Source organism: Cyprinodon tularosa, unplaced genomic scaffold, assembly GCF_016077235.1.
Source record: "Cyprinodon tularosa strain WSP-4 unplaced genomic scaffold, ASM1607723v1 ctg327, whole genome shotgun sequence".
NCBI classification, from domain to species: domain Eukaryota; kingdom Metazoa; phylum Chordata; class Actinopteri; order Cyprinodontiformes; family Cyprinodontidae; genus Cyprinodon; species Cyprinodon tularosa.
In genome coordinates this window covers 1-144179 of record NW_024039038.1, presented here as the reverse complement: position 1 = coordinate 144179, position 144179 = coordinate 1, and the positions used below count along the sequence as shown (strand labels likewise).

General features: G+C 37.6%; 3 protein-coding genes across 3 annotated transcripts; 2 read left to right on the top strand and 1 right to left on the bottom strand.

Moving 5' to 3' along the window:
• Nucleotides 1–33927: 33927 nt before the first annotated feature.
• Nucleotides 33928–69331, top strand: LOC119788818 (probable G-protein coupled receptor 149). Its single transcript, XM_038293464.1, has 5 exons — nt 33928–35149; nt 43007–43187; nt 46114–46613; nt 64751–64894; nt 66715–69331. The coding sequence occupies exons 1-5, from the start codon at nt 34178–34180 to the stop codon at nt 67219–67221; spliced, it is 2304 nt and encodes a 767-aa protein (XP_038149392.1). The 5' UTR covers nt 33928–34177; the 3' UTR covers nt 67222–69331.
• Nucleotides 69332–82476: 13145 nt separating this feature from the next.
• On the top strand, nt 82477–129485 carry dhx36 (DEAH (Asp-Glu-Ala-His) box polypeptide 36). Its single transcript, XM_038293505.1, has 26 exons — nt 82477–83039; nt 86551–86708; nt 86836–86937; nt 88615–88834; nt 89292–89330; nt 89492–89662; nt 89846–89925; nt 95686–95760; nt 96317–96483; nt 96560–96641; nt 100334–100474; nt 104921–105026; nt 112402–112489; nt 112650–112705; nt 112804–112868; nt 113264–113407; nt 113795–113912; nt 115932–116030; nt 116855–117028; nt 117176–117262; nt 117358–117441; nt 119629–119728; nt 119817–119907; nt 124782–124902; nt 128640–128792; nt 128871–129485. Exons 1-26 carry the CDS (start codon nt 82782–82784, stop codon nt 129111–129113), a joined length of 3222 nt encoding a protein of 1073 aa, XP_038149433.1. The 5' UTR covers nt 82477–82781; the 3' UTR covers nt 129114–129485.
• A 1446-nt stretch (nt 129486–130931) lies between these two features.
• Nucleotides 130932–144039, bottom strand: LOC119788826 (rho guanine nucleotide exchange factor 26-like; the record flags this gene model as incomplete). The annotated part of the gene is made up of 4 exons (XM_038293480.1): nt 130932–132423; nt 133700–133801; nt 133931–134001; nt 143789–144039. Coding segments are annotated over 4 exons (567 nt in total), but the record flags the coding sequence as incomplete, so codon positions are not given.
• Nucleotides 144040–144179: the final 140 nt, after the last annotated feature.

Sequence of the window (144179 nt, the reverse complement as noted above, 5' to 3'; positions counted from 1 at the left end):
ACAGCTATGTAACAGATCTGAGATGCCAAACAAAACATGTAACTTTTGGAAAATGGGTTGTTAAGTCTGTGGGCAGACTTAACAACATGGCTATGAGGGATGGGCTGCTGAAAGAGAAATCATGTAGCAAAAATATGTATTCAGTAGTGAATACATAGCTGTGTTGTGAAATAGGCCTAGGCATTTCAGCAGCTACTGTGGGAGAAATGCATGTGGTATCAGGAGCAGTGTGCTGGTGAGAGACAAACAGCACAGTGAAATGTCAGTTTAGGAAACAAATTTATTTGCAGGCTTGCTAATGGACAAGGTTTGTTGTAAAATTACAAGACTGTTGTGCTGGTTGGGTAATAAGGTCAATCCAGTTGCTTTGTCTAGGGCAAAGCTTGGGGAAACAAATAACACTAATACTGTCAGAAAACTGCTGAAAGAAATGTAAGTTGAGATACAAAACCAAAGAAATCAGAAACTTTTCAAACTAAAATTCCAAGTGGTGGATAAAGAGCATGCACTCTTCCTCTAGCTTGGAATTAAGCAATTGAAGCCATAAAACATATTAAAGTCCACTATGGGAACATCAAAACAATAGATACCCAAAAATGTTGAGTCTGTTGGATGAGTTATTTTTTCTTGAAATATTTTTACCTTCTATCTGGCCACAAGGATGTCCCAGCACAGAAAAACCAAATCATCAAGCAAAAATAATGTTTTACACTCATCTGCAGACCAATGACTACTCATTTAGGGGTTAAGATAATTTTGTTTTAGATAGGGAGGAATGCTGGTTTGCAAGAGAAGAGAAGGAAACATTTCACTAAAGATAAATAATTTCTCTTTAAACAGGATTGCAGGCCTTCTCGTCCATCTGCCCCCCTCTTAGTATTCTGCTATTGTGAGCCCGATTTAGCCTTTTGGAATCAAGCTGTCTAAGACTAATGCAGGGATTAAAGAAAAAAAAAGTCCTGAGCCTGAACTTTTTGACACAGGCAAGAAACTCACACACACATACATATATATATATATATACACTCACCGGCCACTTTATTAGGTACACCTGTCCAACTGCTCGTTAACACTTAATTTCTAAGCAGCCAATCACATGGCGGCAACTCAGTGCATTTAGGCACGTAGACATGGTCAAGACAATCTCCTGCAGTTCAAACCGAGCATCAGTATGGGGAAGAAAGGTGATTTGAGTGACTTTGAACGTGTCATGATTGTTGGTGCCAGAAGGGCTGGTCTGAGTATTTCAGAAACTGCTGATCTACCGGGATTTTCACGCACAACTATCTCTAGGGTTTACAGAGAATGGTCCGAAAAAGAAAAAACATCCAGCGAGTGGCAGTTCTGTAGGCGGAAATGCCTTGTTGATGCCAGAGGTCAGAGGAGAATGGCCAGACTGGTTCGAGCTGATAGAAGGGCAACAATGACTCAAATAACCACCCGTTCCAACCAAGGTGGGCAGAAGAGCATCTCTGAACGCACAGTACATCGAACTTTGAGGCAAATGGGCTACAGCAGCAGAAGACCACACCGGGTGCCACTCCTTTCAGCTAAGAACAGGAAACTGAGGCTACAATTTGCACAAGCTCATCGAAATTGGACAATAGAAGATTGGAAAAACGTTGCCTGGTCTGATGAGTCTCGATTTCTGCTGCGACATTCGGATGGTAGGGTCAAAATTTGGCGTCTACAACATGAAAGCATGGATCCATCCTGCCTTGTATCAACGGTTCAGGCTGGTGGTGGTGGTGTCATGGTGTGGGGAATATTTTCTTGGCACTCTTTGGGCCCCTTGGTACCAATTGAGCATTGTTGCAACACCACAGCCTACCTGAGTATTGTTGCTGACCATGTCCATCCCTTTATGACCACAATGTACCCAACTTCTGATGGCTACTTTCAGCAGGATAATGCGCCATGTCATAAAGCTGGAATCATCTCAGACTGGTTTCTTGAACATGACAATGAGTTCACTGTACTCAAATGGCCTCCACAGTCACCAGATCTCAATCCAATAGAGCATCTTTGGGATGTGGTGGAAGGGGAGATTCGCATCATGGATGTGCAGCCGACAAATTTGCGGCAACTGTGTGATGCCATCATGTCAATATGGACCAAACTCCCTGAGGAATGCTTCCAGCACCTTGTTGAATCTATGCCACAAAGAATTGAGGCAGTTCTGGAGGCAAAAGTGGGTCCAACCCGTTACTAGCAAGGGGTACCTAATAAAGTGGCCGGTGAGTGTATATATATATATATATATATATATATATATATATATATATATATATATATATATATATATATATATACACATACTAAATTTGACTTTTGAAAATCCAGTACCAAAAAAAAATGACCAGCAGATGGCAAATGTGCATCAATAACTACCACATGCATGTACCACATTTCATGTGATATCCAGTTTTGCTGCTAAGCGTCTAGAACTTCAGCACTGTACCACAATCTATCTGGTGACTTCAGCAAGAAACAAGACAAGGAGGTAAACACTTTCCTAAGACCCGTCCCCTTCTCCTTCTGATTGGCTAATACAGTTCATTTCAGAGCACTCCTATGCTACCATTGGCTGAAAAACGCAAGAGGGATTTGTATTGTCTTTTTTTTTTTTTTATTTACAGTCAATTTATTTTCGAGAGATTTTTTTTACCCACGGGCAATCGCTATAAGCCGGAAATCCGGCCTGGGGCTGCAATACTTTGATCACTAATAATGACCATTAGTGCATATACAAATTCGGCACAATTTGGAGAGGTTTGGAGATGCTGGTGACACCAAAAGTTCAAAGCCCTACGGCTGAGTCATGTTTGAACTGATGCAGCTTGTGTTGTGTTTTACTTAACACTTTTTTCATTTATATTGTTAATATTCAGCTAGAAGATGTTAGCTTTCAAATGATGTATCACACATGTAATTTGGGCTTACAGTTTCTCAGTTATTTTCTTTTCAAATTGAGTTGGTGTTAAGAGGATTTATATTCAGGTCGAGAAAATGATGGCGCATTCACATAGTGATCTGTTCTAAGGACCTAACCAGCAGTCTGATGGGTTCATAGTCAGCTGATGGTATTGGGATATAAAGCTGCTTGTTTTCTGCTTAATTAAGTTAACTGATCTTATTGTTTGCTATAATCTGAGCTAAGGAGATCATGTAGATATTGAATAGGAGGGGCTCTAGAATGGAGCCTTGAGGAACCACATGTTTTTTCTGATCTCTGATTTAAAGTTTTCTACCGACACATAAGTCCCTGTGCTCCAGGTAGGATCTAGACCAGTCAGGTGTGGGACCAGAATTGCCGATCCAGTTTTCCAGATGCTCTCTCATTAAATCAATAGATCAACAGTATAAAATGTTGCACTGCGGTCCAATAACACTAGCAACATGGTGCTTCCAATCTGAATTTGTATGGTTGACACTGAGCTTGAAAGTCTAGGCAATTGGACGTGAAGTTTTCTAAAAGACTTTTCACCTCTTATCCAAGAGGCCCCTTCAGTTCTAACTAGTGGTGGAGAGCACTGAGATTAATATACTGCAGGTCCAACAAAGTACACTGCATGAAAAGTGAGATTTTCGTCCCCGTAAACTCCCGCAGATCTCCCTGATTTTCGTCAGTTTCCGACAATTTGCAACCCGCGCTTGTCAGTGCCACAAATTGTCGGAAACGGGCTCTGACGTATGTGGAGAGCGATCAGCTGTACTAATGGCCCTAATTAGCATATGAATGCAGCGAACCCGCGCGGCTGGCCAGGTCTGGCTTGAATACCCTACTCAGTATTGGCTGAAACCACTATTCTCAAACAAGTAAAATTGCTCGTGATTGGCAGCAAAACCACACGTGGCCACGCCAGGCTTTAATTTTCGTACTGAGTATTGGACGGAACCACTTCTTTTTAAAAAAGTAAAATCGCTTGTGATTGGTTGGCATATATATATATTTACATATATATTTACATTAATATATATGTAAATATATATATTTATATATATATATATATATAAATATATATTTATTTATTCATATATTTATTCATTCATATGCTGTGTATTTATTTTATCCTACACTACTACACAATTATTAGGCTACCATCAAGGACATGAATGAATTTATACAGGAAATGAACATTTGCCAGGAAGCTGTTTATGCAAAGAAAGAGCTTTATCAAAACAAACACAACTATATACAACGCGAGGATCTGCCCACACATGCGTATCCAAAAATTACAACTCCGTGAACTGTGCCTCCTCGGGGTTGGAGGTAACTGGCAGCATTCCCTCCGAGGCAGGTCCGATGTGCAGACGCCTACTGTGCGTGGCCCTGTACTTCGGCATCGCTTCTAACCGGAACTGCAGCTTAACACAGAGTTCAGAGAGATCCGGCCTACGAAATGGCGGCGGCCATTCCAGAGTTTCCCTTCCTCATCAGCTAGCACACTCTGCCTCGACTCCAGCAGTTGTAAAAAAAAAAAAAAAACAATGAATCAGCACTATGCGATGGGATGCACTGCGTATGGACACAACACATCTATCAATGCACCTGAAAAATAGTCACCAAATAAAGTCTTACTCTCTTTCTTTTCTGAATGCTTGGCAGCTTCCGCGCGCAACGAGTTCTCTGGCTGCGTATATATGAAGCTCCTGCGTACCGTCTCATAATACGTCTTACAGACAGCTGGAAAACAATTAAATGAGAGTGGTATGAATAATAGGAGGTCACCGCCTCATTATGAGGCGAGATTAGTCTGTGAAAACAAAATGTACAGTTATGATCGGTATCCATCCGTATCTATTTCCTTTTACCGCAGAATGAAAGCATATTCTTTAACTCTCACCCTTGCTCCGGTTCATAGCGCCTGCAATTTGTTTCCAAGTTGTGAAGACGGCGTACTGCTTCCTGTGAATCACAAAGAATACACTTTAATAAAGCTTGTTCTTGCAAGGCTACTATTAGCCGTAGCTTTAGTCTAGGCTACTATTAGCTATTAGCTTTTAGCTTAGCTAGCAGTAATCAAACATATATTTACCTCTAGCTTCTCTTCTTTGAGTTCGTCTCTCCCGCACAGTTGTTCGACTGCAGAGTCGCCATCCCGTCCAAGAGGAGTTGAAGGCGAGTTGAACGGGGGACGTCGTCCAGCCATTGATCACGTACCAGCAAAATCCAAACAAAGGAACTGGAGATAAAGTTCTTCTGAGTATAGCTCCTCCAATCACATACGAGGTCATTGTTATACGGAAGGACTCGCGAGAACATCATGTTTTTTTTTTGCTTTATTGGCAATTCCCTGTAACAATACAGAGTAATTCAAACATCAAACAAAGATACACAGCAGTTGGTGACATTATAACTTAAAAAAAAATGAGACATAGAATGTAAAAAATAAATAAAAATAAAACAAGGGAAACAAACATATAAATAAATAAACAAATAAATAAAATAAACATAAAATAATAATAGCTAGGGGTTTACATTGAGTTTATGGTCATTTTACTTTTTGTAGCTTCCTGTCCTAAACAGTCTTTAAGGAAACATATTAGAAGATGCAATAATGTATATGTGAGAGAGGAGTTGCTGTAAAACAATGGTTTACCACAGATTTAAAACTAGTAATAGCATTCTAAAACAGTCTTTAGACTTTTTATCAGCAATTACTGTAACACAACTTGTGTTACAGAAAATAGCAGGCTTTGGAGATATGTTCAGGAGAATCTTGATTTATAGCATACTACAGAACATTTCAAAAGGCTGCTGACTTTTTCTATGTTTATAGGTGAAAATAATAAAAACTACAAAAGAGCAACTTTGCTGTTCTCCATAAACGTTGGGAAAATTGTTTAAAAGTTTGTTGCATAAGGGCGTGCTTTGGTTGCCCAGTGTTAAGCGCACAAAACCCATGTACAGAAAGATTCCTTAGTCCTCGACATGGATGACCTGGGTTCAAATCCTTGGCCGCATGTCTCTCCCTCTATCAGCCCAGTAACAGTTTGCCCTGCAAAAATAATCTGCTCTCTTGAAAATCTCAAACTCTTGCCACATTTCAGGCATCGAACATAAACATTTTTTAGTGAAGAATCAACAACTATTGTAGTTTTACCCAATCATGAAGTGTAATTAAATATATTGGATATTTTTAACTTTTTTAACAAATAAAAACTGAAGAGTGGGGTGTGCAAAATGAATCGGCCCCTTTTACTTTCAGTGCAGCAAACTCTCCCCAGAAGTTCAGTGAGGATCTCTGAATGATCCAATGTCGAATGTGTAATCAAGTCTCCCAATAAATGCGCCTGCTCTGTGATCGCCTCAGAGGTCTGTTTAAAGTGCAGAGAGCATCATGAAGAACAAGGAACACATCAGACAGGTCCGAGACACTGTTGTGGAGAAGTTTAAAGCTGGATTTGGAAACAAAAAGATTTCCCAAGCTTTAAAAATCCCAAGGAGCACTGTGCAAGGAATGCACATTTTACCTTGCTGATTCTGATTCACATTTTACCAACTGATTCTGATTAAAACTAATTTTTGAAATAAATTATTTTGTGTATTTTTATACATAACATTTGCCATTGCTAATGGCATACACAGTAATCTAGTGTACTTTAATTAAATAAATCAATTCAAGCTAAAATGTAAGAGTCTGTAATTAGGTCATACTGAGCCTGATCTATTTGTACCATCTATTTGGGGGATATTTATTGCCACACTTTGGGCCACTTAATACCAATTTAGCATCAAATAAATGAGGCAGCCTACCTCAGCATTGTTGCTGACCTTATGTCCTTATGACCACAGTGTACCAATCTTCTGATGGCTACTTCCAGCAGGATAATGCGCCATGTTATAAAGTGAATCATCTCAGACTCATTTCTTGAAACTTTCCCACTTAAGTAATTGTGAATTGAGCATATTGAAAGACAACATTTTATGTTTTATCTTAAATGCAATTTTTTTTTTTTTATAATTACTGCTCTAAATGTATTGCTCTGTCAGCTAAAGATCTGTTTTGGTCTCTATACTTTAATTAAATAAATCAATTCAAGCTAAAATGTAAGAGTCTATACTGAGCCTGATCTCTTTGTATCAGAGATTTTCTTACCTTTTAGAAAAATGTCACTTGGGGTAAAACTCCCCCTGCAACCCTGATTTGCATTTGTATAGCTCACAGCATTTTCATTTACATGTTAAAGCCTCCCCTAGAATTCCATGGGGGGGAGGCATGGGGGGAACACTGCCTAAGAAAGTCCACGTCAATTTCTGACAATTTATGGGAGTTTTCGGCGAAGCCTGCAAATTACCGTAAACTGCCGTTAACCTGAACTTCCACGACAATCTACAGTGCCGCATATTGACGAAAATCCCACTTTTCATGCAGTGGTATTTGGGGGGAGAAAAGGTGACTTTGATCCCTCCCACTGGATTGGCCAAAGAGGTCATAATTAGGGACGTTAATAGTCGTTAGGGGGTTCTGATGGGTCGTTAACTCACAGTAGTTTCTGTCATATGCCTCATTGAAGTGTGAGTCAGGTGGCGGCGAGTGGGAGATGAATCTTCTAGGTAATGTTCCTAAAAGTGCCTTGTAGGTGGGTGAAAGTATATGTCTAAGGCCATCTCCTCTGTTAAGAGATGGTTCTTCCAGGTTAACAAATATGGCTTCCTTAAACTCTCTCTCAAACCATCTTTCTTCTTTTGCAAGAATATGGATGTTGTTGTCCTCAAAGGAGTGTCCTTTAGCCTCTAGGTTTAGGTGAACAGCTGAGTCCTGCCCTGAGGAGTTGGCCCTCCTGTGTTGAGCCATGTGCCTGTGTAGTGGTTGCTTGGTCTCTCCAATGTAAAATTCTGTGCACTCTTCACCACACTGAATGGGGTAAACCACATTGTAGGTCTTGTTTCTGATTGTCATGTCTTTGGGTGAACCAGTTTTTGTCTCAGGGTGTTGCCAGGTTTGAAGTGTGCAGGGATCACGTGCTCATTGAAAATCCTCTTGAGCTTTTCAGAGACCCCAGCAACATAGAGAATGATGATGTTCCGTCTTCTGTTTTCTTCCATCTCAGCAGAACTCTGAGTCTGGGATAACCATGGTTCCATAACCACAGATGGGCTTTTTTTAAAAGCTTTTTTTTTTTTTTTTAACTTTCACTGTTTTGAGACACCAGTAAGGTTGACACTGGTAGGGTTGCATCGTCTCCATAAAAAGCATTTACTTCCACCTTCACTTCCAGTTGGTCAGTCTTCATTTCCATGAGATTTATTTTGCAGACAGGTTAAGTAAGTACAAAAGGTATAGCTCCCAACTGGCATCTTTAAATTGTTTTCCAATAAGAACATTAGTTGCCTCCTTCGAGTTAACAGAAGGAAAATAATTTCCCCCACACCTTATTAAAAATAAGTACTGTAGTTTATGCTGAATTGCATAACTCACCTCACCCTAACCTGGGGCAATTTTCCCTGTCTTAGCCAAGACCCTATTTAACTATCCAACTGTGAGTGATACGGCATATTACCAGACCTTCTGGTAAGTGCTTAGAAATGTTCAACTGTACTCTGCTGTAGTCTGTACAGTCAGAAAATCTGAGGTACAGTATGGCCAACCACAAAGCTCCCTTAAAAAGGAGTTCAGGATTTCCTTTGTCTTTGTTAGCCAATATATCACAAGAAATTATGAGTTACTCCATACCTTCCATTGCTAATTCTCTTAATCATTCCCTAGAGGTTTTCCCTCATTTACTAACAAAACCCCCTTAAATAGATTGTCTTTGCCTGTCTAATGTGTTTCCTAATTACTGTCTGATCCTGTTTATACTAAACATTCAAAGTTATCTATTTACCATACCAATCTAAAAACTTTAATCCTAAATAACTGCATATTGGCACAACACCCATACTCTTTCACTGAAGACAACTGTATTTAAAGCTTAAACATTAGGCTACCCACTTTGCTTTATTAAAGATCCATCACCCTCCCATCTTCTGATTGTACTGTTCGGAATTTCCTCTCTTAAAAATATGACACAACGTCTATTCAACCCATCCTCCCTTTGTAGCCTAACTGCAACATAACTCTTTACAATCCAAACTTGGCTTCAGACATCTGTATAAATGTGTATGTGTATGCACATGTATACTCCTGTATACACAAAATATTAGGAAAAAAGCTCTTGACAGTAAATGGTGTAGGATTCTTAACCTTACAATTAAAATTTTAACTTCCAGCATTCCACTGTACAGTTATAATATCAATGTTATCCTTCACATTGTGTGTTACATTTGCACTGCCACCTCAATGATCCCCATTATGTAAAAATTTGCCCTATGCTGCAGAGCATTTCAGTTAAACAGGAGGACATTTTCCATAATCATAATTACCATGTCACGCTAATCTTTGTTTCCATTTACTTACAAATCCCAAATATTTTCATTTCTAACAGTTTAAGGTACTGTATTTTCATGACCATAAGGCGCACCATACTAAAATGCACAGTCTCAATTATGTGTGCCATTACTGTATTTAACACACACATAAGGCGCACCGGACTATAGGGCGCGGGTTTTATATACCGGTACATGTCCTCTACTACATTTAAATACCTCTACTGCGTATTTAAAAATAGAGTGGGAGCAAAACTGAGTATGTTTGTGCTTTATTCATGCATTTATTACAAAGTATTAATCAAACCTGGGATCTGGCCGTGAGACAGACACATCGCTGATGACACAGAGCGCTGTGATCACTCCTCTGAAACAGTTTATTGACGCATAAATTAACTTAAAATGCAGAAATCTGCCGACAGAATATGTTCGCTTTTATTATCCTGGTGCCTGCAGTTTAGATTATTTAGATGAAAAACACCTATCGGCTGCCGCGGTGAACCGCGAGGATGCGACCCGGCCAGAGGCTGATGTTGAATGGGATTCCTACTGACAGTGCACCGCTGGTATGGGCAGTGTTGGGAAAGTTCTCTTTCTACGTGAACTAGTTCAAAGTTCAGTTCACACATTTTAAAATGAACTAGTTCAGTTCATAGTTCATAATTCAAAATTTTGAACTAAGTTCACAGTTCCAAAAAATGATATAGTTCATAGTTCCTTTTTTTTTTTATATATTGCTCAATTACACCACAACCTACTGTAGGACCACAGACAGCAATTATTTTATCAGTTGTAACACTGAAACTGTGCGTCAGATTTCATCTTCATATCTAGTTTTTAATTCCTAATCCAACCAGGGTTTACATTAGCATTGAGGGGACAGCATTTCCCCATTGTTGCTGTCCATTCACTTCACACTAGTAGCAGCTGCAGCTTTCACCCCTACAGTATATTCTCAAAAACATCAGGAAAATGGTCTTTTTTATGAGGAATTATTAAAAGAAAAACAGGAAAGTAGTCTTTAAGGTGCAAATGTTTTTTTTTTTTTTTTTTATAATTTTTTCCTTTTTAAATTTCATTTCAGTACATACTAAAAAGGAATACTGGAATCCTGGAAAATTATACCAGAGAGTTTTAAGTGCAGATTTTTTTTACTGAAAGCCGGCGGGCAAAGTTTACAGAAAAATGTAAGATTGTTGCCATCATCCTCACCGACCACCTGGTCATAAACCTGTTTTAAGTGATCATACTGCTGCTTTGTCGCCTCCACGGTGGCCTCCATGCTGCTGTGGCTTCCACGCTGCATTTTGTTTTGATGACGCACGCGGCTGTAGGCTACGACACTGGTAGCTGGTGTTGCCATATTGGGTGTTTTCCCCCGCTACATATTAAGGCTTGTTTACGGTGTGATTTAGCCAGGGTTTTGCATGGAGAGCTCTATAGAAATCTGGCAACCTATTGAACGAAGTTGAACTGAGAGGGCGTGCCGTTCACAGACACAATAACGTTCATCAGACAATAATGCAGTACGTTCAGTTCACGTTCGCCCAAAATATGAACGAGTTCATGAACTTTCATTCAATGAACGCGTTCAGGCACAACACTGGGTATGGGGGGTCTGAGCAACTCCGACAGAACTAATATTAGAAGGCAGGATGGTAATCTTGATGAACTATCTGCAATGATTAAGTTTTCAGGTGGACTTTCTCACTTAAAAACATATTAAAACAACTTTATTCCCACTGATCACAGCAAATATAGCTGCAAGGTAAAGAAAGGATAGAGTAGCTCCGCCCAACGCGTGTCAGACACACTTTTGCACTGCGGAGCCACCGCGCGTCAGAACTAACTGGTACAAGCAGCAAAAATGAAGCAGCAGACGTGATTTTGCTGCTCTTGCTGCGTCCGATGTGAACGTAGCATTACTTTGAACGCCCGGTTCACACCAGACATGGGCAATGTGGAGTCAACAAGTCATCTCCATGTCATGTATTTAATCTACCCAGCCAATTAACCAGGTGAGTCCAATCTGCACAGGTTAATTCACGGTGAAGATTGGACTCACCTCCTTCAGTGGCTGGGTAGAACAAATACATGACATGGAGATGACTTGTTGACTCCACATTGCCCATGTCTGGTTCACACCGATGTCGAGCAGTTGAAGTTCCTTTGTCAGACCTCCCGGAATAACAGCAAGCACAGCGTTCATTTGTTTCACTATGTTTTTCAAATCGGCTGTGAGATGGGCACGCATGGAGTCACAGATTAACAGCGATGGTGATGCGTGGAAATACCACCTGGTCTCCTTACATACACCTCCCTCAGCTACTCTTTCATCATCTCCTCAATGAGAAGATGATGGAGGAGTTCTGCATAAAGCAAATACCTGTTCTTTTATACACAATCCACGGCCACACTTCCCCCTTTAACGTTCTCATGGTGGTCTCAACAACGTCTGCAGTAACAACACACATAGGGCGCACCGCACTATAGGGCGCGCCGCACATTTTGAGGGAAAAAAAAGACTTTTATATGCACCTTATAGTCGTGAAAATACAGTAATGTTGAGGATTTTTGAGAGTTTTTTAAAAGAACTGCCACAGCGTTAAAAAAACGCACATGCACAACCTTGTACCTGCTCTTTAGACTGAGCGTCTATTAAACGAGTGTGAGACTATGCATGAACTAATTTCTCCTCGTGCACACTCTGTTTAAAAGTTGATGTTCTCATAGCTCATACAAGCTTACTGTGCCCAAACGTCCACCCTAACCCATAAATCCTTCAATCACTATATAGAGTGGGGACTATATAGTGGACTTTGTTAACTTAGTTAACTTACCAATCGGACAGATTATTTTTTTTCTCCCCGTTGGTCATATAGCTCCTTCTCCACTGCGCAGTGCCTGCGCCATCTTTGTTACTAGTCACCACTGTCGTGTAGCGACAGCCTATGGTGACAGGGTGCCGCTGTAACAGCAATCCCATAATGCTTTTCACAAAGCATTATGGGATATATCTGCCTCTTTTGAGGCCTTTCTTTTCTTCTCACACACTTCGTAGACACTTTTCCTTTTACAACCATCAGTCATTTTCAAAGAACCGCGGTGAGAAAGTTGAGCTTCAATGACTGCCTGAAACCGTAGCTAACCACACATATACACAGGAAAGTGCCCTCATAAGAGCACGTAGGAGGAGCTTACGTAAACATATCACCAGAATGATCGACAATTAGGAGGACAACTTATTTTGATGATCCACCTGGAAATAAAAGATCGTCCTCCATACCTCTAAGTCATCTTAGGGTTTTGGGGACAAACTTCTATACTTTATAGCTTACAAACCCAAAAATGATGAACTTTTAACTCCACTGAACATCCACTCTATACAAACTGTCTGGGTTGATTTTCTCAATTCATCTAGCTTCCCTTATAGAGTTATATCTGTGTTTTTACGAGTGCTTTAATTGATACACTAACCTAATTTCCTGTTGACTTTCCATTTCTTCTACACTGTATCTCGTCTTTTTTCACCAACTCTTTGAGTCCTAACAACCTTAAACTTTTCCAGCCTTGCTCACTTGTTCCTTGTCATCCAACCAAGTAAAGGTTTCTGTCATCCGATGCTGTTACATATTAAATTCCCCGAACCAGTTCTCCAAGTACCTTTGTAATTTAAATGGTCTATGGATCTACTTTCTTTACTGAAGCATATCCCTCATACTTCACACAAAGCCTAATTTCTTTCACCATATACCCTAAGTTTCTGTACCTCCTGATCCACTTAACTCATCCTGTTTCCCTTTAAATATTAGGTCAGCCACCACCCTACATCTTAGTACTGTTTTTTTATTTTTCAGATTTCTCTTTATTTTCCGATATGATCAAAATAAATCCCATTCTCATCCACTCTACTTAATCTAAACTATTAAGAATGCTGCAGCATTGGCATGCCAACCCCAAAAAGGGATAGAAGTAGCATAACAGCTGTAACCAGGTCCATAAAGGCCACTGACAAGCCACCACAGAGTTTGTCTGACTTAAGCAGACGTTTTTTTCTTATACAACAGAATGGGAGCATGAATGAAAGCTGACAGCCTGGCGTCTCTTCCTTGGCTTCCTGCCCCCTTTAACCTCCTCCTGATTAGTTCTCATGAAAAACAGCTGCTGAACCACACCTGCCAGTCACACCCTGTAGAGAGGAGGGGAGAGAGGCACACAAAAGAACATGCACAAACCTGCACACAACCCTGTGTATATGACACTTGCATCTACACTGTCTATTATCTGGAAGGTTCATCACAATGCTCAAATAGAGACTGTTCAAATAGTGCAGCATTTACCAGTGTCTACCAGCAGACTTATAATGATAAGAACTATAAAAAGAAGTTAAACATTGCAGATTCTTACTGAAACGATGTTTTAAGTATGCAGGATAGATAAAAGAGAGGTCCACAAGAAGTCAAACTATATTTTGCATTCTAAGAAGAACTATTAAGATAATGTATAGGGAGGTTCCTGTTTGGGGCAGGAATGTGCTTTAATCCTTGATGCTCCTAAAAGGGACATTGTTCATCATCAGCATTCTTCTCCACAAGCCTTGAAAAGAAATTGTCTATTATCATGAGAAGAACAAGCAAATTAAGACTTATGTAAAAAAAAAAAAAAGACATATTTAGGTCAACGAATAGCATATTACAGCATTGCCTTCTTTTAATCGTAGAGCAATGAGCATGTCTACATATTTTTTCTTTCTTTATTGTATCCGGTTGTGGCATCTTAGGCAAAACCATATAGACCAGATTGTTTCTACATATGTCAGGTGAGTTTTCTCTACTAAGAGGATATCTGAAGACAGTATCTCAAGTATAAATATATGATTGAGTGTATTTAATCCAGATTCAATCTAGCTCCAGACCAGGCAGGCCATGTGTATGTGGTAGGGATCTGTGTTTGTATAACCTTTAACCTTTTGACACATCCATGTGTTGGTGTTTCAGTTTTTGTGTGTAAGTAAGTGGTTGAACATTACTAGGTATGTTAGCGAGAGTTTGTCACCTGGAGATGTACATTTTTAAGTGATGCAAGATAGGTAAAAGAGACCACAGAACCTAAGAGCAGCAAAGGAGAGTTAAACCCAGGCCTTGAACAACTACAGCAGACCGGTACAGCCAGCATGTATACTGCTGACATATGACAGTGGTCCACCCTTTGTAGCTAATGCAGCTTCCTCTTATAGGAGGGCTGTCCACAAGGTTTAGGACTGTATTGATGGGAATTTTTAACCATACTTGCAGAGTGTGTGAGGTCACACATTGTTATTGAATAAGAAGGCTAGGGTTTCTCTGCTCTAATTCATCCCAATATGTCTGGTTTAGGTCAGGGCTCTCTGACCTAATCCCCCCCATTCATTTGTATAACTTCACAAATAGTTTCATTGAATTTGTTCTGCTTGCGCAGGCTGTATGTGTAGGGTTGCCAGATAAGACATATCCAGGGGTGTGACTGATTTATCAGTCTTTTGCATATTTGCAATTTTACCTTTCCTAGAAAATATCTGAGAAAACCATGTCCTACAGTAATACCTGCCTGGTTTCTACCTGCAATAGATATTCTCAGGAAGTTGTAATCTCTCCTTCCCTATAAAGACCCTACATCATTCTCCCTACTGCTGGCCTCCTTATGTTATGGCAATAAACATAAAAAATTGTAGAAAGCAAATTTTGAGATGGAATTGGGAAGAAAAGCAAGTAAAACGTGTTGTGGCTGTTAACTTTAAAGTCACATTTATGTCATAGATATAATATTCTTTATCTCTTCCCTAACTCTCCCCTCTTTATTGTGTTCAAAAGGCTTATTTTAAATATGTGAAGAGCAAGTGAGCAAAAAGGCTGCCACAAAGTTAAAAATACTTGTGTTTATTCCAAGAACAAGAAATGTAATAGAAGTAGCAACCTTTTAAATTGTTAACTAGCTTAACATATACATTTCATATATTGGCATGTTTACCTGGCCATCATTTAAGTTATGAGTCTAATTTGCATACAATGTTACACAGCCTTTACACTGTCTGGAAAAAAACATTTTTTTCAGTGAAAAATCAGAAGATTAGCTTTGAAAATTACTGATCTAAAGCTCAGCGGGAGATAACATTAATAATCAGGAGTTTCTCGCTTAAATCGGGAGGGTTTCCAAGTATGCTTATTAAAAGTAAAAAAGTCACAAAAAATGTCCTCCTATCTGTGTATGTGACTGTTTTATGTTCAGGAATATATGCATTCTGTAGGCATGGAACCAAGAAGATTCCCCCCTAATCTTGACGGATTAGAATTTTAAGGCAAGTACAGACTGATTCTGAAACAACTGTTGTGCTGTCAGAATCATATGTCCTTCAGTTAATGTTGTGGTTTCTCGTCAGCCAGATGAGTAACAGCTTTCTGACAATAGTCTGAGTTGAATGACAGCCCATGGATATTGCGGTCACTTTTGTGTGTTGTTCTGGTTTCTGTATTGGGAAATTGTATTGTTGCAAGCACTGTTTGTGGGAACATGCCAACATGATCTGTCAACCACCTCTGACATTCCTACGCTTCTCTTTGGGTTCAAACACTTTTTTTCCTCTCCTGTGTTGCCTGCTAGACTGAATAATCTGACCGGAAATATTTTAAGTGATTCAACTTTAAACTTTGGGCACAGAAATTTTCATGGTCCCAGTTCCTTTTCTTTCGTTCTTTTAAACAGCCAGTGAGTATGAGCATATAGTATAATGAGCAGAATTAGAAAAAAAAGGCAGCCTTAGGCTAAGATGCACAGTAAATGACACAAAAAGATAATTATCTAGTTCTGCTTGACTATCTCTACATAGTACTTGAAAAACTTCTGGTTGATTAGGAATCCTCCTTAGAATTGAAGCTACCGCTATCTAATTCCATGCTAACAATGATATTCATTCATAGCTGTAACCCCCTTAGGCAAAGCACACTCATTACTTTAAAGATTTTGTTTTAAGTTTTCCCTGCAATAAGTTTCAGGGCAACAAAAAAAAAACTTTGGCAAAGGTCTTTACCCCTGGTCCTCAAGGCCTGCTGTCCACCTACTCTATACACCTTACTTAAATAAATGAGTGATTAGCAGATCTCTCCAGCCAATTGAGGATGAAATGTAGAGAATGAAATGTAGTCATTTGTTACAGGTTTGATAAAGCAGAAACACATTTAAAATGTTCAGGACATTTTACCCCAGAGAACCAGGGTTAAGGATCTTTGCTCTAGTGTTCGGAAATAAAATTAGACAACATTCTGAGTAAGGTTTATTCAATATTAATTGCCAGTTTTGTACAATTGTGATCTTTGTGCTAATCTTAGTTATCCCTTTTAAAGAATGAGCATTCTTATTCAAGTATTCCATAGATAGATAGATGACACAGAACCAAAACTGGGGCTAGATGTCAATGTAGTTGTATTTTTCCACATAATATCCATTGCATCTAAGGAATAAATGAGTGGTTAGGACCCACAGGGGAAAAGAGGTACTAATGGGGTCTTTAATGAAACACTACATTCTGCTCATTAATATAAAAACATAGATGCATCAGGGACATGAACAAGAAAGGAGAGCAACACTTTAGATCTTGTACAAATACACACTTGCAAATGTAAAAGCAGATTTGCAAAGAAAAAACAGGGTTGTCACATTATGTCACTCTAATGCTCTCCTTAAAGCTCTGCTCTCTCCCACCACTTTTTTGAGATCTTTCAATGTGATGCGAGAGAAAACAAATGATAGCTGATCATCAGTTTCGCTACATAAATGGGAAAAGAAGCTGCACAGATCTCCCCCTCCTGTTTCTCAGTATCCATCCAGGTAAATTAATCTCTGCTGGTTGTTTTCTTGACATTTCTATGCTTTCTCTACTAGTAATTACTTCTATTAAGCCTGGCACGCTGGAGGAATTCATTATGCTGATAAGAGCCAGGCAGGTTTTGGGTAAAAAGCTTGACGATTTCTGAGCAAGGTAGCCAATAAAAAAATAAAATTAAAAATTCACATTAACAATTGCTGTCCCTGTGGAAATGTAACTGCAGCATGTCTAAAACTCCACTGGATATTTTATAGTTAGGGCCAGAAATGCCTCAGATTGAAAAAAGGCACCCAGAAAGGGTAAATTAGTAAAAAAGGGAAATCCTGATATTTCTGCTTGTATTAACATATTAGCTTCAGGCTAGTTTTAGATATCCTGAGTGATCAATTATGGGTTACATTTTAGTCAGGGTACAGCTGATTTATAGCGCAAACCTTTCTGTTCATAGTGCAACAGATCCATCTGGTGGTCATGCTGAAAACTAAATATCATCATCCATGTTATTGTGATTCATTAGCCATAAAATGCTTGTAAAATATGTTTCCAGTATAAAGCAAAGTCTTGAAAATTTCTAGTGAAAATACAATGATATCCAGTCATGTACATTTTCTTTCATCATTAAGTGTACATTGATCACATAAACTGAACTGGTTAAATACATGTGGATTTGACATTGTAGGATTTCATGCTAAAGTGATAATTAAAAAGATCCCTAATTCCATTTTGGTTTTACTTAGATAAATTAAATAACAGTAGGTAAAAGTATCTCGCAAATCAATGTCTGGTTTCACATGATGATATTAACATTGCTCCTTCTGGACTTTATAAATTGATTAAAACACTGTGTCTGTTAACTTTTTGGTACCAAGATGCAAGATTGTGGTGTTATGTACATTAATCTATTCCACGCCATGCTCCTGTCTGGCTTTGGAATGCCACTGGAATCCCCAGTGGAGCTGGAGAAGGTCCATACCCCATGATACCGTCCTGAATAAGCAAAAGACAATGAATATGAGTAAAATTAGATGCATTAAACATTATGTCAGACAAATCATGTAAAAAGTGGCACCTATGTTAAGAAGAACAGATTTAATCTTTATTGGGGTACTGGTTTTGCACAATTACTACAAAAATATTCTGAATTGTACAAAATAGTTCTTACCTTTTTTTTTCCCTTTTTGAGTTCTGCGTAAGTATTGCAGAAACGTGACAGTGAATACAGCAAACCAATCAAATGCACAGCAGACATTCACAAATTGACCCCCAAATAGAGTGAGAGCGTGCATACAACATAGTTATTCAGAGAAGGACAGTAAACACATAACACCAGCAAAGACATGGAGCAGGTGGGCTTAGGAAACACACACTACATATTGATTTTTAAAGGCTTTTAACAAGTGCGAGTTATTCAAAGAAAAGTCTTTCTTCTGTAAAATGCTAATTCAATTCAGTTGAGCTCAGTTTCCTTTTACAGCACCAATTCACAACAAATGTCCTCTTAAGGCACTTTAGGGTCCAATTAAATTTTAATTATACAGAGAAAATTTATAATATACAAAACCAATACAACCCAGTCTTCCAAATAGATTGGCTTAATAAACACACACTTTGGTTGATTTTGAAGGTAATGTAGTCTATACTTGTTTATACGACTTCAATAAGGTACAAACCTATTCATCAAAGTAACGAAAAAAACTGACAGATTTATAGTAGAAGCTGATGTATAACTAAATGGCCTGCATTAAATAACACAAAAACCCAGGGATTTTAAGACCGTGTTTTTTTTCTTCAAAATAGAAATGTTCTAACTTTTGGAACAATATGGTCTGATAAAGAGTACATTCATATACATGTTTAAGCCTGAATGATTTGAAATTAAATATGACCTCACTACGACAGGGCAGCTCAGTAGTCAGAAACGTGGCATTAGAGACACCAAGGACCACAGTCAAGAACGGGCGACATAAAATCTTGCCTGGAACTGCTGGCTACGGATAAGTTGACATAGAGTAAGATTGTTATTCATCCTGGCGGTGATGACACCCGGTTACACTGATCGGAGGTCACTAAAATTAGTGTTGCTTCAGTGTGTAAGTTTGCCAAAACAATGTCGGACTCAGTAATTTTCTCTGGTCCTCTCCCTGATCTGACCTGTTTAGTCACATGTCATCATTCAACCGCTGGTTGTCTAGCTGGTGTCCTGAAAACAATGTTGGCTACCTTAAAAATTGGCAATCCTTTTGGTTGGCAATCCGCTTTGGTTGGTGCAACTCTTCTTTCTAGCAATATGGCCAAATATATTAGTCCTCTATAACACTGACAACACAGGGTGCAGACCAGGAAGCAGAGTTGTAGTTTAACACACCTCTCTGCAGCTTCCCTACGGTTACCCACTGATTACTCCATCCAGAAAGTGTCTTGCCCACGACCAAAATCAAATAAATTAGCAAAGATTCCCAAATGAGTAAATAATAAATAATCTAATAAAATAAAAATAACTCCAATTGGGGGAAAAGTTAAAACAATTAAATGAGTTTTATTTAACATACAATCTCTTTCTTCAAAGAGTCTCCTAGTTAACGACTAACGGAGATTTGTGATAATCACATTGATTCATGTTGCCTTACGGAGTCTTGGTTGCAGCATAAATGAGGCAACTCCTTCGAGTTATTTAAATGTTTACGTACCGAAAAATTCTGGGAGAGGAGGAGGAATAGCAGCAATCTTTCAGTCTGACTTACTGATTACTCCAAAGGCAGTTAATAATTACAATTCTTTTGAACATTTAACTCTTAGTTTTCCTCATCCAAATTGCAAAGACAGAAAACCTCTTCTTTTGGTAACTTTGTATTGGGGAGATGATTTACAGTTGCCCTTTTTTAACTCTGCTTCTTTCTGTATGTCTGCTTCTGTCTCCTTGAACCCCAGTCGGCCTCAGCAGATGGCCGCTCACACTACAGTAAGCCTGGTTCTGCTGGAGGTTTCTTCCTGTTAAAAGGGAGTTTTTCATTTCCACTGTCACTACAAGCATGCTTAGTGTGATGGATTGCCTTTAAGTCAATGAGTCGATGTAATCAACTGGTTTTCCTTAGATAGAAGACTTTGAATCAATTTGACTGTATGTTCTGGTGAATGGTAAAGTGCCTTGAGATGACATGTGTTGTGAATTGACAGTACATGAATAAACTGTAATGAATTCATTTGAATTCATACTACAGTAGGACCTTCATCTGGGTCAGAATCTTGTCCAGGGCCCTGTTTGGCATTTGCATTTTCCCTAATCAAAAACTTCTCCATCTCCATCCAGCAAAACTGATGATAAATCAAAGAAACGGACAATATGAAGCGTAAAAAAAGACCCCAAGGAACAATGAAATGAGATGGAAGGTGAACCTCAAGCTCAAGGAGCATCAATGTCAGATCACAACATCTGCTTTTGTTTTAACGAAAGTGGACTAGATTGAAAAGGATCAAGGAGCACAACATTGTTTAAAACAAATTATAAAGCCAGAGTGGAATTTTAAAAACCACATTTTGACTATAGCCACACAGCTTCTAGGAGAATTTCCTATAGACAGAAGAGACAAAATAGATTTTTTATGCAAAGGCTCTATGTTAAAAGAGGGAAAAAATAATCATGTCAAGAAAAGAACACTGTCGCTATTTTAAAACATGGAGGAGGCTCAGGTATGTTTGGGGACTGCTTTGCTTAATCTGGCACAGTGCGCCTCTAACCTCTGCAGGGTACAATAAAATCTTGTCTATGAAGTGATTCTAGAGAGAAGTTCACTTCCCAGTGGCAGAAAGTTTGGACCTTTTCACAGGCCATGGGTCTTGCAACAGGATAATGACACACAGCTAAAAACACCCAGGAATACATAAGAGGAATGCATAAGACTATTCTTAAGTGGCCCTCTATGAGGCCTGACCTGAATCCTTTTGACAGGAATGGAAACACATCGTTTGGAAAATACACTCTTTAAACCTGAGACAACTGGAGTGGTTCTCCTCTGAGTAGAGAGCCAAAATACCTTCAGAGAAGAGCAGAAGTCTCACTGACAGTCACATGAATCCTTTAATTGCAGTGACTGCATCAAAAGGTTGTGCAACAAAATATACAAGTTAGGGGTATCACCATTTTGTCCAGGCTTGTTTCATGAGTCACATTTTTATAAATCATTCTGTTGAAGCATGGTTGTAAAGCAATAACAGATTTTCATTTGTTCATTTTCATACATGTATTATTCATGATTACTTTAGTCAGATTTAAGGTATTTATTTGACCATTGTGGGTTTTTCTTTCATTGAGTCAGGTGTACTGACAATTTTGTCTGTGGTAGACTGTTACACTGAAGATCCCCTCAGCAGTAAATTAAGGGCAAGCCATTAAAAATGCATGGCACTAACTATTCATTTTCCTTTACTCATTCAGTTTTAATTCCCTCTTTTATGCAAATATAATCTTCCCTCCTATTAGTGTTTCTGGGGCTCTCTGTCAAGTGCTGCTTCATTAATACTTGATGTAACTTGGGATAATGACGCACAATATGACACAGATTGTACAGTTTTTAATGTGTTAGCCTTGTGATGGTGGTAGTGTGTGTGTGTCTTTGTATTAGTCTGCAAAGCTGGTGTGGGTAGATTTAGGTTTGATAAAACACTAAATGTACTGCTGCAATTCTACCGAGTTAATTTGAGACACACCACCAGGGGCCAGTAAATTACAGACTAACAGCAGTACAATTTGTGCAGAGTTATTTCAAACATATTACCATAGAGTATGCACACACTATAATGAAAATTCACACCTTAACTCCTCTTACTTCAGGTTCTGGATGAAATGTAGGGTTTTGCCTCATAACATCCCAATGGATTCATTTAATAACCAGTATTACCAACAGCCAGTTTATTAGATGCTGTAAGATAACTGTAATTCTCAAATCAAAAGCTTGGCCAGAACATCTTGATGTAGGTTTTGACCTAATAAAACAATCACAGTTAATTTAATGAGACTAAGTAAATAATTAAAAAGCAGTTTCCTCTGTCATGGAGCCTGCCTGTTTCTTTATTGAGCCAACTGGCGGTTTGCCATTCTCTTCTTTGCTCCAATCTGTTTATTACTATAAGCAGGTGCACCTACCTTTCTCATAGCCCCCCTCATTCTTCTCAGCTTTGATCAAACCTTTTAATATCTGTCTCTTTATGTCAGTCTCTTCCAGATTGTCTCCTCGTTGCCTGCATGAGTTTCGTTCAAGTGGTTGTGTGCACTGCCAACATTCCCGTTGCCCTGTACTCACCCTGCCCTCACTGCTCTACCTGCCTGTTCAGCTCATCATCAGTGTGTTTTACAATAATCTGCCTGCTTAAAACCTGCTACCAATCTGTTCAGTCATCCACTGCGTTCTCAATGGCTGTTGCCGGTGTTCTGTCAGATCGGCATATCCTGTCAGACCAGCATACCCATAGTCAAAACGCATGCGCAAGATGTCAGATTTGCATACATCTGACACAATATGTGGAAGGAAGTCTACTAGGCTACTTTATTTATGCATGATATGATAAACAACAAGTTGTAGTTTACGGTAAACATACAAACTTACCGGAAAAGTATACCGAAAGTCAAGTAGGGTAGTTTATTTATGCGTGATGTAATAAACAAAACGTTTTAGTCTGAGGTAAACAGAATTTAAAGCTAAAACGCTTTAAACAAATACAGCCTCGCTTTCTTTGTTTGCTACTTTACACCCTGACATAGCTAACCTGCCAGATTATCATACAATGGTTAAGTGTATGCTGGTCTTGACAGGCTGATCTGCAAATGCAACAGAAATTGTTTAAATGTTCCTGTCTGCATGCGCGTGCATGTGTATTATTATGGGTATGCTGGTCTGACGGGGTATGCTCATCTGACAGAACAGAAGCCTTTAAATGCAACACGGTTTTTAACACAACACCTGCAAATACATTTCTAAAAACCTTTAACTAATAACATTAAAATCAACTACAGTACCTCTGGTAAAGATGTGTAATAGAACCTCTAAACAAATTCACCAGCATTATTTAACACAGATATCATTTTGTCTGAGTACATTTATTCAGTGGTGAAAAAAACAAAAAAACAAAGGTCCCGTGTAAAAAATATTTCTTTTTAAAGAAATCCCCAAATTAACATGAGGTAATTTGACAATTAAAAGGTACAATTCTCTTGTTTTAATATTTTTAACCACAATACAGTGCGTAATATGTACTCTAGAAATACATCTGCTCTGAAATCCCCGATTGTAGCTCCATTAAAAACCAAAACAAACATGCAAAGAGCTGTAAAGGTGTTTGTGGGCAATGCAGTCAAGTCAGGTTTCTTGATTTCCTTGACAAACTTTTATTTAGAAAAAATTATATAAAGCAAAAGTTTCCGCTCACACCAGATTATTTCTTAAAATCATTTACTGGGTGGATGTATTTATGGAAATGGACATAACTGACCTAACTGTCCCAGTTAAGTCAGTTGTATGCCAGTCAAACTTCTAGTTTGGACTGGCATACAAACCCACAACCCGTGGGTTTGTATGCCAGTCTTGGGGTCTATTTTGACACAAAAAGTTAAAAGTTTCTGGTGTACAAAAGAAAGCGTCTGGTATGCATATAAAAAGTATCTAGTGTGTACATAAAAGTATTTTTTGTCAGTTTTTTAACCACTATAGTCTTGGTAAAAAAAAAAAGCAAATAAATATTCAAGAAAGTATAAATCAGAAATCTACTGCATTATCTTATTCACTGGTCTGTCATATTTCAAGTAGCTATTAGTTTGGTCTTCCTAACTAAACACCTGTAGATCTTAATATAAAGTAGGGCTAGGGGCTGTATTAGGATTGGCCTAAAATATATAGTGTGGCGGACCACTAGGGGGCTCCACTCTCACTCAGTGGAGAGGTTTGTAGTTATGTTGGTTCGGATGTGTATATATATGTGTTTTCTGTACAGTTGCTCTCAGTTGGAGTAGAGTAAAGAACTGTTTGAACCTGCCTGCTTTGTGTCGTCATCTTCACTCCTCCACAATAGCACTATTAAAACATTTCTTTGACGGTTTAAGTTCTACAGCAAGACTGTTTATATACTTACCTTTGCTGCTGCACACACCTGATCCATGTAGCTCAGAGAATAGACTTTAAAATCCTTCTGTTAGTCTGTAAATCACTGAATGGATCGGCACCTCAATACATTACAGATTTGTTGTCACTGTATCAACCTCCCAGACCACTCAGGTCTTCTAGTTCAAGCCTACTCCATACACCCAGAACTAGAAGCAAAGATGGAGAAGCATCTTTTAGTTCCATTGCCCCTCTGATCTGGAACAAACTTCCAGAAGAAGTTAAAAAGTTAAAAACCCATTTGTTTAGAGCTGCCTTTGACTGTTGAAGTTAAACTAACTCAGGTATTAGCAGCTGTGATCCAACTGTTTTTATTTTCTTCTCTACATGCTATTATCATTTTTGTTTTGCTTGCTTTAATTCTACTTAATTGACTTTACTTTACTTTAATTCTAATTGACTTTACTTTAATTCTCCAAATTGTTTTTCTTGTTTTACAAATATTTTTGCTTTCATTTTGCTTTTATTTTTCTACATTTATTTTCTAATTCATGTAAAGCACTTTGAATTGTCCATGTACTCAGTTGTGCTATACAAATAACGCTGCCTTTCCTTGCCTTGATCCTGATGTTGGAGCACTGAACACTACAGGTAGTCACCTCAGTCTTATGCAAATTAGTAACATGACAACCTATGTATCGTCCAAGGATCCAAACCAGATGATTTGTTAGCCCCATTAGAGTTCTAACAAACCATGATGACCAAACAAGACTACAAGAGCAGCAGAGTGCCTGTTCATGAACTGAAGTCCCGTAGCATCTGATTTAGTAAATCTTTTGTTAACATCATACCCCACTGTTGGATCTTTTACCTATAACAAGGATGACCTTTTTATATTTTAGTTTAAATCAATTGTTTTGTGCCATGTTTGTCATACATACGTATTCTTTTAATATTGTGTTTCTTGTTACTACTTATATATTTTACTTCTACATATATGTAAAATAATACTTGCAGAATGTTTCATTAATTTAATAAGAGTATGCAATATGACAGATGTTCACATGCTTATATGCTTACAAACACTTGCCATAAAAACAGAATTTTCTTTAAATTTAAAATTAGGAAATGTGGTATGTGCTTTTAATGTTTACCCTTTTTTTTTTTTTTTTTCTTTTTCTTTTTTTTTTTAGGAACTATGTCCTATAACTGGGTTTCCTGCGTTGTGCCACATGCCATGAATGTTTTTTGGACATTGAGAACCAGTTTCCATGTTTCACCTTGACATGATGACCGGAGAAGAAAATAAAATTTTAAATTTTCTACTGATGGGTAAAGACAAAGCTAACAGGATGGACTGCATGCTACACTATATTGCCAAAAGTATTTGCTCACCCATCCAAATTATTGGAATCAGGTGTTCCAATCACTTCCATGGCCACAGGTGTATAAATTCAAGCACCTAGGCATGCAGACTGTTTTTACAAACATTTGTGAAAGAATGGGTCGCTCTCAGGAGCTCAGTGAATTCCAGCGTGGAACTGTGATAGGATGCCACCTGTGCAACAAATCCAGTCGTGAAATTTCCTCGCTCCTAAATATTCCACAGTCAACTGTCAGCTGTATTATAAGAAAATGGAAGTGTTTGGGAACGACAGCAACTCAGCCACGAAGTGGTAGGCCACGTAAACTGACGGAGCGGGGTCAGCGGATGCTGACGCGCATAGTGCGAAGAGGTCGCCAACTTTCTGCAGAGTCAATCACTACAGACCTCCAAACTTCATGTGGCCTTCAGATTAGCTCAAGAACAGTGCGCAGAGAGCTTCATGGAATGGGTTTCCATGGTCGAGCAGCTGCATCCAAGCCATACATCACCAAGTGCAATGCAAAGCGTCGGATGCGGTGGTGTAAAGCACGCCGCCACTGGACTCTAGAGCAGTGGAGACGCGTTCTCTGGAGTGACGAATCGCGCTTCTCCATCTGGCAATCTGATGGACGGGTCTGGGTTTGGCGGTTGCCAGGAGAACGGTACTTGTCTGACTGCATTGTGCCAAGTGTAAAGTTTGGTGGAGGGGGGATTATGGTGTGAGGTTGTTTTTCAGGAGCTGGGCTTGGCCCCTTAGTTCTAGTGAAAGGAACTCTGAATGCTTCAGCATACCAAGACATTTTGGACAATTCCATGCTCCCAACTTTGTGGGAACAGTTTGGAGCTGGCCCCTTCCTCTTCCAACATGACTGTGCACCAGTGCACAAAGCAAGGTCCATAAAGACATGGATGACAGAGTCTGGTGTGGATGAACTTGACTGGCCTGCACAGAGTCCTGACCTCAACCCGATAGAACACCTTTGGGATGAATTAGAGCGGAGACTGAGAGCCAGGCCTTCTCGTCCAACATCAGTGTGCGACCTCACAAATGCGCTTCTGGAAGAATGGTCAAAAATTCCCATAAACACACTCCTAAACCTTGTGGACAGCCTTCCCAGAAGAGTTGAAGCTGTTCTAGCTGCAAAGGGTGGACCGACGTCATATTGAACCCTATGGATTAGGAACGGGATGTCACTTAAGCTCATATGTGAGTCAAGGCAGGTGAGCAAATACTTTTGGCAATATAGTGTATGTTATGCTACAGTAATATGTTTTGAGCTGTTGTTGAAGCTTGGACAAGCTTTATTTCACTGAGGGTTTAAACACTAATATAAAATTACCAAGTATGACCAAGAGTAATTTAATGGAACTCTCATGTGTACTCGCTGCTAGCTATTTCAAAGGGGTAAAGAATCATTTAACTAAAGCTTATTGTTCCTGATTAAGCAAATCATTTAATAAACCATTATTTGGCCAATGGTGTTTTATTCACCTCATGGATTTGCATTGTCAATTGGTTTGAAAACATTCCAATTTCTCTAAATTATTGAAAAGCTAACTTGATTATGTCCCAAATTCTTCCAGATAAACTTTGGTTTTCAAACACAAAATCCATCTTAAACTGTAATATGGTTTTCAACCATGTTCCCCCTTCCTCTTTGTACATAGCAGTTTAGTTTGGTTGAGTTTCACTAGTTTTAGTTAAGAGTTTAAACTGAAATATGTTTGACTTGGAACTGAATGATTTTTGTTAATAAACTTATATTTTGAACAGAAGTGGGGAATTTATTCCATTGTATGTGCAGAATTAACTGTTTGATTATGATTTGAGCTCGAATCACTCTTTCTTTTAATGTTCTAACACACAGCTAGAAGCGCGTGTGTTCATAAACAATATATTACAGATGACATAATATCTGATTAAATAAGATATTTACCACCCCTACCAGGGAGGGCAATAAACATTTTAAAGTATCAGAAAATATGAATTCCCAGCTGGCTGGGAGATGAATATAAGATTTATTCACAACATTAATATGGCATTAAACCTGGATGGGCATTGAATATATTATGCTGATTAGCCTGTCTAGGTTCAGTCTCCCAATATATACACCAACTCTGCAGTCACTCAGTGCTGGTTTGTTGTTCCCTTGTCACTGGCTTCACACTTGAGTTTTCCCTGATGCTTTCTTGTTTTTTTTTTTGGTTCTTAGTGTTTTGGATTTTTGGTCTGCCTCAGTTTTTTCATTGAATCTAAAAGATTCACCTCTCCCTCCTGGTCTCTGCATTTGGGTCCACAACCAACCTCCAACCACCGCTGACCATTAGATTTTTATATATTCGAGGCTTTGTTTTTCTTCTATTTGCAGTATCTGCTAATGGTCTTTTAAGAAAATGTAGTGAAAAAACAAAGCCAGGCAGATTGTAGTTGTCAGTGCAGAACTTCATTGATTTTATTTTTGACTCTTAACATAAACTGTTGTTTTGCAGTCTCAGTTTTTGTCTTTTCTCTACACTTATAACTCATTAATACCTATACAATATACTTTTTAATTCTGGCTTTAGTGGTGGTTCTGAGAGGAATGGTGCCATGGGAGTGCCCAGTTAGCAAAATATGGGAAATACAATCATTTTCAATCCCCAAACATATCACAAATATCATAGTTGTATATATAAAGTTAGTATAAATTATCTATTGATTTTTTTCTTTTACAAATAAGCGAATAAAAGATTCTTTATCAACCATGTCACAGTCATTCCAAAAAAAAGGATTTTTCACATTTTGAATTGAAAAAGCTTCTTGGATGGGAAGCGAAACGTCTTCAAACTTAGAAATAAAGTCCAATGGATTGTTTTTTCTTTTCGTTTCTTGGAAAACCTTTAATTTAGCATAAATCCTATAGTAACATCAGATATGTTCATTGAACTAAATTTATACTGAGATCAAAATACTTTATACTATAGGTACATGCTGCCAGTCACAGTGTGTGCACATTCATGTAATACATATTGGTAGACTACTTGGGGTTAAGTCCCTTGCCCAGGGATACATGAACATGTGATAGAATAGGCAGAATCTATATGTTCGGATTAAAGAACAAATACTCTTCCCCCTCAGCCTCAGCCACACCAAATTACCAACCAGTAGTCTACATTTTATACTGTAGGCATTGGTGCAATTTCTTTAAATGGCGAATGAGGCTTATAAAACCAATTTGAGGCAAAACTGTCATTGATTATTGTTATTCTAGCATGCTTCTACCACTCCCCCAGACCTTACCTCACTGTTTTATTCAATTCAGTTTATTTATATAGCGCCAATTCACAACACATGTCACCTCAAGGCACTTTACAGTTTAACCAGATCATACGGTCAAATTGATTCAAAGTTTTCTTTCTAAGGAAAACCAGTTGATTGCGTCGACTCATTGACTCAAATGCAATCCCTCACATTAAGCATGCTTGTAACGACAGTGGAGAGGAAAATCTCCCTTTTAACAGGAAGAAACCTCCAGCAGAACCAGGCTCAGTGTGAGCGGCCATCTGCCGAGGCCAACTGGGGTTAAAGGAGACAGAAGCAGAGATACAAAAAGCAGCTATAAAAGGCGGTCCTGTCCAGGAAACACACAGCCAGGCAGACGAGCTCCAAGCCAGTTCCCATGTCAGAGGATGAAGAGAGCGCATTCGGCCAGTCACAGTCAGAGAAACAGGACTACACTGGAAAACAGGTCGATCTCCAACATCTATAAACGAGGCTGTTGATGGCAGCAACACAGCTGATATTTATCTCCAGGATGGTGTCACAGCCAAAAAGGAACAGACGAGGCAAAGCTACTATAAGAAAAAGCAGAGACAGCATAACGTTAGAGATTGAACTAACAGATTCTGTTCTGTTTAGAAGCTATACTGGTTGTAACAAATATTGTTACTGTTTGTTGCTTTCGGTAATTATTGTTCCTTATTTGATAACTTCAATTCAAATCAAATAATGATGCTCATAACCATTTGCATTCATTAATTTCCCTGGCATGCCACAATTGTGTCTTTATTTTTAATGTTGAGGGTAAATCCATATAGATGACTAGTTGCGACTTGTCAGGGTATTAGCTTTTCACATAGCTTTTTCAAATTACGTAACAGGTCCACTTTCATCATATTTACCCACTCTCTCTCCAGTTTACTTGTCTGTAAAATCCTGCTCTTACCTTCTTCCCCACATGAAGGAACTATGCATGCAACACACGTTGATGCATAAACACACAATCACACAAAGTAGGTCACACTGATGTGTGAAACAGCTCTCAGTCTGTAGGGGTGTGGTTGTGTATTTTAGGTGTTTATGTATGCTTGTAGATTATGTGTTTGTCCTGTTCTCTCCCTATGTGTGTCCGCATGGCCCCTAAAAGAACTGAATTATTAGGCTGGCTGCAAGTCACTTAGCTCAACTCAAATGTAATTTTACTTTAGGTCAGGTGCATTCAAAATCATGTTTTGCAATCAAATCATGTCTGGAACTGGAATAGATAAGAATAATTTAATAAAAGAGGTTTTAACAATAAATAACCTTTATATGTCCTGATCTAAGGGCACATCTTCCTGTAATAATAAACACAGCACACCAAGCATTGCTATTTTTGAACCAGAAGGGAATGAATGAACACCCATGAACTGTTCGGGCATAGTGAGGAGTCCTTCAGCCTAAACATCCTTGAACACCACAGGGAGAGATGAGACAAGGATTTACACGCAGATGCAGACACTCTCAAGCTCTCACAGTCAAGCTTTTTTACAGGGGGATTTATTTAGCTGGCTTAATCTATTAATGTTGTCCCCCTTCAACCTTTAGCTCACTAAACATCAGCCTTATTAATCACCACTTGAACTCCTATGTCTCTGTGACAAACAGGATAATGATTAACTTTGTGGGACAGCTTTCATTAGGGTGTGTGAAGCAAGGTTAATTTTCTCTTTTAATTTCATTATTATATAGTGCTACCTTTGTCATCTTGCTTTGTAAATGCCTCTACTCTCTAATGACAAATTCAAAGGGAGGGAAATGCAATCCTAACCTCTTTGTCAGAGAGTATCAATTTCCACGTATTGGCGGTTTACTGTTGAAACCCATTTAAATAAAATTTTCTTTTTACTAATTCTGTTAAACTTCACATTTTGGTCTAGATTTGCAGCCAAAACTCTACAGAATGCAGCAGCAAACCTTCAAATTGGTACTACGGAGTGTAAAGAACCAACTCCAATCTGGAAAGCTCTACAATTGTTTCCAATCCAAAACTGCAGTGAATTTAATACTGTACATGTTTTTGTTATTCTGTGGTCTGCTCACCATCTGAATCTGGAAAAAAGAGTGAAGGCTTTATAAATATTTTTTTTTTATACAGACTCTATACAAGTTTTGCTGATTTGCTATTAGCCTCCTTTACTCTGGGACCACCGAAATCAAGACTGGTGAAATTATTGCTTATATTATTATTGCTTAATAAGTCACAAAATATTGGAAAAGAATAACTTTGTGTGTAATTTCCTCTTGGTAGAAATCAAGCTGTTGTGTGAAGGGCTCAATGAGTTGTTGGACTTTTAAGAAAAAGAAACAGAGCAGACAGGTCAAGCATAAAAAAAACAGAAATTTAAAGCTTAGTAAGTTGATAAAACAATATTCCAAGCTTTAAATATCCAAATGAGCACTGTTTCTGTCTATTATCTTTAAACACCAATTAATTGCTAAACCAATTGGTTGAGCAAGGAGAGCAACAGTATGCTAAAAACATCCATAGTTCAGGTAGGAGTATCAGTCAACATAACTATTAGCTTTGCACTCTGAAAGTTTTATGAAAGGATTGCAAAAATTAAACTAATCTTGAAAGAAACACAGACAAGAAGTTTTGCACTGTCAAAGTGAATGCACCATGATTGCAGTCAGGCTCTTTAGTACTCGTGTACCTCTTTTATCCCCAGAAGTGATCACACATAATGCATCCTCTAAGGGTGACTTTGAAAAAATGCAAACCTGAGTAAGTTAACTGAAATCAAAATGTATATGGAAACTGATTACCTCAAATTGGAGTCAATTAGACAAATTTTTTTTTATGTAAGGAAGTAGTATGAAAATATCATTGTTGTGAGCCTAAAGGCTTGTAAGTACGGTAATATTTATTTCAAATAAGTCAATTTTACTTAAAAATTGTCAATTTCTATTTAATGTTATGTTGTTGTTTTTTTAAGTCCAGGTCACTCCAAACAATGCTTAAATGCAATTACAGAAGTTATGCTTATTACACCTTTTACTTACCTTTATAAAAAAAAAAAAAAAAGATCTGGTTGGTTGATTGAGTCCAGTGCATGCTTGTTCAAACCCAGTTAACTTAAAAGTCCCTTTCTTTTATATTATACTGAGTAATAGCTAGCAATGCTGCAACATTGAGGCTACAGTGTGTGATAACTACAGGGATTTCTTGACAGATATGTAATATATTATGCATAAGAATGTTATCTATTATCATCTACAAACTGAAGGTCTCAATCTTTGTCTGTGTTGCTTTAGACATTGCTATTTATAATTAAATCAACTACAGTTTGTCAGCTCTGCTTTGACGCAATGCAAAGATGACTGCCTCCATAAATGCAAGACCTACTGCATTGTATTTACAAATAGCAATCTATAAGGCAACAAAAACATAAAGATTGAGACTTTCAATTTGCAAATCTAGGTAATTATTAAACACTTTAGCTATAAGACTGCAATGTAGATAAGGCACTCAAATGGCTAGAGACCAATCAACTGCCTTACGCATTATTAGCAAGAATATGTCATTGCTTGGGTGCTATCTGTTTTATTATGTTATTTTATTTTTTACAAATCTATGCTAACAGAGCTGCAAAAGTAGAGATCACAAGCTGGTGAGCAAGTGGGGGGGTCATTCAATTTCTGAGCGGACTCCGCTGTCTACAACTTATACTGATATAAATATAAGCTTATAATTACAAAGTCAAGATAATCAGTCCTTGTATGTGTAGACTAAATTTAATAAATAACGCTTTGACTAAAAATGTTCACTGTTTGTGCTGTAGATGTCTGAGATTTACCATGCTGTTATAATGAAAATAACTGTGTTATTTAATTAATAGTGGCTAGTCTAAATGAATCTTTGACCCTGTTGATATAACACCTTCTATTATGTTTCCTATGGAAAGAGGTTAACACAAAAAAAGAGAAAAACAACAAGTTTATATCTAGCTTATCTAAACACTCATTATCTAAACACTCATTTAAAGGCCCTGCCCATAACTCTAAAAACAAACAAAATACAATTATCTTAACAAGGAAATTCACTAGGCAATTAACAAGGAAGACAGTTCTCTGACCAAATCAGAAAAAAATGAACTTCTTGACTTATGATACTAAGCCACCTCCCGATATCAATGAATAAACATGATGGCAATGGCGAGAAATACAGATGACAGCAAAATTAATGTGGGGAGGCTATTTACTAGCAGAGACTGGAGAAGAGATAAAGTGTCAGTTACATGGTAAATACATACTGTCCAGCTAAACATGCAACAGAACATTTTAGTTCAAAATATATGTGCACGTTGGTCAAGTCTAATTCCAGATTTAAACCTAAATGAGAATATATTGCAGGAATTAAAAAAAGGGTTTACAGTTCTCTATCTTATCTAAATTAGGTTGTTTTTGCAGATGCGAATGCACCAGACCTCCATTAGGCGACATAGATTTGAGAGAAAAATATCAATATTTGCAGCTCTGTTGTTTCGTAAAGCGTTAATTCAGTGGGCATAACACAAAGGAGCTTGAAAAAAAATATATATTTTTGAAAACATTTATCTTTTGTATGGTACCTTCTTTCAAATAAGATCACCATAAACATACTTCCTCAGCTTAGAAAAACACAAAGTGTTTGTCTCTTTTTAAACAACACCAAACCTTTACATTTATTCATGTTGAGGAAAATGCCTGTACTTCTCTTTCATTAGTATGCAGATGTAGCAAAATGAGTCTCATCCAGCTTGGAGTAGCACTATTGGACTGACCCCTAAAATGACTCCAGCCAGGGGGCATAAATGAAACAGCTGTCCAATGCACCGTTTCCACGCTGGTAGTGGGCTGCGTTAGGCTCAACCCCCCCTAATGACTGCCGTGAGAGGAAACGGTGATGACGACAGCGCGTAAACCGGCCGCTGGAAACCAGAGATGCTACGGTTACGCTGTGTGAGCGGTGAACACAAGTGCCTGCCTCCCAGTCAGCCGTCAGGGTAACCAGCAGAACACACTGAGAGGAGCAGGGAAGGGTTTGGATAGGCGCGCAGTCCCAGATAGCAAACAGAGGGATGGTGCGCTCTCTAACCTTCCTTCCACTGTGATTTTTATCATGTATATTTTTTAAACAAAGTGCACGTTTTGCAGCTTGTCAAACTTTAATGCTCATCTATTTCTAAGAGTCCAAACTAAATCAACTAAAATGTCAACGACGCACGAAAGCTCCCCTGCGCCCAACCAGAGCCATCTCTTCACGCCCAGCTCTGGCACAGCGGACCGCTCCGGGATGGAGACGCGGATCAAGCTCCTGCTTTTCGGCTTGTGCGTAACCATAGCTGCCGCCACCTTAGTTGGAGGCGTGTACTCGCTCCTTTCGCTCCTTCGGATGAGGAGGAAAACCTCGCTGTGTGTCATAGTGGCTTCCATGTCGGTGGATGACCTGCTGAGCGTCATTCCTCTTTCCCTTTTCATGCTCCTGCAGTGGGAGACCCGGTGGGGTGAAGGGTCGGGCAGCCTGTGCACTCTGTCCGGACTCCTCTATGTATTCCAGGGGGTTTCCAGCAACATGAAGGCTTGCTTAATAGCAGCTTACACTTTTTATGTCACTAAGAGATTCGGGGTGCTTCAGTCTTCACGCCGGCCGCTGAGAGTCCTGTGGGCTATCGGCGGTGTGTGGGCGGTGAGCCTGGCCGTCAGCATGCTGCCTTTGTGCGGATGGGGCAGCTTCACCCCAGCCTCTCTGGGCTGTTTCCCGGAAAGCGACAGCTTTTACACCGTGCTGCTCTTCTCGCTGTATCTCATGTGTTTTTGCGGCTTTTTGGTTTTCTTTATTCCCCTCACGTATCAGTTGCTGTGCTCCAGAGAGCCTCAGAGGACGTTACTCTACTCGAGCTATCTGGACATGGCCAGGGGGCTGAGCGGCTCTGCTGCGCTCTGTGAGCTGCCGTCCTTCTCTCGGGACAGCATGGACAGAAGTTTCAGTGCCTACAACGAAATGAGCCCGAGTTCTTCTGGGACAGGAGTTAGGCAGAAAGAAGACGGCCGTCTTTCCCCCGTGTCTGGCAGTGGGCGGGGGGAAGAAGCTTCAGTTGGGGATACACCTGTTGTGTTCGCGCAGAAGCGCTTCTCCATGATTCTGGCTGTTCTTCGAGTCATTTTATGGATGCCCATGATGGTAAGCAGAATAAAAAATAAAATAGTATTAAAAATAAATTGAACCAGGCATATCTTGTGCACCAAGAAGTCCAAAAAGAACTTTTTTCACATGTTTCACATTAACCACAAACTTAAATAGTTTTGCATGGGATATGTTCTTAAGACATCCGGGCCCTAACCCTAATCTCTTTTGGGCACTTCATATAATCATTATCGATAATGAACACCCACCCAGACCCTTGTTTTGCATGGGATATTGTATCAATTTAAAATAATGGTATGGTTTTAAAAATACATTTTTACCAGATAAAAATTCTGAAAAGTGTGGAGTTCACTTTGCTGGTCCAATTGAAAAACTCAAAGCCCTAGAGAATGGATGTTGTATAATGGCAGATGTGTCAAGTAGTGAAGTACAAATACTTTGTTACTGTGCTTAAGTACACTTTTTAAGTATCTATACTTTACTTCATTACTTATTTTTCTTCCTACTTTTGACTTCTACTCATTACATTTTCACAAAACTATCTGTACTTTCTATTCATTACATTTTTAAAACAAATGTTACTTGTTACTCTTGGCTTCGGTTTAATGTTTATAAATATTTATTTCACGTCATGTGCACCATCCAATGCAGATCAATGGCACCATCCACATCTAGTGAAAACTATTGGAATTGGATGAGTCATATAACAAAAACACTCATTCATCAAATTTGTGCTGCCGCTAAGGGTTAAGGTTTGCTAAATCATCAGAAGCAAGAAGGTGTTCTTCAAACTGCAAACGTGAATTGTCTATGCCATGCTACAATGTCGGATTTAGAAAAAGATGTTGAAATGTCTGAAAGGTCGGACACAGGAGAGAGCTTATCGGGAGATGGAGACCAACAAGACCTCCCTCATCCTTGGCCCTGTCTCAAGGAATTTTTCGAAATAGTCAAAAAATTGAGCTTTCAATTCATATAGTGCTGTTTATTTGAAAATGTACTTTATACTTCTATACTTTAAGTAATTTTTGGAGCACATACCTTTTCACTTTTACTTGAGTAAAGAGGTCAAGTTGATACTTCAACTTTTACCAGAGTATTTTTAAACTGCAGTGTCTATACTTCTACTTAAATAACAAATGTGTGTACTTTTGACACCACTGTATAGAGGTATCTTATTATTATTTTTTATTCTTCATAATTAACGTAAAAAGATCCAGTATTTGATAGTTATGAAGACCCGTAATTTGTTGTGACAAGTTGATGTGCTGATTGTGGTTGCATTCACTCTACAATAGGAACACTTTGTATGAAGGTCATATTAAATTGGAGTTTCTTCTGACCAAAAGAACCTTCTTTCACATGTTTGCTGTGCTTACAGCCTGGTTTGGAACAAAATGCAGAGAGTGCATGGTATTTGACATCATCAAGGATTTTTCGGCTTGTATGTAATGGCCACATTTGATAACCATGACCCTCTTGGCTGCTTTTCTGATTGACTATCTTTGTGCTCTAGCAGTTAAGTTGGACACCCATATCTTAGTAGGTTTTCAGTTGTGACATATTCATTTCATTTTCTGCATGATAGATTGAACAGTATGAAGGGTTATTCTTTAAAAGTTTAGGTACGGGTAGTTATTAATTAGTTTTAACCATGCTTTATATCAATTAACAACTTTAAACCTGTCCTCTCGGAATTGTTCCTTGGTCATTATGATGCTGTTTCCCCATGATTTTTTTCTTTAATTCAGTTCAACTTGATCTGGTCTAATTTACAAAAAACCTAAAGCATAGACACAAAACATGATCTACATAATGTATTAACACAATACTTATAAAACATTAATTTTAGGGATTTAGAACTAGCCTAGTTTACAAAATAAAATAAAGATTTCCAGACCTGAAATAATGACCTTCCATTTTCTTTGAAAATTTTTCTTAAAATGTTCCAGACCCAGAGTGATCAAACTAGACCATTTCAATTTAACCTGCAGGGTAATCCAGAAAAATGTACAGTAGCAGAAAAGTTAAAAGGCCGGTTTCATAAACACGGTCTGGGGGATAAGTGAAAGAGAAACTCGTGTGGCTGCACTGGCATGCATCATTAAATGCAGGCAGAACAGAAACAGGCTAAGAAAAAGGCTAAGGATGACTTGTAAATAAATGTTTACCACTATAGAAGTGTGTAGGTATATATAGATGGTCAGTTTTCATATGAGTATATACTGTGAGCAGTTTAAATTTTTTTAATAAATATTATTGTCTTTATAAATATATATATTTTATAAAGGTTCCATGATAAGCAGCATGCAACATGTGAAAAATCATGCAATATACCGTATTTTCCAGACTATAGAGCTTACCTAACTATAACTATTACAGATGTTGAACGACCTCATTCTCCTCAGGAAGTACATCCTGCTCTGTGTCTTCCTGTGCAGGTGGTTGTTGTGTGTTGACCAGCCCAGCTTATTATCCAGCCACACCCCAAGGTATTTTTATAAATCCAAAGGCTCCACTTCACCCCCCTCCAGTAGTACTGGCTTACTCTCTGGTCCATTCTTCCCAAAGTTTATGACCAGCTACTTCATCTTGGAGATCTTGAGCTCCAGGTGGTTGGTGCGGCACCAGGTGGCAAAGTCCCCCACCAAACTCCTGTACTCCTCCTCTCTGTTGTCCCTGACATACCGCACAATGGGTTTGTCATCTGAGTACTTCTGTATGTGACACAGCTCTGAGTTGTAACAGAAGTCCAAGGTGTATAAGGTGAAGAGGACAGGGGCCAGCACTGCGCCCTAGGGGGTTCCAGTGCTGCTGACCTGTGGGGCTATACGACCATTTTACACTTAAAGTACGCTAACATTCAACACGAATTTCACAGCAGGAGGATTTTAATGTTATCCCTATATAGAGGACAACTTTGAAGCAAAGCAGAGAGAGGCAAATAGCTTGATTTTGGCAAATTAATAAAAATTAGATTGCTTCTGTGCCTGCGAAGTGCAGAAAGAGAGTCCTGGGTTTAATTCCTAGTCCAGGGTCTGTCTGCATGGAATTTGCATGTTCTTCTCATACATATATTGGTTCTCTTCGGGTACGTCAACATCTTCCCACAGTCCAAAAACATGACTATTTGGTAACTAGCATCTCTAGAAGTTTTCCCTTAGGCATAAGTGTGTGAGTGCATGGTTGAATGTCTCTGCCAATACACTGGTGACTAGAGCTAGACTGATTAATCGACAGGCTGATTTATCGGACCGGATTTTAGAATCTGGCTCATTAATCGACATCGGCTAAATAGTAGTGTTGCACAGATACCGATACCAGTATCGGACGGGGCCCCGATACTGCCCTAAAATGGTGGTATCGGTATGGGCGAGTACTAGGGGTGTAAATAATAATCGTTTTGTATTGATGCATCGATCCAAAAGCCGACGATCCGATGCATCGACACGTCCGCAAGATAATCGATGTTTTTTTTCCCCTCTGGTCTATTTTTATCCATTTGCTCCTGGGCGTAATTCTCCCTCCCATGCTGCGGTGCCGCTAAACCTATTTTGCCCTCCTACCGCGCTTCCTGGTTATACTATTACAGCAGTTTGTTGCAGCAAGCTTCACACAGACATTTTTAAATTATGCTCAGTATTGAAGCGTGGTCTGGGCTACACGCTGTGGGTCTAGATACGGCCGAGGCGATGAGGAAGTGGGGGCGAGTTTAGTCCGACGACGGAGGGACAATGGGGCAAAAAGAGCGGAGATTCAACTGGAAAAAGGCTCCCAGCGTTCTCGCGCACCTCGCTCTTCTAGCGGGTCAAACTTCACGAGTTGTTTTCCGCAATTTCGGTCATAAAAACAAAACAAGCCGGCCTCCTGTCTGGTGCACTGTTTGCGGTCAGCTACAATCTGGGAGAGGAGCAGAGGAGCGTCTCTCAAGGGGGCGGTGACGCAAAACTCTGGAGCCTTCTTCTTCTTCTTTTTTTTAATGGCGGTTGGCAAACAACTTATAGGTGCATTACCGCCACCTTCCAGAATGGAGTATGGACCAGACAAACTATTATATTCTCCCTAAAATACCCGTTCTTCTTAGAAAATTAAAAATACTACCAAAAACTACATCCCCAGATGACCTTTGAAACAATTCCCTTATATCTAGTTTATTTTTATTCCTGTCTAACTCTCTACACAACATCTCTCTTTCCTGAATATATTTATTACATTCTGAAAAAATATGTTGGACAGTTTCTCTGGAGCCGAGGTATTGCATTGAACTCATTACACTGATATTGTGCAGTATTTTTGCAGTATTTTTTGATGCAACTTTTCTACTTCTGTTATTTGCTGTTGTTTCTAAAGAAAATGCATAATGATATTACAGCTTTCATTGATTTATTTCAAACTTGAAACTTTGTTTAGCCTGTAAGGTGTAAAAAAAAAAAAAATAATAATAAAAAAAAAAATGAACCGATTAATCGATTAATCGAATCGAATCGTGGTGTATTCTTAAGTATCGAAAATAATCGAATCGTTGGGTCAGGAAATCGATACTGAATCGAATCGCCATGATGGATGTGATTTACACCCCTAGCGAGTACCAACAAATAGGGCACCGATACCATTTTGAGAGCCATAAGTTTATTCAACTATTGTCACCCACTCCTGGTAGGCAATAAAAAGTTCTACTGGTTTCACTTTGTATTAGATTTTTTCCTGCTTCACAAAGGTAGGCAGCAGCTTGAAAAAGCCATGATGGCAATTATTTTACATTGTTATGGTATCGGTATCGGCCGATACTGCACAGCCAGGTATCGATATCGGGGCCAAAAAATGGCATCGGCGCAACACTACTAAATAGCAAAAAAAAACTTCTGCTGCACACTAATTCTGCTCCTCCCTTCCTCAGCACTGAGCTGCTCCATGCCTTCCCTCCACTAACAGAGAGCAGTGAACTCTTTGCACTGCCCCTCCCTGCAAACATACATGCTCACAGCTGCTGCTAGCATAAGCATGGAGTTGAACGAAGAGGTAGCAGTTTACTCCAGGGTAAACTGTGATTTTGTAAAACTATTCTTAAGTGTGAATATGAGAATTAGAGTTGGACTATAGTTGGACAGTGCATATCCTGGGCATGTCCATGTTAATTTTTTAAAAATATTCTGGCCGATATATATATCAGTTATCGACCAATATTGGATACATTTTTTTAAAGCTCCAAAATCCCATATCGATTGTGCTCTATTTCGGACATATCCAGTATATACCCTACCTTTCAAATATAGACTGCTGAATATAGGTACCAGTCCCGCTGTGACCCTCTTTCAAAGATGTACAGTAATAGGACATTCTGGCAACACAGTCATGATAGCAGCTGCTATGCATGTGTCCTCATTCGTTTCCATGATTATGTTGGCGCTGCTGTAGATTCAGCAGCTCTTGCTTTCATTCGGGGTTAACCCTTCCACTTTAAAGAACAGAAAACAGAACTGCAGACCTAGTCTACACTTTCTTTTTTCACCTTACCATTGGTGTTTGAGTTAGGCTGTGCGCCGGTTCCATCTGAGTCATCTTGAATATAAAGCTATGAATGTTTGATAAGTCAAGCCCATTTAACATGGATGCATTACAACTCATGTGCTGAACATAATAGGAACTTCTTGTATTGATCTTGGTTCTGTTGGTTTTCTCTAAGTTTCACATTTATCCATGTTTTTCTTTGTTTTCTAGCTTTGTTGGTGTGTTCTGGATTTATTTAAGTTTCTTAGGTTTTTCTTTGTCTGTCCTCTGTTGCCCCCTTGTGTTTTCTTTTCACTTGGCTTCCTCTTCAGCTCTACTCACACCTGCTTCTTATCAGCTTGTTAGTCCTGCCTTTGTTCAGTCAGCCATAAATACACTCCCTCTGCCGTCCATCAGCGCTGGTTTCCTGTTTTGCTTTGTCTCACCCTGGCTCCTTGTGATAGTTTTCCCCTGATATCTCCATGGTTCTGGTTAGTGTTCAATTTTTATGTTGGATTTTTGGATACCTGTTTTTTTTTTTACATTTTTAAGTTGGATTTTTGGATTCCTGTTTTTGCTACCTCTGTTATCCCATTAAATCTTCTAAGAACTCACCCTTGCCTCTCAGCCTCTGCATTTGGGTCCTCACAAAAACCTCCAAACAATCTGTAAACACTTCTAACCCGAAGTATATTCAGGAAAATAGGTGGCAGGCTTATAGATGTATTGACGCTAAACTACTGAGGTGTTGTCGGTCAAATAAAAAGGCTATTTTGAACAAATATATGCACTGTGATTGGTCGACCTGTTTTGGGTCACTCTCCAAGGTGTAAGCAGAAATGGTCCACGGTGTGAAAGCGCGGCTTTCAACACACATTAGCATCAGCGCTGGGCGACATGAAAAAAATCTAATATGATATATTTGGGCTATAATTGCGATGCACGATATATATCACAATATGTTTAAATTACCTTGAAAAACAATACAGTGCATAAAATTGCACTGATATACTCATTCAAACTTGTGGATTCAAATCTGAAATATTTTATTTTAACCAGCTCAAAGCTTTTCACAAGTAATACTGCCAAATTATGTTTTTCAGTGTCAGTTTAACAAGATACCAGCAGCCAAACAGGAAACAAAGCAAAAACACACAATACTAAATAAATAAAAAATGCCTGTTTTGTGCATCATTTGAAAAAAATACAGAATGCAAAAAATAACAAATTGACTTCAAATTACAAAAAACAAAAGTCACAATTCTGTCCAAAAATTGGAGCATTGTTAGAACATCTCTAAACTATTTGCATTGCCCTTTACATGCTGGGAATTTTAGAGAACCCCCAAAAAGATGTAAAATGGAGAACATTGCCAAGTTTAGAAAATGTCTGCAAAACCTCTGAACAAGACCACATCACTGGTATTTGAGCATCTAAAGAACATTTAAATAATGTAATAAATAGTCTCTGTGATTTCCCTCCATCTATTTTTCTCTCATATGCGATCGCTTTTTCAAACGACAAGGCTAATGTCATCTGCTTCACAGCTGATTTATTTAACGTTTTAATTGGTCGTGCGGGGAGATGCTGACATACGGTGTTTACAACATTCTTTATTTAGTAGTAGTGGATGACTTTTTGGGTGGTGGAATAAATTTGTGATACTGCTCCTTTTTGCAGCAATGGTTTTGCGACACGTCTTAAAAATACCGCTTTTTGTTCAACGTCCTTAGCTTATAAATAGTTTGGCGGTTGCTGTATGGTGCGCACTGCTTATAGTGCGTGTAGTGTGCTTGCTGTGCAGTAAATAATCCAGTTTGGAGGAGGGGAATAAAATGCATTCAAAGTATGGCTTAATGTTATCATACGAATTTGTAATCTATGGTTGTGACAGAGTCATTTTAACTGTTGTGTGGGGAAAAACTTGATACATCGAGTATATTCGATATATCGCCCAGCCCCTAATTAGCACCACTTTAATCTGGCTCTGCCTCTTGTAGCCATAGTTGGTTAAGGTTAATGATCTCTGCTTAGTCACAATGCACTCCAGTCTTTCACCAGGTAAATGAGTGAGTGCCATGTCTCCTCCATTGCAAGAAAGACAGTTTCCAATCCTTTTTTGTGACATGCTCTATTATTTGCAGACTCTAGTGTTCACAGGTAACGAAACAGCTGTTCGTCATTATAAAAGCTAGAAAGAAAGAATAAAATATTAATATATGATTGTTTTTGGTCAGGAAGCTGTTTAAAATAAAATAAAAAGAAAGTTAAAACATCTTTTGTTGTTGAAGGTTGGGTGTAATTTTTTTTAATCATTCACGTGTTTACTTACCTGCCTCCTCCTCATGCATTTTGCATAACGTAGTTCTAGATAAATTATTTTCATCTTCCCTCTTGCTTTCACAGACTTTAGTCCTCATACGGCATGCAGCGGATGCTCGCAGCTCTTCACTGGAGACTCTGAGCTTCTTTCTGACTCTGCTTGCACCTGCGATCACGCCCCTATTCGTGCTGTCTGAGCGCTGGATCCATATGCCATGTGGCTGCTTCATTAACTGCCAGCGGGACCTAAAGCAGGAACCTTCAGGTAGAGCACACAAACTGGCCAATATACAATTATGAATGCTTTAGCATGATAAAACTATATACAATGCTCAAAAAATAGAGGAAGACTCATATAACACATCCTAAATCTGAAAGAGTACAATATTCTAGTTTAATACTTTGTTCTGTACAAAGCTGAATGTGCTGACAACGAAATCCCACAAATAATCAACAATGGAAATCAAATTTATTAACCAATGGAGGTCTGGATTTGGAATGGCTCATTGGAACTTTGATTTAATGTCCTTAAAACAGGTCAAAATGAGGTTCAGTATTGTGTTTTGGTCCCACGTGCTTGTATGACCTCCCTACAATGCCTTGGCATGCTCCTAATGAGGTGCCTTCATTCTACAGGAACTGCTGACACACTCCAGCCTCATGAGGTCTAGCATTGTCTTGCATTAAGCCAGGGACGTACATTGTGCAAATTTTTCAGTCGTTGCACGCAGCTACTGCTCACTGTACGACTAAACCGCAGGGTTTAGTCATACAGTGTGAGTTCACAGCTCACGATTTATGTTTGGTCCGACTCTCTAATGCGATCTACCCGCTCACACTGTACAACTAAAAACCATGTTGGCAGTGTTGTGCCTGAACGCGTTCATTGAACGAAAGTTCATGAACTCGTTCATATTTTGGGCGAACGTGAACTGAACGTACGGCATTACTGCCTGATGAACGTTATTGTGAACTCGTTCATTCTGGTGTCTGTGAACGGCACGCTCTCTCAGTTCAGCTCCGTTCAATAGGTTGCCAGATTTCTATAGAGTCCTCCAGGCGAAACCCCGGCTAAATCAAACCGTAAACAGGCCTTAATATGTAGCGGGGAAAAGACCCAATCTGGCAACACCAGCTACCAGCGTCGTAGCCTACAGCCGCGTGCGTCATCAAAACAAAATGCAGCGTGGAAGCTACAGCAGCATGGAGGCGACAAAGCAGCAGTATGATCACTTAAAACAGTTTTATGACCAGGTGGTCGGTGAGGATGATGGCAACAAGTTTGCCTGCCGGCTTTCAGTAAAAAAATCCGCACTTCAGTAACCTTAAATTCCTACCTCAGCCTGGTCCCTCAGTTTGTGTTAGTAAAATCTTCTTGAGCGAAGGTCTTCAACAGGGGATCCGCGACCCCTAGGGGGTCTACGGAGGTACTGCATGAGGGTCTGCATGGTTAGTTGATATTTTTATATTCCCCCCCTGCAATTTTTTTCCCCACTAATTGAAATGTCTTTAAATACTCATTAACATGAAATCAACACACTGTAGTAAACAGATAAATGGAGGCAGAAGATGTCTTTCAGTCATCAATGCACACATTCAGCGACACACAGGAGCTCTTTCAAGCTGGGCACCGTTTCCTTCACAACAACCAGGAATCAGAATCAGAAAAACTTTAATAATCCCAGGGAGAAATTAATTTCTTTACATTACTCCATCTGTAATAGAGTGACTATAGGACACAATTTCATACAATATATATAGTTAGGGGGTCCCCGCTCCATCTCGCCATCAGTTTGGGGGTCCTTTGTCTGGAAAACATAGAAGACCCCTGTTCTTGAGGGTTTTACTATCCATGTAACTTGTTTGTTAAACCTGCCTGGTATAATTTTCCAGGATTCCTTTTTAGTATGTATTGAAATGAAATTTCAAATGGAAAAAAATTATTAAAAAAAAAAAAAAAACATTTGCACCTTAAAGACTACTTTCCTATTTTTCTTTTAATAATTACTCATAAAAAAGACCATTCAAGCAGCACATTTTTCCTGATGTTTTTGAGAATATACTGTAGGGGTGAAAGCTGCAGCTGCTACTAGTGTGAAGTGAATGGACAGCAACAAAGCGTTAAAGCAACAATGGGGAAATGCTGTCCCCTCAATGCTAATGTAAACCCTGGTTGGATAAGGATTCAAAACTGGATAATGAAGATGAAATCTGACGCACAGTTTCAGTGTTACAACTGATACAATAATTGCTGTCTGTGGTTCTACAGTAGGCTATGGTGTAATTGAGCAATATATATAAAAAAAAAAAGAACTATGAACTAGTTCATTTTTTGGTTTTGAATTATGAACTATGAACTGAACTAGTTCATTTTAAAATGTGTGAACTGAACTTTGAACTAGTTCACGTAGAAAGAGAACTTTCCCAACACTGCATGTTGGACTCTGCTCCGCAGTGAGATGAAGCTACTCTGACTCGTCTATCCGGAAGCCAAACAAATGGAAGGGGAATATGAAGCTCACTAGACAGAAAATGTTCTGCCTTGGCAATTTGTGCAATTTTGTGCTGAAAGCCCTAAAAAGAAAAGGCGACGAGGTAGACATGGCTGAGGAAACGTGGCTACTACGGTCTGCTAATTTTACAGACAGAACTGCAGTTCACTCATTGCATCCCCGCCATGCTGCTGTGTTTAAAGAAGAATCCTTGTTTGTGCATGCGCACTGAGCGATTTGCCCACGATGGTTGAGAGAAAATCAAACATGTTTGATTTTCTCCCGACCATAAGGATTCCTGATCAGGAGGTGGTTGTGAGAGGCTGATTGCCCCTCGTAACCCCCTGTACACTACACGACTCATAACGCACGATCAGGCTTAAAGTCTGCCCAATCAAAAGATTCTCGCACAACTGGAAAAACCTATCAGTGCACGCCCAGCTTTAGGAGGACCCCGGGCCTACTGCACCAGCATATTGTCTTACAAGGGGTCTGAGGATCTCATCTCATTACCCAATGGCTGTCATGCTACCTCTGGCGAGCACATGGAGGGCTGTACGGTTGTGTTGTATATGCTATCCCTTTATTTTAATTAGCAGTGTATATAGAAAAAACAAAGTCAGCTAAAAAAAAAAAATCTTTGGTTTTTTCTTTTGGGTCCAAAACCATGTTTATAATCTCTATTTGTCTTCCTCATAGGCATGAAAAGAAAATTACAGTTCAGCCTTTCATTGCAACAAGGCTATGGAGTGTATAAGCTGTCCCATGCCACCAAGTCTCTAAGCAGCCCTCCTGTAGAGAAACCATCTTATCACAGCCTTTTTAATTGTGACTTCCCAAATACTCACCTTTGTGCACTGGAACCTGGTGGACTCTCAAGACTGAATCCCAGTTTTGATTTCAGCACCCCACTCCCAGTGGACAGCTCCTCTCATGCCAGACTATTTTTAGAAGCCACAGCTAGTGTAGTTGGGGCAGTGGCCGATCATCCCGTACTCCCCCATGAGAACCACAAGGATGAGGAATTCCACTGTGTTCCCTCTCTGTCTTCTCATCTGCGGGAAAAGGATCACACTCTCAACGATTCATCATCAGTTTTCGATGGGCCTGAGAGGAGGCTCTCACATGAGGAGTGCAGGAAAATTGAGCTGACGGATTGGGAGTGGTGCAGAAGTAAATCAGAAAGAACACCCAGACAGGTACAGTGTTCTCCAGATATTTCTTTTTTTATCGTAATCTGTTGAACTAAATAAAGTCATTTATATCTATGTATTATGGTTGACATTAACTGACTTTTCCTCATGCTGACAATTGTTTTTCCAAAGTACACAAACTACCGTAGCTTTAAGGTATAGTGAGATGAAAATTTACTTTGTAAAGGCTAAAACATTGACATAGTGCCATTAAAGGGTGTACTTAAATTACACATTTGGGGGGAAAAACATCAGTATTAAAGAAACATATCCATGCATAGATATGTATGTACATATATATGTATATATTAATAAATAAAAGAAGTAATCAAGCATGATGGAGCTCCTGAACTATACTCTGAACTCTGTTCAAATCCACCCCCCATCCCCCTCAAACTTGAGCAACCATCTAAAAGCAGAACTCAGCAGGACCAGAAGAGCCTCAGTGGGATAAGCCATTACAAGCAATTCTGGATGTGGATTTCTGTTTGCACTTTCTCTGCCATTTTTACCTTTTAGCTTATTCTTTGCCTCCTCCCTCTTCTACTCCTGCTTAAACAATATTTTTGTCAAGGGGTGTGCTGGATACTTCCAGAGCAACAGTAAAATGTGATACATGTTGTTGTGATATTTTACCTGTAGATTATGAATGCATATATGATTAAATAGAACTGCCGTTGTGGTTAATGGATAAATCATTCAAAATCGACTGTAAAACCAATTTAATGTTCTTGGTTGAATAAATATAACTATAACCTGTTACTCACCAGGATTTTGGGCCTCTCACACTCTGTCTGGCTTGTGGACTGGCTGTTAAAATCCAGTTATCCAGGGGGCTTTGGTGCAGAGTCAACAATGCAGAATCTAGATGGTGGGACCCTACCATGCGGTCTGGAGTCAGGGAGTAACAGGCTGGAATCTACTGGGTGGTGATTACCAAATAGCGGACCTTATCACTTGACTAAAGGGAAAGGGTTAGACTACAATGGGGCGTATCTTAATTTATGAAGTCACAAAATGGCTGCTCCTATTCTACGGGAGAGGAGGGGTTACTGATCTCCGAACAATAGACCATAAAACTCAGGAAAGTTACCGCCCCTGGAATGTGATTACCCATGGTTTTATGGGGTCTACAATCCTCAGTCACTCTAATACCCTAACCTCAGGACAGAATGGGAAACCAAGAAAATTAGATAAAAGAAAACACATAAACTCATTCACATTCATCTACACCATGAAATCAGAGCTCTTTATAAACTCTTTTCAGATGAAACATCAGCATAAAGAGTGCCAAAGTTAAAATAAACTCTTTGTAAAACCTTACTTGACTAGCTCGCCCAAGCTCAGCACCTTATTCAAAGCATCAGACGGAATAATGGAAAGGTTTTACTTTGAGATGATTTGTATGTCCGTTTCTGAGGAGGAGTGAAGGCAGCGTCGGATGTCGGCACAACACAACTCCGTCTCCCAACCCGGTTTGGGAGACGGAGTTGATTTGACCGTAAAGAAGCTGCAACACTGGTTCCCTTTAGGGGGAATTCTGCATTAAACAGCACAGGCGGAGGCTCCGTCTTCTCACCCAAGCTTAGCGGGTCAGCACAGTGATACACTTCAGTTAGTGGCTTTTGGTCACCTAGCCAAAGCTATGGTCTGCTAGCTTCCAGGCAAATTTCACATGGAATTTGTCTCTCCTTGAACCCCAGTCTCCCTCGGCAGATGGCTGGTTCTGCTGGAGGTTTCTTCTTGTTAAAAGGGAGTTTTTCCTCTCCACTGTCACTACAAGCAAGCTTAGTGTGAGGGATTGCATTCGAGTCAATGAGTCAATGCAAACAACTGGTTTTCCTTAGATAGAAAACTTTGACTGTATGATCTGGTGAATTGTAAAGTGCCTTGAGATGAAACTTATTGTGAATTGGCATTATATAAATAAACTGCCTCTTGCCCTTAAAGCTGAATGACGTGGGGGTTGGTCCTGCTGCATCACAGCCTCCTTCTGTTGGTTGGTCTCTGAGTCTGGACCGAATGGCAGGAATTAGTTGTTACAGTCCTGCAGTTCTTATTGAGATGTGACTTTTTTTTTGTTCCTTTTTTGAATACGTAATATATTGATTACTATTAGGATGGAAGAAACATTTCATCCAGTATAACAAAAAGTGTTTCCGAACATGAGTGCCAACTATAGTTTTAAACACAAGAGTTAACTAAGCTAAAAGCTGTTATTGGACAAAAAAACAGATATGATACTTACCTGACCAGACATATTTTGTTTTAATCTAGAGAGTTGAATTTGCTTTTATCTTTACAAGTAACTAAATCTGCTGGCTAAATATGGCCTGCTACCAGATTACAAAACACTAAGAGGAGACTTTTTAATTATGTGACAGTGCAATGTTGTCCAGTTCCTCTCAGGTGTCCTAAATGTGGAAGTTAGCGATCTAGCACCCCTAGTTGCTTAACAGGATCTATATAATGTTCTTTAAGCCTTCTAAAGTCAACTAAAGGTATATGTTGCAGAGTATGTGCTCTAAGAGCCATTTTGTCTTAATTTGGAGTAGAATTGATTGTGCTCTGCCTCAAATTACAAGTAGTGATCTTGGAAAGAAGAAGCGTTGTTTACTGGGCAGGTGTCGCATAATTAGGGTAGGTGCTTCCTGAAGGAGGTGGGTAATCACTGTGTCATGTAGAATGATGATTGCCATTCCATTTTGCCAGGACAGGAAGGGGCTGTTACTCAGAAAGCAGAATTTATGAGGATTATTTAAACTTGCTTGAATCAAGCAAAATACCACTTTGGACATGATTTTGATGAACGAATGTTATTGTAAGATAGATAAAAGGTAAAAAAAAAAATAGACTTTTCAAGTTAAAGGCCCTATAAGAAATACACACAAAAGAAACCCTCTGAACAATGTGACATGTTTGTATTCAGTAATTAGTAAACACTGCAAGCACAGTCAAGGAAATCTAAAAATTTAACATAAAATATTTTATAAGAAGCATAGGCAGGATTTGTGAAAGAATACACATGTGTCCAGTTTTGTATTGCCAGTTGGTAATGAAACATTAAAAACCAAAACCTACAAGCACACCCAATGATCTACATTACCTTGAATAAGCTGTGGGCTACATGATACTCTGTAATTTTGGGGCCAAATTTTTGTTCTATGGGTGTTTTGATTAAAGAAGTCACAGTTGTTTCAGTAGACAAAGAAGAAGAAGCGGCTGTTGCTGGTGGTCTAGTAGTACTTTAACATACTAAGCATATATCACATGATATCACAGTTCAGCATGGATTTTTATGTTTGAGAACATAGTTTACTTTAAAGAGTTTGGTAGCTGTTCGAACTTATTTCTTTTTCTTCTTTTCTTTTAAGACTTTAACTACTAGTAAACAGAATCCAAGAAATGATTCTGTTTTTCTTTTAAATAAGTAAATCTCACGTATTAATGGACAAGTTTTAAAAAGTACTGTACGGTACAGCACAAATTAAATCTAAACATTATAAAATAAGATAAATTAGCGAGTATTGCATATAAACCAAACACAGCATATTTGCATGAAATAATTACAATAATCTAGGTCAATTTATGTTAATGAGAATCAGTTGTTGGGTGCAGTCAACAAAGGAAGTGCAGATTCAACTAAATATCGAAATTAAACCAAAGAGAGACAGCCAGCTTAAAGGGATACTTGGCAAGTTTACTAATGGACAGGAGCGAAAAGTTAGGAAAACGTATAGCAGGGGCTTGGAGGCAGTGGTCAAAGGCAGTATGTAGAACAGAATACACTTCAGCAGATCTTGACTTTGTCACATAAACACAATGCAAAATCTTACATTGAAAAACTCTATGTTTGGTACACAGTGAAGAATTGTTTTCCCAAAGTAGCATGTTGTCCCACAGCTTTGTTTAGCCATGTTATGTTTATTAAAACAATTTAGGTGATAACTTGCAAACACAATGGCTTTTAAAGGGCTATGGCTATTCTAATTCAAGCAAAGCACTTTCCAGGTTGTTGCTGTATCCCCTAATTGATTTTTAACAAACGTCAAACAGGGACCTCTTAGGGCTTTCTTCTATATTGGCCCTATTTAATTGGTTAAGTAAGTAAAACCTTTTTTTTATGTAGCATCTTATAAATTGTTAATCAAACGCATTTTTAAAGGTTAAAAGTTAGCCTAGTGTTCCTGTTGGAAAACTTCATGAGTAATTGTTAAAGGTTTCTCCTGGGCTGTGTATTTCTGTATCAACACCAGAGATACTATGGACTGTCAGTGCAGGTGGAATGATTTGTCTAGACAGTTTGCCATTATCAAAGTTGCTTTTACAGGCGATGGGTTGAACAGGCCTCTGATTGCACTGTTACAATTAGGTTAAGATGCATACATTAAAGTTTATAGATGAATTAAAAACATGTGAAACATTTTTTGGATGTTAATTATTTTGCAAGGCAGTATAAGTCTTGTTGGAGAAGGAAATAAAACAGTCTTTCAGATAAATGCCTCAATGACCCTGTCTGTGGTAGATTATGTTTCTTTGGGCTCTTTTTTCTAAATCAGCGATTACGCCTTTTTATATTTTAATGACTCACTGGCTGCCATTCCTGCAATTTAGATGTGTCCTCTTGAGTGGGCTTGAGTCCTCCTTTGTTTATCTTGTTTTCTCTCCTTCTCTCATCTTCTGTTCTTCTCCACTGTGGTTTCCTTCATAATGCTTCATCTTTAGCAAGAAGCAGTGGATTCTAACTAATGGAGCAATTGATCGAAATGCTATCAAATGCACACCTGCCTTTCAAAGACTGAATTCGATTTACTGCTGCTCTGAGACTCTAAAATTGCAATGCTAAGTTGGGATTATTTTTAATCAATCATAACCACTTAAATGTAAATGCTATCAGACTGTTGGAAAAAGTGGAAAAGAACATTCACACAAAAAAAATATTGTTTGCATTATGTGTTACAGTAACTTAAATGCCGTTGAGCTATGTTGAATAAATTACACTATTATTAAAAAACAATTTGTTTTATTAAACAAAAGGCATAACGATTAATTAAAAACAGACTTATGTTTTCTTTTTTTCTGTTAATTATCATTTCTTTCACTTACAGCTTAGTAAAATTTAACATAAAAAATAGAATAAATCATTAAACAAACCAAAAATATTACCTCAATGAAAACTACTTTCAATATCTGTTAAACGGTAATTTTTTTTTTTTTCAAATGTACTTAAGATATGAAAAATAACTTTTATTGAACACATATTCTGAATAGTTGGACACAACTTATATCTTTTCACTATTGAATGCGTAATGTGTCTTTTTCTGCCTTAAAACAATAGTTGAGTGTTTTATGACATTAATCAAAACCTAACCTTTTCCACTAATTAGAAAACCACAGAACCATCAAAGTAAACAGTTAAACTTCAGTCAGCTCTTCGTCCTCTGATAAATTTCAAATGCTTTTCTTTATTGATGGCATGCTTGGCTCACATAACTAGAAAAGCTTAATTCTCTCCCTGTTAGCTTGTGAGACTCAATAAATTGTTAAACATGCGCAGAATGGTAAAAGCATGATGATTAATGCACCTTGGCATTGGCGGTAACAAAAACAGATGGGAGATCAGCTTCAAACTGTTCCTGAAATAGCAGAGCAGCCACAGGCACAACCCTTTGAAATTGACTCGTTACTTGCAGAAAAATAACACTATTAGTCAGTTTTGTGGATGATTCTGAAACTAAAACAGATGTGGAAATACACATGTATGCATGTGTACGATAAATGCTCATGCTGTATCACTGCGTTTTGTTTTTCCCTTTATTACAAGTAAAAAATGTTATGCTTAGAAAATCACAGAGTGTTGAAATCCATGCATGGCCTTTGTGTGTGTGTGTGTGTGTGTGTGTGTGTGTGTGTGTGTGTGTGTGTGTGTGTGTGTGTGTGTGTGTGTGTGTGTGTGTGTGTGTGTGTCCTTCGTCTGAGATCTTTCATGGTAATGTATTATATTGTATTGTTTGGAAATATAAATGCAGAACTCACATGTTTAATGACACTACATTCACAAAATACTGAAAAATAATTTTGAGACATTCATCCTAATTCTTAGCGACAACATCCAGAATAAAAAGACAACAAATTAGGTCACAGCTCCATGTTATTCTTGCTGTTTTCCTTCCTTTTAGTAGGCTAGATGTCATTAACCAGCAGCATTTCTCCTCACTGTCAAAGCCTCTGGCCTTCAGTACCCAAAGGGGGTGTTACGATTAGAGCTTAAAGACGTCTTTACCCTCTCAGTGACTTTATGCTCTGTTACTGATGGTGGGGCTTCAGGTGCATTTACAAACTCTTTCGAATGTCCATTTAAATACTGGGTTCCGAAAATCCTTTTCTCTCTATAAAGAAATTATGCAAACCTGGAAAAATATATGGTCTCTCTAATAATGTAGAAAACATGTTGAATTAATGCTAATGAGTAAGAAAAGTGTTTTTCTTAGTAGAAAGGACATATATTACTGTTTTTGGAGTAAGATGGGTCACCATTTTAGTCAGACAAAAAGAATGACCTAATAAATTTATTATAATTGTGTGGCATGATGTGCAAAATTTTGAAACCATGCTTAAAGGGAGTTCAGACTGCCCTAAAACCGCGCTCCTTATTGACTGATCCGACTTTCTCGAGTTACATAGGCAAGTTTCTGGGTAGAGCAGCCTGTACAAAGCAGATATGCGAAATAATTAAAAACTATTTAATAAATATTAAATTAACCCAATAGCTGGGTCAAAAGTGTGTGCTGTGTGGATCTGTGGATCTTCAGTAATCAGTTTAAAAGCTGAAAAACCGATGTGAGAGCAAATAGCCCTCCAGGGAGCCTGTTGATGGGAATCGTATGAAAGACAAGGTCTTATTAATGAAAATTTCTTGTGACCTGTGAGTTAGAAAATCCAGGATCCACAGAGAGAGTTGATCACTCAGGTGGAAGGAGGAGGAAAGTTTGTGGGCTAGGATGTTGAAGTCAGCTAACAGAACTCTTGCTGAGGCATTAGGGCAGTCCAACAGTTCATAAAAGGGTGTCTAGGGTGTACATTCTGGCATCATCAACACCTCTTCTTGTGCGATATGTTCACTGGAGATACATCAGTGAATTTGTTAGTTCTAAGATGTGATGTTTAATATTTCTCTTTATTGACTTCATCACAAGGGAGGTGAGAGCCACAAGTGAAAGGTCATTAAAACCTGGTGTTCTTGTTAGGGAGGGAAATATTTGTAGAGTGCTTCCACAGCTGGGGGACTGTTCTGGAGTTAAAGGACCACTAGAAAGAGCTTTTAAAAACACCCCCCAGCTGTTTGGCACAGTACCTTAGAAATTGGTTCATGATGTTTCATAGGCCAGGAGAGCCAGTCTTTTTGGTTCTTCTGATGGCCTTTACCAGGTCATCTGTGGTGAAGGTGGAGGCAGAGACACTGGGCTGGAGTGTATTTATGACTTTAATATCTGAAGCATTGTCCTTCTCAAATCTGCTTTAATAGGAGTTGAGATTGTTAGGAAGAGATATATGGCTGCTGTTGTCTACTTTAATGCTTTCACGGCGAATGGTGACGTTGTTAATAGCAGCCGTATTTTTAAGGACCTACCGAGCTGAGCGAGGTTCCCTTGTGAGAATGTTTGCTCCACCTCAGCTTGGCAGCTTTGATGGCATGTTTGAATTCTCTACTGACCTCATTTTCCTCCAGATCAGAGCTGGTTAAAAAAAAAAATATATATATACATATATATATATATATATATATATATATATATATATATATATATATATATATATATATATATATATATATATATATATATATATGTATGTATATATATACTTTTTTCTTGTTACTGATTTCTTTGAGTTCTTTTCTAATCCAGGGTTTTTTTTCTGGGAAGATTGTCCGTTTTGGAGGGGATGATGTTATATGAAGAGACTGTATCAACCTGTTCATTTATACTGCTGGTTGGGTCTAAAAGATTACACCAGACCGTAGTCTGAAAGCATGCTTGGAGTGTTGATATGCTGTTTTTGGTCAACAGCTTCACCTTATGGACTTTTTTTTGCACTCTTTATAATAGGGATGTGAACCAAAGTGTAACAGATTTGTATCATTCTAAACCCAAACCATAGCATTGGCCTAGCATGCAAAGGCGTGTGGCACAGGTAATATACTTGTGAAAGCCTCATTCCCAGGGGAACAGTTATATAATCACCTAGAATAAATGTGGGTGCATTAGATTTAGGGTGGATATACACCAAAATGGTACATAAAAGAGGCAGAGAGAGACAGCCAACAGTTCATTGTCCATTTTGCACAACACCGCTCTTACTGTCACAATAGAGCACCAGCTAGTGTTTACATAAAGACAAACATTGCCGCCATGTTGTTTCCCGATTAACTTACTATCTCGATCTAGTCTGAGAGGGATGCCAAAGCGTCCATAATTCAACACATAATCTCTGTCATCTTTGATTAACCATGTTTCTGTAAAAGCTAGACTTGAGGCAGTCCTGTATTCCTGTAGGTGGTTGACATTAGTCTGTAGCTTGTTCATTTTAGTGCAGAGGTAGCAGGAAATAACAGAGGGGAGCAGTCTTTGTTTATATGTCTCATTCAAGTCTACCGTTTCCTTCTTCCACTTCTGTTTAACTTGTGCCTATGAGTAGAGACACCATGAATTCGTGAGGTTTGGCAAAGGATTTCCTCAGGAAACGTAGTGATATCTTGAGCAAGTGTGGCATGCCGTAGCTGTAGATTTAGCAGTGTATCTCTGGAGCAGGACAGGGAATTGGTCCTAGCTGAAAGCATTACGATACATTACAGGAGAAAAGGCAGCAATAGTAATGGCACCACGAGTCAGTCGATATCCATGCGGAAGGATCACTGAGAGACGGCCAATCAAAGAGTCCAAATTCACAGCTTTGGCTCGTTGTAGGTGCCAGCTGAGTAGCTAATAGCAAGTGGCTAGTAGTTAATAGTGAATGCTAATCGGAACAGGAGAGAAACAGGGACAAAGGGGTAAAAAAGAGAGCATAACATCAGCTAACCGTAACATCAGCTCATTTGCCCATGTGCAAGCAGATATTCATCAAGGTTGCCATAAATTGTCATGACCTGGCCTGGTCGGATCACCTGCCTGTTTTATTCACTATTACTTTGACACCTACCGCAGTTAAAACTCGCGCTGCTGCTCGGCGCTGTCGGATTATTAACCCCTCCACTGCCACTCATTTCTCTATTGCTTTTCTTCAACTCTGTGAATCATCTGACTTCCTCCACTTTGATACAGAAGAGCTCTGGTCCTGGTTCTATTCTTCCTGTCAAACCATCCTGGACTCGGTTGCTCCATTAAAAACCAGGCACCCCAGGATTAAACCTGAGCCTTGGTTTAATGACAGAACTCGTGCTGCAAGGAAGGAATGTCGTCGTGTTGAACGCAGGTGGAAAAAGGATAAACTGCAGGTTACTCTTCAGATTTTAAAAGACAGTTGGCGTCTCTACCAGAGCACGGTTAAAGAGGCAAAAAGGGAATATTTGGCAAATATCATTGCTTCAAACAGTCATAACCCACGTGTTTTATTTAACACCATTGACTTTGTGCTTAATATTTCTCAGAATGCCTGTTTGGAAGCTTCTCCTGATGTGTGTGATGATTTTATGCGTTTCTTAATTGAAAAGGTTGGTAGTACCAGGGCTCTTATCACAGCTCCTGACTCTGACCCTTCAATTTCAGTCCCTTGCTCGGCTGCTTTCAATCAGTTTGAGCCTGTGACTGTCTTACTGTTAGAGGATGTGGTTCGCCACATTAAGCCATCAGGTTCCCCCCGGGATGCTGTGCCTCCACGACTTTTTAAAGATATTTTACCTAGCATAGGGCAGCCTGTTCTTGCAATTATAAATAACAGTCTGTCGTCAGGTGTGGTCCCTGCTAGTTTTAAACATGCAGTAGTGCAGCCACTGCTTAAAAAACCTGGCCTTGATCCAACTGTTCTGGCTAATTATCGGCCTATTTCGAAGCTGCCTTTCCTTTCTAAGGTTTTAGAGAAAATTGTGTACTGTCAGCTGACACAGTTTTTAGATGACAATGGCATTCTGGAGGTTTTTCAGTCTGGCTTTAAAACTCTTCATAGTACAGAATCTGCTTTAATAAGAGTTTTTAATGACATTCTTCTTGCATGTGATTCTGGTCACCATGTTGTTCTGATGTTACTTGACCTAACTGCTGCCTTTGATACAGTGGACCACAATATTTTAATATCGCGATTACACCACATTGCTGGTATTGATGGCACTGTTCTTAAATGGTTCAGGTCTTACCTGGAGGAGAGAACTTTTTCAGTGAATATTAGTGGCTCTAAATCATCTGTTGCTTCAATGTCTTATGGTGTCCCACAGGGCTCAATTCTTGGCCCACTGCTTTTCTCTCTTTATATACTGCCTCTGGGTTCTATCCTTAGGAAACATGGGATTTCTTTTCATTGTTACACTGATGATTGTCAGATTTATTTTCCCATACAGCAGCAGGATGTACATTCAATCAAACATCTCCTGGCATGTCTAGGAGATATTAAAGCTTGGTTGGCCTTGAACTTTTTAAACTTTAATGAAAACAAAACAGACGTGATGGTGTTTGGACCCAGTGGCTCTTGTGAGTCCTCCTCTGTTGACCTGGGACCTTTGCAGGTATATTTTAAACCTGTTATTACTGATCTTGGTTTTAAGGTGGACAGTGATTTTAAATTGGACAGCCAAATTAGAGCCGTGGTTAAGTCCAGCTTTTATCATTTAAGGCGATTGGCGTCAGTGAAATCTTTTCTTTCCAGGCAGCATTTTGAAACACTGATCCACGCTTTTGTTTCAACTGGATTGGACTACTGTAATGCACTTTATCTGGGAGTCAGTCAGTCGCTGCTCTCACGTCTGCAGCTAGTACAAAATGCTGCTGCACGACTTTTGACAGGTACTCGAAAGAGAGAGCATGTGACCCCTGTCCTGGCCTCACTTCACTGGCTGCCTGTATACTTTAGGATTCATTTTAAAATTCTTATGTTTGTTTTTAAATCATTGCATAATCTTGCCCCAGCTTACCTCTCTGAGTTTCTTCATCCCTACGTACCCCATCGGTCTCTCAGGTTTGCAAATCAGCTGCTCTTGGAGGAACCGAGAACAAAAAGGAAGCTCAGAGGGGACAGGGCTTTCTCTGTTATGGGCCCCAAATTATGGAATGACTTACCTTTGCAGGTCAGAGAGGCCCCTTCTTTGTCCATTTTTAAAGCTCGTCTTAAAACCCATCTATTTTACTTGGCTTTCAACACCAGTGGGATCTAGTTTTAAATTGTATGTTTTTTTGTTTTTAAACTGTTTTTAAATTATTTTTATTATGTTGTGTTCTTAAACTGTACAGCACTTTGTATCAACTGTGGTTGTTTTAAAGTGCTTTATAAATAAAGTTGGTATGGTATGGTATGGTATGGTATGGTATGGTATGGTATGGTATGGTATGGTATGATTGCTCTACCTTGATTGGTTATTTCTTTCACCAGCTGTCAGCCCATCGGCTTGATCCCACCCCCTTCATGGGTGATGGACTGAATTGTTAAACCAGAGTGTCTGACATTGGGCGGTGCCCCGCCCCCCCCCCTCCTGTGGCATCCGCGAGCCACAGATCCTAGCTGCTCCACTTTAGTTTTGTTGGTTTTTATTTAATAAAAGCTTTGAACTTTCCTACTGACTGTCTGACCTTGAATACTGGGGCCAACTGTCCCGTTTTATGACATAAAAAATTTAATTATTGTACTTAAATTAGTACTTATCCTTAAATCACTAAAGAATGCAAATACACATCTTTAAAAATTATTTGTGACTTCTCTGAGACAATTAGATGCTCTTTTCATTTCCTCCATTAAAATGTTTGTCTGACGTCATCATTGGACATGCTCAAAGTAGTCTGGAAAAATATAATTAAACCATGTTGTTTCTTTTTCTAGGTTACACACTACAGTATAAACCCTAAGGTTGACATGAAAGGAAAAAATATAAAAAAAAAATTATTAACTTCTAAAATATTAGTTTGGTAGGCTTACTGTTTTTAGGGAGGGAAGAACTTAATCTAGGTCTTTTTTAGAAAGTAAAATCGAGGGCGACCCAGATGTATGTCTGGTTGTGCATGCGCAAATGAGCTGATGGTACGTATTGTGCTAACAGTACTGTAGTGACACACCCCCTTCCATTATTCAGGGTTACATCACTACATAATGGGATAGCAACCACAATAGAAAAGTACATAACATAAATATAAAGACACTCTATGAGATTAACCACACAAGCAGTGGCCTAGTGCTATTAGTTACTTAGCATATGAAGAGAATGATCAGTTTTGCCACTTTTCCATTATTTAATGTAATGGGTGTATTGACTTAGCCTAAATGATGACATCTAATGGTACACTGTAGTTCTGAGCTAAATTTTTACATTTTTTCCATTGTATGTTATCGTCACATTGATGCTGGCAAATACTGCTATAAGGATAAAAGTTTTTACATCTTACATTGGCATTCAAAATGTAAGTTCACAGCACTTTTATGTTTGCTCAAAACAATTTTCAGCCCCAAAAAGTCACTGCTGTTTGAATGTTAAACAGACAGATATTGCGATGGTGACATTTTCACATTTTATTTTTGTGTTTCTCTTAAAATATGAGGGAGAAAAAGGGTTTATGCTTCACTGCCTATAAAGTATTTTCTAGGACTCCTTCTAAACCATTTCATGCAGAATGCTCTACACAATCACAATAAAATGCAAAGAGGGTCTATGGCAGCTGCATGCTGATCAATGTAGAGCAAATTCTGCAGAATCAATAACTCAGTACAAGCAGCTGGCCTTCTATAGATAGAAAGCTTTGGACCAATATGCACAGATTTTTGGTTGAAATGTCTCTAAAGTGCATTAAAATAATGTGTTGTGAATTGAAACTTTAGAAATAAACTGAGTTGAACTTGCATCGAAAATCGCATGTCTGTGTTATATGTCTTTCCCTTTCCACATGGGTTGCTTCTGGCTATCATGTGAGCACTGTGCAAACAGTAGAATGACAACATATCTGCTTCTGTTGAACATCATATCCACAATCAGATAACCACTTCCTGTCCTTTTTAATAATTCACAAGTTTAATGAGACCTGTTGCCATATCTCTTCTGATGCACTACATTATTTCATCTCCTCTCCCTCCCAACAGCATCATGCATTGTTCCAAACAAATGGTCTCAGAATAGACTCATTTTATTACCAAGGGATATATCTCTGATAAAGAAAGCTAATAGGGATGAATATCATGAAACATAAACAACCTGCAATCATAAACACAATAGTTAACTATTTCATTAAAAAAAACTGGCAGCTAAATAGTTAAGCGCTCGATGTCTACGCTTTTTTTATTTGAAAGTATAGTATCTAGATTTATCTGTCATTGTTGCGGAATCACTTTGTTTCCAGGGGTTTAAAGTGTTTGGACTTAGATTTTATTTTGTCATTTTGTGTACACAAGTGTAAACAAAAAGAAATTTTGTTAAGAACAGCTCTCTAGACTATTTCATTTTTAAAAGTGCAGCCTTGATAAGGTAAGAAGCAGTGATAAAAAACGTTGTGATGAAAAATAGTAATGTAAACATATGACTGTATAGTTACAGTACAGTTCTAACGTTCTGTTTATTTTGTTTATTTTTTTTATTTTTTTTTTGTTTTTTTGTAACCCATTTTACATAACATTCAGCAGTCTAATGGCAGTGGGGAAGAAACTGTTCTGGACCTGCATCGGATGCTTCGAAGTTTCTTCCCAGAGGGCATCAGGGAGAACAGTCCATGTTGGGGGTGTGAGGGAACATTTATAATGTTACCGGCTCGGGACACACATGGCTGGGATGAAATGTCTTTAATGGAGGGAAGAGGAGCCCCGGTGATCTTCTCTGCTCTTCTTACCACTCTTCTCACCTTCTTCCAGTCTGAGGCGCTGCAGCCTCCACACCACACCGTGAGACAGCTGGTCAGAACGCTCCCTATGGTGCTTCTGTAGAAGGTGGTGAGGATGGGTGGGGGCAGGTGGGCTCTCATCCTTGAAAAGAAGTACATGAGCTTTGGTGCCCTTTTGATCAGTGAGGTGGTGTTTATATTCCAGTTAAGGATGTCTGTGATGTGCCCCCCAAGGAATTTGGTTCTTTTGACCTCCTCTACAGCTGAGCTGTTAATGAGCAGTGGAGCGTGGTTAGGTCGGTTCCTCCTAAAGTCCAAGATGATCTGGTTCGTCTTCTCCACGTTCAGGATCAGACTGTTATCTTTGCACCAGTCCACCAGCTGCACCACCTCCTCTCTGTATCCCTGGTCATTGTCGTCTCTGATGAGGCCCACCACTGTGGTGTCATCTGCAAACTTCACGATGTAATTGGTGGTAAATCTGGGAACGCAGTCATGTGTCATCAGGGTGAACAGCAGGGGGCTCAGGATGCAGCCCTGTGGGGAGCCTGTGCTTAGGATGATGACATCAGAGGTGTTCTGTCCGACCCGGTCTGACTGAGGTCTGTTGGTTAGGAAGTTTAGCAGCCGGTTGCGGAGGGGTGTATTGAAGCCCAGCTGTTCCAGTTTGCCCATCAGATGCTGTGGGATGATGGTGTTGAAAGCTGAACTGAAGTCCAGGAACAGCATCCACATGTAGGTATTCTTCTCCAGGTTTTCCAGGCTCAGGTGGAGAGCAGCAGAGATGGCTTCCTCAGTGGTGCAATTCTGTCGGTAGGCGAACTGGAATGCGTTGAATGTTGGCGGCAGATTGGAGACTATGTGTTCTTTAGCCAGCCTTTCGAAGCACCACATCACGATTGGAGTCAGTGTGACAGGCCTGTAGTTAGTAGTTGAGTGAGGTGACCTGAGGCTTCTTTGGAAGAGTTCGCGATCCATTTTTGTCTTCCAACAAGCGGACGTTGAAGAGCAGGATTGATGAAAGTGGTGGTCTGTGGGGATTTCTCTTTAGCTTCACAGTTAGCCCCCCTCTGCATCCTCGCTTTCTCTGTCTTGTGCATCTCTTCCTCTGGCCGTTATTTTCCGCTGTTATTTTGCTTACATCCGTCCGTAGCACTCTGTGGCTTTTTAAACGATCAACGACCGTAGCTCCAGCAGCCATTGGGGATCATAAATGCGGTTTTGATGTCTAGTTTGTATCTTTTTAAGCTGCATATTTCATGAAATTTTCGAGAGGAGCTCTTCTTGGCCGCTGCCTTGGAGCGCCGCCATGATAACAATATGGTTAACAATGGTTTGCCTTATGGAGTAAGAACACATTTATCTCTATTTACTAGAAGCTATGTGCACAATCCAATTTCACTCACCCTAAATAGCAGGAATGAAGTGTAGAAGCAAACTTGTTGCCGATCTAAAGTTTTAGCATTTACTGTCAACAATGTTATATGGAACAATGGCAATAGGTCCTTTGATTTGATGTCGAAAACAAGTTATTTGAAGTCACAGTCAGTTATACTTTACTTTTTTTGTCAGTTCACTGCATTTCATATTTATTCCTGCACCTTAAGTGCATTTCAAAAAGTAAAGTGGAACTTCTCCCTCAAAATTTATTCAGAGCCTATTTTAGCAAGTGGTCATAGCTATATGAGACTTATTTTTTTTTACCTACTTCTTGATTCGTGCATTGCTTCCACTAAAACAGTGGGATCATTTCACAAAGGCATCTGTGGATACTAAAGGTCCCAACCTGATTTTTTAGGCTCTTATTCTGATACAGTTCGCACAGCAGATCTTCTTGCTCCTAAAAGAGACCCAGCTTTCAAGTAGTGTCTCTCTATGCTAAAGAACAATTTCCAATTTCCATAGTTTTATTTTTAAAAATCAAGTAGTTTTACAACCTTAAAGACCCAAGTAAAAAAAAAAAAAAAACATTTTAGTAGAGATACAAGTTTGTCCTCTGAAAGTAGATAAATGGCTCAGAAGGAAGAATTCATCCTCTTTTGTAAAAGGTATACTTTTTTCGTGCAAATACAGGTCCTTCTCAAAATATTAGCATATTGTGATAAACTTAATTATTTTTCATAATGTAATGATAAATCTTAAACATTCATATATTTTAGATCCATTGCACACTAACTGAAATATTTCAGGTGTTTTATTGTTTTAAGACGGATGATTTTGGTATACAGCTCTTGAAAACCCAAAATTCCTATCTCACAAAATTAGCATATTTCATCCGACCAATAAATGAAAAGTGTTCTTAATACAAAAAAAGTCTACCTTCAAATCAATATGTACAGTCATGCTCTCAATACTTGGTCGGGAATCCTTTTGCAGAAATGACTGCTTCAATGCGGCGTGGCATGGAGGCAATCAGCCTCTGAGGTGTTATGGAGGCCCAGGATGCTTCGATAGCGGCCTTTAGCTCTTCCAGAGTTTTGGATCTTGCGTCTCTCAACTTTCTCTTCACAATATCCCACAGATTCTCTATGGGGTTCAGGTCAGGAGAGTTGGCAGGCCAATTGAGCAAAGTGATACCATGGTCAGTGAACCATTTACCAGTGGGTTTGGCACCGTGAGCAGGTACCAGGTCATGCTGAAAAATTAAATCTTCATCTCCATAAAGCTTTTCAGCAGATGGAAGCATGAAGTGCTCCAAATTCTCCTGATAGCTGCATTGACCCTGTCCTTGATAAAACACAGTGGACCAACACCAGCAGCTGACATGGCACCCCAGACCATCACCGACTGTGAGTACTTGACACTGGACTTCTGGCATTTTGGCATTTCCTTCCCCCCAGTCTTCCTTCAGGCTCTGGGACCTTGATTTCCAAATGACATGCAAAATTTGCTTTCATCGAAAAAAAGTACTTTGGACCACCGAGCAACAGTCCAGCACCTCTGCCGCTGTTTCTGGTTCAAAAGTGGCTTGACCTGGGGAATGCGTTACCTGTAGCCCATTTCCTGCACACGCCTGTGCACTGTGGCTCTGGATGTTTCTACTCCAGACTCAGTCCCTGCTTCCGCAGGTCCCCCAAGGTCTGAAATCAGCCCTTCTCCACAATCTTTCTTCTTTCCTTCACACTGGGAACATCCTATTCGTTCAGAAATATTTTTCTATGTCATACCTCTTTTTTTTAGGGTGTCATTGATGGCCTTCTGCACAACAGTCAGGTCGGCAGTCTTACCCATGATTGGGGTTGTGAGTGATGAACCAGGTTGGGAGTTTTAATTTGTTGATTCAGATGATTAGGTGCATAGCTTATTTAGAGACCTTTTTCATGATATGCTAATTTTGTGAGATAGGAATTTGGGGTTTTCATGATTTGTATGCCAAAATCATCCATATCAAGACATTAAAATACCTAAAATATTTCAGTTAGTGTGCAATGAATCTAAAATACATGAATGTTCAAGTTTTATCATTACATTTTGGAAAATAATGAACTTTATCTCAATATGCTAATATTTTGAGAAGGACCTGTATTTATTCTAATCAAAGGAGTTATCGCAACAGTGATAAGAATGATACATTCTCATTAGATAATATAGATTTCAAACCTAGTAATTGAGTAACATACCAGCAGGTGAGCCAAATCCAAAGGCTCAGTAAATTAACACCAATTAATTAATGAATCAATAATTAATTAATTAAGAGAATATCAGTCTGTAATGTCTGTGCTAGATAAGGAGGGCTGAGGACTGCCTATCCTTTAGTTGAATCGGATGAAGTAAAGAATAGTTTAAAGTTACAATCTCAATCATCAATTATTACTTTAGACACAAGGTTTTGAAAGAAGTTCGCAGGTTTTTTTTTTATTTTTTTACATTTTTGAGGAATGCCTAGTTAGTTATAGGAAGCTGTACATTTGTCTTAAGTAAATATGTGCTCCAGACTTTGAAAATCGACACAAATAATGTTTTCTGTTTAAATCTGAACGGTGCACCATTAACCCTTCAACAAGATTACTTCCTCTCAATTGAGTCTCAATTCTAAGGTTTAGTGCTTTTCCTGGAATGACCAGCCCAAAGGTCTGCTGTAAAAAGTATGAACTGAACACTCTGCAGGATACTAAATATCTATATTTTTGTGGTTTTCCTGTGCAGCGCTCATCAGGTGGTCTATCGATACCCCTGTGTGCCTTTCAGGGCACTGTATCTCTCCAAGCACCCACTGGCAAGACGCTATCGCTTTCCACCTATGAGGTCAGCAGCGACGGCCTAAAAATCTCTCCCAACAACGCTAAAAAGGTAACTAACCTCCACTCAATGTCTTTTTTTTTATTTTTTGGAAGGGTGAACTTAGTTTCCTGTAACCTATCATGAAGAGCAGGACCAAGAGTAAGGATGGATCAATTCCTTAAAAAATGAAATATAGAAGTATAGGTTGGGATTTCTGGTCAGTTCAATCAATATTATTCCTACTAAAATTAATGTACTCTCTACCAACACTGAGGGAAAAATGGAAATAATCCTTGTCTTTGTATAAAACTGTTACTTTAAGTATATTTTTTAAAGTGAAAATATATAGGCATAATTAAGGAAACTACTTATTTGTACAATTTACAGAAGAAAATGTACTTTTTTTTACTGTTTCATGACTAAAGAGGTTTTACAGGTACTTTTATTTTTACCACTTTTTTCACATATGTGTTTTTACTTAAGTAAAGGACTACTTTTGACAAAAATGTTTTTAGAGCAGTGACAGCCTGTTTAGAAAGTTGAATGCACTTTGTGGGGTCTACATGTAATTTACCACTGTGTTAAAATATAGTTGTAAAAAACAACACATTGGCAGATGAGATATTTGCCCTGCTTTTGAAACACTATCAATCTGGTTTGCCAGATTGATAATGTGTAGCACTTTAGTTCTACTCATTATCCGTCTGGGCCTGCTCCCATCAAATCTGTCATGGGAGGAAGGGACATTCAGCAGAACTTTCTGAGTTTCTTGGGATGCTGCGAGTACATCTGTTTGTCAGAATCCATGATTTTATCTTTGAAAGAGGAAATGCAAGAGCATACAGGCATAAGGCGCTGTGGTTTCTCATGGCATCTGCTATCTTATTTGTTACCATGATTGGCTAAAACAAAACTTTGGTAGGCGGGCACTAGGTTGCTTGGCCCAATCAGCTCAGAAGGTTCTACTGAACACCCTGCCTTTCCCTGAGGAACAGTCCCAGATTAGCCATGTGTACAACCAAACCTGAGTGCTACTCAGTAGTAATGTGACTCATCCGGTAACCTCATGCTTGTCTTAAAGAGGAAACAATTGCATCATACTTTACGATTAAACAGTATTTTGTTGAGTGATAATAAATCGGCCCTTTAATTGGTCAATTGCTCATTCACACACCCACTTTTTTGCACAATTGGTCTTTGGGGAAAGTAATAGTGGTACTCCTATTGTAAAAACTTTTTGCAAAAAACTGCTCAAATATCCATCAATTATAGTCCTGCTTGGAAGGTATTTTTTCTAACCATGGAAAAAAAAAAAAACTATTTAAAACATTTTTAAGTTGTATTGCAGTTAGAGAACTAAAACTACAAGTAATATTCTAATACATTTCAATAATAAACCTCTTCCCCCAAAGGCTCTTTATTTTATCTGGAAAATGTTTTGGATTATCTGCTTAAAGAAGTCATCTTTGGGTTAATATAGTACTGTCAAAATTAGTGGCATTTGCAGTACTTAAATGTAATGAATTTTGCTCCACATTTTTTTTTTATGATTTGTTGTCAAGTGTTGTACACAAGAATATATTTCTTCTGATTGGTATGATACTTAAACTGTTGCTTGCTGTTTTATAAGACCAAGTTGCTCCATTTCCAGTCTTAAATATAGCAACATAGCGATTTGTCTCCAGGCACTAGTTGCATATTTAATAAAAGGGCATACTGGATTTCCTTTTCTTTCTGAAACTTTACTAAGTTTCTGGCCAGCAATACTTTCTTTAAATCTTCAGCTATGCCTTAGGCTTGGTATATATATACCAGGAGAGGGGTACTGATTAACAGTGATGATGTTCTGTTTATTATTGCTTGTGTAAGCAGTCTCTGTTTTTTTAAAGGTGGAAGTGTATCGCTCAAAGTCTGTTGGCCATGAGCCCAGTGCAGATGATCCAGGATCTGGAGGCCACACCGGAGAAGCCAACGTCAGCTGCGTAGGAATGGAGATCGGCATGGGGATGGGAATAGGAGCAGGGGTTGGGGATACCAACGTCAAAATACATCTTGAGGTTTTGGAAATCTGTGATAACGAGGAGGCCATGGACAGCGTCTCTATTGTCTCTAACATCAGCCAGTCTTCGACCCATGCCCGCTCGCCGTCGCTGCGCTACTCTCGCAGGGAAAACCGCTTTGTTTCGTGTGACCTAGGTGAGACTGCGTCCTACTCCCTGCTCATCCCGAGCGGTGGCAACACTGAAGCAGAGACCATCAATATCACTATTCCTGACACAGTGGAAGCCCATCGGCAGAACAGCCGACGGCAGACACACGAGAGCTCAGGGTATCATGAGGATATTCAGCTGCTTAATGAGGCTTACAGAAAGCAGGCAGGCGAGGGAGAAGAGTGAGATATGTACACAATAACAAAAGGGGGGCCTCTCGGGGTGGAGGTTGAAAGAGCAACTCAGGCAGTAAAGTCAGTATGACAAATTTCCTAATCATTCCACATTTTTTCCTTTACGATCACAGCTTTAATAGAGCTAAGACATGATATGAACAGACTCGTTTAAAATCTTTTAATAGCCTCTTTGCCTTCCTGTGTACTTGTTCAGGTGAAATGATGAAAGCACATGCATATCCTACATACAAAAATACCCCTCCAAAAGGGCATCTTGATAGTTTTTCAACCTGTTGAATGTTTTTGTAGAACACTTGGATGAAGGTATTTACTTTTTAACAGGAAAGTAATCCTAAATTTACTGCCAGAGCTGCAATAAAAATATTGAGGGTGAAGTATATTAATGTGTTAGGATCGCGCATTAAAAGTCCAGATATAAATCTAATCAAGATGCTGTTTTAAGAGTTGAAAATATATTGAATCTAATTTAGCTGGACAGCCACGTCTTGGTGGATTTGCAGTTGTGCATTCTTTCCTTTTCCAGATGATGGGACGAGTAGTGTTGGTCAAGTGCACCTTTGTACCTTGATTCAAGCTCTAATTCATTGCCTTGGATTTTATTTTCAGCTATTACATTAAATAGGGACTGAATAGAAATAAAGGCCTTTGGTTTTTAGTGTTGTAGAAATATAAAAACAGTGTATTATTTTCCATTCATAATTATGTACCTACTGCTTTGTTTTGATCTTTTAACCCCTCAAAAAAAAAAACTTAAGTTTATGGTTGTAACTAGGCAAAGTCTGGAAAGCTAAAGAGTTATGAATGCTTTTTCAAGGCAGTGAGATATAGTGGCTTACATGACTTAAATAGCATAAAAAGACAAACTAGTACCATCAGCATTTTATCTCAGATTTTTATTATGTGGCAACTTGTCACCATGGAGCAGATGCAGCAGGAGAGAAAAAACAGGTTGAAAAACTAAGAGCTGAGGTCTGATCATATTTCTCATCTAAAAACAGCTCACGTGGACTACGTCACTAGTGACTCAGTGGTGAGGGGAGGGCCCACCTGACCCATCTGTCTGACTCATTCAAGTGTGTGTTGAGAATAAGGATGAGAGTGGCTGCTGTGATGTCAGACAGACACCAAAAGTATTCATCTTGCAATGAAAAAAGGTGTGTGCTCATTTAAAAATTCTTGTATTTTCCATTAAAACCAGCCACAGTATCAAACATTTTTAAACTGATCTGCTCCAAGTCAGCGAACTGTCTAGGTTGAAAAATTAATAGAGAATCAGGTAATATTTTTAATTAAGATAAAAGACATACTGTTTTGTCTCAGTCAGCTTCTATGTTGTGCAAATGATTGACTGTATATTTTATTTTAGCCAACAGATGAAGATATAACTTTACATTGCTAAGCCACCTGGAGCAATCATTTCTCAATTTGCTTAGTTTGCTTCCTATCAATCAGTGACTATATACATGCATACATTCAGTACACAGATAAGGCAAACTCTATCACCATTGAGCCTTCCATAAACATTTTGAATCAATATAGTGAGTGAAATTTAGAAGCTATATCTATCCTCATAGGTAATAGACGGGTGTTTATATTATTACTACGATGCACATTCCCATGTATTTATAGTTAAAAAAAGCAGAGATTTAGATATTGTAATTTTTTTCATTCCAATTGAAATGTATTTAATTTCATTTTAGAACTGTGTCTCCAGTATTTTAGCTTAATTCAGCATGGGCTGAACTGTGTGGATTTCATTTACGGACCTTTTGAGTCATTCACGGCTCCCCTCCTCCTGAAGACTGCCATCATTAAATTTTCATTTCAGGAAATTACCTCCACCAGTATCTGAAATCCAGTCTTATTTGAGCCGCTCCAGGGAAGATCGTAGGAAAAAATAATGTACAGGCATATGAGTAATGATGAATGTAGATCTGTGTTTGTGGCAACTTTTTTTTTTAGCTGTTAATTGTGCCAAAGGTTGCAGTTTAAGCACTACTTCAACTCTGAAGCCTAATTAATTCTATCATCTGTATGTTTGTCTGTGTTATGGTTTAATTTACTACTAAAATATTATCATATTACCATATGATCAATAAACTGTTGCTTGTTTTTATATAACTATGGGTTGTGTATCAGCGTTGTTTATGTATTCATGTCATTTCTCTGGGCATATCAAACAACATATAAGCTTCTATCTTCTGAATTATGGACAAGGGGAAAAAGATTCAATTCGGTACTCTTAATAACTTGTTCTGACATAGATGATAAAGTGTAACTTGGGAGAAAAGTATAAAACTAGAATTTTGTACTATGGTCAAGGTTATACAAAATTATGAGTGATTGCCACTCTCTGTGCGCTGGGTATTTTTCATATGTTTTGATATATATGTGGGGATGAATTTTTTTTAAGGTGAGGACTCTTGTCCAAGATCAAAAGGCCTAGGATAATAGTTTCCTTCTGTACCTGTTACCGCCAGTGACTCACCAGCACATTCTGGGTAATTCCAAGTTTATCGAAAATAGATATACAGTATAGTCTGCCAATCTTTTTGCATATGCCTTGTTTATGAGACTCCAAGGCATATAGAGAAAAAGCCACCTAGAATATCTCAGTAGTGTTATGTCCAAATCCCCTCTGCAGGCTCAATAATTAATAGGCAGTGCTCAATGCTGAGTTTTCATTGACTGACGGAGCTCTGCACCAGTATTTCATTTTTTCAGATGGGCTGATTCCTCTAGTTCTTTCCTTCTTAACAGGTGCAAACTGAAAAATGTGACCTGAAGAACCTAATAGCCTAATAACATCTCTGTTAGATAATTTTTTCCACCCCATGCATAACGCTGTTGCAAAACTGGAGAGCTCCTTTCAGTGACAGACTGTTGCACCCTAAATGCACCAGGGAGAGTTATCCCAGATCCTTCCTCCCAGCAGCTGTGAGACTTTATAACCATTATTGTTCCCTGCATCCTCAATAATTTGTTATGTTCATACTGATTTTGCACAGTTTTTCCACCTTAGTCAGTTAAATAAGATGCTGCTCTCATTTTGCACATCTCTGATGTTGCTGCTATTTTTCAAATATCCATTACTGTAGAAATGTCCATAGCTGTATATTGGTTATTTGTTCTCCAGGTGCACAGTACTTATATTGTTAAAAGACTTTAAAGTACAGCATTGTTTTTTATTTAACTCATTACTATTATGTTATTATACACTTTTCTAAGGTCCACATTTGTGTGACCATTTTTTTCTATAATCATTTTGCTGCTGTAAACATCAGAATTTCCCCATTGTGGGACGATAAAGGGATTTTATATTCTACAAACAGGACCTTCAGGTTCTTAAGCCATATACAACGTTCTCTACAACTATGCTGTACTAAATCCAACAAAACAAGGGACACAACGGACAGAATCAAAGCTTCACGTGGTAATGTAGGTACCAGATAAACCTACTGCTCCAAATACCCTCCCAAAAAACTTAGGAGACTATGAAACCGACTCCTTTATTCTCACGGCATCATTTTGGCAAGGGTAAAGATCTGGTATGTTTCTACAACCATACCGCTCTTCCTGAATACAAGTTTAAAAAAATGGCTTAAGCCACCTTTCCAACACTGCACAGTGGCCTAAACAAGATTAGAAAACTGTTATGATACATATTTGGTGAAAATGGTAAAAATGTGACATATTAAAAGAATTTTGACAAAAAAACTAAAATGATGACAGGCACTTCCTTAAGCCAAGCCTCTGGTATCTTGAAACAGTAACAATCAGGTAACTTTATATCCAAAGTTTATCTAAAGTTTAAATGATTAAATGCCACATTGTTTTTTTTTTGTTGTTGTTTTTTTGGTGAATATTTAGTCACAGAAAGCAAGAATTTATTTATTACTTAGATCCTTAATAAATTTACCTTCAACTTTTTTCATCAGTGCTTCAATTGGATTTTTTCTTTTTAATTTGTAGATTAATAAATGTCTCCAAGTCCTTGAGACAACTCTCTTTTTCTGCAGCATATTTTTTAATTTTGCTCTCACAGCCCTCTTAGTTCTTACTATTTCATTCCTTATGGTTCATGTCTGAAATAGTTTTGTACACATGCCCGTAGAACCATCCTATATGAGCCTGTATGTACATAAATTTAATGTATGGGGAATTTCAAAATCGTTCGTGATTTTGGTTGATTAAAGTGCAGCAGAACCGAGCTGCCAAAGTTCCCAGAGTTCCCGGATTTTCAGCCTATCTTCCTGGTGGATCATCAAAATAAGTGGTCCTCCTACTTGTCATCATCATTCTGGTGATATGTGCATGTAAGGACGTCCTACGTGCTCATCCCCATTTTCACTTATCTGTGGTGAGTCTCACATAGTGGAAAAATTCCACTTCTTTTAGAAAGTAAGCTTGTATGAGAGATGCAAACAGTAACTTCTAAACAGAGCGTGCATGAGGAGAAATGAGCTTGTGCATGCTCTCGCACTCATTTGATAGGCGTTTCCTCTCTGGAGCAGATACAGGGTTTTGCATTAGTAGTTTAATTGGAGAGGGTGGGTTTTTTAACAATTTGCGAAAATCCTCCACTATGCCTTTAATATAAGAACAACTTCCCTGATAGCAACATATTTATTAAAACTTTTGTCCATTACTGATCTATAGTCAGTGCTAGATCACAGCCTCTACATCCTGTTCACAACAGCAATGCGTAAGGAACTAATAAGGATGACGATATGGGATGCTTTGAGCTACTTTAATAATTTCCTTCAAGCCAAATAGAAACAGCAAATTTGCATTTCCTTTTTGTCGAAGATTTGAAAGTTCGCTTAAAAATTTTATTTTAAGGTGATTGGAAACATGGCTTATGAGTCAAGAGAACATTTCACTTCAATAAAGTCAATCAATAAATTAATCAAGTTTTTTTATTGCATTGAATTTAATTGAAATAGTCTCAAATAATATGCGGGATCTGCTATTTATAATGAAATAAGACCTGCAAGCTTATTTTTAGTATTGCACAGCAAATCCATACAGTTTAATGTGAAACTTTTTCTCTTTACCAATCGTTTCATCTAAGATTTATAATAAAACAGTTCTCTAGTTTCAGTGGACAACTGAGTTGGCTTTTCAGTCCATGCATTCACCAAACATGCATGTCAAAAGTCAAACAGAATATGTAAATAAGAGAAAAGTAATATATACCTAAAAAAAACATAAAAAGCTTATTACTTTCTGACAGTTCATTATTTGATTAATCTGTCTAAGATATGCTGTGCTACTGTGGTGGAACCTAGAATCTGATCGACAATGCAGGAATGGAAGTGAATGCTCACCATTTTAAAATCAAACTTAAGCTATGAGAAGAAAATGAGAATGGAAAAAGAGGAAGGAAGATGCTAAATATTTTTTTAAAACCTTTTATATATAAAAATTGTAACGTGTGCTGTTAATTGTTTTTAGCATCTCTGAGATACTTTGTATAGTTTCCACATCATTACAGCTAAAAGTTTTGTATTATGCCCTTACAAGCTTTGATATCAATGAGTAAAACGTGTTTTTTTTTTTTGTTTTTTTTTGCAAAAAAGCTCAACTTAAATTTATTCATTCATAATGTCCTAAATCTGATATAAATTTGAAAATTACCTGGTATTATAACAATGACAGTCTTTTTGTGTGTTAGTTTGAATACATACAAACTTTAAATGTTTTCACTGCCTATTAGCAATACCCTACAATCAGTTTTCATTATTGTCATAACCCACGCTTCTTTTTTCTTCTTGATTGCAGCTTTTCAATGACTGTATTTTCAGTGACAGTTATTTCACAAACACATATGGCATTACTGAATATTTAGTGCTTAGACCAAATGAGGGAAAACCTTGCATACTGAGGCCTTTAATTTAATGATATTATCTTATTACAAATTTTGATTAAAACCATTGTTAGTGTGGCGGTATGAAAACAAAGTGAAGTTTATATCTGCAACGGCTCTGAGGCTACTGTAGAGTCTCACAACAAATGAAAAAGGCCTTGCTCCTTTCATATCACTTGTTTGCGCAACCTCTCTGGCACTCAAAAGGCATCTCTTGGATTAAATTTTTCAGCTGGCCCTTTGGATACTTTTCTCCTGCAGTGTCTCAGTAGTTACCTAAATGGCTTTCCTTCCAAAATGGCTCCTTTCAAAGCTATAATTTGTTTCTTCTAACCAGCAGAGACATTAATAGTTGGCTACTTGCACATTATTTTCTAAAAACATCAATAACTTGAGAAAGGGCAGGCTGTTTGCTATGTATTAACAAGTTTGTTTAAAGGTATGAATAGACTTGTTACTTTTAAAATTTTAAGAGTTTCAAATTAATCTGGTTGAGAAAAGCATGCTTAAAGTGAAACGTTCAATTGAAGTAGAGAAGAGTATTTTATACTTGTGGACAAAATGCTTGGTAGCCAGAAGAGTCCAATGTTTTCCTCTTGGTCAATCTTTGGTGTTTTTAGTTGTGTAGTTTGGGTCATTAACCTGTTGCAAGACCCACGTCCTGCGAATGAGATCAAGCTTTCTGACACTGAGCAGCACATTTCTCTATAAAAGGCCTTTAGAGATTTAAGATTTGCTTGTACCCTACAGAGATTCAAGACACTCTTTGCCAGCAAAGCAGAAAGATGCAAAACAAGCCCAGAACATAGCAGAGGCTCCTCCATGTCTCACAGTAGAAACATTGTTCTTTTCTTGAAATACACATGACATAAAAAACTGCTCCTTAGAGGTTTCTTGTTTTTCATAACACGTTACCATCTGAGATCATCAGAACAATGTCAGTATAAAATACTACTCAGTTAAAGGGCCTATGCAGCCATTAATGGCTGCTGAGGAGGTAAAGCCATCCTTATTTTCAGCTGTGCTGGAGCAGAGGAGCATCTGAAGATTTCAGGACAGTGGGTCTTGAAGACCAGGGCTGAAGAATAACTTAAGACAACAGCAAAAAAAGGCATTGTGATTCTTCCTGAAATGTTATTAATAAAGAAAGCTTAAGAAAATCTCTTGGATTATCTGTTTGGTCTATGAACAGTGTTTAGGGATATTATTTCTGAAGCAATTTAAATTTGGCTCAAAAAATGCACTTGCTTTTAGAAAAAATGCAAACCAGATAAATAACATGAAAAATTGTAAAATCTGCCCCCAAACTGAATGCAATGGAGTTGTAAAGGACAGTAGGGCATGCATACGTGTCAAATAATAGCATTTGAATTGTGCAACTCAAAATGAAAGAGATTTGAGTGACAGTATTGTGGATCTCCTCACTGATCAACAAAAATTACCTAATAACACCTATTTTACAGGAGGATTGAAAAGTCATTTCAGACCCTTATTAAATGTGAAAAATATTTCCAGAATTGCATTTTTGTGAGAACATGCACAGATAGCCATGAGCTTCTGGAAAGCGTGACATTTAAAGTGTGAGCCAGCATGTATCAGCCAAGGACAAATATACCACAGAAAGAGTTTCACTGTCTGGGGCAAACATGGATATGGTTCTGTTGATGGAATTGGTAATACTGGATTATGAAAAGGGAGACTGAAAGACAATTTTGATAAATACCGGTATATACAAACATTGCCAGCAGTTTCAACGTAAAGTTTTATAACAATGATTTCTTTAAAAATCAGTTCCATTCTGTAAGGGTCTGTTTGGAGTTGTTTCCCTTCTTTTTCATCTACAATACTGTCAAATTAATAGACGCCAATTTCCAAAATATGATGCCCCATCTCTATTGGGACATTTAAGCTGTCTCTCTGTGTACTTAAGTGACACTAAAACCTTTATCCGCTCCGCGAGACATTTGGACTTATTTATAAAAAAAAATAAATGCTTGTTGGTCCTTTTGATTCTGCAGTATTAATCAGTGTTAATAACTTCCACATTCTTCTGACATAAAAGCCTTAAGAGGCAGCTTTTGTTTCTTCAAACTCAAGTGTGAAACTCAGTTTTTAGGTTCTCTCCTAGGAGCCCTCATATTCTTGTTAGGGTTCCAGTTTGTGTGGGTTTTTTTCCTGTGTTTTTTCCTCTCCCCACCACCAGGCCTGTGCCCTGTTCTCGTTGGGCCTCCCTGCACACCTGCGGCTTGTTGGGTCATTACCAGAGGAGTACTTGAGCTGTGGACTGTCACCACCTCGACGCCAGAGTGTTTGCCAGTATTGGGTACTCTAGCCTTACCGAGATTAGCTGAGTCTAACCTTGGCCTTTTCTCTCTGAGTCTAAGCCTTGCCTTTGTCTTTGTTCTCCGCTAGGAAAACCTCCCGATCCACTGGATAAGCCTTGTCCTTTAAAACCCATCATGACAGCTCTGGGCAGAAGTGTTTTGGTGATGAAAGTGCACTCGTTGATGATGATTTATTTTTTTTTGGTTTCAAAGAACTGTTCATTAAAAAGGAAGTCCAAACAAGATAAATAGGAATTGTGTTTCATCCGTTGAGTGGTGGCATTACATTTAGAGGACCCCAAAAAAGATAACTCTAAAAGAAAATTTAGAACAGAATTGTTTTAACCATTTATTTTGGTTCTGTACTCATGCCTACAAGAGTTTCAAATGTGATCTTTTATTTTTTTATATGGATAAAGCAGGACTGCTTGTCACTCCCAAATGTTTGCTCTGTTCTGCATTTTAATTAAAAATTTGTTTTTATTTTACAAGATACAATCAGTCCAATGAAAAGTTTTTTTTTTCCAATTTTTGACAAATTTTTTTTTTCCACTTTTTAAGTTGAGGGATTTGTGCAGTGGATGACAATTCATCAACTAAGCTTTACATCTTCTGAAATTACATTGACCTCTTAGTCTGTTTTTTATGATGCCTCTTTTGACACTCAATTCATTCAGATGATGGATTAAAAATTGTACTGTCTGATTTTCGAAGCTTGAGTCACTTAATGTTGTTGTTGGGAGCTGGAGAAGTTCCACCTTTCTCCAGCAGAGTCCGCCGTGGATCCTCCTGAGTGAGCCCTCTGCACAGCTGCAGCCCATCAGATCATCAGAGGATCCACTTCATAAGCTGTCTTCAGACCTTGCCTCAACGCCGCAGTGTTGATCCAGTTGGTCAGCGCCTAAGCCTAGACTCTCAGTGAATCTTTGTGACTCTGAATCCAGCCTGGATTCTAACCCTTGTCTCTGTCTTCCAGGAAACCAGTTTCTCCTCTGTGGAGCTCAGGAAGAGCTAACCTGCCGAGCCGACCCTCAGAGCCAAACCTGAAGAACCTCAGTGAACTTTCATGCAGCTCAGGACTAAGAGCTGGAAAACCCAAAGCCAAGGTCTGCTCAGATCTAGAAGTAAGACGCTGAAGCAGCTAGCGGACTCTGCTGATCAACCCCTCTCCAGATCCAACAGTGACCCTCTCAAAGTTATCTACAAGAACCCTCAAGGTACAATCAGTAACAATCAAGAACGCAAGCCCCAAAGTGCAACGCTAACTGAACTGTCTCTCACGCAGACTCCGGTGAACCAGTTTCCAGGCCCGAACCTGAACCAGTCAAATCAGTGTGCTTGTGAACAAATAAACTTGTTAACTTTTACTCCTGTGTCCGTCTAGTGGTGTTCTGCATATTTGGGTCAACCTTAGTGTACCCATCATGACAGTTGTCAGGCTCAGAACAGAATGATCCAGTATTCAAAGCGAACAGACAGATTTCTCAAAATGTTCATTTAAGACTGAACAAGGGTTCTAAGGGCAGGAACCTCTGTGGGTGGAGACAGCAGGTCACTGACCACGTCTTTCTGAAAGTGGATAATCACGAATGTATTAGTCACTAACCTGGTCTTATATTTCAATCCAAGCACAGAGGGTGAGGATGGTTCCAGCCAGCCGGTTCCAAACATGATGCAGAGGGCACCTCACAGAAAGTCCCAGATGCTGATGTATCTGTGGTCGGAGGACAGACAGGATATCAGAGCCAAGCAGATGTGGATAGGCAGGATAATCCAGAGGGCAAAGCTAAAGCCGGTGTCAAAAACATGCTCGGTTGTCAGAGCCAGGAGATCAGAGATCTGATGAGGTGCAGAAGGAGAATCCAGGATGGACTTGGGTCACAGTTCCAGGTACACAAACAGGCAGAGATCTGGTAGGAGTCAGATGACAGATCAGGCAAACAGATCAGACAGTAACAGGTAGGCTCAGAGGTAGGGAGGCAGAACAGGTCAGGATCAGGTAATCCGGACACAGGAACGCTAGAGTAATTCTCATTTACGACTCGAAAATAATCAGGCACTGATGACTGGTCTGAATGTTGGTTAAATAGAGACTAATGCAGGTGGATCAGATAAGCAGATAATGAGAACTGGGTGGAGCTAAACAGGTGTGTGAAATGAGTAATCAGACCAGACATCAGTGCCGAGATCATGACATGTATAAATTATCCCTGCATTAAACATCTTCCATCTCTAATCTGTTTTTCTTAGTTTCTTATGGTTTCATTTATAAAAAATGCATGAAATCCATACTAAAAGTGTACATACTCCAAAATGGGGTACACAATCAAAAATCCTGTCCATTTCCAGTCCTTTCATTGCCAGCATATGTCATACTGCAGTGTCTGATAAAGTTGATCTATGATTAAAATTTCATATGAAGTTAAATTAAATGACTGAGAAGATTTGTGATGCAATCTGGCTTTGGTTCCTCAGCTCTTTCTCCTTTTGTGTTGCCTATTTCCCCTTCTCTCCAAAATATGTGTACCTGTACGAATGGGTCAGAGTTTGCAGGAAACACCACACATTTTCATGCCACATTTGTATCTCACACTTTTTTGAGACAGTGTGGCTGAGAGCTTCTCTGTGCAGCTCAGTTTTGAGTGTTGCTTTACATTGCCCATAAATAACTGGTAATATTCTCAAAAACTTTTCAGAGAATCACCTTCATCCTCACCCAAACTCTACACTCTTTGTTGTGGCTGCATTCTTTACCAGTTGTTTTACTGAAAGCGCATTGTGCATTCACCAGCTGTGTGACCAATTTCCCCTTCTCCAAAATATATGTTTACATAAAGGACCGCACATTCTCACACCAAGTATGTTTTTTTTAAATCAAATCCTTTGCATGGAAGTTGAAGTACACAATTTCAGTCTCTATCATATATATTTTTTTTAATATCTGACAAAACTCTGAGCCTTTCAGAGAATAACTTAATCTCTAATCTATATGAGAGCAAGTAACACCAAGCTAGATTCTGTTGAGTAATTAGCTGACTTCTGAGGATAGTCAGTTCAAATGGCTTATGAAAAAGGAAAAGGGGTGAAATATAATTTTACAACACATCTTTCAGATTTGTAATTGCAAGAACAATTATTTCACTCCTGTTTCAGTGCACTATAGCTCAGGTTTAATAACTCACATGTTGCTAAAACCCTACAAAACTTTAGCAAACCTTTGTCACCTGCAGGAATTCTTCCAAATGTTCTTTGGGACCAGCCTCAGGAATAACTATAACCACAGTGTTACCAAGAATAACTAGCACCCCATGTTTCAAAGGTGTAAAAACAGTAGCCAATGTAATTATGTCATTTAAGTTTTAAAGTATTTTAATTATGGCTTTGTGTGTTTTCCTCTCACAATTATCAATCCCAGTAAAGGCAGATTTCTTGGCGGTTTTTATTTTTTATTATTCAAAATGGTAAAAAAAATATTGTACCTCAAAAATGGTGGGAAAAAATAACAATCAGGGTGCCACTTTTAACTTATTGCAGGCCTTGACAACTGCCACATGCAGCTCAACTGATTAGGTTTTTTTTCTTTTCCTTTTGTCATTTTGTGTCTGGCTCAGTTGTTTTCTTTAACTTCCTGTTTTATTTTGGTGCATTAATTTCTGTTTTGATTTCAGACTTCTTCACTTCCTGGGATTCCCCTTTAATCAGCCTCCCTGACCCTACTCACAGGGGTCTTCCTGTCAATTACCTTACCTATTTAAACCTCTCCCCCTGCAGCTTTCTTTCCCAGTTCGTCTTTGTCACTTGTGTCAAGCGTTCCAGCCTGTTGTTCTACCTTGCCTAGCTGCTAAGCTATTTCGCTCTAATTGTTTTTGACCAGCTTCTGCTTTTGTTGACTTTTTTGCCCGAGTTGAGTCTTGCAGGAATCATCAATTTGCAAATAAGTGTGTGAATATGTGAGGAAATGACTAAATGAGCCTTATAGTTATAGGGTTTTAGGTGCTCTCCGTGATTACAAAAGCACCATAACTGTTTCTATTTTTAATAATTTTCAAAAGACATAAAACACTTCAGTCACATAAATGAATCAAGAGAGGAAGTTTTTATTACAATATAAAAGTACACCCATAATGGAAAAAATATGCTTGTAATGTTTTTGTTTTTTTCATCACCAGAACAAAATTAAAATTATCTTAGTTTTAGTCTTTTTATGTTACTAATGTCAAATGTTAATAAATAAGTGCATCTTTATTCTATCTATCTATCTATCTATCTATCTATCTATCTATCTATCTATCTATCTATCTATCTATCTATCTATCTATCTATCTATCTATCTATCTATCTATCTATCTATCTATCTATCTATCTATCTATCTATCTATCTATCTATCTATCTATCTATCTATCTATCTATCTATCTATCTATCTATCTATCTATCTATCTATCTATCTATCTATCTATCTATCTATCTATCTATCTATCTATCTATCTATCTATCTATCTATCTTCTCCCGCTTATTCTATCAGGGTCGCAGTGGAGCCGATCTCTTATCTCTGGCAGTCTATCGTAAGAGGCATTGTACACCCTGGACAGGTCGCCATTTTGACATTTTCCCAGCCTTCCCCACAATCTGAGAGAAGCCCTTCTAAAAGTCCCTGACTCACAGGGCTCTGCCAGACATTCCCAGGTGACCGTTACTACTTGCCAGTGCAGTCACTTTGTCTTCATGAAAATTGGCCTTTGATGGTGCCGTTAAAATTCTTGGTGTTATATTTTATCAGGAGTTGTCATTTAAATGCAATATAAAACAGGTTTCGAATAAGTACATCTGTCATTTCTGGAATATTCCAAAAAGGAGAAATGTCCTGTTAAGGAATGACAGTGAAAAACTAGTCTTGTTACTTTAAAGTTGGGCTATTATAATTCTTTACAATCAGGAAGTCAGTTAAATCCTGTTTAAAAGCCTTCAGCTGATCCAAATGTAGAGTTCTGCGGCCTGAGTTACAATGAAAATTTAATATCAAGATTATATTTCTCCTACTTTAGCTTCCCTTCTTTGGCTCCCTGTTAAATCCAGAATATATATAAGTCTCCTTCTCACGTACAAAACCTTAAACAAAGAAGCTCCATTTTATATTGAGATTTGACTGCTTGTAATGTTCCCATGAGAGCTTTGTTCTTAATCTTAAGGTTTATTAGCATTATAGAATTTCAGAAAGTGAAATTGATGGCAGATGTTTTAGTTACCAGGCTTTTATCCTGTGAAACCAACTTCCAGTTTTGCTCCTTGAGACAGATACCCATACTAGGTCTAAAACGTATTTTTCTGGTAAATTAACAGAAGGATATGCTTTTGTATGTTATTTCCTATGTACCATGAATGCAACAGAGGTGAGCATTCAGGCAGCCTTAATGCTGAGAAAACCAGAATCACTCTGGAAGACCAACTCTGACATAATGGGTTATATGCCCGACTGCACTCCTTCATGAACTTCAGCCAGCTCCTTTGATTCCTGTCTTTCGTTATTGGACAGATTGATCAATCCAGGTGTGTCTGGCCAATGTCATCAGTGGCAGATTAAAGATTCACCAGGTAGTGTCAGAATAATGTTATCAGTGTGATGCAGTGTCTCAATTTGTGACTTCTTAGGGTTTTCAACAGTTTAACAACCTTATGGCAGCGGGGGGATAGCTGTTACAGAAACTGCTGGCCCTGCATCGAATGCTGCGAAGCCTAACAGTTTATGTATAAAAGAGACAACAGCCTGATCCTGAATGTGGAGAAGACGAAATAGATCATTGTCGACTTCAGGAATAATCGGCCTAACCACGCTCCACTGCTGATCAACAGCTCAGCTGTAGAGGTGTTCAGCAGCACCAAATTCCTGGGGATGAACATCACAGACAACCTCACCTGGACTGTAAACAGCACCTCACTGGTCAAAAGGGCACAGAAGCACATGTGCTTCCTGCAGAGGATGAGGAGAGCCCACCTGCCCCCACCCATCCTCACCACCTTCTACAGAAGCAGCACAGAGAGCATTCTGGTCAGCTGTCTCCCTGTGTGATGTGGAGGCTGCAGCGCCTAAGACTGGAAGAAGGTGTCCCACTCACCGTCTGTAATTGGTTTGTATTATTATGTTTTCTCAACAGAAAACACACATTCTTGCAAAGTTTCAACTTTCAGTATAAAAAGTAAATTATATATATATATATATATATATATATATATATATATATATATATATATATATATATATATATATATATACATATATAATGTCATCAGAATATTACAAGTGTTTTATTTTTCTCCTAGGTATTGCTATGTGCTTACTGCTGACAGTTTTGACCAGGAAACTGGCTCAGAGTGTATCTGCTTATCATTTTTCCTACACAAAGACACCTATGGAGCTAGTTTACAATTACCTTCACTAACAGAAAATATATTTGAATCAGCGACTGCATGGAATTATCTGGCTTAACTTAGACATTTTTTCTTGCCTGTATTAAGGGCTTATTTGTTTTTGTAAAATACCTTGAGATGACATGTGTTGAAGTAAATTTCTTTATCCTTAACATTAATGAATTTCAACATTAAAGACCAATGCATATATAACCTGCAAGGATAGATAGAATTGTTGAGGGTGCAAGTGTCATCCAAATCCTGCCTGCCTGGGAACAGAGCTGAACCATTAATAAAAGAAAGAACTGCAGCTGCAGAAGTTCTTAAGTACTTTGCGAGACAATGTTCTGTTTTCAAGTTATTTAATGTTCTTGGTGTTTTTTTATTTATTTATTTTTTTGTGTTTTAATAAACCAACATAGTAATTCCAACTATCTATCAAGACAAAAAATGAAATAATAATTATTTTCCCTTACTACACATTACGTCTAATTACCAAAATACCCATTGAAATAAGTATTGTAATGCGTAGAAAAATTACAATGTCACTGACGTTTAAAAACGAGTCACTTTTAATGGGTTTCTGTGTAATGAAATGCAAGACAGCGCGAGCCTACGTCAACAAATGGCGCCTGCTAATCTTTACGTCACTCATACGCGACACACCGGACGGAAAAAAAATCAGCCGACTGCAGTTGTTTTCCTTTGCGTTTTGTTTATTTACGGTCGGAAGTCGCTTTATTTTGAGCCGTTCACATTCTTTTTGCAAATAGTCAAATACCAGAGGGCATTTAGCTGGTTGCTATAACGGTCTGGTGTCGAAACTTGAGTTTCTGTTTGAAATTTACTGATTCAGCCGGTGTGTGCTTCTGAATCCAAGCCAAGTAAATGATATATGTTTCATAGCAGTCAAAGGTTTTATATTGAGAGCGTTTTCTTCCTAACGGCGTTATGAGTTATCGGTACGAAGGTGGAGGGGGAGGAAGAAGAAGCAGGAGAGGAGGTAGAGGGTACAGGGATGGGAGCAGAGAGAGGCTGGAGAGAAGAGGAGGAGGTTGCGGCAGAGGTGCGAGAGGAAACGGTTCCAACTTTGACCAGGACTCAGAGGGTCAGAATGACCGACCGCCTCCACACCTGAGGGGCCGGGAGATCGGTCTTTGGTACGCTCGGTATGGAGCCGTTAGGAGGAAACAAGCTGACCGCAGATCGGTATGTGCTGCTAGTTGTCCACATTTTTTACATTTTCCCTACTCTCTGTCACTGAGCATCCAGTTCTGAGAACATGTTAATCAAATTATCTATCATATCTTTGTGTCATTAGGTTGATTTTTTTTCATGCTAAAGGTGATTCGGTTGTTACTGTTTGGATTTGCCTTTTTAAGTTCATGTTGAGCTTAATGTTTACACAAAGTGAAATTAAATTAAGGGAAAACCCAAATGATTAGAATCCTATGAGATTATTGGACAATTCCACTGGTCAAACTATAAAGCACAGTTTCTATCAGATCATTAACCTCTTCAGCCATCAGAGAACTTGTCATCCTTTGCCACCCACTTGCAAAAATTCATCTTGGCTGCACGTTTTACCATAAAAGAGCAATTTTAAAGAAATTCTTGACCCAGTATTGTACCCCTCACAGTTTGGACCTTTAAAAATACACCCAAAGCATTGGGTTTTCCTATTTTTCCCACAACTCTCCCATTGTGCACACTAAAGCTACCACAATGAAGAGAGGGTGTTATTCATACAGGTTACATTATTAATGTACATTCAGTATTTTTGCCTCTGTTGTGTATTTTTGACTGGCTACCTGTGACAAAAATCCAAAAATGAACCAATAAGTTAGGTGTTTTCCAAGGTTTGTTTTTATTAGTATACAAAATTACAGAAGCTTTTTAACTGAAGTACTGGAATATGCTGACAAAAGAAACTATTTGCCTCTTTAGACTGTCTTGTTTCTTTTTTTTGCCTCTAATGCAGGGCACCTGGGTTAATTCAATTTCAATTCAGTTTATTTATATAGTGCCAATTCATCACACATGTCATCTCAAGTCACTTTACAGTTGACCAGATCATACAGTCAAATTGATTCAAAGTTTTCTATCTGAGGAAAACCAGTTGATTGCATCGACTAATTGACTCGGATGCAATCCCTCACATAAGCATGCTTGTAGCGACAGTGGAGAGGAAGAACTCCCTTTTAACAGGAAGAAACCTCCAGCAGAACCAGACTCAGTGTGAGCGGCCATCTGCCGAGGCCGACTGGGGTTCAAGGAGACAGAAGCAGATATACAAAAAGCAGCTGTAAAAGGTGGCCCCATCCAGGAAACACACAGCCAGGCTGGCAAGCTCTGAGCCAACTCCCATTTAAGAAGATGAAGAGAGAACATCCAGCCAGTTACAGTCAAAGAAACAGGACTACACTGGAAAAAACAGTAGGGCTGCAACTAACGATTATTTTAAAAATCGATGAATCGGCCGATTATTTTTTCGATTAATCGATGAATCGGACAAAAAATATTTTTTATATTAACCTCTTTATTCCAAAATAAACATTTTAGACAGAACAAACAAGCACACAAGTACAGGTTGCTCATTAACTGTACTGGTGCAATATGAAAAATATATGTTTGTGTTAAAACTACGCAAACTTACATGAGAAATGTAGCTGTACATCCACAAAATATAGGGTAGTTTGTTTCATAAAGCGCAAAAAAAGAAATTTTTGTTTTTTAAAGCCCCTAAGGGGTTCAAACAATAGGTCCCCCCATTTCAACAATTTAGTTTTTTTTAGACTAGAAGAGTTCTGCCTTTTAAGATAGGAAAGTATAGCAGGTAAAGTTGCTACTTGAGAAAATACTTAACCATAGAGACAAAAATAGCCCTGTGATTCAAATTATAAATTGTATTTGGAATAAAAATGAGAGAACTAGGGGTGCTAAAAAACACATCCTCCAAAGACGGATATTTACATGGGAATGTGGCATATAATTAATTGACAAATTACTGATCTTGCTGGATTTTATTCTGCTTTACTTCCATAAATTGCAGGATCTTCTTTACTTTATCTTTGCCAGAAGATTTAAACTTTAAAAGCCTTGCCCTCATAATTTGCAAGTTAATTTATTTATAAAGTAAATATAAACGCTGCTTAAGCTAATTCAAATGAAATTAAAAGTAAAATAAGTAGCCAACCTTATCACTGTCTGTAACCTACTAACACGGTAAGGAAAGCGTCAGATGAGCTACCTGAGAAACTAACGTTACGTTTCCCCACTTTAAAACGAAACAAACAAGGTGGTTCCGTGCCATGTTAATTTGTTTTGACGAAAGTTGCATGTTACGACTTTTTTCACTTTACAAAGCTCAGGCTATTTTAATTATTGTGATCAATTTGCGCCGTCAATCCCGGCGCATGCAAGCTTCATTTGCAGTCTGGACGCTGAGGGTAAACTCACTGCGGCTCCGACTGCAGCGCTGAGAGGGACTCCTGCGGGAGGAGGGAGAACGGGGTTGGGATGGGGGAGGCGCCCCACGTCAGAGTAGGAACGATACATGCTTTCACGTAAGAGTCTCCAAAAGCCGCCAGTGACACCGTAAAAAGTCGCCAGATTTGTCGCTAGTCGCTTTTTTGAAAAATAGTCGCTGGAGGGGTCTGAAAAGTCGCTGAGTTGGCAACACTGCACCTGCGGCGCTGACTCGCTCTGCCGTATTTTTTTTTCTTCCCCCATTTCAGTCAAGTGGATGTGATGACGGCGGCCGCGGATGACGCATTAATCGCCCGACACAACTAATCGATGATAAAATTCGTTGCCACCGCTTTTAAAAATCGATTTTTATAGATTTTATCGATTCGTTGTTGCAGCCCTAAAAAACAGGCTGATCTCCAACATCTATAAAGAATCCCAGTTGGTTAAGGAGTGAGCAGATAGTAATGACTTGCTTTGCTGACCCCTAAATATAAGAGCAGCCGAAAGAACACAAGCAATATCAGATAGTCAAAAAACATTGGTACTAAATGCAAGTCAGTTAACAGTTATTAGGAGTTAATTGAGCATTAGAAAGCTGTTTTTACACGTGGTTGGTTACTTGGACTAAACATTACTTGATTGAAATAAAAGAAAGTGAAAACCATTTGCCAAAGAAAAAAATGAAAGGCTTTAGCAGGCGCCCTTTTTAAATGATGCAAAGGCACTGCTTTTAGTCGTGTGTTTGTTTCTTTGCTACAAAGAGCTAAGAAATAAACATAAGGCTTTTATGCATCACTTTTATTTTTATTTTGCTGATCCAAACGTCTCCTCCAGCAGTGTTTTAACTGAAACTTTGCTATCATAACTGAACTTTAACAGTTAAGTTAGGGAAATTAACCTAAAAGAGGTTCAGAGCAAAGAATTTGTCAACTTAAAAATGTGGGCAAAACCTTGCTCATGGGTTGGCTTTCAAACTGGATTAGATTTGCTCCCTGCAGATTCCATTAGAAAACCTGTTTATGTGGGCAACAGTCTTCAAAGTAACATCCAAGCAGCTTCTTAAAAGTAGGTTGGTGAAACACAGCTACGGTATGTAGTTTTCTTGCACTTAGTTCTACTATTATAGCTGATTGGTGCAGTGTTACACACTGACAATTAGACAATTCCACACGTAAAGCAGAATGTTTTGGTGAACACTGCTCTAGCAAGATAATAAATATTTTTTTCTCTTTTAAAATCATGTATACAGAGGGCAGTGGTCCATATGGATGAAGCCAGACAAGAGCACATCACCAAGCTGCTTAACTCTGTCCAGAGCGACCAGCCGGACCCTGGTAGATCCAGCAGAGACGGATATTCCTCCATGTCTGACAACTGGCAGACAGCTGCCAGCAGTAGCAGTCACTGGTGAGAACCGTTTTCAACTTAAAACAGTGTTCTTTCAAACCTGCAATATGAAAGGATGTACGAAGTAAAAAGTTGTCAGAGTGTTTGAAGCTGATGTTGTGTCTTATCCCCATGGTTGTGAAACCAGCTATTTTGATGGGGATTTGCCTGAAGAAGAGAAACACAAGTCTGAGGAAGAAGAAGAAGAAATTACTTCTAAACAGAAGAAACCAAATAGCACATCAAAAGGGTAACTGTGTTCTAAGGTTCAATCTATGAACTCAGGAAAAAAAACGTCAAGATTTTGAGTTGCATTAGCCTGTTTGCTCAATGTTCATGAACAGCAATACTCCAGTGTTTATCTAAAGCATAGCATGCAACAGTTATACTAATAGTAAGATGTAGTTGAATTTATTGACCAGATGTATGCAAAGAAAAACAAAACAAAACTAATTTGTAGCCAAGAAATATATTTACCATGTGCATGAAATACTAATTTGCAATGTGTGAACAAAGTACTAAGAGATAACCTTCCTACAAAGTGGACCATCTGACACACAGAGGAACAAGACAACATGATGGGCAGGGGTAGACTGATCTAGATTTGTTTCAAGTAGGAACTAGGCTGCAAAAAGAATCTGAAAAGCCTGGCTTTTCAATGAAATCTAATTAAAAAGAGGTATTTAAATATTATATTGAGAGCTGAGTAGGAAGTAAAGCTGTATACTAAAAAAGTCATAAAACATATTCAAAAAGTGCCTTCCCACAGTACATGTAAAAAAAAAAAAGAAAAAAAGAAAAAAAGCAGAGTTGCAGTTATTCAATTGAAATACACAGATGCACCCCATGAAATGATCCTCTTGCACATGATGCTGTTCAAATAATGCAGAACAGGTAAAGGTCAAAGATCAAGGAATTTAATAATGGAAGCCATTTTTAAAAGGAAACAAAATGCAGCCACAACAAACAATGCAGAACATTTTATAACTGGGTGAGGGCAAAGAAATATATATGTATTATTGTGAATTTTACCAAGGTTTTTTTCCAGTCGCATACCGAGAGGAGTATGATGCAAATGCAACACTCAATATTTATAAGCATCCATGTTGTCCTGCATTTGTACGTTCCACTTGGAGGCCGGAATCTAGATCAGTGCTGACCACCAGCAAGGCTCTGGAAAAGGACTACAGTTATCACTTCATTTGTACTAAGACTTGTGCAAATACTGAAAAAAAATGATAAAATAGCCTCATGAAATGTAGAAACGGATCAGATTTTTTTTTACATGTTTTATACATTTCTTGGCCACGAATTAGCATTTTTGTGGGAACAAATCAATATTTTGTGGGAAGGAATCAGTATTTTGTGGCTCCGTACTTTTCAATCTTTATCCATGTCTCCAGGGTTGACATTGCTGCTCACTATCAGCAAATTTACCTTTTTTCCCAAAGTTTAAGTAGATAGATTTTGCCTTATGTTCTGAGAATACCAGCTATATGTGGATAAACAAATCATGTTTTAAAGAAACTGTGGTAATATTTAACTTTTTGTGCTGTTTTGCCAATATAGCTCTGGGAATTGATGATCCACAGCTAGCTGATAGCCCAATAGCTTTGTTTTCCCTAGCTGACCAGTATGATGTTGACATAAGGTTCTGCTTGATATTTATATATTAAACGTTACTAAAACTTATTTGGGAAGTAAAATCCTATATAACAGACATGGAAAGGGAGGTGAGAAAGAAAGAGAGTGTAAGAACTATGGAGAGAGAGATGGAGATAGGAAAGAGTGCTTGAAAAGAGAGAAAATAAATGCAAACAGCAAAAATAGACAACACAGAAGATACTGTCCTTAATTTTGTGTTAAATATATCCACTTTTGTAAGGTAATCACTATATTCTGAACTTTGTTATTTAAATGTGTTCAGTGCATCGTCTGCTAAGGCAGATAAAGATGAGCCACCAGACAACTGGGATGAAGGTGATGAGGAAGAGGAGAAGGAGAAGGTGGAAAAAGAAAGGCCGATAAGGAATGACAAGGATGTGGAGTTCTTGCTTCAGGAAGTAGTCAGAGACCCTTTAATGGATGAGGAGTTGAAAAGAGATCTGCAAAGCAAAAAAACAGACCCGAGTTACAAAGAAATGCTGGTGAGAAAACATTTACATTTATAAGTTTACACGTTTTTGTCACCAGAAAAAAATACTACAGGAGAAGAAACAGGAGAAAGTCATTTTTTTTCTCCTTATAACATTATATGATGGTTCGATACAGAGCTTCACTAGCTTTGTACTCTTGATCATTTGGTCATCGGAATATTTATTACTTCAGTCCTACAAGTTACATTTTTTGAAGTGCAAAGTTAACATGTCCAAAATAAGCCTTTCATGTTAAAGCTTTATAAAATGCTATATAGTATTATTAAATTCTGATAAATTAAGCTTTATCATTAGGGCAATATACATAAGAACTGGAAATAAGAACACAAAGTAAACAGTTTTAAATGATAAATGTGGAAATGTAATATGATTATTTTGAAGTTGTAAAACTTAACACAAATCAAAACCTTAATCGATTTCATGTTTTATTTTACTTTTTTACCTCCAGAAATTCAGGGAAAAACTACCATCATATTCTAAAAGGGAGGTAAGCATTGATTCAACTACCTTTGGAGCTCCTTCATTCTCACTACCCATGATTTTCAAAATTTTTGTTCGAATTTTGTCCAAAAATATATTTTTACAACCTGCATTCATCTTTCCAACCATATATACATTTTTCCCCTTTATCTCTTATTTTGTTCACAGGATCTGGTTAGACTGATCAACTCTAACCCCGTGGTAGTGGTCAGTGGGGAGACGGGCTGTGGAAAGACCACTCAGGTCACTCAGTTCATCCTGGATGATCACATCAATAGAGGCCGAGGCTCAACGTGCCGTGTGGTCTGCACACAGCCTCGGCGCATCAGTGCCATCTCTGTAGGTTTTCTATAGTTCTGCTGGTATTAGTTCAAATGTTCTTGTTTGGCTGCTAATTAAGAATGTTGTTAATATTCATAGCCTTATGTTAGATATACCACTAATGTTCATAAAAAGGCTTATTTTTAATGACAGTTCCTTTATTGTCAATGGAATTGTGTTTGTGTGCGCTTTTCCTCTCAGATAGCGGAGCGTGTAGCAGCTGAAAGAGCAGAAAGGGTAGGAAATGGGAAATCTTGCGGTTACCAAATCCGCCTGCAGAGGTAAGTATTTTTTTCCCTTAACACTTGCTAATGCATGAAATGGAGATAATGGATTTGACTTAAAAGGCTTTCTGTGTGTTTAGCTTTCTGAAAAACATTGATTTATGTCTTCTGATTATTTGTCTCTTAGCCCATTCCTGATTTAAATTTTATGTCCGTTTCATGTATCAGAATGAACTATGGTTTCCTAAACAGATGATTATTGTGATCTGGCTTTGTTTGCTAATGAAGACAACCTAAAGTCTTAGAGGCCCCCAAAAAGATCAATTGTAGAAGAGATATTCATATATTTAATGTGTAAGATAAGATTTCAAATGGAATGTCAGTGACATGCATAAATAAAGGTTGAAATTAATATTTAACTTTAATTTCATTCTTTGCTAAAATCAAATATAACTATTTCAATATCTATTCAGTTCTTTCTGGTTTTGGGCATATTTTGAATTTCTTTTGCCTGTCAGCCTGATCTTTTAACTAGGGCTGCGACTAGCAAATATTTTTGCAAATCAATTAATCTGTTGATAATTTCTTCGATTAATAATCAGACAGCAAAAGGTTCCTTAAAGAAGATTTTTTGGCAAATTAAAGCAGATAAAATTAAAACTTTTCCAGTTGAGTAGTTCTAGATTGAGCATATTTACAGAAGAAAATTTTCGTTTTTTATTTTTATTTAATTTGAATGAAAAAGTTTGGTCTGATTGCTGCACTAAGTGAGTCGCTCTGTCAGTTAAAGGCATGTTTTAGAGTCTCTATACTCCAGGTAACAATCGATTACTAAATTAGTTGATAATTATTTCAATAATGAATTAATCACAATTAATCTGATTAACTTTTTCTGCCCTTCTTTAAAATCACTGATTTGTCTTAGATTAAGCTGTTGTGCAGCTTAGCTAATCAGATAGTAGGTTCTGCTTTTTTTACACGTTGATTGATGATGATTTATGATTTATCTTTGATGATTATGATTATCTTAAGTACAAGAAAGTTAAATGTTCTAATATCTATGTTAACATGTTTGTGCACTGAACCACATATTGAAATACTTCTACATATATTTCCTATGTTTTGTAGCACAGCTTTGTTTATTGTTAATGATAAAACAGATCCTTTTGTCATTTTATATGTATTTGAATTCTAGACAAATGCATTAAAGGGAACTAGACCCCTGAACTCAGTGAAGACAGACAGTAACCTGAAATATGCTACAGAAATAATGTAGAATCTTTCATGGTTTTTATATGAATAATTTAAGCCTGATCTGAATTCAACGGCTGCATTTATGGAGCTGGAAAACAAAACAAAAAAAGGCTGGAGAACAAAAAAGAAATCTATTTAAAAACTGGAGACAACTGCTGTAAAGCTCTGGCTTAACATCAAACAAAAACCTCAAATCTTTCATCTAAGAGGTTATTTCTGCCAAGGATACTCAAAAGACAATTGCAGATGAATGCTAATAGGAGCAAAAATAAATTGATAAATCCTAAGAGAATGATGCTTGGCTGAAATGAGCAGCTATCAGGATACAAACACTTGACATTTGACATTAAATATTTATGTGTGTTTTTAGTTGCCCTTAAATATGAAGTTGCAAATCATTACCTTGTTCCTGTAAAATTCATAAGTGATTTAAAAAGACTTATTAGTGCAGCCACACTGGTTGCCGACAAACGATCTCTCTCAGACCACAACAGTGAGCAGTATATTACTTCTTTGTTCAACCGCTAATGATGGACCAGCTTTCCTTACAAAAGAAAAGCTGATTGAAAAACTTAAGAGCCCTTCCAATTTCTTCAGAGTACCTAAACCAAACTTGCTTTGTTTACTTTTGTGCAGCATAAAATATTTGCAAAAGTAGACTATACTGCTGTTACCAATGTGTTTATATTAAACTTTCTAAAAAATCAACTTAAAATAGACCAATGGTTTAATAGGTAAACAGAATTCACAGTATATTTAGATGTTTTTTTTATTTCAACCAAAAATGTTTATACTACTGTCCCAGTTTTCCTTCACATTGTAGCTTTAATGTTGTCGAGCTCATCTGGACAAAAATCAACTTGTACTCAAAGATTTTAGGGTTGAAAGCTACGAACCTGGTTGTTTCTTCATCATTAGTGTTTTGCTTTTGGAGACTCTCTGTTAGGGTTGTCACGATACTAAACTTTTCAACTCGATACAGATACTAAGTAAAATATTCGACACTCGATATCCTTTTCGATACCACAAGAAAAAAAAAAGACTCTAAAATTCAACAGAAATATTTTCATTACTAAAAAAATACAAGAAATAAATAAAAAAAACAATAAGAATAATATTTTGAGGTTGTATGCTGTGCACAATATTAAGCAAGCTTGATAAAAAAAACTTACAAAATTAAATTAAGTGTTACTTCCTTGGCTATGTTTTGCAGACATAACAATGACACTGGCCAAACCAGTTAAACAAAAATCATTCTCAGCAGCTGCACCTGTTACAAAAAAAGTCTGAAACTGAAAAATGCACAGAATTATTCAATCACACAGTGTTCTGAAAGTGCATTTTCCACTATTCTGCACTTTAGATGGCTGTATCGATACTTTTGAAAATGAGTAGTGTATCCGGATACAACGTTTCAGTATCGATACTTTTTTGAGTATCGATACTTTTGACAACCCTACTCTCTGTAGTAAGATCTAGAAATGTTTAGTATGCTATTGAAACCTACAGAAAAAACCTGCAAAAATATTTTTACTCCTTATACTAAGTCTTTTTTTTTTAAATTACAACCAGAAGTTTATTTTCATTTTTTTGTTTGTTTTATTTATGATTTAGACCAACACAAGCACATATAATTGTGAATTGAATGGAAACTAGAAAAATAAAAATCAGAAAGCAGTTTGCCATACTTTTGGTTTCAGCTCCCCAAACACTGACAATAGAGTCCAAATAGAGTCCACCTGTGTGCAATTTAATCTCAATATAAACGCAGCTGTTCTGCAAAAGCATCTGAGGTGTTTTAGAGGACATTGTTTTTAAACCGCAGAGAGAAACACTTGACAGGTGAGGGAGGATGTTTGGGAGTATGGATCAGAATATGAAACAACATTTAAAGCTCTGGACATCAAATGGAGCAGTGTTCAGTCTTTTCTGCCCATTTTGTAAGATTTCAGTAATATGTCCAGAAAATGTTTCAGATATCCAGGATGACATTATTCCAATTCACTCCAAAAAATCGAATTATTTTCCTTTTCATGTCAAACATATACCCCAGATAATGAGCAGTCTTTCCAGCTGCTGAAATCTCAACAACATTATTTTATTTATATTCCTTCTGGCCTGCTTCTGCTGTTTCAACAATGGAGCAACTTGGTTTTAATTATTTGTTGCTTTTTCCCTCTTACCACCTTTAACAAATTCAAAACCTTTGATGCTGCATCTAAAAATAAAAGCACCAGCAAATATATTACAGGAATAGAGAGTCTGTTTTGTACTTGATAATAATTATTTTAAATCTCTTGTCTTCAGGCAACTTTGAGTTATGCATATCACATACAATTATATTATGACTTCAAATTGTCATCATGTTATGAACTCCTAGTAAAAAAACATACAGAGCTACACTGAGTCGTATATCTGAGAAAATTATTTGTAAGAATGACCCAGTTAGAATCCAAATCTAAATCTAAGGTAGTTCTACACAGCATAAAGTTGCTAAAGATGGAGGCACACCAGTTTTATTAACCATCTAATGGGTCTTTTTCCTTTCCTTTATTTTTTATTTTTTATATACTGTAATAATCCCAGAGGGAAATTACTTCTCTGCATTTAACCCATCCCCTTGGGGAGCAGTGAGCTGCCATTGTGAGGCGCCCGGGGAGCAGTGTGGGGATAAGGGTCTTGCTCAGGGACCCAGAGTGGCAGTCTGTGGGAGTGGGGGATCGAACTCACAACCTCAGGATTCAAAGCCCTGTGCCCTAACCACTAGACCGCCACTTTAAGAATGATCTCTGCAATAAAACATATGTAAATGCTGCAGAACGCCATGTATGATAAGTGATAAGTCATGGAATGACTCGTTATAGTTGAAAATACTTTCTGTTCTAGTAGATAAATGGTGTTGCAGCTGTCATTACTCATAAAAATGCACATCAATCCCTAAGTAACATGGAGAAACATACATTTCCAGAGGCAAAGTATTCCTCACTATATAAGGCAAAGCGACTGGACTCTCTGTCTCTACATGGTTGTGTTACAAACCAGCAAAGTAAACATCTGTTTGAGGGATGAGTGAGCTTATTGCTTGCAGAGTGAACAATGAGGTGACCTCACAACAGACCAGGATAGTACGCTGCAGAGGAGATGAGTTGGTGACACTGCACAGAGCATGAAGTGTCGTGGTTGTTAGAAGCCTAGCAGCTCTTATTTTCCCTGAAGCATTTTTGGCTGCTTATTATGACCTTCTAACTGCTAAGGAGACAGTTGTTTGTCTGAATGACAAAAAGTCTCAGCTCTCCTTAGTTTTGTATGTCAATATAATCTGTATCGATATCAAATTTTCCTTTTTTGTCTCGCTGTCTTGGTTTTTTTTTATCTGTTCTGATCCTGTAAATATGAAACTGCTTAATGCACCCTGGGTTATTACCTTGGTGTTATTATTCCAAAAACCTGTCAGATCTTTTTTCTTTTTTAATGTCACACTTGCATTAATTATAGCAAAAAGCCTTCAGTGAAGTTCAGCACTGGTTGATGTGCAGTTGGTAGAGACAGCTCCTTGTACAATTCAAAGGATAAACTTTTCAACGATGTAAAATACATCGGTGGAGTATGAAACCCTAATTCGAGTTCACAATTACCCATTGCTGATCGGCTTACCCTGTGGCAGCTACAGCATGTAACCTTCAGAGTTTTATTAATAAGCTTTTAGGACCTATTTAAACCATCTCCTATTTTCTCTGTGTTTCTTGCCCTGATATCAATTTAATATCTTAGAAAAAGGTTTAGTTTCCTTAATCTTGAAGTCCAAAAACAAGAACATTTACCCATTAGCTTTTTAAAGGTACATGGCTATAACTACCATTTCCCATCCACCCATTCCTATTAAAGAGTACCACTTTGAAGAGCTATATTTAGACAGTGTGCTCGTTAAGCTTATTCACTAAATTAAATGGGTTTTGGATTTTAATTTCTTTAAACTTTAGTATGTCTTATACCAGATACTGCCCTATGGCTAATTATAATATATGATATGAAATTTCTGTTGAATGTCTGCAAAACAAATGATGATCAAAGTAATAAACATGAATTATTTCTTAGTCATCATTGAAATTTTGCTGCAATACTGCCTATGTATAGTTGTTGGGAACTAATGTTACTGAAACTGATGAAGAGTTGAGGTAGAGGAAACTCTTTTGAATGAAGTTTTTTTTTAATGTGAAATTGTTTTTTATTTTTATTGATTAATTATTTTAATCCATTCCCCTCTTCTGGTTTGGTAACATTATTGCCAAAATTAAATTCTGCTGCATGTGCAAGGCCGCACATTTAACCTAAAGAGAAAATATTAGAAAGACTGTATTGTTTAGTTGAGAAAAAGGTGGCGATAGAGTAAAATTAAAGTGTGGTAACACAGTTCCACTAAATGGATGCTTAGGAATAAAATTACAGAGATGACAGCCTGGAGACTTTTGTCCTCTCTTTATACTAGACTTAATTTGTGTCATCTGGAAAATGTAAAGCCTTTTTTTTCCTCCTCTTCATCTTTCTTTCTTTCACATTTCACAGCCGGTTACCACGGAGACAAGGTTCGATACTATATTGTACGACAGGAATTATTCTTCAGTGGCTACGCTCAGATCCGTGAGTCTGATCCCATCTTATACCTTCTAATCAGTATTTTTCCTCTCGCTGCTCTTGTTCTAAACTTTTTCAGGTCTTCAATTTAGGACCTTTGTGATCCATACATTGCGTTCATATGTCCCTGTGAAAATCATTAGCATTTTTCTCCATACTCATAGACAAAGAAATAAAGACACATACTCTCACACTGAGGTTTTCTGTGGACTAATTCCTCCATGTTCCTCCTACATTGTGATTGTCTTAGAATAACAAAAGGGTTTTTCTAAAAGCGTTAAATTTTCCTTGAAGTTTTTGCTTCTTTTAAGAACTGTTGCAACATTATTAAATGATATAAGGCTTTTGTTTTTTTGACTAAAGCGTTTTATTAAGAATTTCTCTCACTGAGTCTATGTAAAAAAAAATGATGCTACTTTTTAAGTTGGATTTCTTACATTTTTTTCAAACCACCACAGGGTATTCTTAAAAAAAACAATAAAAATAACCGTTTGCTTTTATTAAATCCCATGCATGTCCCCATATGGCATATTTGCACTGCAATTCTTCTGTATATTTATAGGATGTTATCCAGTGTCAGTCATCTGGTGTTGGATGAGATCCATGAAAGGAACCTTCAATCAGATGTTTTGCTCATCATTGTGAAGGAATTACTCAACGTCCGAGATGATCTTAAAGTCATCCTGATGAGTGCCACTCTCAACGCAGAGAAGTTTTCTAAATATTTTGGTATGACACCTTAAGTTAGCACAATTTTGTATAAGAGAAACTGTTGATCTCATTTTTTTTCAATCTTTTCTTTTAGACAAATGCCCAATGATCCACATCCCGGGGTTGACATTCCCAGTGGAGGAGTTCCTACTTGAAGAAATTATAGAGATGACCAGGTACCCAGACAGCCAGACAAGAGATGCAACAAATGTCATAACATTTTAGAAATGTTTTGATATGAATCTTTTTACAAATCACAGACTGTTTTGGTAATTTGGGAATCCTTGTCAAATAATCCAGTTTTTGTTTCATTGTTCTGTTATTTTAAGGTGCAAAACATTGACAAATAAGCTACAAATTTTATAAACCCTAAGCTTTGTTTTCAGAATTTCGATTGGTTCTATTAATGCAGCAACTAACGATTATCTTGCTAATCAGTTAATTTGTTGAATATATTTTGATTACTTGTGAGTAAAAAGATTCTTAATGAGATAATGCTAAAATTATGCCACTCAGTAGTCCTGAATAGAGAGTTTTTACAAGTAAAGGTTTTCAATCATATATAAATACATCCCAGTGGGTTGTTCTTTGAGCAAATGTAAAGGCCCTGTCACACCTTGACGATTTAGACCAGCGTCTGCCTGACGTATGAAAAGTCTGGCAAAAACACTGGCGTATAAGCCATACGTGGGCCATAAGTTACAGGTAAGTTATCTGATCGTTGACATACATTAAGTGTAAGTTACTCATAAGTCGTGGTGTCCAGCTTATCCAAAACCTATGAGTAACTTGTGTATAACTTATGCGTAACTTATCTCCAATGCATATAAACGTATTTGACGTGTTCCAGACGACGGCTGAACGTGTTTCTAACTCACAGCTACTGTTTAATGGTGTATTGGCAGCGTTTTGATATAAAAGGGGTTCACAGGAGGAAACCGCCAGTACTCCAGACTTCATGCCCAACATAGGGTGAGAGTGAAGGTGAGTGTGATGGATCCTCCCTGCATTCGCGCTCACAACCAACAAACGTCCTAGCAGACATGACGCTGAATCTACTGCGATTGCAAACCTTTTTTTCTTTGGTGGGCGGTCAACAGCAGCTAGGTTAATACCACAGACATCTTTTTATGCAGGCTGGGCACCTCCGGGCGCATCGCTGCCCCCCTTAGGGCACTGGCTTGTGCATCATTTCATGGGCATTACGCTGCAGTGTATTATGGATAAGTAAGGCTGTCATTGGACATCATTTCTGGACTCTTTATGAATACGCTATGTATACGTCCAAAATTGAAAAAATACATAGAAAGTTCAGCATATGCTTAGGAGATTTGTATGTTTAAGAGATACTGGGACGTCAGGCATACGCTGTCTAAATAGGCACGGTGTGACAGAGTCCTAAAACTTTAGAGCAGGCTCCCTTTTCCTTAGGGTCCTCTGCCCTTCATGTTTTAGTCTACATATACAGAGCAGTCAAATGCAACCCAAAAAACAGCCCAACTTCAGACGTCTGCACTGAATCCAGACAGCCTTCAGCGTTACGGACGTCAACATGCAACAAACACAAACAGATGATACTTCTCAAATTAAGTAGAAAAAAACAACTTATCCAAATTATGAAACGGCTGAAGCTTTCATTTCAGAAACCCAAAACAAATGAAGTTGTATGTGTCATACAGGGTACATGTAATGAAATAATAATTTTTTGCTTAACAGCTGACCTAAACCTAAATTTAAACCTCTGCTTTAGCTTCATTAGCGTTTCAATGCATGCAATGGAGAAAAAATTGTTATGCTGTTTAAAGGAAAAGTCTGGTCAGCCAGGAATGATCAATGGATCATTATAAATAAAACTAATATGTTCACATTGATTTAATGAATTTAGCGTTAATCAGTAAAAAAAAAAAAAAGATTTTCGTCAAAATCAACTCACTCCTGACATCAGTGACGTCATGGTGCAGTTATCCTACCGCCATTCTCCCCGTTTTACAAGCAAAATCTATGGGAGCTACTAGACACATCTGCAATCAACAACAATTGTTTAAGATATCGTGAGGACTTCACTATTGAGAGCTATAGTTAAAGCTGCAGTCTGTAACATTGAGAAGAGAGCAGACTTCGACTGAAAATTTGAAGAAAAACAGGTTTCACGCCACTCCCCCACCCTCTCTGCTTCACTCATGCCCCACCTCCAAGCTCCACCCCTCTCACAGCACCTGCGCGGCTACAGAAGCGTCCAAGCAGCGTATGCGGCATGGAGTGTGAACCGGTAAGAGCGATAACACTCACCTCCAAGCAGCTAGATATAAGATGCTGGTTATACCGAAGTTTGCCGTGTAAGCAGTTGTCGGCAGGGGCAGTAAGGGCAGTTTCTCTTTCGCTGGTGGCTGTCGCTCCGCCATGACTTCCACGCGCGTCCTCCTGACTGCGGCAGCCGGGCGCTGCGGCAGGTTAAGCGGTGAGGGGGGGGGGGAGCTGTGATTGACACTCCATCAGACGCTCCTCTGGCTGTGATTGGTTGTTTTGACACGTCCCGAATTATTCTTTCCAGATTGAAATACAGGCAGTATGCAGGACCAATTGAAGCAGTTTTTTTTCACAGGTTACATATCACATGTACTGCTGTCTGGGCATAGGGACAGTTTTAGCCAATATGACAAAAAAGTGATTTTTAAAAACTTACAGACTTCAGCTTTAAACTGAAAATGCCCACCTGCATGGCAGGTAAAAGATTTAAAAAAATTTAGTTATTTTACTTTTCCGATTCATGATCCTCCATGGACGGGTTACTGTGGCCCTAGTCGTTGGATTGGCAACTCGAAGAGGAAGGATTTGCCATCAAACTTCTGGCCAGAAAAAAAAAATGCGTAATATGTAGCCAACATTTAGAAGAAGAATGTTTTCAAGATGACTTGGATTATAGTGAGTAGTGACAAACACCAGATAGAGCACTGGGACTTGCTCAACAGCCAATATGGCACCGTGACGTGACAAACCGATAGGTGGCAGTAGTGTTCTTTGACAAACATGGATGCCTCCAGTAAAGCACATTCAAATTAAAATTACTCTTAATTAAAAACATGTATCACTTATTGAACAGTACGTAATAATTTCCTATTTAAAGTACTTTCAGAAGTTTGAATTCTGAATATGACTGGACTTTCCCTTTAATGGAACAGGTAACTAATCCACTGATTTTCCCATTTGCTGAGAAAATAAGTGTTCAGCTCTCATGTGACAGCATTCTCATTTCCAAGCAGCCCTCTTTCAGAGTTTGTTCTAGGATTTCTACTGAGGGGAGAGGGTGAGAACAACAATCTACTGGTACATTAGATTATTGTTCTACATACTGCTTTCTTTGCCTGTTGAAAACCCAAATTTCAGTACACATCACTATAATTCCTATATTCAACTTTAGGGAGATGTGTCACAATAAAGAACATTTAGCATTACAATCTAAGCTTTAGATTTTCCCTGCTAGTGTGGCACAATAAATTAAATAAACTGGCAACTAGAGATGTATTGATACTTTGATCAGAGCGGTGCATCATTAATGGTTATTCCTACATATGCTTAACGGATTGGATCACAGATGCTTTGGTGCATCTCTAATGGAAGAGAGAAAAAGACAAATTAAAAGCAGATTTTCTTCCATGTGAATGGGCAGTTCAGAACACGATAGTAACAAACATATATTCATACATTTTTTACTTCCTTGGGAGACACTTACATGCTGAGAGAAGGCTGTAAAACACTTCTAATTAAGGAAAATTGTTTGGCATATAACATCACAAATTGAAGGAAATGCATATTTACAGTCACAAATATTGAGTTTCTGTGTACAAACCACATGTTAAATCTCTGCCAGATATCGTCCACTGAATACAGATCGTAACCCTGCATGGAAGAGGCGATTTTGGCAGGGCCGCCAATCCAGCTCAGGGAAGGAGGAGAAGGAACTGGAATACAAAGAAAGCTGGCCAAGTTATGCTCGCACGCTGCAGGGCAGGTGAGTGGGTGAGGGATGAATAGCTACGTCGGCTGAAGAGCTGCTTGAAGGAGTGATCATCATTTAGAAGTATTATTTATTGTCACTGCTAAGGAAACGTGTTACTTCCTGCCAGTGAATTGGAACTCGAAGAAGCTTAGCTTCCTAATCAGCATTGGAAAATAATCATCATAAGATCAAATGATTACAGTGCTGCTGTGCTATATGAACTGAGTTACACCTGAATATGCACTTAGAATAAAATGGTGTAGTGGATACATTCTGAGGAAGAGAGTGCATAAGACATCTACCTGTTTGTGAGCTTCTCCTCCGCCCACCTCTGTTACGACGGCAGGAAAGAGGCAGTTTTAGTTCACTGGTCCAAGGAGTTTTTGGAATGTGAGAAATAGGTATTTGTCAAACTTGGTTTATTACTATATAATTATGCTTATGATTTTAAACTTTTTGAAGGCTTTCCTTTTTTCAAGCTAAAATCATTTCTCAATTAAGTTTGTAAACAATTTTATCTACCTCCCTTCCAGGTTCATAAATATTTTTAAATAGATGGAAAGTTGCATATATTTACACATTTCTTTTTAAATTGCAACTCAGAATTCAGAATGCTTCCTAGTTTTCTAAAGCATTATAGAGCTGAGGACGAAGGCTTTAGAGACTTTGATTTAGTAAAATAATTCTTAATTAGTTTTGTGTTCCTGTTTAACCTTGTTCTCATGTTTGATTACAGCTATATTGCTTTAAATATGACAAACTGACTTTTTTAACCTTCATTATCAAGTATTATTCCTAGATTTAGAAGCACTACTTTTACGTCAACCTTCAGTATGAGACTGTAAACATAATTACCTGAAATACAGCTTATCCTATGGGCGTTTATTAAACACAGAATTGTATGGAGGACCAGAAGAGTCACTGAAAAAGAAATGCCACCATTTGAAATAAAACATTTAAACCATTCAATTAGACATCCATTTGATAAGTGCTTTTTAATTGTACATTTTAAATGTAATTATTAATAAAAAATTGTAAATTGCATTTAATGATTTATTATTAAGTAATGCAATTTAAAAATATATTTTCAAATCCTATTTTAAAATGGAGTTTTAAGTAGCAGAATTCATAAATATTACAAAATAATTATTTAGTAATAAAGGCCATTCTTTTTTCCATTTCCATTTTCCCCTTTCATTTTCACATCATTATTGCTGTTGCGTTTTATTTTTACTTTATCATCTCCATTTAGCTTTTGTGGGACCTTTCTTGTGTCTGAGCACACTGAAAATCAAATTAAGCCAATCGCAGTTGCACATCAGATGTAACTGGCAGTCTCGTTGGTTAGATTGACACTGTAGGAGTTACTGATTTGCTGCTCCTCCTTATAACTCTGTGAATCTGGAAATTGCGGCTTGATAAATCAGATCAAATTATTAGAGCACCTTGTCTTCTGAGTGCTGGATGGATGTTAAGTTTTGCCATATCTGCAGGAGTCTCTTGGAACGCTCGTATCATTGGCAGCTACACTGTTAGGGTAGTTTGCCAAAGTGACTAAATTCCCTATTGTGCTTCTCCAAATGTTCGCTGCTTTATTTCCCATGTGCAAGGTTTATCTACGATATGTCTATCAAATAAACACCAAATTGGGAACTGTTGGCCTAATGGTTAGAGCAGTGCGCTTGTGCTCTCAGAAGGTTGCAAGTACCTGGTTCGATCCCCACAGCCTGCACTCTGGGTCCCTGAACAAGACCCTCTAACCCTACACTGCTCCCCAGGTGCAGCACAGTGGCAGCCCACTGCTTGCCAAGGGGATGGATTGAATGCAGAGGTGAATTTCTCCAATGTGAGATCAATAAAGTTCAATTAATAACTAAGTTAAAGCATGATGACCATTCAAAACAATGACCAATGGTGTAAATTTCTGATGAAAGTTGGTGGGGACTCTAACGGTGGTGGCTGATAGACCTATAGTTACATAACTGGAGCGCTTTCATTTGGCCCAAACATTTATTGAATGCTTTCCTGGTGTTAAGAACACAAGAGTACCACAATACACTGCTGCTTATATTTATAGACAGACCGATACCCTAAGTGCATTATTAATAAAACGTGTATATAAAAAATATTAATAGTTTAAAATATACTAATAACAGCTAATACAGATGCCAACAACGATATATCGTGCATCCCTGTCAGTTTTATCCCACCTGGGAAAATGTGAAAAAACTGAAGAGTTCAAATTATGATTCCCAGTTATGGCTGTGGGTTTAACTTGGTTTTCAGTCTGCTCAGAGACCAGCAGGGTCATAGAAAAGCTGGATGGAAGAGGGAAACCATTTAGAGAATCCTCCTGGACCAGAAAGATCATGGAAATGCTAAATGAAGGGAGTAAAGTCAATTTGATCCATGATTTATTTTTAAATGTTTCATTTTCAAGGATTTGAAAAGACATTTTCAAATTAGTTTCATTCTCTTTACTAATTCAGTTTCTAATGTGCAGTTATAAAAACACATACTCCTGGTCCTCTATACAACATTGTCTGAGGTTAAAGTACTTTAAGCTGTAGCACTTTCTACAATAACCATATCTCAACATAATATCTCAGATGCCTTTAATTTATTTTTTTGTATCAGCGTAAAGAGACATATGCAGGATAAATACATCAGTAATTTTGTTAAATTAGCGACACAAATTATGTTTTTTAAATGTAATTTCCCCTTTGATTGGTACTGTAAAAGATGCTACTACTGTAAAAGATGCTACTGCTGAGAAGCAACACGACGTCTTTCTGTCCACTTTCTGAGCCTGCTGAATGTTATTCAGGGTCGAGGGTTCAGTGGCTCTGGTGCTCATTTTCTGTGGTCAGTAGGTGAGTGGGAGGGTCCATTCAGAAAAGGTCGCCAGTCCATCACTTCAGCAGTACATCCAGAGCCTAAAATGAAGCCAGATTGCACATATAGAAAATCTAGCTGCTGAGCCTATTTCCTCCGCTTTGTTGTTTTTGTTTATCTGTTCTCTATATAGCCACCGTTTGAGTTATGACATTGTGCTTCTTCTTCTCTTCATTCAGTTTTGCTTCTCCTGTTACTGCGCCTAAAGAAATTATTCCTCTAATGTCAGAACATGATCCGAATCTGTGGTCTGAAATTCAATTTTAAAGCACTCAGAGCAGGACAGGATCTTCTTTTTCAAGCCTTCTAGGATCATTTGTTTATTTCCGGTGATGAAAAGCCAAACAAAAATATTAAGGGTTAAATTATTAACATCACAGAGTAAACAAGATGTACCTTCAGGACTTTGTTCCTGCTGTGTTGATGACTTCATGTTGCCATGCAATTAAGCAATGTTCACAGATCCTCCGTAAATATGGTCGATGATCTGTGATGCTAATCCATTTTGGCCTCTTCTTAATAGAACATTTTGAAAATCATTTCTGAGCATCATGCCTAGGAAGGTTATACACTTACCAGACACCAGTTGGGTTGGTCAACGGAATATATATATATATATATATATATATATATATATATATATATATATATATATATATATATATATATATATATATATATATATATATATATATATATATATATATATATATATATATATATATATATTGGCCCCAGTGGCCTTTATTATACACTGTTGGCAGAAAACAGAGAGATTTGGGGGCCTTTGGACGTACATCAAATGTCGAAAGGCCAGGTCAGCTGCAGAGGTAGAACATTTGTTACATGCTCTACCTTTGTGCTCTACCCTTTTGCACGTTCTTTTTTTATATAGAAATTAAGTAGAATCCTAGAGGAAATGACTGAATAAGAATATTCTCCCTGTTTATGCAGCAATATTTATCATTTATCCCCCTTTTGTTTATACTCATAAAAACAAATTGAAAGAATGAAAAGTTTCATTATTCATCAATATCCTAAATAATAATAAGCCAAATGGTAATCGGCTTTTGATCTTCACATCATTAAGATGTCAAAAACCAGAAATCTTTCAAAGATTCTTTTGACAGTGTCAAATATGGCATGTTGGTTTACATATGCAATATCATAATTGATGAGGTGTATGTGTAACTTGGCATGTTAATGAATGTATGTTATTATTGTGATTGTTTATTTTTCTCTCTATAATGTAATTTCTATTTTTAGAACCACCAGACTTTTCTGTTTTCCTCATTACTTTTTTGCATTTGTTTTATTTATTTTTTTCTTTTTATAATAAATGTATTAATAAAGTTTGAATGAAAGCCTGAAATGAAAGACAAAGACGCACTACAAAATGAAAGAAAAAGGCTTTAGTAAAAGACACATTTACCGGTATAAAACACTGTTGATGCAGCGAGTTGGAGGACAAGGGCAGCTGTATTGTGTTTTTTTTTTGTTGTTGATTTTTTTCCTGAGGAATAACAGGTTGATTGCTCATCCATGTTTTTCGTTGTTTTACAGATATTCTGACAGCACCATTGAGGCTGTGGAGATGTTAGACAACGATGAGAAGATTGATCTGGAACTGATCTTGGCACTGATCCGTTATATTGTGCTCAATGAGGGGGTGAGTGTAATCTTTTCTCTGGTGTAGGTGCAGTCTGAAATAGGATTTTCTTTCAAAAGTACATTTGGACTGTAGAAGAAGATGAAATTGCAGGTACCCTCTTGTGTAGGAGCATAACAGGCTTTTGTTACTGGAACATGCCTTTAGGATTTTCAACATTTTGCTGTTTTCCTTACATGTTCAGCGTTGGTAGTCGGCTGTAGTGCCTGTTGAAAATCGATCCACATTAAGTAGACACTTAATAGGTGGCACAGCTGCTTAAGCTGTAAAGGGAGAGAAGTGTAGCAGAGCAGATGGAGGGAACAGAGCTAGCTTCCAAACACAGTGACTTTAGATTAGAGAAAATAACACCAATCCCGGCAGCATATCTGTGCTAATGAGTGATGGAGCAGATGCTCTCCCGCTCCACGTCCACTTCCTTTTCTCTCCTTCCATTTCTCATCAGATTTCTTCCTTTTATGTTAGAATCTTTTCAGCGCTGCTTTTACAGAATCTTACCAGCACCGACGAGAAGAGATAGACCAATACATTGGCCAGCCATTATTTTTGGCTGATATCGGAGGGTTTTTTTCTTGAATCTAGGGCTGCAACTAACGATTATTTTGCAAATCAGTTAATCTGTCGATTATTTTCTCGATTAATTTATTAATAATTGGATGGCAAAAGATTCCCCAAAGAGGATTGTTTACAGAATTAAACCAGGTGGAACTAAAACTTCTTAATAGAGCATACAGGTGCTGGTCATAAAATTAGAATATCATGAAAAAGTAGATTGATTTCAGTAATTCCATTTAAAAAGTGAAACTTGTATATTATATTCATACATTACATACAAACTCATATATTTCAGATGTTTATTTTGTTTAATTTTGATGATTACAAATGACAACAAATGAAAATCTCCAATTCATCATATCAGAAAATTAGAATATTACTGAAGACCAATAAAAACAAAGGATTTATAGAAATGTTGGCCAACTGAAAAGTATGAACATGAAAAGTATGAGCATGTACAGCACTCAGTATTTAGTTGGGCCTCCTTTGGCCTGTATTACTGCAGCAATGCGGCGTGGCATGGAGTCGATCAGTCTGTGGCACTGCTCAGGTGTTATGATAGCCCAGGTTGCTCTAATAGTGGCTTTTAGCTCTTCTGAATTGTTGGGTCTGGTGTATTGCATCTTCTTCTTCACAATACCCCATAGATTTTCTATGGGGTTAAGGTCAGGAGAGTTTGCTGGCCAATTAAGAACAGGGATACCATGGTCCTTCAACCAGGTACTGGTAGCTTTGGCACTGTGTGCAGGTGCCAAGTCCTGTTGGAAAATGAAATCTGCATCTCCAAAAAGTTGGTCAGCTGCAGGAAGCATGAAGTGCTCTAAAACTTCCTGGTATGTGGCTGCGTTGACCCTGGACCTCAGAAAACACAATGGACCAACACCAGCAGATGACATGGCACCCCAAACCATCACTGACTGTGGAAACTTTACACTGGACTTCAAGCAATGTGGATGAAGTGCCTCTCTTCTTTTCCTCCAGACTCTGGGACCTTGATTTCCAAAGGAAATGCAAAATTTACTTTCATCAGAGAACATGACTTTGGACCACTCACCAGCAGTCCAGTCCTGTTTCTCTTTAGACGCTTCTGACGCTGTCTGTGGTTCAAGAGTGGCTTGACACAAGGAATGCGACAGCAGAAACCCATGTCTTTCATACGTCTGTGTGTGGTGGTTCTTGAAGCACTCACTCCAGCTGCAGTCCACTCTTTGTGAATCTCCCCCACATTTTTGAATGGGTTTTGTTTCACAATCCTCTCCAGGGTGCGGTTATCTCTCTTGCTTGTACACTTTTTTCGACCACATCTTTTCCTTCCCTTCGCCTCTCTATTAATGTGCTTGGACACTGAGCTCTGTGAACAGCCAGCCTCTTTAGCGATGACCTTTTGTGTCTTGCCCTCCTTGTGCAAGGTGTCGATGGTCGTCTTTTGGACAACTGTCAAGTCAGCAGTCTTCCCCATGATTGTGTAGCCTATAGAACTAGACTGAAAGACCATTTAAAGGGTTTTGCAGGTGGTTTGAGTTAATTAGCTGATTAGAGTGTGGCACCAGGGGCCATCAATTTTGAACCTTTTCACAATATTCTAATTTTCTGATATGATGAATTTGAGATAATAATCATCAAAATTAAACAAAATAAACATCTGAAATATATGAGTTTGTATGTAATGTATGAATATAATATACAAGTTTCACTTTTTAAATGGAATTACTGAAATCAATCTACTTTTTCATGATATTCTAATTTTATGACCAGCACCTGTATTGAAAGACAAAAAGGTTATTTAATCTTTAATGCAGTATGTTTATATCTATTTTCACAATTATGGTGTAATTACTGCTCTAAATGAGTTGCTCTTTCAGCTAAAGGGATTTTTCGGAGTCTCTATCAGCAGCCATGCCTTCAGATCAACTGGAGCTCATGCATAGCTGCTACCTATGGTGATCTTGTAATTTAGCAAGAAAAAGCAATATTGGCCCCAGAAAATGACCAGTACATATTGGGAATTGATTAGACTGATGGTAAAACAATCGGCAGCGGCCTTAAAAAAAAAAAAAAAAAAACTGTCCTGGTCCATCTCCACCAATTAGGTCAACTTATAGGATTTAATAAATTAAAGTACAATAGAAAAGGTAATTAAATTAATTGATTCTACATGTAAATCTTTATGTTTTTATATATGTCAATTTAGATAATTATGGCTTGAATTTAATAAAATAACCCTCAAAATTCTGTTTCTTACAAACTATTAATGGCCAATTAATTAGATTGATTAAATTCAATCTATCATCTGTTTGCCTTAATGATCAAAATGGTTTTAATTTAGAGGTGGTGAATCTGTAATAAGTTTCACTTCTTGATCATAAAAAATTTTTTATTTTACTATTCTTAGTGTTTGAGATGCTCTTGTACTTTTGTAACAATATAGCAACGAAATGTAAAACTGAAATGAACTCAGTCTCTTTTAACTGTATTCCTTTCAAGTAAAGCAGAACTAGTTGTTTTATTTATTTGTTTGTGGCTGAGCTTGTCTAAAACGTGTGAAAAAGGCCAGAAGTAAAAGAGCGCCTGGGAATGAGAAGTGACTAACCCAGACAGACAGAATAATTACCTTTTCCTTTATGAAGCCGTATCCCCATCAGTCACGGCAGCACTCAGCCACTCGACCAGTTGATTTGCCGTGGCATTGTCACACGGCTGAGAGGGAACTGGTTGATTCGCCATGACGCCCCGACCAAGGATATGGCCCGTCTGTCAGGCTTTCGCCTCTGATGATTGGTTAATTATATTGAAGAGGTCTATGATTAGACGCTAAGGGGGATGACATGCAAGCAGTAATGACTGCCTGCTAGGTGAAGCTCTATATGTGGGAGGATCTGTGTTCTTGTTGCCAAATAGTAGGCTAACACTGCTGAACTGCTTCCTTTTTGTTTTTGCAATAACTAATCTACCTCTTTGGGTGCTTTATTTCTATTAGGTTGTAGCTATCATATGTACACAATTTTTGCATCACACACATAGTCACATGTGACTGCAAGTATTTGTTAGTAATTCTGTGTAATTAAAAGGCAGAGGTAACTCATGCTATTAGATAACTTTGTTTTTTTTCTCTTCATTCTTACTGCTCTTTTTTAAGAGTGGGCTTTTTTCTGCTTATTTGAAATCATACTTTGATACATTTTATCTATTTACAATTATTTTGTACAGCAAAGTTTTACCAACAGCAGGAAAATTGGGTTATCTCAGAATTACAATTGCTGTTAAAAGGTATATGATTATTGTTCTTAGGATGTTATGAAATTGTATAATAAAAATAACTTCTAAATCCCATCATATCAGTTGTTATACAACCAAACGTTCAGCGAATTACTTTACTTTTTATTCTTATCTCTGACTGCAACTCTTCCATCACTTTCTCTGGCCTTGGGCATCTAACTTTGGGTCAGATGAGGGAAGGCGCTACACTGAGATCTTAGTAAACAGTCTGAATAATTTATTAGTATGCAAAACATTGATTAGATTTTGCCACACAACTAATGTGTTGTTCCACTGTGCAATATGTATTTATTAATGAATGACATCGTTAGAAGTTCATGCAATATAGATATTATTAACAGATATGGCAATGATCAACTTCAGTTGTAATCAAGCCAGATTTTGCTCACTCCTGTTTCTCAGCTTTCTATTTGCCCTTGAGCATCTTGGGCCCTTTAAACTTGGGCAGGTGTGAGCATCTACAGGAGGGAGACTTAATCCATCAGAAAGGATATTACATTGGCATGCAAAGCAGGAATTCACAACCTGGGATATATTAAGTAACAGCTACAGCGCTCCTTGGAGCCCCTTTCTAATGTTGCAGATAGTAAGGCTGCAATGACAATGTATTTCAATATAATGTGCAGCCCCAGGGATTGCAAACACTGATGAGTCAGTGATGATATATTTGTATATATTACAAAGCCCTAACTTCTAGCTGCAGCTTTGTTCTGTTCTTTTTTTATGCTGTGTAAAAGGTAAAGAAATATGTTATATGTCAAGCTGTAAATATGAGTGATTGCCTATTATGGCATTATTATAAGAGACATATCAGTATTAGACAGTCTTTTCATATTGGAGCATCCCTTCTGAATAAAATTAAGTTAATCAGTAGAGCTGTTAAAATCTTCTGAATTCACGTCACCTAAATAGGGAAATTATGGTTCTCTCCAAGTTTTTTTTTTTTATGAGGCTAGCAGGGGGCCTAAAGTACAAAGAAGTATTAGGGCCAGGCTAGAGATTTGTAATTTTTTTTATTTTGATAATAAGGTCATAACATTATGATTATAAAGTCATATAATTACAAGAATAAAGTCTTAACATTACGGGAATAAAGTCGTAACATTACGAGAATAAAGTCATTACGGGAATAAAGTCATAACGTTACAGGAATAAAGTCATAACATCACGGGAATAAAGTCGTAACATCACGGGAATAAAGTCGTAACATCACGGGAATAAAGTCGTAACATCACGGGAATAAAGTTGTGACATTACGGGAATAAGTCGTGAGATTACGGGAATAAATTTGTAACATTACGGGAATAAAGTCGTGAGATTACGGGAATAAATTCGTAACATTACGGGAATAAAGTCGTGAGATTACGGGAATAAATTCGTAACATTACGTGAAAAAATTCGTAACATCACGGGAATAAAGTCGTGAGATTACGGGAATAAATTCGTAACATTACGGGAATAAAGTCGTGACATTATGGGAATAAAGTCGTAAATTACGAGAATAAAGTCGTAAAATTATTGGCCCGCTACTCTAAAATGCAACAGTTTCTGTTCACATTTATCTTAGATAAAGAAGTTTGTTGGAATGCTAGGCTTACATTAGCAAGTTCTCTTCTTTTGAATCTCATTTATTGATATTAACAAATGAACCATTTTTAAAGGCTGTTCAAGGTTGTTTCATTGTTTTTTTAAATAGAAAATATAATATTTTTGAAAAAATAGCTGAACACTGTTTGCCCAAACAGTGCTCACCCTTTTGTTATCCACTTTGAATGCTTAACTGGAGCTTTAAGAAATGTATTTGCTTAAGGCTTCTTATCTTCTGTAGCCTAACAGCTTTCAACAGAGAGATGTTGAAATGTTTCTAATTTAGTGGCTAGGTTCTTACCGGAGCAGAAGCCTTCTGAGATGGGCAAACCCTTAATACTTCATGTTTAGCTGCTGTTTCAAGGGAGATTTTAATCTGTTTAAGCTAGAGTGTGCTGAGAAATCGAAATGAGGATACAGAGAGCTGCAGTAAGAGAGAATCAGCATGTAGAGCATAAACTAAAAGTAATCAAATTACCTGGACTCTGGCAGCAGATTTCTCCTCTAGTAGGTCGTATGTTTTCATTTGTTAGTGTTGGATTTCCTCTCCTATTCAGCTATATAAAGTACCTGCCTCACATAAGATTATCTCCCTGCTTGCTGTAATGAACATTGGGAATTGCTCGAATCCTTGTGGAGCACAACTAGATGCACCCTGAGAGTCTGTCAGCCATGTAGATGTGACTTTTGAAAGCTGCATGAAGTGTGACTAAAGGTTTATTATAAACAAACACCAATGAAGTTTATGTTTTAAAAAGCTAGCCTGCCATTCTTTATCTGTTCCTGCTTCTGGTATTTTTGTGAGATCTGCACTTTGATTTTTTTTTCTTCTTTTTTACTTCTTTTTCTGGTAAGACGGCTATAATTTTCAGTTCACAGATTTATTTACAGTGAGTAAGATCAATCTTAATCTATTGATTATCATCAGACAATGTATTTACCTTTATGTATTTTTATGCTTGTGCTGTGCAATAGAGCTGAAATATGTATCATTATATAAGCCTTTAATATCAGTCAATATGTATTATTGTTAATTGATAGATTTTTACCTATTTAGAAAACTACCCTAAACCTTACTATCTTTGCTGTAAGAGGTTGGAGGCTTAACCTCTGCCTGCATCCCCCAGAATGCTTTGTGGTTTCGGATCAGAGTTCAGTGAAAGTATAGGTCTTTCTCTGAGCTGTATTTTCTATTGATGATTATCACGTGTCTTATCGCCATACATCTTTGTATTGTTTTAATGCTCAGCCCTATTTCATGCCTTTTGTTCACATCTTTTACGCATTTGTTCAATACCAATTTCCTGTTATTCATCAATTTATTATCGTGACATAATCTATGCTTTTATTTTATTATTATTTTTTTTTTATTTAATTACTGAATTTACACAGGGGACTAAAAATCCAGCTTATAAAATGCTGATTCTTCCTTTCCTTTTTTTTGGTTTAGAGTCTCAAAATGAGACTAATGGGCGGAGCCACGTTTCCTCACATTAAAATGTTTTATTTATTTGTTTATTTATTTCTGGGACAGTGTATATTAATATTGTTTCTCTCAATATGCCAGTGTAAGGCAGAGGGCCATTTTTCACCTGCAGTCCTTACAAATTAAAGAATAAGAGTACATATATTTGCCTCTGCTTTTTTTCTGTTATCATTTATGTTTCTATTATTTAATGTGTCTATTTGTTTGTCTGAGACTTTTATTCCTTGCTGGTGTTAGAGCTCCATCAGCTGATGTGAAGCAGACTGTCCTGTTAAAGAGATATGTTGCCTTCATAAGGCTTGTGGCAAAGTATTCCATCTCATATTGTGTGATTGAAGGTAGAAGCTGGTGGTAAATCAGCCTCATTGCCTCACCCAGCGTTGCAGGCAACTTGCCCATACAGTGGTTTAATGAGTGTGTAATGTATCTTTGGCAGCCTTTGTTTAAAGAGTTTTATTATGTTTTCTTCAGGAAGGAGCTATCTTGGTTTTCCTGCCTGGCTGGGACAACATCAGCGGCCTCAATGATCTCCTCATGGCTCAACAGATGTTCCGATCAGGTAAACTCTTTCATTCATCCTGATTAGTTTGACTTTATTTCTTACAAAGAAATCAAGTGTTTTATGATACAGCAACAAAATGATTTTGTTTGGCTGATACCAAATTGATGATAGACTACTCTGTTTCTTCAAAGCTTTACTTTTATGTCTTATATTTCAGAAAATTTTGTCATCATCCCTCTGCACTCCCTCATGCCCACTGTTAATCAGACGCAGGTAAACTTTCTCCTTTATTTTTCTGTTCTCTGATATATTTGATTCAATTTCCAACATCCAAAGCATCTGCTTTCATCTTCCTTCTCAAAACCTTTCAGGTTTTCAAAAGACCCCCACCAGGAGTTAGAAAGATTGTGATTGCAACCAACATAGCTGAGACCAGGTGTGTATGTTTGTCTCCCTGATTAGTTGCAGGTTCATTACTGTATTAAGTTTAGCCTTTTAGTATGTGCCAGTAATAATACTCTGATTGCCAGTGATAAATAGGATAAAAGATAACTGGAAGCTAATTAGCATATTTTTCTTGGACTGATTATAAATACTGCCTCAGTGACTTGGATGAGAAAATGTAATGTGTTCACAGATCCCTACATTCGCATAAACTGAATAAATTAGACAGCTGTTTGACTTCACATAGCGCTACTTAATACAGATTCTTAAACTATTAACTAAGATATAAATGTTTTACCTCTTAAAAACTGTGTTTAATGTAATGTGCCTAAAATCTATTTTTTTTTTTCTTTCTCTCCCTATTTATCTTCCCCACTGTCCTCTTAGCATCACCATAGATGATGTTGTTTTTGTGATAGATGGAGGAAAGATTAAAGAGACCAACTTTGACTCTGACAACAACATTAGCACCATGTTGGCTGAGTGGGTTAGCTTGGCCAATGCCAAACAAAGGAAAGGACGTGCTGGCAGGTACTTGCATACCTAGACACTGTGTTATTTAGGCATTTAGAATATTGGCACAATTAATATTGATATTTCCTGGTTTTCCTACACTAGTTAAGGAGAATTATTACTCCTTTATTTTTGTCATGTAAGCTTCCCTTAAGTCTAATTTTACAGTCTACATAATACTTTTTCTCTGTCTGCAGAGAGACAAAGTTCAGTCACTCGGTCTGTTCTGTTAGTTCTGATATCAAAGTGCACCAATGCCCAATTAGCAGCAGTCTCTTACTGTGTGCAGTTTCATCCCACTGATTTTTCAAATTAAGCCCTTGTCACAGGCCTGTTATAACATGTAATATCTTTTTTTTTCTTATCTCTGCCTGACTCTTCTATATTTCTTAAACATACATCCAGGGTGCAGCCAGGAAAGTGTTATCATCTGTACAATGGGCTTAGGGCCAGCATGCTGGAGGCTTATCAATTGCCTGAAATTATGAGGACACCGCTGGAGGAACTCTGCTTGCAGATAAAGGTGGTGTATGTGAGAAGAAAAGGGGACATACTGGTTTTGCTCTGAGAACTAAACTGAGGGCAGGATTTTTTTATTACTAGTCTGAATCACCATCATTGTTATCATATTACCTCAGAGCTTTTATTCATGCCTTTGAACCTTCCCTTTTCCAAGGTGGCACGATTATATGACCACTTCAGTGAATGCTAAAAGTTTACATTTTTTTTGGAAGAGTTTAAAATTAATGTTAAATCTCTTTAATAGAGAGATTTTACATGAACTTTTCCGAATAGAGTTCTAAATACAAATACTTAGTAGTATTTTTTTTTTACTGTCCTTCAGCCTGACCACATCCTTTTTGTTGCAACCCCCTAAATTTTGGTATAATTCTCGCTGATAATTTCTCTTTTTAATTAAAATTTTGCAGCTCATTAAAATGAAAGTAGTTTCTGTCACAAACTCCACTTTTTAAGCAGATTGCTGAAATATTTTTGAATGATTGGTCGTATCTTCTAGAGTCACTGCTGTTGATTCACACTTAAGTTAATGAATTCGGAGGTACCCCCATTTTCAATATTCCCTCTACTTTTAGTAATACAGCAGGACCACAGACAGCAAAACAGAACTAAAGGATCTTTAAAATGTATTTAGTCTTTGTAGACATTTAGGTATTTGATGCCTGAAACTGTAAATAAGCAATCTCTCTCAGTACATATAAATTCAGATATTGCCTTTCAGTTTTTGATAAGCTTGAACGTTGATGTTTTTTTCCCTACACAATCCTGGTTACTACTTTAGGAGGTCATGTTTTGGGTCAAAGTCTCATTTAGATGTGTTTGCTTGTTGATTCCACACATACTTCTTAACTGGTTTTTATTCTAACATTAGTTTTCAAAGATGGCACTGACTTTAATTCTAATGAAACTGTACAGCGCATTACTCCCAAAAATAAACCAATTTTAACACTACCAGCTCTGCTAAAAGCAGGGATCAAAAATGAAGTCAGAATTATGCCAAAAACAAATTAATTCCAAGAAAAAAATCTGTGATATATCTGCAGCCTGCCAAAATACATTGATCTCCTTTATTTGATGAAAATGCATCTTCTAAAGACCAACATTAGTTAGACATCCATGCAGATAATGGTTGTGTATTAATTTCTGGCAAAATAAAAATGAGTTTTTGAGTAAGCCGCAATCTACTGATTGTGGCTTACTCAAAAACTCATTTATGGTTTCCGGTCTAGTGGTTTCCGGTCCTGTGCTGAAGATTTTTTTTGCATTTCAGGCTGACTTCTGCACCTTTTTTTTTTTTTTTTCATTATAATGTATTCCCTTCCCTTCATGGCCTTGCTCTCATATATTAACAGCTTTGTTCTTCCTCTGTTTGATGCTTTCTAAGCCCTGCTGTTTGTCCCTTTGAATCCTCATAGTGTGCTCAAAAATGTTTAAAGCATTGCTAATGGAACATAAAGCCAAAGTTCATTCAGTCTCTGTGTTTTCAGCAGCTGCTTTATTGTATGTGTTTTCAAGCATACATCTTCCTCCAGCTCAGTTCAATAAATTCAAGTATGTGTGTAATATGTTGCAATTTTTTTTTGTAAGTAGTGGGTGAGAGGCTGACTAATGCATCAGACTAACCTCGTAGTGAGAGACACTCTGACAACACGGAGACCCTGAGCTGAATCTCTAATGCACATACACTACAACATCATCCTTTTTGTCAATTGGAGAGTAGATATGTAGTTACTTTTATACTTTGTGATGAATTTAAGTCTTTTTTATCCAGAAATGAATGCATTTTAAGTGAATTTGGACATTCATAGAATCCGCTTTTATCAAAATTATTTTCTTTCTGGCACTGTGGGAAGCACATCTTGCTGACTTCATGCCAATGCTGGGAGAGCTTCACATGCAGGAGAGCTTATGAGACAGAGCCATACAAAACCCCAAACAGTGAAGCACCCACACTTGGGTTGTAAAGTAGTCTTCATTTGTCAATTTTTGGCTGATTATATGAAAATTGTTCTGCACCCTTTAGATACTGAAGCTTGGCTCCATTAGTCATTTTTTGGAGAAGGCCATGGACCCACCGAGTCAGAAGGCAGTCAACCTCGCCATCAAGAACCTCACAGACCTGGTAGGTAACAGTAAAGATCACCTATAGTTTGTCTCGGAGGAGATTACAGGGTTCACATAGTTTTGCAAAGTATTGAACTTTATCCTAATTGGAAATCCTGGTATGTATAAAAACGTAAAAAGAAAAAGAAAAGAAGAAAAAAATCACAGTATCAAAAAAGTATAAAGGTTCCAAATAATGTAAATGTGAAAAAAAAAATCCATAACGAAAAATAAAAAAAAAGGATAATATGTTTTTAGCTGCTCTATTTGCTTTTATGCTATAAAGCACATTAGTAAGGTTTTCATTTGTGGTTGAATATCCTAAAATTGCTTCAGATTTGTAGAAATTTACCTTTAAAAAAAAATTCTTTTTTTATGGTAAAAAATTTAGCAACACTTGATGAAGGAAATCTAAGATTTAATTATGTACTTTAAATCTCGGGCTTATTTACCTTCTGACTTTTAAGATATGGCAAAATTGGATTTAAAACAGATTACATTGTAATCAAATAAAGAGAAAAACAACAAATACTTCAAACAAAGCAGCCACAATAATATTTGTTCATAAAATGATTAATTTTCTCTTTATCACCCAGTTTACCAGCCTGCAGTTTTATCTTGAATGATGTAACTCTGGCACCCTCAGTGAAATGACCCTTTCTTCAACTTAGAAGCAGCTTCAAAGAACCATTTCTATAAAATTGTATTTAAAAAAAAAAACAAACAAAAAAAACACTGAATATGAAATAGCCACTATCACTTGTTTGATCAATACCATTTGAAGTTATACTGAGATCAAGATGACAGGATTTTTCTTCTGGATTTTTTGACGTGATGTGTTAGAATGCCCTGGACCACAGAGAGAATCTGACAGCGCTGGGTGTTCACCTGGCTCGTCTCCCTGTAGAGCCACACACTGGCAAACTGATCCTGTTCGGAGCTCTGTTTGGATGCCTCGACCCAGTGCTCACCATCGCTGCTTCGCTCAGCTTCAAAGACCCTTTCTTCATACCCCTGGTAGGGCACTGCGCTCACAGACATGAAAGCCAACATTGACAGCAGAGGCACAGATGTCCATAAACTTTAGCACATTGCTACAATCTCCCTTCTGGCTCTTTTTATATACCTTGCATACTTGAAGATGTTTTGGGAAATCTCTTTTAGGGGAAAGAGAAGATGGCAGACATGAGGAGAAGAACTCTATCCAGAAACTCCAAGAGTGACCACCTCACTATTGTCTATGCCTTTAAGGTAATTAAAACCAGCAGCAGTGAGCCTGAATTTAACTTCTAGTTTTACCTGTTTTATAACTGAACTGTCTTAATTTTTCATGCACTGCCTGACAGGGCTGGGAGGAAGCCAAACAGCGGGGAGCTAGGTATGAGAGAGAGTACTGCTGGGACAACTTCCTGTCTGCTAACACACTCCAGGTAAGTCAAACTGATTGTAACGTCTTTTGTCATGTTTTATATTTAGCAGATATAAGATATGTGGTTTACCTTTAAGTATTTTTTAGCAATGTTAATGTACATTTAGCTCACAGACAAAGTGTAAGTGATTTTAAGTTAATAAGATCAAACAGGATTTTATGCAACATTTAATTTAATGTATTTATTTATTTGAAAGGGACAGTGTACATTAAAAGCAATCCTGCAAATGCACCAGAAGGGCATTTTTAATCTGTTGTCCCTGGACAGATCTTAAAATTGTCTACCTAAAAAAACACAACAGTAAGAATTTTACAATGAAAAATACAAATATAAAAAACAAATATTTAAAACTGATTTAAAAATACAGAATAAATGTTAGCTGCATTTCAGGAATATTTTGGGTTTTTATCAAAAAGGATGAGGTTTCTCAAAAACAAACTATAATCTACCCTTCTAAGTTAAAAGCTTTGAGTTTTTCCACCATAGCATATATTTGGCTGAATTGAAGAGGATAATAGCATTGCCTATTCTATAGACACTACTAAAAGAAATAAAGGGAGCAATAAAAAAAATGCATCCTAAATCTGAATGCATACAACATTCTCATTGAATACTTTGTTCTATACAATGTTTATGTGCTGACAAAAAAATCACACAAAATCATTGATGGAAATCAATTTTATTAACAAATGGAGGCCTGAATTTGAAATAACACATCAAGATTAAAGTAGAAAAAAACACCAGAGACTGGTCCATATTAGATGTAATGTCCTTAAAGTCGTAGGGAAATCATATTTAAATTTCAAACCATTCTGGCTTAAACATGTATATAAATGTACTCTTTGATAGACTATGTCCCAAAATGTAGAAAATTTCTATAAAAAATAAAATAAAAAATACTGTCTTAAAATCTGTGTGGCTTTTTTTGTATTTTACACAGGCCAGTTAGTTATACGTCAGCCTGTACACCTAAATTCGGCCAATCATATATCAACGGTCATCTGTCAATCAAATTTTTTCGGTCATAGCATCTTGATTCATATGTCGCAGCTAATATACGCAATGGTTGAAATAAGAAATAAGTATCATTATTTACTTTACCATTGAGTTGGACGTCTGTGTCTTCGGCAGGCGTAGAGCTAACAGAACTGGCAGCGTTGCGAGACAAGGGCTCAAACATGTACGGCTGTTAGCCTTCTACACCAAATGAAGCTTCTGCCGCACTGACGTCCTCTTCTACAACATCTTCCTCCCCTCTTTCCCCCTCTAAATAAAAGATTTGTGACGGAGGAGACTCATCCACAACCTCTGCCATAAAACTCTCCTCCTCTTACATATTTCTGCTGTCCATAGCGTTCCTTGACAGTGTCGTTGGTACGTCACCAATTTAGACCTACTTGGTCCCTACTTGGTATTTACCTAAGTAATTTACCTAAGTAATTTACCTAAGTTGCTAACTGGTTAGCAAGATGCTTCCAAAACACTGGCCACAGCAAAACTTGCTTGCGAACCTTCCGCCGCAACAATCCCGCCCCCTTAATAATCGACCAATCAGATTCATTTTATTCACTCATGTAAAGTCGGGCACCACTCGGGAGAATTCGGAACTGCAACCATTGGAACAGCTGCTTCCCTTCGACTTTAAAACAGGTTAAAATCAGGCTCAGTATTGTGTGTGGCCAACATTTAACTATTAAGGACATTTCCAGACAATTATTCATCATTGTTTTAAAAGTACAATATTCAAGTTATGGAAGTTAAATCTGTTAATCAGCTGCCTGCTGGTTGGATATCAAAGCAGATACCCTAACTAATGACCTCGCTAATGTCATCATAATACTCTGGTAAACTCAGAGCACCACATGAGGTAAGATACTATGCACATTAAGCATGATTACTTTAAAATACAACTGAAGGTTGTAGAAACCCATACCCTTGATCAATTTAAACTAAAGGTTTTATGCATACTTTTGATATTCGTTCACTTGATTTCAATCTAAGGGAATATTTAAAAAAATTAATAAAAAAAATAAGACAAAGAAAGCCTTTTGAAAAATAATGCCCAGAGAAGAAAAATTAAGGTGAACAGGTGTTCATTAAATTTTAATTAGTGTTTATTTAATTATGTGTATTTAAAAAAACAATAAGTTTGTTCTAGCCTTGTAATTTCTCTTTTTTATTGTTTAGATGCTTCATAACATGAAAGGTCAGTTTGCAGAACATCTCATGCATGCTGGCTTTGTCAGCAGCAGGAACCCCAAAGACCCTATATCTAACGTCAACTCAGGTAAAAAGACATTTTTTACTCTTTATTTAAAATCAGATATATTCCACAGAGCAGTATTTAATAAATTTAATGCCCTATGTTTTCTCAGACAATGAGAAGTTAATTAAGGCCGTTATTGTTGCTGGACTGTACCCTAAGGTGGCAATGATCAGACCGTCTTACAGCAAAAAGAGACCAGGGTGAGTCTGTTGATCCATTAAAAGCTCAAAACAGAAGTAAAATTTCACTTTTTTATTCTTCTGTTTCTCTCCTGGAAGACAATCTGCACTAGCATTACAATTATTCACATTATTCACAAGAAGTGTCCTCTAACGGTTACCTGCACATTTGCAGCAACGTGTTAGGAAAATTGTCGAAAAAAAAACAAAGGCACATTTGCAGCCCAGGATCAATAAACTCATCAGAAAAGCCCTGAGGCAGCTGTCATAAGTGTCAGCTTTGACCTGAGTGCAAAAGATAAATTGGTTTGGCAATGGCAGTTTTATTTATATATCACATTTCATTATATATAAACTCAGATTACCTATCAAATGAAGACAAAACATCACAACAAGCGATATACCATACAGTGCTGTAGAAAAGAGTTTACCCCCTGACATATTTCCTGTTTTTGCAGTGTTTCAGAATATAAAACCAAGCTTAAACAAAATTATTTTTTTCTTTATAAAGATTATGTTTTTTAATCATTTAAAAAGCAATAGCTAAAACCAAACCGGTCCCTGTATATAAAATAAAGTAGTTGTCCCCTAAACCTGATAACTTTATTCTACTCTTTGTTTTTGCTTGCAGAGCAGTATTAATTCAGCAAACTAAGATGGGCTTTGAGCATTAATAGCCTGTTAAACGTATAGCCAAAACATCTACTATTTTTTATTTATTTAGTTGGTTAGTTAAAAGGCACTTTAAAACAACCATGGCTGCAACAATGTTTTCCACATGTGAAAGAGGAAAAACTAAAATATTAAACAATAAATTCGTTCTTAAATTGTTTGTATGAGTGATCTAGGATAAAATGTCGCATTCAGCATTTTTCTACTGTTTCTAATCTTCTCTCGGGTGTGAAATGCTCCAGACTTTATGTAGGACTCTTGCGCAGTCAGGCAGCTGTTTTCCAAACCTGTATTTTACTGAAAGACATTTGTTTTACTTAAAAGCAATTGAATATTTTTATTAGGCTACATCATTATATATTATGCAACTCTGGTATTATGAAATATTTTTTTATTTGCTGATGACAGAACTGTCAGTCACTACACCTGCAGCTGACATGTCCTTGTCAGATGCAGGTGTCCAGGGAACATTTTGTCAAAAGAAGGAACAATCAGTGAGCTTTATGCAATATCAAGCTACTATTGAAATAACACCCGGAACAGAAAATGGATAGAAAGTAATAACACATAAAAAAAAAAATAAGTTTATTATAAATAATAAGAATTTATATTTCTACATAAATATGTATATATTAATGAATAAAATGAGTAAAGAAACTTGATGAAACTCCTATATTAAACGTTCAGGTGCTTTCTGTGAAGTTCAGGAAAGGTTCGTTAAGACTTCTGCACCTGTTGACAGATGCTTTAATTGGCCCGAGAATTTTTAAACAAAAAATTCAAAATCAATATTTTATTTTAGTAAATTATAATTTTTTTATTATTCCTTTTTTCAGTTGTGTGTTTTTAATTAGCATTGTGAACTTATCTTTTTCTTTAATAGGAGGGTATGTAAACTTTAAACACAAGTGTACAACGCTTATTAAAAAATTAAGAGATCACAACAGCAATTTCCATTTGTTTACTTTTAATATAAGTAATTGTGTCCACTAAAAATGAAAAAAATAAATAAATAAAAATAAAAAAAAACATTTTGTTCATGAGATGTTTGCCATATGTAAGAGTCCTGCTTTGATCAGCATGAGGGTCCTTATCTTGAGGAAATGAGAAGTTTCACCTTTCAGACGTAACTTTTTGTTCACATTAAAGCATTCACACAATTGTTTCTCATATAATCATTACTAGTTGTAAAACAAATGATGCACAGATTCAAAATGATAAAGAAAACAAGATATTGTTCTGATTGATTTAAAATTTATGTTTTATATTATTTTAATGCCCTGCATAGACTTTCCTGTGTGCTGGGAAGGTGCGAGCAGAGGAAACATTGATAAGTCGATTAATTTGAATGACCTGAACCCCATAGTGCATCTATAGAGTATTTTCAATGGTAAGATCAAAGGCAACAGACCTAAATATCACCTAAATGCTGCTATCAAAGCAACCTGGGTTCCTATTACACCTCAGCAGAACCCCAGGCTTACCCCCTCCATGCCACCGTGCATTAAGCAGTTACAGTATTCATGCATAAGGAGATCCAACTAAGTATTAAGTTCATGAAAATTAAGATTCTTTTTTTTTATAAACCTGACATTGTTTTTGTGGTCTTCTGTTTTATTGATCATATGTGTTTCAAATTTCCCGAAGCACTAAATTAGGGGTTTAATTATCTTTGAGCAATAATTAAGACCACAAGGAAAAAATGCTTAGAAATGTCCACTCCATGTTTAAAGAATCTTTATATAAATTTTGCTTTCTAACGTGAGCAGGAATTTATTTTCCTCTCATAATGCTCTAATGTTTTCTTGTACTCTGGTTGTCCTTGTCTAACATAAAACGAGTTGTCAGAGCTAAAACATATAATTATACCCTCTTAGCAAAAACTAAAGGCATCTGTAGGAGGAGGTATTTTTTAAAGCACTAAACTAAACTGTATATAGTGGCAATGCTTTTGCCTGTTTCAGTGCTTAGCAACACCTTTACAAAATCAGTGAATGTTTCTCTCTGCATATGAAGTTGTCACCTTGCAGATTAGAACAAAGAATATTTAATTGCCCCGGTAGGAGCTCTTTCCATTGTTGCCAAATCACACAGTTCTCCGGTAAATACAGTTTGTTCTCTGTTAAGTATTGCTTGCACACACACATTGGGAACATGGTTTCCCTTTTAACTCAGACCTGATTATCAGACATTTTTGCTTTCTTTTTGTTCTTTAGCCGAGATGACAGGAGACATTCTGAGGAAATTAAAATAACAGGCGAATTACATTTGATTGGATCCAGTGATTTTTCTTTCTTCTTTAAACTTAACCAATTTGTTCTTGTCGGTTTTCATACCACTGGGAGCGAAGAATGTCAGTATAGACTTATAAAAAATTAGACTTATATACAAGGCATGACAATATGAAATATATCCCTCCCTTTCAAAGGATAAGTGGTTCTGAGTGACAGACATGAAGGAAGTGATATGTTTAGCAATACATGGCTGTTTTTTTTTTGTTAAAATTAATGCATTAAATAGAAGGAATCAAAAATATTACTTTAAACTTAAAGAAAATGGGGGATATTGTTTTAGTTGATGTGTAGTAAAGACATCTTAAACCTTCCTGCTGTAGATTTATTCTAGATTATACTTTGCATGACCCAAAACTTTTCATTTCTCTTCTTATTTAAACTGTATATTGCCTGTTACCAGTATCGGTTAATGTCACACTAAAGAATTTATTACTAAATGTTACATAACAGAATTATCAGTTTAAAATGTATAAAATAATCTTTATATTGGCTCAAATTATTCCACTGATGTTCTGTCTTTTGCTCTGCATTTCTTTTGTTTGAAGGTGTTCATTTTGCTGTGGTTTATTTTCCACCATCATTAATAATGAGTGCAGGATGCAGTTTAGGTGGATACAAACCCAGATTTCTCAAAGAATATTCCTACATTATTTGTTAGTGTTTTGCATTAGTACTCTGAAACTAATTACTCTTCATCAAGGATAACTATTAAACCAAATCTTGTAGGTAGTCATTTACTTAGGTTGTAATTTTGCTATTGTTTTATATCCAAAATTATAAATGACCAAGTGAGGTTTGGAAATTTGGCAAACCACAGTTCTTTGCGGTTAACTCATATATTCTTTAAATTAACACAAAACGGTTATAACCCGCCGCTCCATGAGCTCACCTCTAAATCCAGCTCCATGGGTTTTCTTTCTTGTGAAAGATGAAGGCAAAATATAACATTCTGGTCAGAAAAAGCTTAGAAATTATTGGAGAATGTTTGTGGAGTTTGATCAAAAGGTCCTCTGTCCAACTTTTAAATGGGAAACCAGATTGTTTGTGCTTTAGGATTGTGTTACTGCCTATGTGGCCCTGGAAACATATTACTAGTGGCAGAAAAAAAATGGATTCAATTAAATCAGAACATTCTAAAATGAAGCTCAGACTTTCTGTTAGGTGTGAGGCTCAATAGGTGCAAACTGAAGGTTTTTGTTTGACCTTCATGATCCTCTGAATAAAAACATGTTTTTCTTTCTTTATTTGTTACTTTTATAATTTTATAAGCATTTATTAGTTATTTAGGTTTTAGCCGTGGTAAATTGTAGAATGGTGGCCCTTTGCATACATACTTTCCAACATCTCCACTATGTATTTGTTTATCCTTTTATAATCAGCTTTTAGCAAGTAAGGTTTGATTATTCTATATTCAGATGATTGTTACTCTGTACTGTATTTAATTGTTTGCTTAGTGTATGATATTCAATACAAATCTGTCTGTTTCTTATAATCTAAAACACCAATATTTGAATAGGTTCTTTAAACATAAAAAACAAAATCAGTGTGAAATGTTTCTTTTCTATGTCATCACATGTACATGTTTATTTAAACTAAGGAAAAAAAACTGCAGTGGTGACTTTGAGGGGGTTATTTATATATATTTTTTTAACTTTCCATAAAAAAAATCAGGCTTCTATAAATTCACTGAACTGTTTACATATAATATGCTGGTGAAGATCCTCAGTCATCCAGGTCATAGTCATTGCAAAAAAGTTCAAACACAATCCACTGGACTTTGTTTCCAAGTTTGAAGATGTTAAGCTTCCCATCCAGGAAGCTTTTTCAATTCAAAATGTCAGAATTAGCGTTGAGTTTGAAGTTTTAAAGAGCTGCCCAAAATAAAGCCTTGTATTAATACAATATATTGTCTTGTATAATTCATCACAGGGTAAAGGTGTACACCCAGTCTGACGGAAAGGTGTGCATTCATCCCAAATCTGTCAATGTTGAAGAGACGGAGTTTAATTACACATGGCTCATTTACCACCTGAAGATGAAAACCAGCAGTGTAAGTAAACTGACCTTTTTACAACTGTGTGAGAAATGAGGAGTGCATTTAGTGCGTAGGGAATTATTCTTTGAACATTCATGGAAGAATCCATCATGGGAATGTGCAGACCTATTCTGGTAGCATTAACTGAAATTGAAACAACACATTTTTGCTCATCAAAAATCATCCTAAGCATAGCCTGAATTCTCAGTAGTTGTGCAATCACAAACAAGACAGTCCCTCTCGTACTGCTCCTACTTATACCTCAACTGTGTAAGACCGACCAAAAACATGTCGCCTAATAACGTTGAAGTTTTATAGTTTAAGGTAGGAAATAAAGCTGTGACAATAGTAAGAGACGCTGAGTCCACGGCCGAAATAAAAGCATTTGTGTTTCAAGAATTAATGCATTTTCTCATTGCACTGCTGACATTTTTATTTGATAAGCGAATAGGTGTTATTATACCCAATTAGGATCCGTTAAATGTCAATAATTTTCCCAAACAGATTCCCTGGGAGCATTTCTAGATTGATAACTTTTAGAACCGATCATGAGCGCTATGTGTTAACAATCTGGTTAAATGATCCTCCTCTTACAACCTTTTCAATGCTGGGAAAAGTATTTCCCTTTTTAGACACTTTTTCAGTTTTTGATTTTATGTCACATTTAATGTTTTAGATTATCAAATAAATGTTTAGATATATATGAAAAATAATATTCAAGCAATTAAGATAATTGATCTATCACAGTTACACAGTACCACCATGGTTATTTTGGTAGGTTTGGTTGTGTGGGAAGGTGCCAGGAAAATCATCAGTTCTTTTAGTGTGGTGGAAAAAAACTGCCCCAAACATCATGGCCCTATTTAAAAAAAGTAATATACCACACCTGAAACCGGGTTGAACCACTTTTGCTGGCATTAACTGTTTGCAATACCTGGTATTGAGCCTTTTAAATCACTAAGTATTTGCAAACTCCTTTTTGATTATTTTTTTTTTTGTTTTGTTTTAAATTAACTGGTCTTTGTTTTATGAAATAAATCATTTCAAAATTGAAAGCTCTATTTTTTCAGGTCATTCTAATATTGTAATATGTTTGATGACCTTAAGCTTCTAAATGTGAGACATAATCCAAAGCAGAAGACGTTTGAAAGTAGACTTTTTCAGCTGTTTACTTAGACATTTCACATAAATTTCTGTTGAGTATATAAAAAACGGACTTGTCTATATTTAGTGAGTCATGTCCCTCCTCCTGTGCAACTTGTGCTACTTTGCTCCCTGTACCTCAAAGCAGTCCAGGGCTCATCAGTGGCAGAAAATCTGCAACTGTGAACCGCTTTTTTATTTTCCCCTGAATGTTTCTGTTCACGTGTGAAAATGGCTTTTGGGATTTTGCCCAGCCACTTCTGAAGAGCACCTGTGAGAGGATAGAAGTACCAGCGGCTAAAGGTTGGCAGTGGTGCCATACTAGCTTTGCACTTAATGAATATTTGATTAAACACAGCGCCTTTCAACTCTCTCTCAAAAGCTCTTGGGCTTCAAAGCTTCCAGATACAATGCAAGAGGTGGTCGCGGTGGCAAACCGGTCAACACAGATTCCTGACTGCAACACTCTATAGCTTCTTTTTTATCAATCCCTCCTCAGACTCTTTGTCTATCTGTCTTTGTTCTGTCTCCTTATGCGAGTGCCCCAATTCTGCATAAAAAAATAAAAGAAACGATACTTCATAGCTGCTTTGATTGCGTCCTCAGTGCTGATGAAGAAAACATGCTTTGTCGCATTTTACCTTCAGTTCTGCTACATTTAGATCTTTTTGTTTTTCTCTGACACAAAGCTGCACATCTGCGTTCATAGAGTGAGACGTTCAGACGGTGTGAGATATCCAAGGTTATTTACTCACTGAGAGAGAATGAAGCAGAAGGGGTAGAGCAGCAGAACGAGGGAGGAAAATGGATGATGACGTTAAACTTGATATCCTCTGACGCACTTGTCCCTGATGATCTATTACATCACAGATTTATGGGCTGAATGCAGGTTAGCCAGCTCTCTTATTTCTCATCTCCATCAAGGATTTTACTCTTTTATTTCCAGTTTGGGTTTAACACCACTGGATTTTTAATATGCTTGTTTAACCTTCATCTTTTAAAAGGACCTGTGGGGTTTTCTTCAACTATAGTGCCCTAAATTATTCCAGGTTTATAGGAGGCACAGGCCAGAGATTGGCAAGAGCCATAACCCCAGGTTTTTAGCATTTTTCTATGGCATGAGGACGGGGCAAACAATATTACAGAGTAGTAAAAACAAGAATGAGAACCACACGTTTGTTTTTAATGCAAAATGTTTTATAAATCCAAGCATGTAATTTACACCACTGATATGCGGAGAAATGTTAATGAGCAAGTTGTGGTAAAACCCAGTTTTTAAATATGTTATCCAATAAAGAATATGGTGGATGCAGAAGGTATTTCACAAGCTTGATATTAAATTAACATTAAGTCACATTTTTACCCTAATACATCCTCACATTAGTCCATGTGACATAATCCATGTGACCTAATCTAGGTGTTTATAAGACGATTGAGTGGTCCGTCATCTCCCCCTGCTGGTCCTGGTTGGAAAACCACACTTGGAATCCTCTTTGCCACCAACCTGGTGGCAGTGTGGCGGCTCTGTTCTTGTTTTCGCTGTAAGATGAACAACTTTACTGCGGCCCAATGTGAGGCTACTGCTAGCCCCCTCTGCACCACTCACAGGTCATTATGGGTTTTATGACATGGCAGAGGTAACAAACACGGGAAAAGAAAACCAAACAGGAAAGATAAATTGGATCCGAACTAGACTCAAAAACAGTGAATTGTATTCTGGACCAGGCCTCAAACGAAAAGAGGAGAAACGGATGCAGACCTTTCAGTGTTGACATTGTTAACCTAAGCTCTGTTTGCAATACTATCGGGACTTTAGAATCATCGATTTTTAGTGTGTCGCTATAAAATATTAAGAGACTGAATAAATTTTTGACAGCAAATAACTTTGACTTCTTAGACAGACTTCTATTAAGACTTATTAAGATGATTTATAGTGAAGATGCTGCTGTACAGCAGCTGACATTATGTCGGTGGATATTGTGCAGTACTGCCCACCTCTTCAGATAATTTGTCGTGATATGCATCCTCCAGCTGCTTCGAGAATGATGTTATGCTTTTGCTCTATGCTTCAGGACATCGGGGTCATTCACTGATTAGTGCTATTTTCAAAAAGTCCTGTAGGGGGAGTTCTACTGTAGAAAAGTATCTATTGAATTAGTTTTAGTTTCTATATTCTTTCCCTTATTTTGTTGTTATTTTCTTACTTTTGTTTACTTAATTTTAGGATTGAAGTGAAGGTTGGTCAACACATCCCTTTAAAGTGTAGCTCTTAGTGATCCGTCTTTCCTTCTTCATTTTGGGTCTCATTGGGTGAGCTGCTTTACATAAGCAGCTGTCAAATCAACATGAAATGGAAGGTTTGAAAGAGTGTAACACATTAGGGAGATTCACAGATGGGGCAGTATGACATTTTTCCTCACACCAGAGGCACCAAAACACATTTTCAACTGGCACAGCCTTTCTCCACTAATGTGACACTCTTAGCCCACACCGCAGAGTAGCTGTCGGACTCAGCGTGTCACAAGGATTCAGCTTTCTGTAACTAAACCTGGTAATGTGTTGTAATAACGGTATAATTGCGTGTTTGCAATGCCACCATCTCCTTTCAGATCTTCCTGTACGACTGCACTGAAGTGTCCCCGTTCTCCCTGCTGTTCTTTGGAGGAGACATCAGCATCCAGAAAGAAGAGGGCGACGAAACCATCGCTGTCGACCGCTGGATTGTCTTCAGATCCCCAGCGCGCATTGCCCATCTTGTTAAGGTAAACAAAGCGGACATCAGATGCTCTGATTACTGAATATTGCAGTTAATTTTTATTGGCTTCTGTTCTGTTCTGTAGAGTTTGAAGAAAGAGCTGGATTCACTGTTACAAGAAAAAATCAGCAACCCGGCTCCTGTGGACTGGAATAACCGGCAGTCCAAAGACTGTGCTGTCATCACAGCAATCATAGATCTCCTCACCACCCAAGAAAGGCCTGCAGGCAGCAGCAAGGACGATGGCAGGATGTGGGCGTCTGCCCCGAGAGGGAAGCACGTTTACTTTAATGAGGACGATGATGATGACGACGACAACGATGATTAAAAGTGGCCAGGGATTCGGCTGGCAATGAAGAAAGTAGCCTTTGCGGTGATTGAGTGCACCTTCAGACATGAGTTTGTTGGAATATTTATGATAGACAGCTGGCCTCCCTGATGCCTCTACTCGGTTTAAACTTTACTGCTCCCTTGATGCTGCTAAAGGCCAAACAGAAGGGTAGAGTGCTGGAAAATGAAAATTTTCTTCCTTTGAATGAGTCCTGCTTTTCTCTCTCTTTTTAACCATTTAAATAGCTCATTGACCAACCTGTCTTTATGTTCCCGTTTTGTTTAATTTGTTTATTTTATATTTGGAAGTTTTGACCTGTTTCCAAGCAATGCCACATAACCGCTTGTGTAATAAATAAGCTACTTGTAATCAGTGTGATTCCTTTACGTTATGAGACTGACCTTTAAAAAGTATTACCCAGATATTATTAGTTTATGACTCGAAATAACTGTCCATTAAATACAGAAAGTACATATTCATAGATTAAGATAAAAAGTTAATAGAAAAGTATTACATTATTGTCCCACAGCCTGAAAATTGAAGTTTGAACGTGGCAAAAGAAAGTAGAAAAAGCTTATTGCACAATAATGAAAAAATAATTTAAAATGCTAAGCTGTTCAGAAAAAGGAAAAAGAAATCTCTGACGAAAAAAATGTGCAGTTATGAAAAAAAAGGCCTTATCAGTTAAAAAGGAACTGTTGAGTTAAAAGGGACGTAAGAAAAGCAGAAGCCTGTTAAAAGTGAGATGGAAAACTACAAAAGGCCCATTATATCAGCAGTTAAACTCAAAATAAATCTCTCTACATTATGGAATAAAATAAACATTTTTTTCATTTGAATAATCCTGGTTTATTGTTAAAAAAAAACTTCATGTACTATACAATATACATAAGATTGTACAGTACATTATATATCCTAAACATATACATACGACTTATAAAAATCTCAATCGTTGGTTGGGGCTCCATGTGCTTACGTTTCAGCTTCAAACTCCACGTTCCATTAATAGTGATTTCCTGATGCCTCACATATTCCTCTCAAGATTGCTATATAGATTTTGGACTTGAGGAAACTGGACCAATACCAGTAAAAATCATGGCTCCCAAAATCATTACTAACTGGAAAATCTACTGTCTCCGGTCGTCTCTCCTCCCTTCTCTGGCACCCCGCTTTCCACATAAAACGGAAAAGAGGATTTTAGCCCCTGAGCAGCAGTCAAATGCTTCATCTCTCCTGCCAAGGCAAAATACTTTGAACATTCTTTGTTGAGGAAATGGCTAAAGTTAAATTTGATGCTTGTTGCCAATTTCTTTGATTAGTCTGTGTGAATTGGTTCTCAGACACTGAATCTCTCACAAATGATCAATGCCATTTGCTTTACTATCCTCTTCAGGAAGCAGTCATTGCTGTTGCTTGTGCACCTTTTTATAAAACACTTTATCCTTGCACTATACTTTGTATTTATGTTTGCATACAGCACTTAGAACTGCCAGTTTAGTTTCTTTGCTTTTTTAGATGTTAATGACCGTCTGCTGGATCACTATCATCTCCAAAGTCTCCATAACAGTGCTGGCCAGATTTCTGTAATCTACCTTTAATACTTTTTATATATTCCTTTTTGTATAATTCATTTTATTTCACATTTAGAATGATGTTTTAACTTTCAACTATAGCTAAACTCATTAGATAAATCTATTATTTGCTTGTGCCACTTGTTTTACATGACGCGATAAAAAACATTCCACCACTGAACAACTTGAATGGCTGCCTTTAATCTAACCTGCTTTAAATAACCACTCATAATACAAAGCAGAGTGCAATTAAAACCTTTATTAAGCAAATACTAATTAAAATTCTGTTTTTTCCCTTTCTTCCTATATAAATCTGTATTTATGGAAACAAGTGTCATTGTATTACATATTTACACATGCAAAGCTTATTTACAATAGTTACAAAAGTAAGGAAATATTTGAAGCAGTTCATGAATAATCCGTTGTATTTTTCCCTGAGTGCAAACATAAAGCCGAATGTCCAAATGGGTGTGTGCACATCACAGCACCCAAAACCTCAGGTGGTGGTTATCATCGTCGTTGGTTGCAGATCTGTTGGCTTGATAAATTGCATTAAAGCCATCCTTTGGCCAGGCTATTTTTTTTTTCCTTCAGCCAGGCAACACTAAAACGATGACTCACACACTGGACAATCACATTAAAAGCAGGGCCAGCAGGGGTCAGATCCCACCGACAGCACACACATCATTTCTTTAGTCACATGCGTTTATAAAAGATATATACATGGAATTATTTACACTCTCCCATCTCCGGCTTGCATCAACTGCTATATTTCTTGCTGTCCAAACTGCAGAATTGATGGGGAAAATAATGGTGCTTGATACATAAATGTACAATCTGATTCATGAGGGTGACATTACCCACTGACAAATAGCAAGTTTGAAGTGCAGAAACTTGGCCCTTCTCACCTGGACCCCATAATGCATCACTCTCTTCCCTGCTAGCTGTAATTTGTACCATTTTCTAATCACTTATAAGTATTTACAGCTATGTTTACACTTGGCTTTAATGTAATCTGCTTAGCTGTAGAGACCATGCAGAATTTGTACGCTGTAAACACATTTCCTGCTTGTAGAATTATGCTCATAGCGACATTGTTAGTGGTGAAGCCTTTTATCATCCGGCCGGAGCCTCTTTAACTGAACACGCGGCAAGGCTGCTGTTGAATTCCCTCTAATTGGTTTGCTTTACCTCCCACAGCAGGACTGCATTCATTACACTGTACAAAAAAATCTGTTGGAAAAAAATGTAGAAATTTAACAGCAACAGTTGTTATGTGGTAGGGTGTTGAAAGCAGATGCTTTGGCTGTGGTGGGAGGGAAGTTTTTTCTCAGCCAGCCAGAGAATTAATCAGTGTGACATATCCCACTGTCAGGCCATCCCACCCACTCAGGGAGGGATCGCTAATTAAAGGAATCTGTTTTTTCCTGCTGTGTTGATGCTAAACAGTCTAAAACTCAGACAGGTGCTCAGTGTTTAGTAATTACTGAATAGTAAATCTGTAACCGATGCCGTTCATTCAGTGTTTAAAGAGTTCAGAGTGTCTTTATCAGCATGGGGGGAAAAAACACATCCCTCTTGTTCATGGTTCCATCACACGTTGGTCTCCAGCCCCTGCAGCCGATCCATCCTCTGCATGTTCCGTTCAATGGTGGCCTGACACGTGATCTTTTCGGCGCACTCTGCAGGAAACCACCCAGTCTCTCCATCGCGCAGCCGCTCCCCTTCGTACCATCCTAAGGGGTTGAAAACATGCTCTTTGTTTAAAAATGTGTGCAACATCATGCCTTCACTTAGGTAGTGTAATTTTTTTTGATGATGTATGTTCTTTGACAGAAAAGCCTGTTGCTATGGTCACCAAAACTGCAATTAACTTCCAGGCTTTGGACTAGATGGGTAAACTTCAAACACATCAGCTCTATTATATGAAAGAGATAGGTGGTAAAAAGGAAGAGAATGAATGAGTTTATGATGAAAGGATGCTTAGGCAGGAAGGTGAAAAACAGGAGGAATAGAGGTGTAGCTCACTGGTTTAGAACATCACTGAGAGTAATTAAATTCAAGAGGGTAAACTTGTTTGTAATATAATTTTTTTGCACTCAATAAACACCTTTAAGCTTTTATTTTTAATTTGTAATGATTATTGCTTACGTCCGATAAAAGTAACAAAAAAGAAATTAGTCTAGGGAAATAGTTTAATAAAAGTTTCTTTATATAACTGCTTTACAAAAAGATTAATGCAGAATTCTGGAATGTTTAGCAGAAGGAAAAAGTATAGCTAGGAAAAGGAGCCCATGTAAAACTAATAGCTGCAACCATTTTAGATTTTTAGTGAGTATGACAAGGTGTGAACTCCCCACAAATGTATCTGGACTAAAACTGTTCCATTACACTCCTCCGCCAGAGACTCAGAAGTTAATCTTCTCAGATAAAAAAAAAAAAAAAGATCTCATACTATAAGGTATAAGGTGGGAGAGGCACAGTTAAGGTCTAATGAAAAGCTTTTATTGTCTGTTTTGGGGAGCCATTTCAAATGATCCATTTCATGTTATTTCTCCAAAGTCTACACAGCTGTTATCCAGATTTAATTCTATTTTTCTGGAATACAAAATCAAAGCCTTAAAGTAGAGGGAATCTACCACAGCATATTAAACAGGCTTCATCTCACAATTCTCCTTAGGTTGCATTTATCTTTTTTGCTTCTGGTTTTGTAGAAAACTTTTTTCTTCCACTAAACTTTGCGTTAATATGCAAAGTTACATCATTCGATCTTTTGTGTCACACCCTATTTATGGAGAGGCTTCTCCGTGGCTGTGTACTATAACACAACGTTTTCATTATTAATTATCAAAATTACATTAAAAAAAACTTTACCTTGTGTTTTATGAATTTATGTTAGAAATAAGCTTAACAATGAGATAAACATTTCAGTGAGGTTGTATTTTTTTCTTTTAAATCTATTGAAAAACCTTTAAGCCAATGGGTGGGGGTGAGAAAAGTGAGACAACATACCGTCGACATGTTGGGAAACCAACACCACATCAGCCACTTGCAGAGACAGCTCATCTGGTTGTTTTGCCGTGTAAGTTCTTATCACCTCCACCTGGATAACATCTGGAAAAGAAAAACAAAGCATTGCCATAAGTACTTCCAGACCTCTCCAGTTTCAAAATTAGATCAACGCGTTGAACTAAAATGCCACAAGGTGGAGCAATGAGCTCAGAGAGGGAGCTGGCAGCTTACTGGTTCTGTCATGCAGTCTTTCATCGTTGTCATTCTTGCCCAGAGAACTGATCCACCGTGCACGCTCATTCCTAAACAGAGGAATATTTTCTATTAGCTTTGACAATTCAATGATAATTAAAAACCTTTCCTTGTTTCAGTGATGCACTATGACTGTCAGAGTTTTGTTTTTAAAATGACTACAGATGATTTACACCTTTATAGGAAAAAACATGTTTGTTCCCTTACAAGTTCTTCCCTTCCCTCCCTCCTCTCTGCCCCTCATCAGTTAGAGTACTGAGAAAAAAACAAGCACAAAGGATTGATTCTCAGTAGAAGACAGACCTGCTTTGCTTTCTTCCTGTCTCTTGTGAGCGTTTCACGGGAAACACATGAAACCAGATATCATCTCACCTGCTCTAAAGAAATCAGACCAAGATGAAGGGACTGATAAAGAGGCGCAGCAGTTTGGAAAATGAAGCAGGAGGTCTATGGGGGCCCTCATTGACTCAGCATTAGTGGCCTGTAAACTGGGACAACCGTACAAAGGAGGCAGCTTGTCACTCAGGCGCCTCAAATGGACACTAGTGGACGGTAGCAGTGAGTCACACCTCATTATTACATTCCTATTGTGTGATACTTTTTAAGCCACACAGGCGTAAAAGTACAGCAGCATGTAATGCTTTACTGCCAACAATGGAAAAAAAAAATCTTTTATCAGCACTGCACCTTATATGGCCTCATTTGCCCTGGCTGAAAATCAGCCCACACAGCAATAATCCTAACAGCACAGTGCAACCTTTGGAGTTGAAATGCCCCATAAGAATATATATTGTCGCACCGTTCACTAAGAGAGCACTTTCATATTAAGTCCAGAGGAAAATTTGTATTTATTATAATAATATTTCAATGATGATAAAATACAATTCCCTCTATTTTTATCCACGGTATATGTTCTATTACAATATGTCTTGCTTGTGTTTGCTTTGGAAGTGTGAACAAGTAATTAGGTCAGAAACTGATAAATGGAGAATTTATCTAAAACTGACCTGTGACCGAGGTAAACAGAGTTCAAATGTTAGTTTTAAACAGCTGAAACCATTCATAGTGTTGCTGTTTGCCGTCATTTTGTTAATGAGAAGCCAGAGAAAATGTTAAGACAGAGCGTCAATCACACACTGTTGCTAGGCCGATGGGCAACTTATTGTTTTCTATGAACCCGTATAATATCTGTTTTCAGTTTGAGTTATTTCAGTTTATGCTAAATTAGCTGATTAGCTGTTATCCTTCAACCATTCTGAACAAATGTTTACTTTTCTCTGCAATTCGACATCCATCTCCTACAAGTAAGGAGGCGGGTTACTGGAAATAACTGCACAGAATAATCCCCAAATTCAAAAATATCCCTTTAAATAAAATAACATCAAAGCTGTCACAAGCAGAATAGCACCTGTTTCTTAGCGAGTCTCATAGAAACCATTGTGCCTGCCTTTTTATAAAGTCACATTCAGAGCTCCTCCTTGGCTAAGACAGCTGTTTGTTTTACTTAACAGCTGGGCCTGCATGCCAACAGTTGGATGTATGCATGTGTAAAATAAGTCATGGCAGGGTGATCCCTCTCGAAAACAGCTGAAATAACCAACACATGTGAGCACATTTATCAACAGAGAACATGTTTGTGAGATGTATTTAGACTGCATGGTAGTGATGAGTTGATAAATCGTGTTTTGACACACTGCCAAACTGTTTTGATACTGCATTCACACGGTCACATTTAAAGGTAGTGGAGGATTTTCTTTTTCCTGGTGGATCATTTAATTAAGTGGTCCTCCTAATTGTAAATTATTCTGGTGATACGTAAGGCCTTCCCATGTGCTCGATCCCAGTTAGCTATCTTTTTCTGTGCATGTGCACTTTCAGGTGTATATGTGTGGTGAGCTGCGATTTCAGTCAATGAAGCTTTTCTCATCACTGCTCTTTGAAAATGGCCGAAGGTCGTAAGACAAAAAGTGTCTACAAAGTGTATGAGAAGAAAAGAAAGGCATCAGAAGAGACAGATATATCCCAGAATGAGATTTGCTGTCACATCGGCGCGACTAATAAAGATGGCGCAGGCACCGCATGATGAAGGAGGAGTAACTTGATCAACGGGGGGTAAAAAGTAGTGATCATCTGTCCGAAAGGTAAGTTAAATGAGTTCACTATAAAGTCCACTATATCATCCCCGTTTTGTATATTGATTGAGGGATTTAGGGGTTAGGGTGGACATTTGGGCACATTTAGCTTGTATGAGCTATGAGAATAGCAACTTTTAAACAGGGCGTGCACAAGGAGAGATGGGGTTGTGCACGCTCTTGCACGCATTTAATAGGCGTTCCCTATCTGGAGGGGGCTCAGGGTTGTGCATGTGCATTTTTTTTTTTAAAGTGCAGAGGGCGGGTCTTTAAAAATTCATAAAAACTTCTTTAAGTGAACATTTGAATAAAGATGCTTGTGACCAGGATTATATATATATATATATATATATATATATATATATATATATATATATATATATATATATATATATATATATATATATATATATATATATATACAGAGATGGCAAAAGTACTCACTTTCCGTACTTGAGTAAAAGTACAGATACTTGTGTTAAAAAATACTCTGGTAAAAGTGGAAGTACTGATTAAACTTCTTTACTCAAGTAAAAGTAACAAAGTACAGGCTTGTAAATTTACTTAAAGTACAAAAGTAAAAAGTAGAAACCACTTTTTTCATGCCGTTGCCTACATTTTAAATGGATGTGTGCCAATAGGACTAGATCTCCGTTGTGTTCAATTTCAATCATCTCGTCGTCCATACTACTATGCTAACGCCACCGCCACCAAGCTGCAATGATTTGCCGCGAATGAATACCGCCGAATCTGTCGATTCATCTTATAGTGGTGCGTCAAATGAAACATAGATTCCCATCCAATAAGATTGAATTTGGTATTGATGACGTGAAAAATAATAACGGTAACTCCATTAAAATTATTAAAAACTAAAGTAACGAACCAATTTTTTAAAATGTAAGGAGTAGAAAGTACAGATATTTGTGTAAAAATGTAAGGAGTAGAAGTAAAAAGTCGCCATAAAAATAAGTAGTAAAGTAAAGTAAAAATATCAGAAAAATCTACTTGAGTACAGTAACGAAGTATTTGTACTTCGTTACTTCCCATCTCTGTATATATATTTAAAACAATAAGTACAGTAAAAGCAGTAACCTAAAAATGGTCCCAAATGGCTGAAACCTTTTTTGCCTCAAAGCTGCTCCATATTTCCTGATCATTCTGATGATTGTGGTATATTGAGCTTATGGGATCTCCGTAGTTTTTCCTGTGTTCCATGTGATATGGACAGATCTAGAGGGATGTGCCAAACTGGAGCCACAGCTGGCATGCTGTAATAATGTTTTTCGATTACCTAAGTAAATGTGGTTAAATGCGTGCAAAGCGTCTCATCATTAATACACCACAACGAGAAACCTCAAAAGCTCAGATTCTTTTTTTTTTTGGAAGTTGCATCCCGTTGACAGATGAGCTTATGAACACAATTTAGTGTTGAAGTCAATTCTTTTAATGGCCAGGTGACTTTATTGAAATGAGACGCACACCGAAACAGTTCTGCTCTATATACTCGACGTATGTGCGGGACCCAACACTAGTGCATAGGCAGTAGATGATGGTCCCTCTTTCTCTCTCATTGACTGAAAGCCTTTACAGACTTGGTGCATTCATTGTATTAAGACTTCCTCCGGCTTTGACTATTCATCCTGCACTAGAAAGGAATGCTAGGTTTCAGAAATCCAGTGTAAAGGGTTCATGTTTCACCTCTGAAAAGAGGAGTATCACTGGTGAACTGTGAAACCTCTTTCACACAAAAAGGCTAAGGAGTGATGATAGTCTTCTTCTGGCCTTCCACTCTTTGTCTGATGACAATAAATATCACAACACAGAGCTTTGGGTTTTCATTGCTGCTTCTTCTCATGACAAACTTTTCATTCAATCAGTTTTTGCCTGAGCCAAATGCCTCTGTTGTTTCACCCTTCCACACAGTGCAAAGAGGATTTGATCCAACAAATTGAATCTGTTTCCACTTTTTTTTTTTAAATCTTAATGTGTCATATCAATCAATTTGAATATAAAACTATAACTGGAGAAAAACACCAAAAGAAATACGGATTTAAATTATGAAGTAGGGAAACATTATTTTAATCTAAGTGGTAACCGTTCCATCATCCTCCTTTTAAAAAAGGATTTAAGAGTTATTAAAAACATTTTGGTTGCTATTCAACCTGCAATACTCAGGTTGTAATTACTGCCACACCTTTAGAATCAGAAACCACTCAAATAAAACCTGTTAGACAGCATAAGGTAGGCTTAAAGGTCTCTAAGAGCAACATGTGATGCCTCAATCAAAGGTAATTCAACCGTTTCCAGCTGTCATTGGCTTCAGTTTGTTCATGGTTTAATCATGGCTCTACTTTAAGAGACTGGGAAATCATTGGGCAAGTTGAGGTAAACCCTAAAAAAGCTGCCACACCGTCCAGGAAAAAGCCGCCATGAACGAACGCACAAATCCCTAATGGCAAATCAGAGCAACCAGTTATCTGTCTGAAACCTCCAGTCCTCCAGCCAAAAACCAGACTTCTGTTTTTACTTCTTTTTACACATACTATAGAAAATACCTTAAAAGAAGGGAAAACTACACGTACACCAATACATTGAACAAGGTGATGTGATGTTTGGGATTACTTAACCATATACAGCTAAAACGGTTTGGACAGCTGTTTTCCTTTAATAACTTCCATTCACTATAAAAACTGTAATTTGCATTAATTCACATTATGTTTGTTTGATATAATAACATGTTTGGTTATTGATACATTTACATATTCATTTACTCCTCAGACAAATACTTGGCTGATTTCTACAGGCTGGGAAACTCCCAGCCAGAAGAAACAATTCCCATCAACAACTTTTGCATTATCACATAAACGAAAGCAGACAGAGGGAGAAAAAAACAGACGTGTAAAACAGAAGCACAGACACTGCTCTCTGGTCAGAACTGTTATATAACATGCACTGCTTTCTGTTACAGCTGAATGTCTGACTAACAGCTCTGTTTTTCTGCAGACTTCTGTAGCAGCTCTGTTCCACTAATAGATGAGCACTATTCACTGATTTTGAACACTGGGCGAGGAAACAAGGTCACGGGGAAAGCATCCTAGCATGCAAACACAGGACAGAAGGACATCCAGACAAGAAAGAACACAAAAGGGTGGGTGGGGGGGAGTAGAAGTTCACACAGAGCCCTCTGAAGCGTCTCCAAACAGCTGGAATTCCTGGTGCATTATAGAAACATTAAGATTAAATATCACCCTAACATATATCTGCTTCTGAGACGCTAAACAGGGATTCACAGACATAGGTACGACGACAAGCTTAACATTAGGGACTGGAAACAAAAGAAAAGAAAACATCAGTTAAAAAATAACAAACTTTAATTCAACAGCTTCATTTCCAGAAGAAAAACAGACTCGCCTAAAGGCAGAATGTGAAGAATTTCACCCTGGAACTCTTAACGTTTGCCAAACTTAAAATAATTGGTGAAAGGAAACATGGATATACAAATGTTAAGGTAAGTATAATTTCTTTTACAAGCAACTGGACACCAAGGTCTTTGCCCTCTGAAAGAGAAATCCTGCACAGACATTCAATTCTGTGATCTTTGCCCTTTAACCTTTATCGCAGTGCTGCAGTTAAACCCACTTTTCAAAACTCCAATAGTCAGTGAAGATCAAATATTTGCTTTAGATGTTAATTAATTAAATTTTTCTAAATAGCTCTCTTTACTGTGCAATTACATATTTACCTGTTCACCATACATTTCGGTGTAAGATTATATACCAATAGATAGATTGTATCTGTAGTGCCCTCTAGGCCAGGTCACTCTTGAAAGAGATTTTAATCTCAACTAAATTCTTTACCTCGTTAAATTAAGAAAATCATTTCTACATTCTACTTTTTCTACAAATATATCAATAATCTGTTTCAATTGGTCAAATACATGGATCTGATAGGGACCCAATGATTTTCTAATCCCTTTTGCTGTAAACTGCTAAATTTGAATATTTTTTTTTTTTACAGCATCCAAATCTAATGAAATAACCTCAGAATTCTTATGTATCCAATTTCTTTTAAATTGGGCTGAAATTTAAGATATACTGATAAGAAAATAAATTAAACAAGCTAAAGGCCAATTTATGCTTCTGACACATACTGTAGCCTCTGCAACCGTCAAATCTGTCCAGAACTATGTCTTGGCCATTCAATACATTCATTTTATTCCGTATCAGAAGACAAATGCTGGTAAAATTGATAGAATTACTTTAAACTAGAGATTCACATATGTAGATCCACTTTTTTCTGGTCTAGTTTGATAGCGATACCTGGGCTGAGTGTATCAGCCGATACTGATCTGATACTATTGCTGAATGAATGAACATTATATCTGCCTGTGTGTGAAGCAATCAGGCTTGACCTTAACATTAAAAAAAAAGTGAAAAATTGACACTGTATTGTGTTCATTAGTAGAAAAATTCAATAACACTTCCATATAGGGTTCCCTGGAATTACATAATTTAAAATGTAATATAAGTAGAAATATGGCAATTGTCCAACACACACTGTAGATCACTATAACTGAAGCTGATATCTGACCTGGGGAACGGATTGGTGCATCTCAAATTTAAACCTAAATTTCCATTAATATTTTGCAGCTTAACAGAATTATGTTTTGTCTGTGCTGCAGATCTGACAAAAAAAATGCCAGAAAAGTTACAAAAAGTTGTCCAACAGAATTTCATTGAACATGGTTTATAATACACACATAATTGGTATTAAATCATGTGATTCTTTTTGTCAGTGAAAAGAAAATAGATGGAAGATTAGAAAAATACAAACTAATTTTATCCAAACACATTAAAAACCTTTTAGCACTAGCCTAAGATCTCAATATATATCACTTGGAATGAAACATCTGTAACAGGAACTATAGATACTGTAGGGAGATTTTAAACAGATGTTAGAGCAGATGCTGTCCTGCAGAAACCCCATTTGGGAGAAAATCTCTCTTGATTCAAGAAAAAAGGAAAGGAGGGATGGCAGTGTTCAGTATGGGCCTTGATTAGTATCCAAATTCCAACAGAAAAGCTTTGATTTTCACATAAAACCTATTATCTATTTCTAGAAGAAATAATATATTTTAACATTGTGTTCAAAGTTTAATTATCTAGTCTGCTTTATTATTATTATAACTCCCCAACAGTCTGCTGAGACAAGACTTCCTGTTGTGCAATTTTTACTAAACTTGGATAACCACAGAGTCTTTAAAAACAAACAGGCTCACATAGTCTTCTTTTTGGAAGAAGAGGCACAGACACTCTGGTCAATGTGTCGAAGGATCAGGAGAAGTAAAACAGCACAGAGTAGGTGGGGGCACAGTCGTGGGAAACGGCCAGTTTAGCTGCAGTCTGTTGCTAAACAACTGCTTAAAACAAAGCCTAGTGCCACTATAACTCTGGACAGCTGCCAGGGTCTCCCCACTGATTCTTCTCTGCTCATTCAGTATTTTAGTGAGTAAAGCGACACACACATCTTTAGCTGCATGTTCCAAGCACCCCCAAAGGAGGGGGGTCTCGGGGTTTTCCACAACAACTCAGGCAGCAGAAAGGACGGTTGAGAAAGAAGATTACATTTAGGTGATGTCAACGACATGAACCAGTACCTGTCTAGTTTCATATTTTCTTTGGAGTCAAATGTATTCTCCTCTAATATTTAAAAGAGAAAAATGTACGGAGTGAAGATTAAGTGATTTAAAACAATAACTCATTTTCCTCCTGACTAGTTCATTCTACATTGTCAATAATAATAATAATAATAATAATAATAATAATAATAATAATAATAATAATAATAATAATAATAGTAGTAAGGGGCTGCACGGTGGCAGTACTGCCTGACAGAAAGAGACCCTGGGATCTTTTCAGCATATAGTTTGCAAGTTTCTCCACTGTGCATGCTTCTGCTTTCTCTCACATTCATTTAAAATAAATAATTAGAAAGAATTTAGAGTTTTGTACCATCATTTTTACTCACATGTTTCAGTTCTATAGCAGAAAATCACAGCTTGTGTAATCAGTACAGGTTTTCCAGCTACATAAGAGCAAGAGTGGACTTATAGGCAAAGGATAGAAGTCTACATGTATACATACATGTAGACAAAAAATGTGTTGCACAATAAACTAGTGAAATGTAACAAATCTACTGGTGCCAGTAAGAAATAGCAGTAAGTTCAACAGTAACCCTCTTCTCTTCCATATTTTTCATACTGAATAGGAACAATTAACTCTGACTTGTTTATAGTTGCATTATTAAAAAGAAATAAACCATAACAATTAATCACAAATGTACTTTTCATTTGTTTGCTGCTTAACTTTTATGTGAAACGTAATCGTAATGTAATGTGTGAACTTCTTTAAAATAAACTAATTAACCAAAGACACAGTTGGACTCAAAGTAAGACATGCACATGGTTTTATTTACAGTATTTTATGTACTTGGGCGTCCAGGGTTGAAACCATCGCTAAATGAGTCATGTAACCCAGAGAGCAACTTTAGGGCTGTTTGAGCTCCACTTAAACTGGAGAACTAACTAAGCTGTAAGATGTAGTAAGGCAACAAAAGAAATTGACAAATGTCTTTTAAGATATTACTAGACCTTACTTTGACTAACATTTAAAAGATCAACTTCATACTAATTTCTGATGATCTGATTTTAATAATAACTTATTTTTATTACAATGTGCAAATTTGTAGTCTAGGCTTTTCTAAATATCCCAAACACTTCATTATCTCCTTCACAATTTTTTTCCCAAACGTAAACTCTTCATCCTTAACTACTTAAAAAAATTCCAACATGTAAAATCCTTCTACTTTTGTTATTTGATTAACAATAGTTTAAAGTAAAGTGTGTACTGTGAATAATTTCTTTGCCAAAGACAGGAAATAGAGGGATACCGGGCAGCAGGATCGCTGCAGGCCCGGCCTCAGGCCAGGGGAGGGACTACAGTTAAATGTTGCCCTACTGCCTAGTCACAGTATTGCAGTATGAACACTCGGCATGAGCCCAGCAAAATATGTCACATCCAGGGCCTACTGCGACTACAAGCAGACTTGGAGGAAGGTGCTTAGTTTGCCTGCGGCCCCAAAATAACTAGATCTGCCACTGCATAAGAAGCAGAAGAAACAGGCCTTCTGTCTGTAATAAACTCCTTTAACGAAGCTATGAAACACAGCAGATGATTATAGTGTATAGCGCTTTGTGTGTTTGTGTATCCATGCATGTTAATGAATAAGAAGGCTGATGTATAGCAGTTCCCCTTCCTTTGTTTGGGTTATGTAATCTGAACATCCTCACTTTATAGTCTAATTGCTGCATGAGAAGAGATGATGTTACTAAAAGGTCATTTAACTACAACAGCTTACAGACTTCAGACAGTGTTTACTTCTCCTGCAGGATTTTGGCTGCACATATTGCTCCTTTAAAAAGGAACTGCTCACTTAAGACTAAATAACATGAAAAACAATTTTATGCTTCAGTGATTTTTTTTTACAGTTTTAGTTCATTAACTACAATGCATATAATTCCAGTCCAGTCACAGAAGAGACATCTTCCTACATTTGTTTCCACAAGGGATGCATGAGTTGTAATTTCCAATGTAAAATGTGAGGGAAACCAAGAGCTTAATTCAATTCAATAAAACAAGGCACTTACTGTAACTCTGTTCCAAGGATCCTCACCACCTTTTCACGGGAGTGGTTGCTATGGAAACTCAGCCGGAAGAGATAGTTTGCGTTGGCCTGACGTGAGACCAGCATGCTGGTGGGACTTTTCAACGGGGAAAGGTTGACATCCTCCGGCTTACTGTTTCCCACCTGGATCTGATGCCTCAGGGCGTAGTCTGTCACGATGTAACTGTCCTCACTAGTGGGGAGAAACAAATTGCCTGATGAGGAGATCTTACTCTAGATAATGAATCTGCCAACAGGTTAAGCATTAAACACAGACATCAGACAAACGTTTCTTCTTCAACTTGGAACAAAAGTTAAGAGTACTTTACAATGCTCCTATTTTCTTTTTTTTTTTTTTTTTTTTTTTTACATTA

Bases quoted from the DNA above. Each gene is read 5' to 3' on its own strand.
- LOC119788818 (XM_038293464.1), top strand. From the start codon at position 34,178: ATGTCAACGACGCACGAAAGCTCCCCTGCGCCCAACCAGAGCCATCTC. The intron at 43,188-46,113 runs GTAGAGCACACA...TCTTCCTCATAG, and splicing joins CCTAAAGCAGGAACCTTCAG to GCATGAAAAGAAAATTACAG. The intron at 64,895-66,714 runs GTAACTAACCTC...GTTTTTTTAAAG, and splicing joins CTCCCAACAACGCTAAAAAG to GTGGAAGTGTATCGCTCAAA.
- dhx36 (XM_038293505.1), top strand. From the start codon at position 82,782: ATGAGTTATCGGTACGAAGGTGGAGGGGGAGGAAGAAGAAGCAGGAGA. The intron at 86,938-88,614 runs GTAACTGTGTTC...AAATGTGTTCAG, and splicing joins CCAAATAGCACATCAAAAGG to TGCATCGTCTGCTAAGGCAG. The intron at 119,729-119,816 runs GTAAAAAGACAT...ATGTTTTCTCAG, and splicing joins TATATCTAACGTCAACTCAG to ACAATGAGAAGTTAATTAAG.